Genomic DNA, 144,179 nt, shown 5'->3' on the forward strand with positions numbered 1-144,179 from the left:
TGTATTGTAACGGATACAACTATCAGAGTTTTCAATAACCTTATTTGCTTAGAATACACAATTGTTTTTATGATTATTATTATTATTTTCATTACTATATTTCACAGGGGGGGGAGCTAATGCTTAGAAATGTACAATTTAAAGTCAGTAAAATGGGAAAGATTCTTGAGCTAGTTTTGACAGTTGTATTTCTATACTAAGCCTGTATGCCCAAGGGTTGTTCTTATTTAGCTCCCCCCTCCCATCTGTATACAACATCTCACTCTAAAAATAGCTTTGCACCCGAGCAGAGAGCTGCACTTCATCTGGTTTAGGAAAGGCCTCATTTTGAGAGATTGCACAACTGCAAGTCTGTGTGATTGGAATATTCAAAAGAAATCTACAGTGTAGCAGCAACATTTACTCAGTCATGTGTTTTCATGTGCTCAAAGTTGTAAATGACCCTTCGTATACCACTTAGTGTACATGAATCATATATTTTACATCGTTTGACAGCTATTTGAAGCCCAGGTGTGAGGTTATTTTTCACATGTTAAAAAGTGATTTAGCGTGTCCTAAACCGACATGGAACAGGGATGGGATGATCAACACTCAAAGCAGTCAACGAATTTCCAGTTTGTTTGTGAAATGAAAGGGAATACTGCTTAGTGCACCTTGTCCCAAGTAAATATTTATCAAAAGCCAGACACAAGGAAATCATTATTTGCCACTCCACCCTTATGCCTCTCTCACCGCCTCCTGATGTTTGGACAGAAACATTTGGAGCCAATGCAGGCAGAGTACCCAGAAAGGCATACAGAGGGGCCAGTATATACTGAGCTGCCTGCAGTCGTTTTGGTTTATTTCACGGCAGTACAAGGTGTACTGTGTGCTGTCACTGTAGGATCCACTGGCCTCAGACATGGCTCGTCTGGCCCTCCCTGTCCTCCTCGTTCTTTGCTTCTCCTTGCTCCACTTTAGCTACAGCCGTCCATCTCGCACCAGGAAGGCTGTGTCACCCCGTCAGTCCGGAGGTAACTATACGCACAGTTCCTAAATAACATGCTTGCCACCCATGCGTATCTGACCTGTTGCTCTTCCCTCTTCGTGGAGATGCAGCTGCAGAAGAAGATGAAGTGAGGTCCCAGCTTGAGAGGTTGTGGCAGCAGGTGAACTCACTGAAGGAAATGCAGGCGTTGCAGACAGGTACCGCCCTCACTACATTAACGAAGATTAAAGACAGAAGGGAGGACAGTAACAGATTAGATTCATAAGCACGACTGTGACTGTTTGTAAGTAAATAAGAAAGACATTATTGGACAATGGTTAGTGAATGACATTGTGATTTAAGGTTGAATTATAAATATGTTATGCTTTTTCTCACTGTTACTTGTTATTTAAGTCAATGAGTCGCCATAAAAGAGTGTGGACTTGCTGAGAGATAATATCAATTGATTTTGAACTTTTTAGTGTGAGTCACCAGCAGAGAGCAGCAGCACTCTTATCAGCCATTAATGTATGAACTAAAAGGTTGAATTGCACAAAGGGAATAATGTGAGTGTATAGAACATAAAAAACAAGAACATTATATTCTTATAATTGTGTGTATTTTTTATTTTTACTGTGTCTCTTTTTTAATACTTTGAATTGATTATATAAAAATACTATACATGTATTTATTAATTTATTGTTGTTTATTATTTTGTATTATTTTCCTTTATTGGCTAAACAATTACTGACTATTCAGACTGTGAAGCAACGCTTCAGGAATTGTTACAAATTCTATTGTAAAAGAAATGGGGGATTCAGTGTTAAAAAAAAGATTAAATTACAATTCAATTCGCTAATGTAAGTAAGTGCTTTGTGTTTTCAGTCTGTCTCCGTGGCATCAAAGCTCACAGGAAGCGTTATCTCACAATTGAGGAACCAAACATTACCATGAAGCAAATGAAAACGGCATTGCACAAGGAGGAACTCTTGCAACGCCACGGGACATGATGGAAAACAATGAACTAAGAGACTATGCAAAGAGGAGCGCTCCTGGATCCAAAACTTCTGGATCGGTGTAGCAGACATCGTGAAAGAAGGCCAGTATGTTGATGTCAACAGCCTGCCAGTCAGCTACTTCAACTGGGACCGCTCCAAGAAGCAGCCCACAGGAACGAAGAGGGGGAGCTGTGTTGCTCTTTCAGTAGTTGCACAAGGAAAGTGGTACGACGAGGTGTGTCGCAGCCTCAAAAACTACATCTGTGAATATGTAATTCCCTAATGGAGACAAATCGGTTGTTGACAACCTGATGATCGTTTATGCAGGTCATTCATTAAAAATGTGTTGTCAAATCTGTTCTGTATTTCGTTTTGTACATACACTTTTTTCTCTATTACTATTCTGCTGTAAGTCTAATTTCTTCATCATCAGTGTACTTAACATTTATGAATTTGTATTCATAAATAACCTGTGAGTTCCCCAGATTACCTCTTTACTGCTGACCACTTAACAGTTTGATCTGAGCAAATGTGGGGGTAGTGAGTTACTCAAGGGTATCATATCAGTAATAGGACGGGAAGGGATGTTCAACCTTTGGTTACAGCCTGACTATAAGGCCTGAGCAGCATAATGAAGCGCTGATGAAACTGGAGGTTGAGGCTCTTTAATAACCCCTTCTCACCCCACAACCACATCTGTAACCCCAGACTTAACTGCAGCACTAACATTAAAAAACTGACTCTTACATACAAACTAAATTACATGAACTATATCTAGAGTTACCTGTCTTTGGAATGTGGGAGGAAACACCAAAAATAAACTTGAACAAACACAGAAAGAACATGCACAAAGGGATCGTTATCAAACCTATACCCTTCTTGATGTGAGGTGAAAATGTGAAATATGCATGTGAAATAATGTAAGTTCATATTCTGTTTTAGTGTTGCATATTTTCATATACCCAAAAAAGTAAAAAGAAAGGCCGATCAAGTTGTGCAGATGACCAATGGAACCATGTCCATCATAATCTCTCTGTGTGTATGTGTGTGTGTGTGTGTATATATATATATATATATATATATATATATATATATATATATATATATATATATATATATATATATATATATATATATATATATATATATATATATATATATATATATATATATATATATATGTGGTGTATCTATGTTGTGTACTCATTTTAATACATAAAAAATGAGCTGTGGACAGTGTGGATCAAAAACAATGAAACACACACACACATCACGCACGCTTGTCTGGATGGAATGTGACACCAAAACTCCGTGAGTGAAGTCTCGCGGAGTAAAGCACCGGCCATTTTTGTCCATGTATAGCTGGGCACTTTGTGCTCTGGTAGTACAACCGAGAGTGTTGCGATCACTTTGATAAGCCTACAACTTTTGCCAAGTTTAATTTTATTATCCAAGTATCAAAACTTGCCACAAACGATGTTTGTGTTTACCGTTGCAAAGTTATTCCGCTGACATCCTTGTCCGGATAGATACTTGTGTCTAAACTATCGCACAAATGGAAATGGTGCCCAACGAGGAGAACCAGCTCGTACCCAAAGAGGTAAGGTTATCGCGGACCCTGTGCCCATGTCGGAGGATCAATCTCTGGGCGTTAGCTGTCAACCTTGTAGATCATGGTCATTAATTATGGCACAACTTTTGCACCACTTTGGGAGTTTGCGATCTTGTTGTATCATTTTGAGGCTAACTCTCAGCTGCTAACAGTTAGCGTTAACGGTAGCCAAACATGACTTGGACGGCCTATCATGACATGGCCGCGGCTAACATCAGCTAGCGGCTAGTTTCGCTGTGAGTTTATGAAGGCAGCTAACGTTAAAGCTTTAGCGCAACCATCATTTCGTTACCTAGCTTTCGATTTTGGCTTTCTGATCATTAAAAACATACGACTCGTTCAATATGTTATCCCCAAAACAAAGACATTTGCCGAAATTAGATAGCCAACATGCAAGTAACATTAGCTAACAGTCAGCGTTAGTAGAATAAAGATAGCGAATATCGTTAGCTTTGTAAGTCTGGTGAATGACATATTTGGCTCGCGCGAATCTATTAGCTGACGTTAGGTGTTTTTGAAGTTGCTAAACCAAATGCAAATAGCTAACGTACGTCGCTTGACATGACTGCCAGTACCGATGCAACGTTAACTACTAGTTTATAATAATGTATACCCTTACTTTGATTCAGTCTTGTCCCTGTTTGTGTGGAATATAACTTGTAGCCTCACTGTTAACGTTAGCATAACATTAGCTCGTGGAATGTGCAAGCTAACGCCAATGTTAGCTGATTTGACTTGCTAACGTTACTTATGTAAGTTAGATGCAGGTGCGTGTAATACAACATTTATTAATTTCGTGTGTCTCTACTGTTTGAATACAAGTGTTCGCAGTTTATATTATGCCGTCCTTAATGAACTCATTGGTCACAATGTTATGTTACTTCGCTGTTGCTTGTTTGTCCTGCCATGGTTAGCTGCGGTGGTTAGTTACGTGTAACATCCTATTATTCTACGATGCTATGTTGTCATGTTTTCCACACACGTAGAAAATGAATCGGCTGTCGCTTCTGTAAAACACCATTAATGTTTACCAGATGGTAACAGAGTGATTTTAACATAAACGTCCAACAGGATAACGTTACTATTGGCCTGGCAGTCATATTCATGTGTTCTGTTATTCTCGCGTACATTCTCACGTACATTCTCAAGTTACCTGGAGTCCCTTTATGGATGATTTTATAGGACTGCATTTACGTCAGCTGCAGGGTCATGCATAGGACGTCACTCGTTGAAGTGGCTGGTGGGAAAATTAGATTTGATTATGCACCACTGCACACTCATTTCAGTTTCATAGTAACAATATAGCCTTTATTCATATACTTATTAATTCATTATTGATTATAATCGAGTACAATTCTGCAGTAAAAGTCTTTAAAAGTCTTTTTTTTTTAAAGAATGAGGCTTGAGGTTGTGTGGAGGAAACAGGTGTATTTACTCATCCTGTTTTCAGCAAAGTAGGTATTTCAGATTTTCAGCACTTGAAAAAAATCCCGGTATACTGGTAGAAGGAAGTTAAGATCGTGAAAGGTTGTGAAATATGTAATTTAGTATACAGTAGTATTTCATTTTGTGGTATGCAAATATATATCTTAGAAATGATTCTATCTGTTGTGTATGCAAGGATTGGAAACATCGCATCTGTATGTATACAGTCATTTTACATGAAAATATGCATATATTTAACTGTCACACAGACTGGTTAAAAGGAATACTCAAAGCAGATAAGTTATAAAACTCCCTTGTTGTCGTCTTGTTTGAAATAGAGGTGAAGCCTGTGCAATGAGCCTGTGGTTACTTGTTTCTTCTCAACCAGATAATAAAATCAGCTGATCATTTATGTGCGTCAGACTATCCTTTTAGTTCTGTAGACATGCTGATAGGACAGGAACATAAAACCGAGTGAAATATCACCCCCAGTACTTTAGCTCTGTTGCTGAAATCGATGGCCAGTTCCATTTAAGAGACTTATGTTGTGGAAGAAAACATGGTCTCAAGTGTTGGTAATTTAAGCTGCAGTTTTGTGTTGAAAGAGGTTGGTAGCGGCGGTGTGATGCTCTGGGATACCAGAGGTCACCCAGAGCTCTCTGTTGATGCCATGGGCCCAATTAAATGACACACTTGTGAGGAGAGACGCACTCACAGATGCAACCCTGTAACATTCAGTGGCTACTGAATGGCTTTGTGTTTAAGAAATATCCTTCTGCCCTGTCATAACAAGAACATCATATCAATCATCTTGGATTTTAGGATGCATCTTGATGCATACAATATAGTTATTGTTAATCATTCATTTTTGCCAGTCCTTTCTCCCATGAGAAAATGGACTGTCCCCATTATGCTACACTGTCACATTCTCCTCGCTGCAGCTCGTAATAGCATTATGTATTGAAAAGTTAAAGAAGGTAAATACTAAATTTGTATGTTATTTTGTTAAGCCACAATCAGGAAAAAATACAAAAGAGATTTAGCAGAATATACTCCACTCACAATAAAGTGCTCATTATCATCTATATTGCCTCATCTGTCTTTCCCACTGATGTCAAAGGCTACTGCACCTGTCACCACCAAAACCATTTTTTTGGATATTGTAGTTAATCCAAATTGGTGGCTGGTTACTTGCCAAAGTGTCAGGTGTGGTTGAAAAAATGTCCCATCAACAATACATTGTATTTGAATAAGAGGCTATTGTTCACTTCCTTCTCTGTTCAGTAGCTACTGCTCATGTGCAGTAGCAGTTGCATTACGTTGTATAAATAGGATTTCATGGTTACTGACATTTCACAAAAAGTTGTAGCCTGTCATTATTTTTTGTGCCATTTAGAATGAGTTACAGCTGTAAAGAAGTACTGCCTGTGCTTTGCAGTACCCGTGGCTTCATGTCAGCACCTTGTGATCATATCCATGGTAAAAATAACCTTTAATCTAATAATACACTTGTGTGTAGTCAGCTACAGCTACTTTATAGGACCCGTCAGTCACATTTTGCCACGATCGCACACCTCAAAAAGAGGTTGCAGTAACCAGAATGACTTGAATATATTTCCTGTAATCATCACCCGTTTCACCAGCCAAGATGTTGATTTGCCAGCCAAACAATAACAGGTGTAGGCCTACACGTCTAATTTAAACGGGCATGTTTTACAACTTACTTCATTGTTGTGTTTGTTTGAAGTTGTTTTCCACTCAAACTATCTCCATTATATCATCAGGGTGTGTTTTGGAGTTGCAGACAGAGTCTTTTTGATGAGATCAAGAGGATTTCTCAGGTAGCCTTGCCTTGTGTTTGGTATTGGTGAGAGAGATGATGCATGGTGTTAAATAGATGCATGAAGCAGCACCATGATGACATTCTTCTTCATGCTTTGCAAACAACAGCTTTATCAAACATAGAATACATGCAATGAAACTGATAAGGAAAACATGTAAATACTCATATCAACACATCCATTCACGACTTGAATTTGATCAATGGTTTATGCAATAGTTGAGTCATTTTAAATACCAAACATTGTTTTGTTCATCGTCAATCCCTGAGGATAAGGAAGCTGGCCTGCCATCATCTTCACATGCTCACTACATTAGCGCTTGTTAAGTGAGTTTTTCTTCCAGCTTTTGCTACTTTGGTTTTCAGTCCGCAAATCATTTGAGGCTGAACAGCAACGGCACATAAACCAATCAGAAAATAAACTAAGGCGAGTGTTCAGATGATGATGTGACTTTCGTTTTGTGTCTTGAAACAATTTACAAAATTGATGCATGTGTCAGCAATTGCATGGATTTTTTTTTTTTTTTGCAACAGATCGTGGACAGTTTGGGAGAAATTTGATAACCTGGCCGTGTTTTTGTGTGTGGAAAATTTGTAGGCAAAGATCAGTGACTGGGCTTGTTGCTGACGTTCCAGTGAATGAGATAACTATCAGTCATGAATTGTACGGCCTACTTGGTAAGAGGCCTGTCTGTTATGCAAATTCCTATGAAGCCTTGAGGAAACGGAAAGATAGACGAGGACATGTGAGCTGCTTTTGCAATGCTGGGAGAGAAGAGATGTGCTCCTTTGTCACCAAACAGTTTGTTTTGTTGTGAAGAATATCATTTTTCTTTCTGTGATTGGCAAGAAAATCCCGCACAGATAATACTGTTTAGTCCTTTAGATATCTAGCTGTGTCTTCTCCAGAAAAGTAACCGAACTTGTACCAAGTAGGTCATATTTGTTCTGAGGCGTGACATGTGACGGTATTGTTCTTTTCTGCACTGGCGTGTTTCTGTTGCACAGCCTTACTAACCAGTTATTCCAACGCTTAACTGTTCACCAGTGAATGGTGCTTAATCACAAAATACAGAATGAACATTTAGCCAATTCGTCACGCTAATGTTTTTCTCCGTCGTTCTTGATTTGCAGATCCAAAATGCAGCTGAGGAGCCCAGAGTGCTGTGTATCATACAGGACATCACCAGTGCAAAGACGATCAATGAGAGGCTGACCCTCAACCTGCCTGCTTCCACCACCCTCTCCAAACTCTATGAAGATGTTGCCCACAAGGCGAGATATGTGAAAGCCACGTTCGACCTGGCCTGGGGAAATACACCGGACATGGTTAGGAAATGTATTACTCAAGACGGTGACTTTTATGGCGATGAGGTGGTTTAACACTTTGAGCTTTAACCTGTTTTCGTATATTGTAAACTAGGCATGGGCAAACTACAGCCCGTTGGGCCTTTTAATCCGGCCCGTCTAGTATTGGTATAAAATTGCCCAAAGTATAATAAAGACTAGGGCTGGGCAGTATACCTTTTTTTTATTGCCGGTATGATATGAATTCTTCACACACCATTATACCGGTGCATAGCCAAAACAACTGCTGTCTGCTTTCAACAGGCAGCTAAATGTATTCTTTGCTGCTGTCAGCGCTAGTTCTCTTACATGTATTGAGAGGGAACTCTTGTCATGGTCATAACTTTATAACATAACAATTAACAACCCACAACTAACACTCTTTAACAGAGAAATACACCACAGCACACAACAGTCTGTGATACATAAACAATTTGTAACACGAATAATTGTACATTTATAAAATTTCTCCGCCGAACTGAATGCTGGGTACAGGCCTGCTTGTTAGCACAACAGTCTGCTAACAGCTGGGAGAGGCTCCGTCGCTCCAGTAACGTTACATTAAAGAACAGAACAGAGCGATGCAGGATGAACAAAGACAGACCGGAGATGCACCGATAGAGTTTGACACATATGCAACGCTGATTACCGTAATATGCGTGGTATTTGTTGTAAATGTACGTTGGTGCAAAGAGGGTGATAAGAAGCTGTACAGGGAGGGGCTTAGGACCCAGGGGAATGTAGGCGAAGGAAACAGGAAGACACGCCACGCAAACAGCTGTTCACCGCTCCTCACGATCCTGCAGACCACTGATTCTCAACTGGTGGTTCGTTGCGGACCCGTTTTCAGTGGGTCACGGGACTTTGCTTTATGCAGCGGAGTTATTCACGCTCCTTTCCAGCATTTACGGCACTTGTTCAGCTGTGCAGGAAAAACACAGACCAATGCGTTGTAAATCACGTCACGTGATGCAGTTTAACCAATAAAATAAGAGTATTCTGATTCGTTTCCTGACGCCAGTGAGATGCACCCATACCGTGACACCGGGGAGAGACGAGGAAAGACTTTACAGAGCAGAGCTCTGATAATGTTAGATGTGACACTCAAAGTATGATCCCTTCAAAGAATCAAACTGGTAAAAAGACCACAGTCATTAACCTTTACACTAAAAACTATGTGTCAAAAATGACACATGCTTAAAAATGACACATGCTTCATAAGTAAGTGCATGATAAAATATGCATTTATGCAATAAAAAAATACCGTGTGAGATCCCAGTTAACTGATGAACACCTCAGATCTGTTCTGAGAATTGCCACAACCAAACTGACACCAAACGTTGACGCACTGGTTAAAAAGGGTGACCAACAACACTGTTCCCACTGACATTAAATGCAAGTTACCGGTACTTTTTAGGTCATGGCTTTTACTTGTAATTTATATTCGTTCTGAGAATTGCCACAACCAAACTGACATCAAACGTTGACGCACTGGTTAAAAAGGGTAACCAACAACACTGTTCCCACTGAAATTAAATGCAAGTTACTTTTTAGGTCATGGCTTTTACTTGTAATTTATATTAGTTCACACAAACACTCCATTCATCTGCGACTGGCCCGGCCCGTCTGTCAAATTTTAAAACTCAATGTGGCCCCCGAGCCAACAAGTTTGCCCACCCCTGTTGTAGACCCTTCTGTCTGCTTCTCTCTGGAGTCGCTGTTCTGCTTTTGCAGGTAGAGCAGTAAGTGACAGTGTGGGCTCCATGATAACTCTGACAGCTTGACTGCTTAAAAACAGATGAGTTCATTCAGTTTTAAGGTAGTGTTTTGGTTGGTGTAGTTGAGTTCAGGTTAAGTATAGCACACGTGAACTCTAGTGAGATTCACGATAATGGCTGCCACCCCGTGTTCGTAGTTGCTGTTCACTCATCCTCCACTTAAAATAAGTTCACGTCACGACTCATTGCCCCGGCCACTTCCACATTGGGAGGGCTATGTCACCATACCATGACCTCAGTCAAGCTGATAGTGGTGGAGATTTGTTTAAAAGCCAGACTGACATTTCTTAATCATGCTTTCAGTGTTCAAACATCCGTTTGTTGTACCATTGTTCTCTGCTGCAAAGAAAACAAAGTGCGTAAGAATGGTGCTGCTGAGAAAGAGCACTCTCAAATGAAGGATATGAAGTTATTGGAAAGGTTTTAATCACACGAGTTGGAAGCTGTGTGTGTGTGTGTGTGTGTGTGAGTGATCTAACTTTACAAATAGTTTAATACTTAATAATAAGCGTGTAGCCTAATCTTTATGTGCTGTACAGAAATACCCAGTTTAAACAGAATTAACATCCGTTTAGCATTCAAATGTTAATTTAGAATTAAAATGTTCTTAATGAAGCGTCCAAACTCTTTGGTTCAGCCCTGCTACTCCCTTTTCTTAAAGGAGCACAAGCTAATCCTGCTGCTGACCCGGGCCACAGCCCAGGTGCTGTGTCTGTTGTTCTGTCACTGAGTAGGTCAGTGGATTAAGCTGCTGTGTGTTTCCACTGCAGCACTTTACTTGTTGTCCTCAGCATGCCTGTGAGAAAGAAAGTATTGCATACAAGCATTGCTCACATGTTGGCTTCAAGCTGCTTTCATCGTTTGCGTCAACACAGAGAATGTTCTGAAAATGAGTTCAGGGGGATTGTAAGTCTTCCTGTGAGTTCCTCCAGTTTTAAGACTTGTTTTTTTAAGGTTTTGTGGCTGTTTTCTGCATTTCCAAAGGATTGTAGTCTTCATGTGATTTTTGTTTTGCTCTGCCTCCCTCTAGGCACCACTGGACCACAGCAGTGCGATGTCACTCTCAGATTCTGGTTTTGAGCCGGGTGGTAAGAAGAATTTCCTCCAGCTCACAGACAAAGATGGAGAGCAGCCCCAGATTGCATCGGTAATACATATTTGCTGTACAGTGAGATTGTTTTTTTTCGAAACTACGGACATTTCATAAAAAAATGTCCGTCCCCTGTATGTGTGCAGGACGAGTCAGGAACAGCAGATAGCAGTGGACTAGATGACAGCTCCCAGGAGCGGTTTATTGGGCCCCTGCCTAGAGACGGCACTGCAGGCTGCAGCAGTGACTACAGCAGTCCATCCTACTCCTACTCGTCCATCCTCAACAAATCTGAAACGGGTGAGGCTTTGTCATCTATTGAATGTGTGACCTCACTCCTTTTTATACAACCCTAACTATCCTCTTACTCCCCCCCCCCCCCCCCCCCCCCCCCCCCCCCCCCCCTTCCACATCACTGTAGGTTACGTGGGCTTGGTCAACCAAGCGATGACCTGCTATCTGAACAGTCTTCTACAAACGCTGTTCATGACCCCGGAGTTCAGAAATGCACTCTACAAGTAAGACACCACGCTCTGAGAAATCTTTGTGAAGTTTCACCTGCGAAGTACAACTTATTTTTTAAATTCTTTTACAACTTCTGTCCAACTTCAGCTGGGAGTTTGAGGAGGTTGAAGAGGATCCCGTCACCAGTATACCGCACCAGTTACAAAGGCTGTTTGTTCTGCTGCAGACGAGTAAGAAACGGGCAATCGAGACCACTGATGTGACGCGGAGCTTCGGCTGGGACAGCAGCGAGGGTGAGGATTTGCCCTCTCCTGCGACGAGACTCGCACGGCTTGTCTGCGTGTTTGTGTGAAAGGAGAAACCATGTGCCTCTGCATCTGTACATTTGATGACACTTCTTGTGCGTTTGTCTTTTAGCTTGGCAGCAGCATGATGTCCAGGAGCTGTGCAGGGTCATGTTTGATGCCCTGGAGCAGAAGTGGAAGCAGACAGAGCAGGTGGGGAAACAGCAAAAATGTTTTCCGAAAGATTATTGAGAAATTAATAAAGAATCCCCCCCATCCCCGCAATAGAAACAAAAGAGCTACTGTGGGCAAAGTGAAATGGGCCAGTAAGCCTCAGGGTTAGCTGTTCTCTGTCCTCTTATCTCACGACTGAATTATAAACTGCAAACCGTTCATCCAGTGTGCGCATTTACAACCATGTGGTCTGTACACGTGAAAAATAAATGTGATTGAGCCCCAATTAAGAAATGACACAAGTAAATGGGAGTGCAACAGATCACAAAGCTCAGTCAGGATCTGTTCATGTTTTTTTTTAGTCTTGGATTGGGTCAGCAGGAAAAATAGGGAGCAAACGTTTAGAGAAGCCCTGATCACATTTTGTTACAGCTGCTGTCTTGTTACAGCAGCTGGAGGCTCCTGAAAGTCCTGAAAAATCATTTCAACCTCTGTGAATAGGGGTGTAACGGTTCACAAAATCCACGGTTGGGTTCAGTACGATACAGTGGAGCCACGGTTCGGTACGGTACAGTAGAAAACTATAAATGCCAGAGAAATGTACTTGATTTTAAAATATATTTATTCATTACAACTAACATCATGAAGTTATTCTTTGACTTTGAACAATGATGGAACTATACCTGAGTGACTCATCTTCTGGGGTGTCTTCTTAGCAACACATAAGCATAAAAAACAAAAACTGCTCCTTAATGTTATGTAGTATTGTTACTTACATCTTGCAAAATAGATTTTTAATCTCAATGGGACTACGTGGTTAAATAAAGGTTTTAACTTTTTTATTTGTCATTTTTATTCAAACGTATTCGGTTCGTCATGCGTACCGAACTGTGAGCCGCGTACCGAACGGTTCAATACAAATACGCGTACCGTTACACCCCTATCTGTGAAGTCAGTGTAAACCATCCAAATGTCTTGATGTTAGCCTATTCCATTGCTATAGTCATCTATAATGGTTATTTAAAAACACACAATTCAAATGATAAGGAAATAAAATATTGTATTTTTATTTATAACAAAAATCTTGGCATTAATACTTTTATTCATGTATTATAAGCTGCTGCGGGCTGAAGCAGTCTACTAAAGACAGTATACTCAAGACTCATCGAGCCAACATGCTAAATGTAACATACTGAATGTCAACATGCTAACTCCATGTGTTAGCTGAAGTTAGAACAGACAGAATACAACTAAGACCTCTGAATGATCATAAAATATACAAAGTTCCCTTTTAGATTTTGAAAACATGGCAATTGCTTCCATTAGACCAAATGTTGCTATGAGGAAAAACATTCAAAGTTGTTTTTGATGTATTTAACATTTACATTTTTAATCCATCCAACAGTTTTGGATAGCAGGTAGTTTGATTAATAGTTGCACACTGGTGCCTCCTTTAAGTGAGAGAATGCAGCAGGGTGAAAACATTTTTTTAGTCCAAACAAAGGCTGTATCGTTAACAGTAAAACATGGCTGAGAAGGCCTGACTGTCATGCCTCCATATCCTCAGGCTGACCTGATCAACCAGCTGTACCAGGGGAAGCTGAAGGATTATGTCCGTTGTCTGGAGTGTGGCTATGAGAGCTGGAGGATTGACACTTACCTGGACATTCCTCTTGTGATCAGACCCTTCGGAGCCAACCAGGCCTACGGCAGTGTGGTGTGTTGTCTCTCCACGTTCCATTCATTCAAACATTTAGCACAAAGACTCGAGCAGCACTCAACACGCATTCCCTCTTTGAGATTCACAACTAATTCAAGGCTGCCAGCTCATTTTAACATAGTTTATGTCTGCTAAGTATTTTGGCCTTCGTCTAAATAGTCCTGAAACTATCTTTCTGCTACAGGAAGAGGCTTTGCAGGCATTCATCCAACCAGAAACTCTGGATGGGGCCAACCAGTACTTCTGTGAACGCTGCAAAAAGAAATGTGACGCCCGAAAGGTGAGCACACGGAAAATGTGACATGGGACTTCACGTTCAGTGACGGTGGTGTTGACCGGTCTTCTTTTTGATAAATGCTTCTCTTCTCAGGGTCTGAGATTTCTGCACTTCCCCTACCTGCTGACACTACAGCTGAAGCGGTTTGATTTTGACTACACCACTATGCATCGCATCAAGCTTAATGACCGCATGACTTTCCCTGAAGAGCTTGACATGAGTCCGTTCATCGATGTGGAAGATGAGGTGAGAGCAGAAATGGCTTTACTTGCTTCCATCATTATTTCAGATTAATACCCAAATGTGATTCTCCTTCAATCTCTGATCAACCGCAAATAACATCACTTGATCCTAAGCTACGTTTGGATGAAGAAAAATGTAAAGTACTCTACTTTCATGTGCCTCCTCTCCAGAAGTCGCCTCAGACGGAGAGCTGCACTGACAGCGGAGCAGAGAATGAAGGCAGTTGCCACAGCGACCAGATGAGCAACGATTTTTCCACCGACGATTGTGTGGACGAAGGCATCTGCTTGGACGGCACCGGCAGCACAGAGAGGGCGTTGAAGCCGAAGGTACTCATCGTGAGTGCTCACTATATAGATATTGTTAATATCCTTGGTTAGTTAACTTTGACTCAATTCAATTTATTTGTAAAATCACAAAATTTGCCCTTTGAGTGCTTCACAATCTGTACAGCATACAACACCCTCTGTCTCAAAACCCTCGCATCGGAACAGGAACAACTCCTGTTCGGTGTGTAGGGTCCTTTTCATTTTGGGTAATGTTGATTAATTATATATCGGACACATTGAAACAACAAACGCAGCCTTTTCAATTTGGTCCACTTATTTTTTTCTGAGCCACTTGATTCAAATACTGAAAATCAGAATCGTCCAAGAAAATTGCTCAAATTGCACTCATTTACATCGTCTCCCATCTGAAGTTGCTATGGCGATGTTGTAGTGATGGAGGAGACTCCTGGAAATGTCGTTGAGCAACTGTCTGCTGGCAGACAAAGCTGGAAGTGATGCATTACTTCCCCGTCCTTGTTACATGACGCGTTTGTCTTTCATTCACAACGTGCACCGCAGTTTAACAGACAATGAGCCAGCCGACACTCTGCGGTCTCGCCCGCTGTGCATGCTTCCTTCATTTGACCAGTCGGTGGTGCTTATATGATGCGACTCTAGCTCCGCAAATATAGCACATCTTGAGCTTATATCTTGCCATTGCATCTGCAGTGTCATTGGTTGATGTCCCTGTTGTCAACATCACTTACATGTATGTTGCAGACCACATCTCGGTTCTTGCTTTGATATGAACACAAATGTTTTCCCTGTCCGTTCTCAGGGCTTGCCGACCTTTGAGCTGTTCTCCGTCATGGTGCATTCTGGGAGCGCTGCAGGTGGTCACTACTACGCCTGCATCAGATCCTTCACTGACGGCCAGTGGTACAGCTTCAACGATCAGCACGTTAGCAAGGTCAGCCTCAGCACCTGACCTGCTTTGTCCTCTTACAGCACTTCAGTGTCAGTCAGAATGACTCAGCAGAGAGCTAGAACTGTGTTAGGTAGTTGGTGCTGAACTAAGCAAACAATCCTCGTCATTGTAACGTTTTACTTATTAACATGGTGGTGTCAGGTGAATCAGTCATTCAGTTTCTGTGTATTGCTGTTGGGCAGATCACCCAAGAGGATATCAGGAAGACATATGGGGGGTCCTCGGGGAGCAGAGGCTATTACTCCAGTGCCTTTGCAAGGTGAGTTGTCTCTCATGTAACACTCGGTGGGTTGACACGCATCGCATGCTTATACAATATACAATAATAATAAACTGCAGCTGTTTATTTATGAGTTTCAAAGGGAAGTCAAGAGGGTTCTTGTTTATTGTTCTTTCATGTTTCTTTTGAACCAATAGTCAGACAGAACTGTATATTCTCACTATATATTCCAATACATTCAATAACAAGACATCTTTTTTTTTTTTCTCTCATCAGCTCTACAAATGCATATATGCTGATTTATAGATTGAAGGATCCCTCGAGGAATGCAAGTAAGTGAATTCTGCAGTGAGTAATGCCAAAATGACCTGTGCCTTTACGGTAGTTGAGCGATTGTTCTGTAATGTGCCCCGAGCCTGTAGAAACCACACCACTACAGTGTGGCAGACGTTTTTAACATTTTGATCATAATCTTACTGTCTCTATCACTGTGACGGTCATTCATTGTGTACCCTGTCTGTCCTGTCTGCAGAGTATTTTGCGCCGGAAGAGTTCCCAGAGCACATAAAGAGTTTGGTTCTGAAGGAGAAAGAGTCCGAAGAGCAGGAAAAGCGACAGCGGGAGATTGAGCGCAACACTTGCAAGGTACGTGGTCCTTGTTAGACCGGTTCAAGATCTATGGTTGTGCTTCTGAATGAGGATCAGTTGACGAGTCGCCCCCCCCCCCCCCCCCTTGTAAAACAACTTCAACTATTATTGCGCTCTTCCTCCAGATAAAGCTTTTCTGCAAGCATCCTGTGAAGATGATGATGGAGAGCAAGCTGGAAGTACACAAGGACAAAACTCTGAAAGAAGCAACAGAAATGGCCTACAAGGTTTGTTGGTTTATGCTTTGTCGTCACCATCTGATTTTCCAACAACATAACTGATCGCTATAATGCGTGTCAGCAGCTGACCTGTGTATGTTCTGTACCTCAGATGATGGAGCTGGAGGGAGTGGCGTCTCTGGACTGCTGCCGCTTGGTAAAGTATGATGAGTTCCACGAGTACCTGGAGCGCTCCTACGAAGGTGAGGAGGACACACCGATGGGCCTGCTGCTCGGAGGAATCAAGTCCTCGTATATGTTCGACCTACTGCTGGAGACCCGCAAACCAGAGCAAGTGTTCCAGCCGTACAAACCTGGAGGTCAGTGGCCTGCTGCTGTTGAGTCACACTCCTCTTGTTTCACACAGTGTGGTCATTTACTGCAACACAAAGAGTATATCAATGAATGAATGAATTTTATTGATATAGCGCTTTTCACAGACAATAGTATCACAAAGTGCTTAACAGAGCAGACATTTAAAAGCATAAAAAACACAATGTGAGTCAAGGGTCAATAAATTATCTACACAGAGAAAAGTAAAAAATAAAATAAAAATGTAAACCATATATATATATATATATATATATATATATATATATATGAGAGCAGTCACTTCTGACTCTATGCAGACCAGCTCTAAAAGTTGGGAGCGAATTGACTGCACACCGATGATGGATGTAGATTGTCAGAACACAAGGCAAATGAATGTAATAGCTTTATGTCTTTCCTTCAGAGGTGATGGTGAAGGTTCACGTTGTGGATCTGAAGAGTGAGACTATCGCCACTCCAGTCAGTGTTCGGGCGTACTTGAACCAGACGATCACCGAATTCAAACAGCTTATTGCACAGGTGTCCTACTCTCCTCCGTTATTTTATCCTAAACATCAACACAGAGAATTGTGAAATAAATGTCGTACATTCGCCGTGGGACTTGAGCCTTATGTGTGTGTTTGTTGCTAGGCTACAGGGCTTTCTGCAGAAACCATGCGTGTCGTCCTGGAGCGCTGCTATAATGACCTCCGGCTCCTGTACATTCCCAACAAGACGCTGAAAGCTGAGGGCTTCTTCAGGAGTAACAAGGTAACAATGTTGTTATTTTTTAATTCTCGCTTCATTACGTCCATGTGTTTTCTTTGTGTTTTGTTTGCTTTGTATTGGAAAATCTACTTGCACACTTCTAAACCAGATTAAGCTTGAATTTGATCCGTTTCTCATTTTGCTTTTGTTCAGGTTTTTGTAGAAAGCTCCAAGTCGACTGATCATCGGGTTGCTTTCACTGAATCACTCTTGTGGAAACTGTTGGATCGTCACGGGAATACGATCCGGCTCTTGCTCTTACTCCCTGAGCAGTCTCCTGGTACCTTGGCCAACAGGACTCTTTGCCAAAAAGTAGGCGGTGACTCCGATGTGCCCTTTGACGGTTCAAAGGGCAACAGGACATCTGTAGAGGCGATCCTCGAGGAGAGCACAGAGAAGTTAAAGAATCTGTCTCTCCAGCAGCAGGGCTCCAGCACCAGTGACAGCCAGAAAAGCTCTGACGCCAGCGACTTTGAACATATCGAATCCCCGACCCAAGAGGCTGACTCCAGCTCTTCGCTCTGTGTGGCTGCCGACAACAGAGAGTTGGAGAACCGGATCGGGTCCACAGCTGGGGGCGGCAGCGGCGCCACCTCTGACCCCGACAACCACTTTGCCGGTGAGGAGCGCTCGGACTCTGAGGTGAACAACGACCGCAGCACCAGCTCGGTGGACAGCGACATCCTGAGCTCCAGCCACAGCAGCGACACGCTGTGCAATGCAGACAGCGGGCCCATACAGCTGGCCAACGGCTTGGACTCGCACAGCATCACAAGTAGCCGTCGCTCCAAAGCCCACGAGGGCAAAAAGGAGACCTGGGACACCGCCGAGGAAGACTCTGGAACGGACAGCGAGTACGACGACAATGGGAAGAGCAAGGCCGAGGCCCAGTACCTGTACTTCAGAGCAGAGCCTTGTTCTCAAGACGACTCCTCATCGGATGCACAAAAATGTACGAACCTTCTATTTATGATGCAGTTTAAAGGATTAATCATCCTAAAGTAAAGAGAACTAGTTCAAATGATCAGAGGCAGGCACAACGACTAATTCTGTGCAGAACGTGATTGACTTTGTCTGTTCATCAGTGTTTCCCTTTTCTCAAGAGGGCAGGAAATGAGACCGAATGTTTGATTGTTGTTTCTTGTGATGTGCTTCAGGTTTAGTGGTTCACGTGGACAAGAGAATAACGTTAGCAGCGTTTAAACTGAACCTGGAGCCGTACGTGGGCGTCCCCTCCACCCGGTTCAAGGTGTTTCGTGTGTACGCCAACAACCAGGAGTTTGAGAGTGTTCGGCTCAATGAAACGCTCTCGTCGTTCTCTGACGATAACAAGGTCAGAATCAGCTTTACAACCGATTTGTCGACTGTCTGTTAAGAGTGAGCCAATCCTTGACTTGTGCATTTTATTGCTTCCCACAGATAACTATTCGATTAGGAAGAGCACTGAAAAAGGGTGAATACAGAGTGAAAGTGTATCAACTGCTAGTGAATGAAACCGAGGTAGGAGCGGTCACTGTGCTGAAGAAGATTGTTTGTGAATGACCTGACTTAAGTTGCTGAACATTGTGATCACAGACATTGACCGTGTTTCCATGCTTGTGCTTCCCAGCCCTGCAAGTTCCTTGTGGACACGGTGTTTGCCAAGGGCATGACTGTCAGACAGTCTAAAGAGGAGCTGCTCCCTCAGTTGAAAGAGCACTGCAAGCTTGATCTCAGCATTGACAAGTAAGACTTTGTTTCGACACATTTTGTTGAAAAGAAAAAAAAGTGTTGGTGTTTATCAACTGTGTGTGTGTGTGTGTGTTTAGTGTTCGTCTCAGGAAAAAGACGTGGAAGAACCCGGGCACGGTGTTTCTGGACTATCATGTCTATGAAGAAGACATCAGCATCTCCTCCAACTGGGAAGTTTTCCTGGAAGTTCTCAATGGTAACGGCTCATTCTGCGGTCTCTTTCAAACACGTTACAACGGGCTATTTTATAATAAAGTCACAGGAAATGTCACAAAGATGAAATTACTACTTAATCGTAACGTCACCCGTGACATGAAGCTACCAAACACTAGTATCAGAGTGCAGAGAAGCTTGTTCTTTCTCCAGGTGATAATAATGTACTTGCTCTATGGTCTGTTATGATCCGTTTCTCAGAACCGGAGAAGATGAAGTCCATGTCGCAGCTGGCTGTCCTGACCCGGAGATGGAGCCCCGCTACAATGAAGCTGGGGCCCTTCCAGGAAGTTATTCTGGAGAGCAGCAGTGTAGAAGAGCTCAAGGAGAAGGTATGTCTGTGTCCCGCTGGGTGCTTTCACTGCTTTTCAGAATGTATTCTTATCAGAGGTTCAATTTGTTCAACCATAAAAAAACAATTACAGTCTTGTCATCCAAGAGTGAACACCAAACTGCAGGAAATAAATAACACTGTATGGATAAAAACATGATGCTGTGTTTGATAATATTGTTGAAATTGATTGCTTGATCAGCAAATGGTCCAAGTACCATTCATCCATCTGTGTTTCTTTCTTCCGTTTGCAGCTTAGCGAAATGAGCAATATTCCTCTCGAAAACCTGGAGTTTGCAAAGGTACGTGAGATGCAGTAGCTCACGCAGGACACGCCATTTTTCTTCTCATGTTTCTTAAATCACCCATCTTCTAAGCTTTTGACTGAGAATCCACCCGTCTGTTCTGTGCAGGGTAGGGGAACATTTCCTTGTGATATTTCTGTGTTGGAGATCCATCAGGATTTGGACTGGAACCCTAAGGTGTCGACTCTTAACGTGTGGCCTCTGTACATCTGTGACGACGGAGCTGTGGTATTCTACAGGTAAGATAATTGCAGTCCACCTTCAAGGACCGATTGATGTTCCTTTTCCGGTCCTCAGACACACAGGACTATGGACAGTAACATGTTACTAGAGCACCAGGTTTTAATTGTGAGCACACGCTTCTTCACCATTTCCTGGTGACTTGAGATTAACATTACTCTGGTCCTTGTGCAGGGACAGCACGGAGGAACCTATGGAGCTGTCGGACGAGGAGCGCAGTGAGCTGATGAAGAAGGAGAGCAGCCGCCTGCTTAAGACTGGACACCGTGTCAGCTACTCGCCACGCAAGGAAAAGGCCCTCAAGATCTACCTGGACGGAGGCCCCGCCAAGGACCCGGGGCAGGACTGAGGCGCTGAGCACCGCTCCTCGTTATCTGGATCGCGTGGCTACTGCAGCAGAAGCAACCAGGCTACGGGACTCAAGTCTGAGTGTCGTGCCTGATAGTGACTCGGACATCAAGCAGCGGTGCGAGGCTGACGTGCTCCACTCTGAGCCCCAGGACCGGCTCAGAAACCCCGTTGTGCACTATAGTGTATTGTACTGTAAAGTTTAAAGGGAAGTACAAAAGCTATTGAATACAGAAAAAAAAATGTATCAAATACTGTATAGACAAATCAATTGAACGTAAAGGCTCCAGAGACGGATGCAGGGATGTTAGGACTGTGAAACTGGGCTGGAAAGTATCCATCCTGTCTATTGAAGTCTGCCGTCTTCTTTCACGTCGGTCTCTTGCACTCTCACTGCATTTCTCATCCTGTTTCAGGACTAGTGTTGATTCTGAGTCATCCGTGGGCATCTTGTCAGTCCACATGCTCACCCTCTATCAGCACTGCTCTATTGTAGACATCATTCTCATCATACACTGCTTACCTTCCTTTTTCAATACTTTAAAACCAACAGCACACACACACACAACCAAGAGCTTCTTATCCAGCCCTTCCTCAGCCTCGCCTCTTCTGGTGCGGCTGGCCTCACTCTCTCAGCGACTTTGACAACTTCATTCACACGATTCGATTCATCCAAAAAGCAACAATTAAGAACTTTCTGCTCCTCTAACAGCCAGAGTGATGTTGTTGTCCTTACCGCTGCTCTTCTTGCTTTATAGGAGCTTTACCTTTTTTGTTGCGTCACTTCCACTAGATTTAATGATACATGGCTATTGTTGGTCCTGTCTTACAAAGTACAATGAAACAAATCCAACTAGACTATGTTAAGAATCTCTTTGTTTTGTGTTTGTTTGTAGATGATTATTTTGCTCCAGATGTGACCTTTCAGTTAGGTCTGGGTGTGAGGCACCAGGCACACATCTGTTGTCTGGATTTACTTTTAATTTAGAAAGTGGATTTCTTTGATGTTTTTGTTGTTTTGCACCATGTGAACTAGGGTTACATCTCTAGTGTGCGTGTGTGTGTGTGTGTGCGTGTGTGTGTGTGTGTGTGTGTGTGTGTGTGTGTGTGTGTGTGGTACTGAGGGGAGGGAGCGTTCTCTGGGGTTTTGGCAGAGGGCGTGAGGTTGTTTTTGGCGCTTCTACCGGCTGCTGCTTGATGGACTGACACCAGAGGGTGCAGAAAGCCCAATGGACTCCTCAGTCTGTCCGGCAACTGGTTTTAAAGACTGAGGCTCAGCATCCCGGCCCCTCTGGGATCCTGATGCTGCCACCAGCTATTCACTGTAGAAATGCCAATATCTTTTTCTTTTTTCCCCCCATCCTTCTTGTTGTTTATTTCTTTGAGATTTAAATAATGTGTGACAATAGTAAAAGATGATTTTAGAAATGAATTTAAATGCTTTTTTTTCAGAACTGCAGTTTTCTGTCACTGTAAATTAAAAATGGCTTAATTTAACTCACAAATCCGAATCACCTTTTTTGAGAAAAAGGGGTTTTGGTGTTAGAAAAACATTTATTGTTCCAAAGGTAGGAGTTGTACAAGCTTCATGTCAGGTTTCAAGTGCTTAAGAACAGTGCAGACAGTTGTATGTAAGATAACATCCAGCACAAGCTATAGTCACACATACATCTGGTATTGCTTGTATTCATATCACACCTTCCTGCTGGCATTTTGAAATGATAGACGAGCACATACAAGCATGAGGTTTTGGGGACTAATGGCATGTTTGGGACCACAGAGGTGTGCAACGTAAGCTGGAGATGCAGGTGTTCAATCAGCAATAGTTCCTTGAGTTAAATATTGCTCTTGAATTAAAACTAAGTGGTGTCCATGATGGGATGAAACAGACTAACAAGTGATGCTTAAGGAATGGTAATGTCCTTTTCTTCTAAATATTTTTTAGACACACAGTTTTTAAGAGAAGTGGATTACTAAAGTAAAAAGCCTTGAAGATTGTGGTGAAAATAACATCAAATGATTATCGCCCCAAGCAGAAATCTAGTGGCACGACTGCAGTCTGTCAATTTAGTAATCGGGAAATATTTGATTCGGTATAAAACTGAAAACTTTTATAGTTGTACTAAAACTATAAATGCTATAAAAGTACACCATACCATTTATAGTTGCTGATCCAAATCTTATGATGGTGGTTAACCTACAGAATAATTTATAGTTTAATTAGTTTCGTGGAAGCTACTGTTTTGTTAGTACATCTGATATTTTATTGACAAACTGCTGGATATGAGATGCTGCTTAAAAGACAAAAGTGGACAATTGAGAAAGTGAGGCAGAATTAAGTACATGTTTAAAAGAAAAAGCACATTACATATACTGTATAAATATACTGTATACATACGCATACAAACAATATGGATAAAAAAATCCCAACATGGCACGTCGGACAGTGTTTCATCATTTCCTCTCTGTGCCATAAAAATGTTGAGGCCTAGGTCTTAAGCAAAAACATACAGTACTTCTGTGGAACTAAGCAGCAGAGCAGATACTGCTGGGATAAAAACAAAACAAAAAAAAAGTTGACCAAAACATTTTCTCAGAAATAACAAGGAAAAGATTTGTTACCAACAACTTTAGGATATGGAAGCAGCTAGAATTATCAGACATCTCTAAAGATTCAAATGAGTTTCTTAGATGGCAACATGATGTTAACAGAATTCTTTACCCGAGCCTGCTGACATCTCACGGTAGTGCTTCATGTGGATGAATACAGGTGCAACGTTGAGGGGAGAGTTAGAAGGCCGAGCATAATCTATTATTGCCTGCCTCCGTGATACTGGTTCATTGATCGTGCGCTACATTAAGCATGATTGTATCTGGTTTCTTCTTTTCTTCCTGGTGCATAGTGATGCAGTGCGACTGCAAACTGGGTGCTCACTTTGTTCTATTTGGGTTTTCCTTTATTAGGAGGACGCAGTGCTGATACTCAGCGTGGTGTCAGCTGATCTATGTGATACAGGTGACACAAGTTAAAAGAGTGAGGAGTCAACAGCTATTCAGTGTTTTACAGTTAATTGTATGTCTGGGATTATTAGCATTAGATAAGAGTTGGAGATAGATAGTATAGTGTTGTTTAGTATCAACACAGGACTTTGCAAATATAGTGTTTCCTGTTTTTTACAAGTTACTTTTATTACTACAATTAAATAAATCTATTCTCATTATTTTTCCATGCAGTGTAGCTTTACCTCTTAGGATTACGCTGGCACACAGATGACTGTGGAGTCAGTGGAGACCCCTGTTGTTTACAAGGCAATGTATACGAACTCAAGCTGCCTCTAGATTATATAGTCGATCTCTGAGTATAGACTGTCTGTCAGGTCCTCTTCACTCGAGTCCTCTCCTTTAAGGCACATGGACCCTCGCCTGTCAAAAAGCAGAGCACAAGTTAGTGAGTGATATGCATTTAAAGCTTGAGCAACATTCTTTGCTTTCAAATGTGCTGCACTCGCCCCAGGTGCTGGCAGTGGAGATCTCCTACACAGGGGCAATGTTTCCTGGGTCCCTCGTCCTGAATGTCCCAGGACAACAGCTCCAACAGGTGGTTGGAGGCACCAAAGCAGCGCTCGCGCTCGATGGGCTTGGCCGAGCAGACGGGGAAGAGCAGGACTGAACACGCAGAGGAAACATACAGACATGTTTTTGCGAGAGAATGTAGAGCATCAGTAAGCATACTGCACACTGAACTGTGTGCTGCACTGTACCTTTATGGACGAGACAGCAGAGGTCTGGGCTGCAGTCAGTCTGATATTGACAAGTGCTGCCAGCCTCTCCCTTTGTTGCATTTGGACTGCACTGACCCCATACACACAGCTGCTCACCACAGCACTCATTATCCTGAGTGCAGGACTGAAAGAATGAAAACATATATTTTAATTTCCTTCAAATATATGTCAGCAAAGCCAACTTTTCAGTAGATGTCTTTCATGTAAAGTCTTTTTGTAACACAGGTGTCTTAAAAGTCACACAAATTAGGACATGGCATGCTCCTTCAGTTTAAAAAGGCCGAAACTCACCGGAGTATTAATGAGAGTAATTATTCTCAAAGCGTGACGTCTACGATGTGTTTTTTTTTTGTTAAATATAAATGAGATCAGCAGGTCAACTGGTCTCTGATAGCGGTGAGACAAGCTCCTGTTCCTGCACACCCTCTATGAATTGTTAATTACTGGATATGGGCAACGGTGTTTCTGGTTATTTCCATGCAGAGTTTTCCAGTGCAGCGCTTTTGACGAGACACAGACGCTGTCCTCTGTGTGTTCATTATCCATGTACACTGTTCCCCTTGTTTGGCAGACTGCCAGTATCTTTATCCCTTTGCATTGCTTTTTACTCTGCCAAACGGAGGCCAGTTCATCCAATGAAGACACTACAGAATCAGCAGCAATAAAGGAGTCTTAAATAAAACCAATGGGTGAGTCTCCAGATGGAAGACTCTCATTACTAATGTTCATTTTGTTCTGGATGTCCTTAGAGAGAGAGAGAGAGAGAGAGAGAGCAGTGGGAAAAGATGGGCTCTTATTTAACCTTATTTATGTGAAGCTCATAGGACAGAGTGTTCACAAACAACACACTCCGGTTACACTTGTGGACATACTGCAATGCAGTCGAGGTGAAACCCCAGCTGGCCGGAAGTGTGTGTGTGTGTGTGTGTGTGTGTGTGTGTGTGTGTGTGTGTGTACACATTTGAAAGGAGAGAAAACTGACCAAAATAGCGCAGGCGGCATATAGAAGGGACTTTGGTTCACTCACCATATCGATTGCTTTGCAAGGCAGACACTTGGAGTTGCGCATGTCATAAAGACAATAACTTCCCTTCACACAGTCTCCATCACTGGTGCATCCCTAAAGACAAGAAAAAAGGATTGTATCTTACTCCATGGTTGGGTCAAAAAAAATCAGCTTATTATGTAAAATGAGAATGACATTGTTTATGTTTTCAAGGAGTGAGTTTCTGATGGTCTACTTAAACAGAGAAATTATTAGTTTTTGTAATAAAATATGCCAAGCAAATATATCAGTCTTAGAAATATCAGGATACCCCATCTACATATCATGTGACCTGACATCGGATTTAAACCCTAAGGTAAAAAAAACTCTGGATTTAACACACATTCATGACACAAAAATGAACGAATAAAAAATAAAACTAAATGTAAGTTTTAGATTGCGTCGGCTTTTTTTGCAGCTAATTAGGCAGGCAGAAAATCTGCCACATATTTATGGGGAAAGAGGCATCTCCTCCAGTTTTATTCTGACCTCTTCTAACTGGGACAGACTCTTGTACCAGAGATAGCACGCAAACAGCTATCTACTTTATAATGTGTTTAACACGGCACCACTCAATGGACTCTCTTCTGCCACTATACATAAAAAATATCCCAGAGTGTAAAAGTGGACTTACAATATACCAAACAAATGATGATCCACATCTTTGTTATTCTGACAAGATTAAGGTAAATGTTTAATCTGATGTGTTTCCACAATCTGAGCCATATACAAGACATCATCAGAGAAAGTTGCTCTGGGCTTTTATACAACTACATTGTGAATAATGTTTCTGCGTCAGTGTTGCATAAATTTAATCCTGAAAGTGTATTGTACAAGCAGCCTAAGCACACTTCATCACTTATTTATCAACAACATTGTACAGTCATCATTTTTGACGGATCAGCCACATCCACACGGATCAGCCACATCAGCCACTTTGATTTCAATCATAGTGCAGCCAAAAAAATGATTAGAGCTGATTGAAAATCCAAAGGCACCACATACACACACACACACACGGTTGGATTATTTTACAGACATTATGCTGTGTCAGCGGCTGGGATGCTCCTGATAGACGTTACGCAATCTTAAAGCCTTTCCACGTTGAGAAATTCAAACTGAGCAGTCAAAGGTCATGAAAAGCACACAGGAGTTCTGCTTCAAGATCGTCTGGACTGTATCGAACATCATTATGTAAACAGAAGATACTTACATGATCAATATTGTTCCCCAGGTCACTGGAGTTGACAGATGTGGTGATGTTGTTTGTCTCCTGTGAAGGTGGGACATCTGTTAAGCTTCATTCACAAAGGGAAACAAACTATCCCACTTTTTGTTTACTGTTCTCAAGCTCACCGGTTCTACTGAGGTGTGGACATATTCATTGTCAATAACTTTATCGGAAGCGGTTTCATTGTGATGACTTGGAGGAAGGTTATTGGGATGAGGGCCGACACTGACGCTGTCGTTGTTCGTCTGGAAGAATCAGAGGGATTATCAGACAGAGACAGATTTCAGGTTAAGAGATGCATTAAGAAGTCACTCCCATATTCTAGCTCCTTCCACTGCTGCCTCTAAGCTTTTTTTATATTTCCCACCAGAGATATAATGCTAACTATTTCAGTCCCATTAAACGATCATCATTATACCAGCCAACAACCAATGGTTGTTTTCAGAAGTGAGCAGTGAAATAATGCTATCTCATGTAAAAAGCTAAATATCTGCCTACTTGGTGAAACGCATCCTCGGGCTTTTGCTGCGGATCCTCTGGCAGTTGCTCCACTTCTACAAAGCCGTCCAGCTCCGTCTGTCGCTGGGCGGAATTATCCTCAAGGATGTGAATGAAGTCTGAGTGCACTATCTCAGGGAGGATGCCATGGCAGACTGTTGTGAGAGCCAAAACTAGCAGGGCGACTCGCATCATGCTGCTGCTGCTGCTGCTGCTGCACTCTGAGGGTGTGGCGGTGATGCTGAGAAACACAAACAGCGACACCACACAGCTGATGCGTCTCATCACTGAGGGCTCATCACCTCAAACATGTTCATCTCCAAAACATAATCTCCTAAACAGGTACAAAGTCGCATTAGCTGGTTTTAAGATGATGGAAAAAAAACAACTCGTTTCTAAATGACTCTTATAGTGTTCGATAAACGTGATCTGGACCATAACTTGCACACCTAAAGCATAGTTCCGGTCGAGTTTAACCACCATTCTAAATTAGTACGCCAGGTAAATGCTATCTCTACAAGTCAGTACATCAGTGCATAATAATGCATATTGAGCTATATGACATGTAACTGGGAAAAAAATGTGATAGCTAATAATAATTGTGGGCAGTTTTCACGGGAACAAATTTCGGGCCAAGAAATAGTCCGCATTAAAAACGTGCAACGTCACAGGTTCAAGCACATGTGTTCTGAAATTGGGACACCGTTTCCTAATGTGGTGCACCGCCGCAGACAGACCGTCTCCATTGTTTTGTAAAAGGGGCAGAAAGGTGGAACACATTAAACCGCAACTATTGGCACGGTCACTTCAGGTAAGTATCAAAATACTTTTCATATTTAGAGGTGAAATGATCCATTTTAACCAGACTCTCTGCATAATGTAGTTTCACAATCTGACCACAGGATGGCGTCATTTGCTTTCATGGTAAATATATCCGGGGCACGGAATTAACTTTGTACGCACACGTTCGCTGTGTTTGTGCAATGGTTTTGTCCATGTGCTGCGTAGACTATAGTTTCTGCTGACACGTTGTCAAATGTATAACGTGTTGACTGACTGCGGTCCGGGGAATTATGGCGCCCAGGTGCTCACGTGCAAAACGAGGAACCACACCTGAAAAGCCGGCTTTGTTTGCTACTTCATATTTTCATTGAGTTATTGGCATATTTTGGAGCTATAGCAGCTAAGCTTTTTGCACATACCTTTAAAAAACGTTTTTGTATTTAATGCTGGAGGCCAAGCTTTTATTTCTATCCCGTTTCTTAGAGTTGCAGTCGAACCACATTCGATTCAAACCAATAAACCCAACCTGAATGAGTCGTCATTCATCCCTGTGGGTATATCACTACATTTAACTCTCAGGCTGTCAGCAGACGGCGGGTGGTCGCTTAAAGTAGTCAACTTTGTCTTTGACGTGACAAACTCGGGACCCTGTGGACTAAACAGCAGCCGCAGTGGCTGCCTGCTGTGGGTTGTGTCCGATCCTGCAGCCCCGCCCTCAAACACTGGACACAGCTGCACAGAGAGACTGCTGCCTGTCAGCCGGCTGACTGAGGAGCGACACACTTCACACAACAAGGAAGAAGAGCTTGGATTGGGTTTGAGTTATGAGGTTAGTTCTTTTGTTTTACACCTTGTAATGTTTGTGTCTTTCCTGACAGAAGTGCTGTTTTCCTTCTTTGAAAATATGACCCGTATTTCAACAGTAAGTTTGACAAAAGCTCTAACATCACAGCCAGGCAAGGTTGTATTAAAAGTTAAGGCACAGGGGCTCTCATCCAAGTAGCCCACGGTTCACTGTAGGAACTAATACCGGCCATTAGTCTACATAAGTATCAATTAGGGAGTTGATGTTGAGATAATGCTGAATTGTTGTGCTGTAATCAAGGTGTGATTGTTTCAGTTGAGCTTGGAGTTTTATGAACACGTGCTGAACCTCGTTGTGTTATTCTGATACTGTGAATGTTGTCTGAGAGGAGTCTGGCGTCGGGGTTTGTCTCTGCTCCCTGTTAACACTTGCGCAACCTGCGTTTTTGTTCTGCTGTTTGTACCACAAATCACCTTTTGGGTATAAATCACTTTTGAGTGACTGCGTAACTCCTTTTTTAAATATGCCTGAAGGCAAAAACCCATTCAAAAGTGGACTTCCAGCTTCTCTGTATGTTCAAAGACAGTAGAACGAGTAGAACCAGGTACATCCAGGTTACAATGAATCAGCACTCGTTTAAAAAAAAAAAAATCTTTTGTAATCCCACCATTAACTATAAGCAGTGAGGAAGCTACAAGTTAATGAACTCTGCTGTAAGTTTAAAAAATATATATATTTTCAGCCTTTCTTAATTAAAGCTGACTCCACCTGCTCAGCAGCGTCCAGACTGTTAACACTGTCTTTGGGACGTAATGACGCAAACTGCATCGTTCTGAACGGTGTGGTGTTGACAGGCTGTACTGTCAGGTCACTGAATGAAGCTCAGTGAGCGACAGAAACTGCTACTCTGAATGTTTTCTAGTCTGACTTCAGGTCAACATACCTTTGCTTCCTGTTGAAGCAGGAACAAATGGCCAGATTCAAATTTGGAGCAATGAGTAAAAAAAGCTTCTTCCACATTTCAACATACAATGAGCAGTCAGTCTGGTGTGATTCACGTGTCTAACAAGATGATGCACGATTTCTGCATCATCATCTTTGTGCAACATTTTAAAGGGGGGGGTCAAAAGAGTCATACAAACAGTGGTAGATATCCATCCCACTGCTGTGTGAGCCATCATTTCCTGTGTACTTTATGACTGTTGAGCTGCTCTCCACCAAACTTAAGATCCAAACTTTATGACAGAGTCACTTTGCCAGTGAAGGTGCTAACATCTAAAAACAGTGCTCATACATGGTATCTGGCCCAGACACTGATGGTCCATGTGATTTATGCTCCTGGTGATTAACAACCTCTCTGCGCATCAACATTCAACAGCAACTACATTATTCTCCTCTTGCTGGAATTTCCCACTCCGCAAACCATTGTTTGAGTCATTCATGTGCTATGATATAAATATGTGGAAAGACACTGTAAACAGTGTATCGCTCAATAAGATAAGTAGTCCTTTGGCGAATGCTTTATCAAGCCCTCTTGTGTTTTTGCCAAATAGCTGCAAGGCTTATGTTGTGAACATGCTCCACGATGACATAATCATGTTCTCCTGCTTTTAATAAATAGAGTTACCTGAGAGCCGAGAGAACATGGAAACATCTGGAGATCACACGGCTGTATGATGTCCTGGACTCCACTGTAACGCAGTGAGAAACCGGTTTAGCAAACCTCTTCACATTGACATGTGAAGTAATTTGCTTTCTAAATATCAGTGACATTCAAACTTCCACATTTTTGAAACGGTCCTTTGACTGTTATCAAAATGTCAGAAAAACCCCTCTCAGCATGACTTAGCATCGGCTCCAACCCTGCTTCAGTAGCTTACAACTGCATATTCCCGTTACCGGCTTTACTGAAGTTTAAGATGGTAGGAACGTTCTGGAATGCTGTTTTATCTCCAATCATGCAGCCAAGCGAAGGCCTACATTATGATGAACTGATTTTTACAACCTCATATTTTACACATCATGACTGTAGATACGTCACCAAATCATTTCAGACTCTCAGTCCTGCAACATTGACACACAATTGTGTGTTGCGTATGCACGACTCACCTGTAAGATCTCAGCGGTTTAATGCCTGCTTCAGTCTTTTAAGCTGCTCTTATTGTCACGTTATGAGACAGTGGGTTCAGCCTCTTGCATACAGGTAAACAAATAAGCAAATGCTGCGGACAAATGGATAAATCCATGATTGAAAGCCCTAGTGAATGAATGAATCCGTAAATACATCAGTATTAAAGATATGTGAGGAGGTCATGCTGTGGATGAAAACAATGTAACTGTCTCACGCAGCCCGATAAACTCACTGAGTGGAAGCTTGTGCTCATTATTGCCAGGGAGGTGTTGTAAACTTCCTCCTTCCTCTCCGCAATACGTTTCCTTCCTTGTTCCACAGCATAAAAACGGACACGTGCGTTCAGGCATCGGCGATAGAGGAACTCCCAGAGATAGGTGGGGCACGTTGTTTGTCGCCTGCTACAGGCATGATTTCTGCTTTGGTAAAGCTGTTGCTAGCTTTCAAGATATTTGGGGACATTTAACAACCAAACCAACAGCATATTAACAACAATGCAGCCTCTGAAGGAAGTACAAGGAGACTTTGCTGTGGTAAATTCATGCCAGGATATCATTAACCCATTCCATCTGGTCGGGGACAGCAGCGCACTGAAAAGGGGTTCAAACGTATCTTAGTCGTGCTTTACAGTCACAGAGGTGGAATTTTACAGAGGCAGCTCTCCTCCGAGCTTTGATCTGGACAGGAAACCAGACGCCCTCCGCAGGACGAGTCTGGATGGGAGCTTGGGCGTCTCAGGGAGCTTTCACTCAGAGATTTTTGAAATGTGAAATAAGGCATCGCGTCTCCTTCTCAGCGCATCACCACGATTCAGTTTTACGACAAAAACACTCCTGTTGTTGCAGAAAGTCGACAGTGTCCAACGTAACATTTGGTTTTGTGAGAGGCCTCAGTCTAACCAGCCAGGCCCTGCTTGCTGAACACCGGTGAACCCTTGACCGGTATTGATTTGAACTTTGAACAGTTTTGTTTTCATCTCAGGTAGTCCTGTTTACAGGGTCCAGTCCTGTTGACATCTTGTCATGTCACGTGCTGTTTGCTTCTGCAACATGATGCTTGTCTATTCTGAGCCTGGCTTGACTGAGTGTTGGCTTACAGGATTGGCTATTCCTGCTCGGCAGTAATACCGCCGTCTATCACGGTGCCCCCCTGTGATATGAACGAATGAATGACGCCCACTGATCTCTGACCTTCAGTGCCACTCAGTTTGCAGCCCGTCTTCGCCTTGTGGTTTATATTTACTACATTTTTGGCTCTTAAGAGGATCCAAGTTCACTCGTTTGTAAAGTTCTGATGGCTGCATGAATGTGTTTCCCTTGGCCACTTGTCTTTATTTTAGAACTTTGGACTCACTGTAAAAGATAACTCATTCAGTAGACTAATTGTAACACACCAGAAGGTGTAGTTAGGGTCAGAATAATTGTTCAAGTGAATTGTTTGTGTCTGTAGCTGAGCAGGCGCTGGTCTGTGCTCAGTGTGTCCAAATAAATCATTCTCCAAAGGAGCCATGTGGTGAACACAGCTCGTGGGCCGGACGGCCCTGCAGACAGCAGCCCTGAAGCTCCACAAGCCTGCTCCTGTTTGTGTAAATGAACAGGTTTTCTCCTCAGAAGTTGACTGGCATTCACCGCATTATGCTCGTGCTTCTACCTCGCGTGTGACAGATCTTCTTTTGTTTTGGCACTGCTGCCCGAACACGCAGTCAGATTTCCGAGGGCTGAGATAATACTGTGGAGCTCTGGGGCCTGGTGGAGGGCAGAGCCTGCAGGCTTGAAGTCCACATGAGTGCACTGTTTTCTGAGGCACGCTGCCTGCTTATCGGGCCTATAGAGGGTTCCTTCCTGGTTTTCTTCAGTCCACTCTGTAATTACTGTTGCTGGCGGGCTGCACTACAGTCTGTGCATTTCCCAGCACTCCCAATGTTTTCCTTGTGTTGTCAGCTTCCTATTGTATCCTGATAGCCTGAAGCTATGTGCTCTCCAAAAACAAATGAAGACATTGCGTCACTGGTCTGACACTTGGTTCACTGTCAGACTCAAAACACATGGCCTGTTATGAGGTGGTCATATACTGTACCTGTAAATGTATAAAATGAATTATTTTGGGTTAAGAATGCTAAAAAGCTATAGTAATTTAATATTCAATGAAAAGAACAAAAACAACACATTGATCGTACTAAGTGTTTGTGTAGCCCAAGTGTCCTATTCTTTTGTGCCATGGTCAAAAAACGAAGTTCTAGTTTATTTTGAGTCTCATCGTTGCTGCCCTGTGTTGTAAATACTCAAAAGTGGCCCATGTGTATATTTATACACTGCTAAATATAGGCAAGGCAAGTTTATTTGTATAGCACATTTCAACAACAAGGTAATTCAATGTGCTTCACATAAAACCATTAAAAGCATCAAAACATAAGGCAAAAGAAAAGGAGATTTAAAAAACAGTGTAAGAAATAAAATACAGTAGTAAAATGCATAAATGCAGGAAATTGATTAATATATGAATTGAATGTGGTTCAATTAAAGGCAGCAGCAAACAGAAAGGTCTTCAATCTTGATTTAAAGGAGCTGAGGGTCTCAGCAGACCTGCAGCTTTCTGGGACTTTGTTCCAGATATGTGGAGCAGAAAAACTGAACGCTGCTTCTCCATGTTTAGTTCTGACTCTGGGAACAGAAAGTAGACCGGTCCCAGACGACCTGAGGGGTCGGGATGGTTCATAAGGTAGCAGCAGATCAGAGATGTATTTTGGCCCTAAACCATTCAGTGCTTTGTAAACCAACAGCAAGATTTTAAAGTCAATTCTTTGTTGGACAGGAAGCCAGTGCAAAGACCTCAGAACTGGAGTGATGTGATCCACCCTCCTGGTCTTAGTGAGGACTCGAGCTGCAGCGTTCTGAATCAGCTGCAGCTTTCTGACGGACTTTTTACAGAGACCTGTAAACACACCGTTACAGTCGTCCAGTCTGCTGAAGATAAATGTGTGGACAAGGTTTTCCAAATCCTGTTGAGACATAAGTCCTCTAATCCTTGATATATTCTTCAGGTGATAGTAGGCTGATTTTGTAATTGTCTTGATATGGCTGTCCAGGTTGAGGTCTGAATCCATAACTACACCTAGATTTCTGGCTTGGTTTGTGGGTTTTAACATCAGTGACTGAAGCTGAGCGGTGATTTTTAATTTTCAAATATAGTCCCCAACAGATGTGCTATTTACTTCCGTTTGAGTCATTCTGGCGAAAACTACATTACCCAGCTGTTTTATGAAATCCTTTAGATTTAAAAAAAAAAAAAGTTGAAATACATTTGTGACCCAATTTGAAAGATTTCAGTCTTTAGAGAAAGGAGTGTCACCGACAGGGTTGGGAAGTTGCAAAGTAACACATTGTTGGTTTTCATGGGGTTTGTTGAAAAATGTAGAATAGTGCCAGCTTTGTTCATCGAGACTTGAAATTCACGTGGTTGTTCCTTGTCTGGCCATCCATGTTGTACACTATTAATTAGGGGTGTAGCGGTTCACAAAATTCACGGTTCGGTACGATACAGTGGAGCTACGTTTCTGTACAGTAGAAAACTATAAATGCATAAAAAACAAAAACTGCTCCTTAATGTTATGTAGTATTGTTACTTACATCTCGCAAAAGAGATTTTTAATCTCAATGGGACTACCTGGTCAAATAAAGGTTTAAAAAAAAAAAAAATTCAAACGTATTGTTCGGTTCGTCATGCGTACCGAACCGTGAGCCTCGTACCGAACGGTTCAATACGAATACGCGTACCGTTACACTCCTACTATTAATGTATGAAAAAGAAACAGTTTGACATCATAAGAAATATGCATGTCTGTTTCCCATAAATGTGGCAGGATATGTTTTTTATTAAAGTGTACATATGCATGTTTGTGTTATCAGTCTAGGTGTAACAGGTACATTTTTCACATTCCTAACATTCCCTCCTGTCATACTGGAAGCCGATAGCTTGCGTTGTCTCTCAGACACACAGCAGTGCTTTCATTCTTGATCGCGCATCCAAGTGGACACTTTTCTCTTTGGGCAATGTGCGATATACAGTTGAGTAATTACATGAGTAATGGTAAAATGATACATAAAATATCAGCAGATAGAAGTGCGTGAATTGTTAAATAAAACGATCAAACCAAATTTAGCGTTGTACAAATTCCTCGCTGCTTACAAAGAAATGAATCACTATCGTGAACTTTCTCAATTAGCCACAGACGGTTTCACTCAATCAGATCATTTTCTAAACAGACAGGAAACTTAAAACCTGCTCGCTATTACACTCTCTGATCCTCTTAAGCATTATATGTGTGTGTGTGTGTGTGTGTACATACTCTTTCCGCTTTGTCTGTCATTAGTTGTATTTTTACAGCCGTTCTGTGGTTTTGTTCTGTCTGCCCACAAGTGACTTTCCATTCTGTCAGACTGAGATGGTGAAGTCATTGGACTCTGTCTGAGACGATGCAGTTTGAGTGTTGAGCATTGACTTGGCTATGAAGACAGTAAGTGGTACCTTTTCATTAGTCCTCGCAGACTTGTACAACAGATGGTTCTAATAGTTCTGCCTTTTTTTTTACCTCTTTACTAGGACTGAAACGTGAAAGCACAAGTGCAGTCAACATGTCTTTAATTGAATTTACCATTCAATTATTGAACACTGGCCAAAGTTTAGAATAGTATGTTAACAATTTGAACATAAAATTAATAGGGTTTTTGTGGAAAAACAGCCACAAACAGCAGTTGTAAAAATGTAAGTTTTCTTTTGCACAATACATTTTGTCCTTTTTTAGGCATAAACGTACATCTCACTACCTCAAACAAAATAATTAAAAACTCAACTGTCAATGAAATGACTCCACAGAAGCGTTTACAAGATATTATATAGGCTCCAAACGTTCCACATACCACATGCTAGAATACACAGACATTTTCCCACCACAGTCTGCTGCCATGCGTGAAAGATTAAAGCACCTGCATCTTATATCATGCCCGTCTCAGTCATCGCTCGTCACTCAATGACAGTCGGCGTGAAAAAGCCATGGAGGTGGTCGCGTGACTATCTGTCTGGGGCAGCCAGTGAGAGGGCTTGCAGAGTGTTGGACTCATGCTGACGGAGCGGTTCAGGGCTATTCTATGCACGTGGCAAAGGAATGTCAGCCCTCAGAGTTTTGAGGCTGAATGTCTGCTGTGAAAGGCCTCGGGGGCCCACAATATCTACCCACAGGACAGGGGCCTTTTGAAGCTACAAAGGTGTATCGAGCAGACTGCAGGTCACCTGGCTGTACAGCATTTCTACGGCCTGGTTGTTGTTCCTTTCTCTGCCTGAATCTTCCTCTGAAAACAGGATGCAAACACACAGCCAAACGGGATGTTGTGCAAATGAATATGCTAATTTTAGCTTGGGGACAAACAATGTTGCTGTAGGAGCAACATTCAAAATCTTACCGCATTCAAATCACAATCGGACATGTTGTGACCCAAGACTGAAGGGTCATCGAATGTTGCAACTCACTTTGCATCGCGCTTTGCATCGGCTAAAGCTCTCTGTGGTACAGTCACGCTACCACCTGAGGTCCTGGGGTGGGGTGTGACAGTAATAGTGGATTACTGTGGGGGGCTGTTAGAGTCCTGCACAGCTAGCCTGCCCTCTCCTCTAACCCCGCCCATCCCGCTCCATGGGACATTGAAATATCAAAGGCAGACATAACCCAAAAGTCAGAGAAGCTGTGGTCTCCACCCAAGTGAGCACGCACACGCTTAATGCAGAAAATGTCCACGGTTTGCTTTGATGAGTTCTGGCACAGCTTTTTCGGGCATGGTTTTCAAAATGCTTAATGGTTGATTGGAGGAAAAATGAACTGCATTGTATTTAATTCAGTTCAGCGCTATTCTGACACAAGCGTTTGTTTTGGTAACGGTGTCTTTCCCACGCAGGCTCATATGTAAGCGTACTGACTGTCCATGCCTCAGTAGAAGGTGGACTGTTTAGCACGCATACCCAATCAAAGCCAATCAATCTGTGTTAGTGTGGGTTTGCATTATAATTGACTTCAAAGTCCTCTCTTTCTACAGCTGAAAACATTGTCTGGTTTTCAGCTGGCATGAAAAATACCACAAGACAAATACTTTTCCGGTCTACTCCTCCATGGTCAGTGCTGCACACCAGGAATGAAAGCTTTGCATTCCTTGCAGGTTGCAATAATAAGGAAAGCACTTTTTACCCATGTTAATATACAGTAGAAATGTTATTTTTATCGCGCTTTTGACTCCCTGGAGCCATAAAAATGAGCCGTCACTGCAATTAAGAAAGTTTATACTAACATATGGAAGACGTATTGATTAAAAAATATATATTGCATACAATTCCAGACAGTACTACAAACATACACAGCTGAAGCTCATCCCAAAAATGCTCCAGTTTTAGCAAGGTCCTGGGATCTTGTAACACTGCAGTATAGTTTTGACTATTTGTCCATTGAACAGTTTTGTTCTGTGTGAAGCTGTCATTGAACCCTGAAGCTGTTGAAAAGGTTGGTTCTCAGTTAAACCAATAAGTAGTATCAAGAACCACAGACAACTCCTTTTTATAGGCCACAGGGTTATGCTTCTATAAAGTACAAGTCGTGAATATGCTCGACAGCTGTCTGACGACAACACACTGGCTCATTGTACATTTTTCTTTCTTGAGTTTCTCGCCTACTTGAAATGTTATCTCGTCAGTGTGGGTGTGAGCTTACTGCATGGCGACTAAGATATCGACTCTAAATGAGGACTGGTACTGAGCGCCCTCTTGATAATTCTAAAATGTAAGCTTGAGTCATGGAGAAGATGAAATACAGCCGTCTACAGTCTAATCTATAAACCATTTAAATGAAATAATGTAATGAAACATCTATTTTATTCGGCTAATAATAGAATATGGGGGGGGAAAAGCCATCTGCGAGTGATTTTCTGCCATGAGATGACATCAGACTCTTGTGTATTGCCTCCACAGACCGGGCATGATGGTGAGGGCCAAGCTGAGGGTGTGACCACGTCAGGCAGAGACTGCTGAAGTAAGCAGGAGCCTCGACACACTAAACCATCTACTGCAGCCGCGGAAGATGGGCGAGACGGAGGAGGAGAAGGACAATGTGGCGAAGCTGTTTGAGGACTTCGTTCAGACCTCGACCTGTAAGGGAGCCCTTCAGGCCTTCAACGTTCTCTGTAGGAGGCTGGACATCGACCCCGCGGACAATGTCAACTTCTACAGCAGTCTGAAGGCGAAGGCCACCTCGTGGAAGGCCAAAGCACTGTGGAGTAAACTAGACAACAAGACGTCCCATAAGGAGTACAAGAAAGGCCAAGCCTGTGTGGGCACCAAGGTACATTTAATTATAACTTTATCACCACAAATACATTGATGATTGGTGTTAATATTGGTGATTTGTTTCTATTCACATGGACCAAGTGTGCACTGTGTTTTGTTTGTTTTTGTGTGGACACGCATCTGTTTTAAAAAGTCTACTTTGTGGTGCAATCAAGGACCCTCCACTATCCCAGAGTGTTTCTGCCAAACAGCAGACTTTAAATAGAAGAAACAAGACACTTCGTTCTTATTGGCTTTACAAATATACTTTAGCTTGTAAATGTAAATTTAGTTTTCAGCTACAATAGCAGAGTTTTCCACTGCAGTAACATCACAATGATGAAGCGGACTAAATGTTCACTTTGGTTATCTATCGCAAGCATGTCTGTCCAAGTTCATTTTCATTGTGTGCTGAAAAGTAAAAATGTGTTTTGTGCGCTGAAAGCAGCACAGACAGCACGGCGAAAACGTGTCTGTTTTGTTCCTTTTTTAAAGCCTGAAATCCTAAAAAGGTCTAAACGTTTTAAACAATCAGCACTCTGTCTGTTTAAGTACTCCACAGAGTTCTATAAATATAATATCTATAACTTTTCCTGCCCAGACACAAACCACCAACACTCACTCTTTCACTGCAACAGCTCCCAACATACAGGAAATGAAAGAGATATTGCTTTGCACTTGTTCTGGCCCTCTCAGACAGGTGCTCCATGACAGAGCTGCACAGAATGAAATACAAACATTAAATTATATCATGGACAAGTGCATCACTGAAGCGTCGGTGATGCACCATATGTATGCATTTAGCCATGCAAACAGTAAAATGATGCACATCACAGCTAAGAAACATACACACTGTACATCAAACCCAACAAGCAACAGATGTTCACATAAATGAAACATGACAGGGAGTTTTATAAAGAAGACAAACGGTGACAGCTGTGCACTGCTTCATCTAACTCTGCAGCTAAATAACACAAACAGCCAATCGCAGCCACAGAAGAAATTACAGACAAAAGACAAATTCCTTAAGCACATGTAAGAATAGAGCTATCGAGGAGCTCTCCTTGACTTGAATTATGACGAGATGGCTGCATTAGGGACAAAGAAACCGTGTCGGGGTGTGTGGTAGCGGTTGTGTGTGTGTGTGTGGGGGGGGGGGGGGGACTTGGCAGTAAAGGTGATGAGGGAAAGTACGAAAACCTGGAGGAGTGTGATTACCTTTCAGGCATCAGCTGCCTCCAGCTTGTTTTTACTGCGCAGAGAAACAGACAGCATCACTCAGCAACTATGATTATTTGGCCGCAGTTGTTCTGAGGGTGTGCTCTGCTCTTTATAGGCTCTTCCTAAAACGTTGGAGCAAGGCCCAGGTTGTTATTAAAGTGTGTTTTTAAAAGCTCAGTTTTACAGGTTCTTTAAGCCAACACCAAAATAGGAAGAAACAAGGTAAACGTTTGAAGGAAGTGTGACTTTCCCTAAACTTCTGAGCCAAATGTTTTCAGTTCACAGGGTTGTGTTATAAAATGAACAGTGGTACTCTACTACTGCTTTAGTGGCACCAAAGTAGTAAACCAGATGTATAAACAGTGCATTATTAAAACACTTACTTATTGTGGATGTATGAGATTGCCTTTTTCTTCTTTGCTTATTAATGTCCACACATATGCAGCACACGTGCAGTATGAAGCCCGTTGTAATCACTCTGCGGTGGAGCGACATTCTGCTTTTACTCGATAACTAATTTCTCCTCTCCCTGGGAGAATCACAAGGTGACGACACATGGTTTTACGGCAACTCAGCACTTTAACAGTGACAGATGTGATGTCACTCGGCGCCTCGCCTTCATATATCCACTGTAGCAGCAATCTTTGAAGGATGTGATGTCATTCGGGTTTTATGGCGCGACACAGCTGGCTGCTGTGACACCGACTCATAACCACCGTGCAATTCTTCCTCATAAGGATTCACTGTGCACAAGTACATTTTATAATGTGATGTTGTGAATCACTGTCAGCAGATTTAATCAGAGCCCTGTGACACAATGCACCTTTTAACCCCGAGACTGTAAAACATCTTGAGTCAACAAAAGAAGTGCATTCAAGATATCTAGTTTTATTTCAAATTTAATTTAAAGGGAAGACAACTTTCACCTCCATCAGATCCATGTTGAGCCCGGTTCAGTTTGCTGTACACTGCACAGATATCGGATATTGTCACGCTTTGTCAGACAGTTTGACACTTGTGTTGGATTGTTTGTGTTCCCTGTGGAGCAGAAATGATTAGTCATGGTTGAAGACTCATTGAAAAATCATTTACAAAATATTTCATGCACAATGCTTCTCAAATGTGAATATTTGCAGATTTTCTTTGTTAAATATAACTGTAAACAAAATATTCACGGGCTTGTGACTGTTGGTTGAACAAAGATGAATTGATAACATTGTTTTTTAGTTGCAGCTCTAGTGTCCTCACATTTAAATGAAGATGCTGTGATAGTTAAAGAGCTCCTTGTATTATTGTATTAGCCACACTGTCAGCTGAGATGAAAAGGTAAACAGTGAAACTCTGACTGACAGGTCGGGTTCATTAATAAGGCGGGGGACAAATGTGAGCAGGGCGAGGTGGAGCTGGGATGAGAGCGAGGTCATAAGTGGGAAGTTGAAAGGAAGTTAGCGTGTCCTGACTCAACAGATATGGAGCAAGCTGTCAGGAAAAGTCTCATATCTGGAATAATATATCCGTGGACACGGGCTTAAACAAACAGCCTGTTACTGCTAATGGCTGATAGACGGATGAATACAGTTTACATTAAATGTGCACACTGTGAACGTACATCTGAATAAACTGAGTTAGTACTGTGCACGTAAATTACATTTTCAGCATCCTTCTATCTCTTTCTCTGGCGGTGTAAATAATACAATTACTCACCTTTCTGTTGAGGAAAAAACCCCAAAAACGTAGCCAGCAGGAAGGCTTGTCCAGGCAGCGCTTCCACCACCTGTGTGTTTCACACCTGAAAATGCCTCATTCTGATAACCTCATCACCCACATCCGCTGTGAAGCCACCACAAGGTTTAACCACACAGGGAGAATATGGAGTGACTAAAGCACAAACATCTTGTTTTTGGTACCGGAGCAGAGAGCCATTTAGGGTATGATATGTGAACTCACACTGGGTACTCTGTATCAGCCCCCAGTGTGATTGTCTCACAGACAGGATATGGGCGGGTGGCACCCTCATCGCACTATGCTCACTGTGTGTCATCGTGCTGGTGGACACACAGGATTGCATGAAGTCCTGTTCAAATATGCTGCAAACCCCTGTGTGCATGCTGGTGGGGATATTTAGAGGTCGGGCAGAGTGGTAGCTCTTTGTGCTGTTGGGAGTCTTTCATAGAAAAGGTGAAAGAAAAGATACCTTCAGCACTATTTTGGTGAGGCTATCCAGACAGGAGACTGTCCACCTTGTTCAGCACAGCAGGGGAAACCTTCAGAAGTGGTTTGGTTCTGGATTAAATGTCACAAGAATAAAGACACACACACACACACACACACACACACATCTCCTCTCCACAATTCTCTATAATGCCTCTTGACATGTTTGGAAGGAAAGAAGATAGTTTTCCAGCACACATGCGTCACTCCTTTCATCTATCTCTCAAGAGGATGATGTCATGTTCGAGCCACACATTCTCAGACAGGCGCCGTAACCTCAACCAACTGATTTCATGCATTTTATTTAACGAACCTGTGATAAGTAAAGGTTGTAATAATGGTTTCGGCTGGTGTTCCTCCTCTTGGCCATGTCCTGATCAATGCACTGCTTCAGGGTTGTGTAAACTCTCTTTATGTTTTACTAACAATCCTTGCACACACATGAAGGTCTGGAGAAGTCATCTTAAGGCTGCAGTGGTCCTCGGCGTCATTGTCTATCATGTTGAAGTGTCCTTGAGTGAGACACTTAGCCTCGAAATGCTCCAGAGGGGCAGTAAAGTGCTGCCTCCTGTGATGATGTATGTAGATGTTTTAACTCTCCCTGGCATGTTAATAAACCAGTAGGCAGTGAACCATTTTTCATCTCAGCCTCTTCTGCAGGAAAAATCAGTGCCGTCTGTGATTCTAGACGTCTCCGTGATGTAGCGCATGTCTCTGGGCCTTGTGTAAGTAATGAGGTCAATTTGTCGTTCTCTTTTATTTAGTGCTTAATCATCGGAGGAGGCCCCTGTGGCCTGCGGACAGCCATCGAGCTTGCGTTGATGGGTGCCAAAGTGGTGGTGATTGAGAAGAGAGACTCCTTCGCCAGGAACAACGTGCTGCACCTTTGGCCCTACACCATTCACGACCTACGGGGCCTCGGGGCCAAAAAGTTCTATGGCAAATTCTGCGCAGGGGCCATAGACCACATCAGTGAGTATCTGACTTTACAGAAACAAAGCACGCTGCTGGTTTTTTATTTTTTGCTTTTCATGGTTAAGTCCGGTGGACCATAAATGGAGCTGATCGATTCTAAAACCACTTATAAGAGAAGGAAATAAAGAAATTAAATGATTATATTGTTAAATACAATGACTTTACTCTGTGTGAAACGCTGATGTGTGCGTCTGTGTCTAAAAGGCATCCAGAAGCTGCAGCTGGTCCTACTGAAGGTCGCTCTGATTGTTGCAGTGGAGTTTCACATCAATGTGGAGTTTGTGTCGCTGTTGGAACCTCCAGAGGATCAGGAAAATGAAGGTATCCTTCCACGCGTCCGAACAATAGACCCAACAGTGCTTTAGTCACCCGCTGACAGATGTCTCATGATCTGCAGGTTTTGGGAAGATAAGGAGGTTTGAGCAGCTGGATGAAGCTCCATCAGTTTGTCAGACAGATACTGTGTAGCTTACTGGAGGATCTGTGTTTACTCTCCCACATTGTATTTTAGTGCTCTGCTCTGCTTGTGAGGCAGCAAGGGACTTCTCAACCTGCAGTATTTCATTTCCTTGACAGCCACTAATAAACAGGAGACAAACATTGGCACTGATCTAGTTTTTCATCATATATGGATGAAGTTTGCAGAGGTCAAGCATATTGCCTTACTCTACTGTTCAAATGCCTACTGGATACAGCCACACCCACCTATCACATTAATACCAATAAATAAACATTGTTCCCTTTTTTTTGTAAAAAACAAAATGCAGCGGTAATATCTTCAACTCTCATGTAATGATGTTTTCCTGACATTCAGCACTTCACATGGGCTTCAGACTCTCAGGAGGAAAATAACTTGCATGCTGTTGTCAGGTGTTGTCTCCTCAGCTATAATAACGTTACACTGATAACAGCGAAAGCCTTGCCTAACTTTAGACACTCTTGTTCTGCTGTGACGAACTTAGCTGTGCCCTTGACATCATGGAATGCATTTTCCACATGGTGATACTACACAACAAACTGCCAAACCGTTACTGTGCCGGTCTCACACGCTCCTGTGCCACCCACACTGCCCCACTTCAAACAACTAATATTACATCTGAAACAATGTTTTGTTTGTTAGTCAAGGTGGCAGGCCGGATCCAGTTGGCTTTCATTCAGCATTCCTTTGTAATACATCTCATGAAAAGCAAAATCTTTCTCAATTTCACCGGCATCGTAGCAACACAATGTCATCAGTGTTTAAGTGTGCCATTATATTTCTCTCTGCTGACATGTGTCTTGACTGAGACACTGTCCTTAAGCAAAAGTACCAAGCTTGTATCAGTTGACATTCTTCGTGCTGATTGTTGAACTACAACACAAAGGAAATAATCCTCTGATTTATATTATGTGTCTTAATCCTTCCCTGTCTTTGTCTCCATCTCTCAGGGCTTGGGTGGAGGGCTGCAATCCGACCTGCTGATCACCCCGTGGCTAACTTTGAGTTTGACGTCGTGGTGGGGGCTGACGGACGCAGGAATACTCTGGAAGGTGAGACGCCTGCAAACAAAAGGGGTGAACAGTAAAGATGCCTCAAGGATGTACTTGGCTTTGCTCGCTTAGTACGATATAAAGTTACGTGTGTCTGGTCAAGGAAGTAAGAATCTCTGAGGCGAATGCATATTTTCACACCAAAAACATTCAAAGCACCGGGTTGGAGTCGAGTGTCACTCTCAAATTCACTGGTTTCGTTGAAACAAGGAGCTTATTTAATACTTTCTGGTGCTGTTAAATGTCACTTAAAATATATATAGTACATGTGACTTTATTTTAACAGCTGTCCATGTTCATGTGTTTGTATTATTGTGAAAATCTCTGAAGCATCACTTGACGCAAGAAAGCCTTTTTTAGAGTTAACTTGACTCTGATAAAACCCAGCATGCCTTCTGTTTACTGAATAATGTTTCTGGACTCTCACTTTGAACAACTTGTGCTGCATTATTTCTGTTGTGACGCTATAAACGACAATCACCTTTTTATAAATTCAAACTTGTTTGAAGCCATTTATCTCTCCCACTGGGAAAGGTTATTCATGAAACTCTGAACATAAATAGAGGCGAGCTTGGGGCTCCATGAAGTAGCTGATGCAATACCGCTGGACTCTCTTTGACTCGTTGTCCCTCTGTTTCGGTCTCCCTCCTAAAAATGCTGTCATCTAACAACCAATTCGCATCAGATGCTTATTCCTAAAAAGGGCATTTTTGGCCAGAACAAGCTGTTTAGCTCATTCTTCAATTATGATGAAGCCTGGGGGAAATGATTTCCCCCTGCAGTCAGCCTGCTTTGTGGGCTAGCTACGGTAACACAGAGTTAAATACAATCAGATCTGCACTGCAAAGAAGAGAGGGAGAGGGGAAAAGCTCCTCCGAGATTTTAAACAGTGACATCATGTAGGAGTTGTGCCATTTAACCTCTGCCCCAAATAAGTACTTTCACTGTCTCATACCTCACTTTGTAGTAAGCGACCAATCCATTTCCTTTTCCTGACTGCACGTACAGCTTTAGATTAGTGATGTTGTTGGTGAGTTCTTGCTGGTTTGAAAATGTCATTTTGAAAATCTAGCAGTGAAACGTTGAACCTGGGTGTTACTGTTTGATTTGATTGAAAGTTAACATTGAAAGAACCTTTGAATCTTGCTCCTGTGACCCTGTATTGTCTTTCACAATATTTAAAATAGACTGTTGTCAAAAAAGCTCTTGACCTGGTTCAGTATTGCGCAGCATCGATTGTATCCTATTTTGTGAAGATGTGATTAAAATGAAATTTCTTTCTAAAAACTCTGAACAAAATGAAAGAGTGTTGTGGTTAATTGAGCAAAAGCCTTTTAACTTTGATGAATGGATTTAATTCCTGGTGCTTCTTACAATCCATGGCTTTTGTTCCCTTGGCTATATAAAGGCTTACCTTCAGCTGCCTCTTATCCAGAAATAACTGCCTTGTAATTTTGGTTTAAGGCTAGATTTCTTTTGGTTTTGACAGACAAGCAGATTGGACTCGTTTGCTTGGCCCCCTTTTTTTTGTGTTTCCTGTTTCATTTTTTATCTGACTTTGTCTTTCTCTCTCCCAGGCTTCAAAAGGAAGGAGTTCAGGGGGAAACTGGCGATAGCCATCACAGCCAACTTCATCAACAGGAACACCACTGCAGAAGCCAAAGTAGAAGAGATCAGCGGTGTGGCCTTCATCTTCAACCAGAAGTTCTTTCTCGACCTTAAAGAGGAGACAGGTGGGAGAGGAGCTCAGTCAAACTGCCTCACTGTGGCGTTAGCGCCCATGAATATGAATTAGATTCTGATGGGTTTCCTTTATAACAATTTAATCCCCCTTTTGTGCTTTTAAAGTTTTTTCGGTGATTCTCAAACTGTCATTTGTTGCAGGTATCGATCTGGAGAACATTGTGTACTACAAGGACAACACGCATTACTTTGTCATGACTGCCAAGAAACAGAGCCTGCTGGACAAGGGAGTCGTCATTAATGTAAGCAGAACATGGGTTCAGGGATCCGTAGTGTCCTTTTTTCACAGTCGTATTTCTTTAACCGTAATTTTGTTAATTTTATCATCATAACAACGAATCAATAATGCAATCAAATGCAACAGCCCTACAGCGCTTTCAACCTTCAAAATGGTTGATGTGGGTTCGCACTTCAGTGGTCTACAGCCAGGCTAGTTGTATTCATTTCAGTGTATTGTGTCCACAATCTGTACTCATAAAAGCCCCTTTCTATGTCTAAATGTGTAAGATAATAAAAATGATTTAAATTTAGCATAACTAGAAAACTCTCAAAGGGAACAGATCATGAAGAAAATAATCTTGGTCAGTTCAGACTTAGTCGGTGTGAACTTCTCCTGACAGTCATGCTTCTGTTCAACAGGATTACATAGACACCCAGATGCTGCTGAGCAGTGAAAATGTCAACCAGGAAGCTCTTCTTTGCTACGCCCGAGAGGCTGCTGACTTTGGCACCAACTACCAACTTCCCACGCTGGATTTTGCCATTAACCACTGCGGGCAGCCAGATGTAGCAATGTTTGACTTCACAAGCATGTACGCCTCTGAGAACGCTGCTCTGGTCAGGGAGAGATCTGGACACCAGCTGCTGGTAGCACTGGTTGGCGACAGTCTGCTAGAGGTAAAGAAGGGCAAGATGTCAATAGCACTGTACAACTCAAAATCCCACCAAGTATATTTGTCTAATTACTCGTCAAAATATCTGACAATACTTAATATAAGACACGATTAGCTAACTAACATTTCAGTGAGATGTAGGAACATATTGTCAGACAGTGCATTTTGAATATGTTATTAAATGAAAAAATACTACTTTTGGGCATTACAGGCTTATTATGACACAAAACACTTCCTAATGAAACATAGCTCAAAGTTAGTTTCCCCAGCTTATTTCAAGATGTCTTTTTATCTTGAAAGGCCTAAATATAGCATTTTATTTCAAGAAATCTGCACGGTGGTTTGGTGGCTAGCACTGTCGCCTCACAGCAAGAGGGGTGTGGAGTTTGCATGTTCTCCTCGTGGCAGCGTGGGTTCTTTTAAACGGATTATAAGCACTTATTGTCTTTTTCCAGTGTGAGTTCAGTTCAGGTGAGTGTAAGAATCTAGCACAATGTTGAGGAGCTTGACTGCCTAGGGAAAAAAAGCTGTTCCACAAAAACATGTTTTGCTGTAGATGCTGTCGAGTTAAAAGTCTGTGAGAATTTGCGATGCTGGCAACTGTTGTTGATGTTCCTTTTTCAGTCTGTGGGCTTCTCCACCTCTTTGTATAATAACTCATTCTTGATGATGATGTTGCCAGTATGCACTCAGCTGAGCACTTGGATAATTGTGGTGGTCCTGAAGCGCACAGTGACAAGCACCATTCTCAGAAAAATGTTAAATGTGCTAAACTCTGAATTCAGAGCATATACAGAACATCCGAACGCCTCTCAACATGGCTACGGCTGGGTGGGTGTTACGCCTTCACAAAAACAAACGTCTCTCCATTTTGCACTTAAGCAAAATCATATTAGCATATGATCCCTAACAATATTTAGCGCTGCTAATTGATTTTCAGTCTGATCACAATATTTGCAATAATAATTTAGTTGCTTTAACGTATGTTGATGTTGTTTTGTCTCCTCTCGTACGCTGACACACAATTATAATCATACACATGCTTTGTGTTCCTGTGCAGCCCTTCTGGCCCATGGGCACGGGTTGCGCCAGAGGCTTCCTGGCTGCCTTTGACACAGCCTGGATGGTAAACCGCTGGGCTCAGGGTCGGACAGCTCTGGAAGTGCTGGCAGAGAGGTACACACACATTTTATGTCTAGAAATATAAAAGTGTGTGTTTGCATGTTTACGTCATCCGATACCGTTGGAAATAACACCATGCATCTTGCACTATGTTTCTTTGTGTTTCTATAGGGAGAGTATTTACAGGCTACTTCCACAGACAACAACTGAAAACATTGCCAAAAACTTTGATCAGTACACCATAGACCCTGGGACTCGATACCCCAACCTCAACTCCTCTTGTGTCAGGCCACACCAGGTGAGAGGGAGTACTCACTGTGGCAATATAGCACTCTTCCTAACATCTATCCATCCATTTTTATCACATATACACAATGTCTTGAATATCTTGTTTGTAATCGTTTTCCTTTCCCTTCCTGTTTCAGGTGCGTCACTTGTTCATCAGCAAAGAGCTGAATTCCTGCTCTCTGGAGCGTGCTGCTACCATACGGCGGCCTGTCAATCTCTGCAGACGAGGTAGATCTCACTAGACGGGATCTGTAGTTCAAAGCACAGATTTGCTGACCTTTCTTTATATTATTAAGTAGAATCTGACTGATTGATTAGGGTTTCCACTCTTCTGTTACTTTGGAGGGATCCTCATATGATCAACAGAGAAAGCTTTTAAAGAAGAGCCGCCGGGTGTCCAACACAGTTATCTTGCTCTTCAAGTTTTTGAAGAGCAAGGGTCAAACACAGGGTCCTTTTCAAACAGGGATGTTGAAAAGGACCCTGTGTTTGTATTTAAAAAAATATACTTACTAACAGTAACACAGAAGCTCTATATGCTGAACTAAGCTGTTCAACTGAAGTAACTCTCGAGTCATCAAAGGCTGCGAGGAAGTACATGTCCAGACAGAAATGACAAAGGTGTGTGCATACCTCAGCACCACATCTGTCATGATCTTATTTACTGGCACGCCATGTGTTGGTCCATGCTTGTGGCATCGTATCCTCTTCAGCCTCTCTGAGGGTCTAGATTTTCTAACACAGCATAAATGAATGTCAGAAGTTATTTGAGAAAGAACTGCAGTGTTTTTTTGTCTAACGAGCCATGTTTCTGTTGTAGAGTCAGAGATCAGACCGGCTAGGCTGCTTACCTGGTGCCAGAAACAGACCGAGGGCTACAGGAATGTGACGATAACAGACTTGACGTCTTCTTGGAAAAGCGGTATCGCTCTCTGCGCCCTCATCCACAGGTTCAAACCCCAGCTGATGTATGTAACACACGTCAAATTAAATCACTACCAGCCTGCAGCGCTGCATCTTTCCATCTAAAACCTGTTAACATCATCTTATCTCTTTACAGTGTTCAACCCAGACATACATTCACATTGACAAATGTGTTGTTTTTACATAACGTCTAGTTGTGAGGAATTTATTTCTTATGGGTGTGGTAACTATGCTCGGCATGAGAGCGACTCTTTTGTCAATGTGTGTTCTCTACCTCCTCATAACTAAAACACTGAACCATGTGTAAAGTGCTGAAAGATGTGAAGAAGACTTCATACTTGGCTGTGTTTTACGTAAACCTAGCTGGTAGTACAGAGTGCAAACAGAGGAGTTTTTAGAGGGCATCTGTGTACATTTCACACGTTTTTACCAAGGCTGTTTTGGAAGTGAGATTACCAACTAAACTGAAATAAATACTGGTTATTTCAGTCCCTTTTTCATTACCTTGTGGATCCTTCAAAAATATTGATTAGTCTTTCATTCTAAATAATGGTCCTTTCTATCTGTTTATCTGGAGCCATGGAGAAAAACAACTCATGTGGGACTTGGTGTACTTTAGCACCAACTTTTGGGACAAAATCTTCCCGAAAAAAACAGAAACCGTGTATTAGTTTCCACTTTTTAGAGCTAGACTGCCTTGCACGGCATGGAGTTAGCCAATGCAACTGTAGATTAGTACATTTACAGATCAAATTATATCCTCTCACTCTTTAATTATTGCCTTCATACCTCGCCACATGCCACTACAATTTCATGTGGTCCTGTGAGTTTCCAGGAACTACAGGCATTTTTCCCCTTCCCTCCTCCATATGCATGCCTGTCAGCAGAGCAGGCTGCAGAGAGTTGAGCAGGTTCGTAGAAAAGAAAGAGGGAGAAAGAGCAAGCCTCTGTACTTACAGAATAACACCAACGCCTGTGTGTGCTGCTGCTAGGTTACTGCCCCCTCTTTACATTATCTCTGATGGCGTCTGCACACCGTCGGTGTAGGTAAAGACGTCAGAGCTGGGTTTTTTTCTGCCGAGTAATTTGCAGCCATTTTCTCCTGCAATATGAGAAACAAGTTCTTCTGCAAGGCTTAAAATAGATTGAGTCAGTTAAGTTTCAGTATAAAGTCATTCCATTGTGCTTACCTCAACTCTTTTCATATCAGTGTGCATATTATCTTACACTCTGCCCAACATCAGTCACCTGACGCCTACATGAAATGGAAGTCAAGAAATAATCCTTTAAAGAATCTCAGCCCTTCAAACCTCACTGTTGCATTCCTGCCTCATTATTCAGGGCAAGTCTGCTGGTCATGATACTGGAACGTCTGCATTTTAGAAACAATAAGAAGTGAACATATGTTTAAACGAAAATCGAATTAAAGAAATATCATTATGTATGCATGGCAGAATGATCAGTGGAAATGCAAACCAGAAATAGACGGCGGTAAATGGTTTCACAATCAAAATGTAAACCCGACTGTGGCTGAAACAGTAACTATGAAATACAGAATGCACTCAGAATCTGTTTTTATGACCTTCCTCTTACTCGAGCCACCATTCCTGTCTTTTTCCATCAGAGATTTTGACTCATTAAACGAGGAAGACCACCCTGCAAACCTCCAGCTGGCTTTTGACATCAGTGAGCGTGAATTTGGGATCGGATCATTCACATCTGTGAAGGAGCTGAGTCCTGATCATGAGTTGGATAAGACCAGGATGATGACCTACCTGTCCAAGTTCTACGAGCTGTTGCGTGGCACACCCCTACCTGCCTCAGGTAGTCTGCTCTACTCTACTGCATTGTAATCAACTCTGTAGTTGTCTTATCTTCTCTATTTCTGGTCTTCATCTTCGTCAATGTATTCTATGATTAAAATGTTTAGAAAACCAAAATTCCAGTGAGAGAGAATGTATCAAATTCCAAAAATGTGTGTGTTGTGCAGTCCTATTAGTCAAGTATGGTATGGTATGAGAGGAATGCGTGTCTGTACCAGAGCTGTGGACTTCTGTAGTCTGGGAGTCTTGACAACATTAAAACAGCTGCCTGTCTCTACTGAAAGGATATTTAATGCTTACCTACAGTATACTTTGTTGTTCTATTTAACGTCGGCCAGCCATTCACCTTTCTCTGACATACAGCTGAGCGATTCAATGAGCTTTGAAGTGGCCGCGCCTGTAGCGATGCGTCTCTGTGTGATCAGGGCCTATGTTTTGTTTTTTTTTTGTTTTTTTTGGTGGTGGAACTTTGCTCTTCACTAATGCAGTAACTCTCTTTTTTTCCAGACCACTTGCATGACTTTCCTAATCTACATGGCCATTGTTCATTGAAATGATCTGACATTTATGGCTGTAATCTGTGGAAAGTGTGAAAACTCTAATGCAGCCACGTGTTTTACTGCAGGTTCCAGAGGAGTGGATGAAAACAATGAAGATTATCCATCTAAGGAAGTGAGAAGTAACAATAATGTGCTCAACCTGGCTCTGCCCAGGAAACGGGTACCGAAGGTAACTCCACACTGGAATGTTTCGATCTGATGTACGAAATACAAAAAGTTGATTCTCTCTGACAATACTTTTATTTCCAGTTCATATGGGACTCTTTCTATATACATAGTCATTGCCATTGTTAGATGCATTTTAAAGGACAATATGTCCCAGTCGTTTTTGGCTTGAAGCTCCTTCCTTTGACCATTGGATATTCAGTCTTTCCTTGTGCTTTACAGGATGAAAAGCAGTCTGACGGTACAGATCCCATTTACAAAAGGAGGCGGAAATTCTGCAGTTATCTGGAGGAGGTTTGTTGTTTAACTTCCTCCTTGTAATTAACCTGTAGAAGAAAATTCAGTTGATCTTGATGTAGGATCTTGTCTGTTGTCCCGACTCTCGTCAGGCCACCAATCTGTCGAGTAATGGCTCCGCAGTGCAAGAGGACCGAGTGCCCAAGGAAAACAAAGTGCGCTCAATGGCTACTCAGTTGCTGGCCAAGTTTGAAAGCACACAAAACCACACCGTCCGGAGAAAACAGGTACGAATACACAACTGTGTTTTAGCTCCATAGATTAAAAAATATGTTTATTTATTGTGTTATGGTTTTCATTGTTGTCCTGTAATTAAGTTCATATGTGTGAATATACTATATATATGTTTTTATTTATTGACAGACAAAATACTTTGTACGTCTTTTCTCCATGAATATAGTTAAAAAGGGCTATTTGCCTTTTTCATGGATCATGAATATGTTTTAAACTTGTTGTGAGCTGGAGCTCTCACAGCAGTCTGCAGTTTTAATCTGACAACTTTCCTTTTGCTAATTCTACAAAGTCTTGTCAGTTTTTTCCAGCATTCATTCTTTTCAGCCTTTTCTATTTCTGTGCCTTTTTTATTAACGGTCTTCCTAACCTTTCTGCAAAATCTCAGTCAGACTGTGAGGAGTCCTCCCCGCTTCAAACTCTTGACCTGGCTGAGGGTCTGCACATTAAACTCAGGCCTCCGATCCCACCTAAACCTCCTCCTGAGATGCAGGTAGTCTGGAGCTGCTAGACGGCAGTTTAGACACACAAACTGTACAAACTGTAATCAAAGGCATCAGGACAGTCTTTAAAACTAGTGACAGTCTGTAAAGCTTCAAGTAAATGAGAAAAGTCAATCAAACATACACACATGCGTGCATGCACACACACACACACACACACATGTGTATCATGTTTATGTGTACACACTATACTATATACAGTGTGTGTACTGTACACATAAACAGCTGAAATTATATAATTTACCTAAATTAGGAGTTTCCGTTTCTCCTGTAAACAACCTTACTGGTGTTTTTACATTCTGTAGTCTCGACTGACTTGGACCCTCATTTCACACCAGAAACTAAATAAGAATGAAAACTCAAATAAATACACAGTTATATGTGTACTTAATCCAGTCAACAATACAAACTACCTCTTTTGGAAATAAAGTTCGGGCTAATATTTGGACAGCAGTACAAAGTAACTTTTTTAAAACTCAAAAGAATTCACATTCAATCTGAGTTAAATGTAGCTGTTGGTTGTAGACTCCAAGGTCTCAGATGTCAGACTGCCCCTTCAGTTCTTGACTTTCCTTAAAAGGAAGTTTTAAAAACAACCTGCTTGATGACTATTTGATGATACATAACTCTGGCAAAACATGAAGCAGACAGAATAAAGTGTTAATGCTGTGCTGGCATGACTAACACCTAAAAAAGCAGCATTGTAAAGCTCTTTGATGATTTGTAGTTAATGGGCTAAAACAAAACCACCTGTGTGGTTCAACAGCCTCTAAGTAAATTCATGTCAGTTTGGTTGCTTGATGAGGAGCTAAACCACAGCTCACATGTGCACTACTGTATATTATCCCTTTCAGTTTGAGGTCAGTATCAGAAAAGCAGCAGATCACTTAGTGCGCCTGCCTCCAAAGACTCTGCCCAAACCTCAGCTCCAGCCTGAGTCCCTGCACCCATTTTCAGTAGTGAAGCTCAGACATGTCGATCGGACGCACGCTGAGACGAAGCCCCAGCCTCAGCCGGAGAGTGCAGACCCCCCTGCTTCTTCTCCCTCCTGCCACTCAGCAATCCATTTCATGTCAAGAGTGCTGCAACGCCTCAGGGAGGTGGACGAACACGTCTCTGAGGTGATCACTATCTGTCTATCAACTATCTCCTCCTTCATATATTTAACTTCTTCTCTGTTCTCGTTTCAAACCCTTGTGATTGTTGCATGACCTGATCCCCAAAAATGCCCCCGAGTGAATGTTGATTGTATATCATACCCTGATTATACATTTAGGCTTGTGTAATGTGTAGGCAGAGGGTGAAGGCAGCCCCTTAATTATCCAGCCTGACGAAAATGGCAAGAGCAGGCCTACAGACCTGGCCAAGAGCTGAGACGGGCACATAGGCGGATTACTGGCCAGTCAGAGTCTGTGGAACAGGTCGGCCAGGACCGGGCTGCAGGCACTGGCTTACAGGTCTGCCAATAAGCTATTTTGATTATTCAGATTTGCCAAAAAGCTGCCTGTCTTGGCTTATATCTGCAAAATAGCTTTCCTTATCAAATCAATTGGTGAGTTTTTTTTTTTTTAGTTTTTGTTGAGAACAGTGGTGATGTGTGAAATATTGAAGCATCTCATCCAGTTTCACCTGGATCTTCTTAAAATAATAAAAACAATCAAAATCAATTTCTACTAATTCACTATTGGAAAAACATGCCATAAAAAGGGTTATTTTTGTGACCACTGCTCCTCTTTGTCATTGCAGCTTGTCTGTGTTTTTACATGGTCGTTTATGGGACGACTTTGTATTCTTACAGATTGAAACAGTTTTCTTGACAGATGCACCTGCAATTTCCACACGAATCCTCTGTCTTTGCTCTGTAAAATGTTTCACCTTTCTTTGTTGTTATGCTTCTTTTATAGCTGACAAAAAGCTGCTAACTGGCATATACTGTATGTAGGCTAACAGTGTTTGTAATTATAATTAAAGGAATAGTTTGGCATTTTTGGGAAATTTGCTTATACACTTTCTTGCCGAGAGTTGGATGATAAGATTCTGCTGTCTGTGTGTTCAGTACAGAGCAGGAGCCAGGAGGTGATTAGTCTGTGTCGTCTGTGTTCATCTAGTCTAATCTCTCTCTGGCTCCGGCTCCATACTATACGTGCTGACATGAGAGTATTGATCCTTTAACTCCAACAAAGTGAAAAAGGGGAATTTTGTCCACCCCTGTATTGTCGGTGTGTAGATAATCCAACTTTGTTCATAAAGCTTTTCAAATGATCTTACATTTCATGATTATCCTTTTAATTGATGTGCTTTGTATTTTGGCCTTGACGACTCCATACTTCACTATGGCATTTATTAATGTCTATATTTTTTTTGGCTTAACTGACGTACTTGTCTCTGATTTCTGTGCCAAGTCTTTGTGGCTGTCTGGGTTTTCTGCTCCAGTACAGCATGAGTAACCACATCAAGTGGGGTGTGAAATTAACGTAATAAGGCGGCTTTCTTTCCACACACCGACGCTATTGTTCTCGTCCCAACATACTCGTCTACACACTTAGCTGTCAAATCCTGCTTCTTATTGGGAAAGCGGAACAGAAAGGTCTTTCATCATTTAACCGTGCACTGCGTATCAAATGGTTATTAGTCTGCCTAATTATGTCGACGCACAGAAAGCTCCATTTGTTAGTGGGAGAATGTGTCTCACTGTACTGAGGCCAGACTCATGGCTTTTCTTTTTATCCTGTGTCATCCTGCAGAAGAAAGCTCAGACACAACAGGCTAGAGAGTTTCACTCAAAGAGTATAAAGGAAAAAGCTGTTCACCTTAGTGGGTTGTTCTCATCAGACAGCTCTGCTGAACTCAAGGTGACTATCTCAAGCTTGGTGTGTGACGCCACCCTGGCCTTGTCTTTTGCACTATCTGCCCTTCACAGTGTGTGTGTGTGTGTGTGTGTGTGTGTGTGTGTGTTTATTTGCATGTGCAAACATGTCATGTTTGGCATCACCAGTGACGCATGCAGCCAATTTTCTCCCTCGTCCTTTATTTTGTATAAGATGGCAACACTGATGGCAATTAGCTGATGAACATAGTAGAGGAGTTGCTGGAGACCAAAAAGCGAGCTAAAAGAACGGGGATATTTGACTTACATTCATCAGGTGACCACAAACATGACTCAAAGTGAATGATGATGGTTTTCCATCACTACTGGACATGTAAATAAGCAACTGTGTGCGAACAAGTTTGCTAAAGCACATGTCGTTCTCGAATGTTCCCATAAAGTTGAAAGAACAGCTCTCTAAAACGCTGAACACTTAACATCTTGATGAAGTTAAATCTCTTGTAGTATTAGACTAGCTTAGTTTTATCTCGGTGTACCTAATAATCTGGCAAAAAGAGGTCGTGTGCATGATGTAATATTTGTTTCAGCTCTGAAGGCTCAACATATCGTGGTCATCCTAAAGGCAGCGAGCAGAGGGCCCGTTCTAAAACAGCTTATTAAAAAACAAGCATCAAAGCCCAAGATTTACATTGTTATGTACTTTCTTAATTATAATGGCCATATTTATGCGTTAGGACTGCTGCTTTGCATGACAGATTTGCTTTTAACTGCTGTTTCTGCCCCGTGTGCTTTTAATTACCAGCAGTCCTCACAGAAGAGAAGCGTGCGTTCTTGTGGTGGCACTTTGTGTGTTCCTCGGCTCCACCCGACCCAAACAGCCTGCTCTAACTCAACAGCCAGATGTTATAATTTAATATAAAAGAACAACTCCTGATACCCAGTGTTAGGATTAGTGAGCAGTTGCAAATGAGTCTGAGGCTGTAGACTTTAAGCCTTAAAGTCTGTGTCTGGGGTCATTTTCAGGGAGGGGGCTGTTGTCTTCCCCTTAAGGGAAGGCAAGGCAAGTTTATTTGTATAGCACATTTCAACAACAAGGTAATTCAAAGTGCTTCACATAAAACCATTAAAAGCATCAAAACATAAGGCAAAATAAAAGGATATTTAAAAACAATTAAAAAACAGTGTAAGAAATAAAATGCAGCAGTAAAATGCAGAAATGCAGGAAATTGATTAATATATTAATTGAATGTGGTTCAATTAAAGGCAGCAGCAAACAGAAAGGTCTTCAATCTTGATTTAAATGAGCTGAGGGTCTCAGCAGACCTGCAGCTTTCTGGGACTTTGTTCCATATATGTGGAGCAGAAAAACTGAATGCTGCTTCTCCATGTTTAGTTCTGACTCTGGGAACAGAAAGTAGACCGGTCCCAGACGACCTGAGGGGTCGGGATGGTTCATAAGGTAGCAGCAGATCAGAGATGTATTTTGGCCCTAAACCATTCAGTGCTTTGTAAACCAACAGCAGGATTTTAAAGTCAATTCTTTGTTGGACAGGAAGCCAGTGCAAAGACCTCAGAACTGGGGTGATGTGATCCACCCTCCTGGTCTTAGTGAGGACTCGAGCTGCAGCGTTCTGAATCAGCTGCAGCGTTCTGACAGACTTTTTACAGAGACCTGTAAACACACCGTTACAGTAGTCCAGTCTGCTGAAGATAAATGCGTGGACAAGTTTTTCCAAATCCTGTTGAGACATAAGTCCTCTCATCCTTGATATATTCTTCAGGTGATAGTAGGCTGATTTTGTAATTGTCTTGATATGGCTGTTCAGGTTGAGGTCTGAATCCATAACTACACCGAGATTTCTGGCTTGGTTTGTGGGTTTTAACATCAGTGACTGAAGCTGAGCGGTGATTTTCAATTGTTCGTCATTGGTACCAAAAACAATTACTTCTGTTTTATCTTTGTTTAATTGAAGAAAATTCTGGCACATCCAGTTGTTGATTTGTTCAATGCAGTTACCCATCCCTTGTATGGGATTATAGTCCCCTGGTGACATCGTTATGTAGATTTGAATCTTGGGGAACACCACATGTCATTTTAGTCAGCTCTGATGTGTAATCAGCTACAGACACAAAGTATTCTCGGTCCTTCAAGTAGGATTCAAACCAGTTAAGTGCTGTGCCAGAGAGTCCCACCCAGATGTTTAGTCTTTCTAGGAGTATGGCATGGTCGACCGGGTCGAATACAGCACTGAGATCCAGTAACACTAAGACTGAACTTCTGCCATTGTCTATGTTTAAGTGGATGTCGTTGAAAACCTTAACAAGAGCTGTTTCAGTGCTGTGGTGCTGTCGAAAGCCTGACTGGAAAACATCAAAGCAGTTATTTACGGTCAAGAAGTTGGTCAGCTGTTGGAAAACCGCTTTTTCAATTATTTTACTTAAAAATGGGAGGTTTGACATTGGCCGATTAATTTTTCATCGTTGCGGAGTCTAAACCTTCTTTAGGGGCGGTTTAATAACTGCAGTTAAGGGGAAGACAACAGTCTCCCTCCCTGAAAATGACCCCAGACACAGAGTCTGATGGACCTCCCCATCGCCTCAACTGTCACTCAAAATATCCCCAAGATGATATTAAAACAAGGAGGTGATACTGACAAGAAAAGCATTCATTGAAATGGCTGTGTGTTCCTCATCTTGTCACATTCTCACTCTTCCTGCATGTAACACCGCCTGTGTTTCTACACATGCCAACACCTCAAAGTGTAACTAATGCAACAAAGAGTTTCTGGCAAAAAGCTATGTGACCAGTAAAAAATATTCAACATGAACGTTTAATCTTGAACTTGGAAAAAGAAACTGAAAGTCTACTTGCTAGCAAAAAAAAAAAAAACCGGTATGTAGACTACAGGTTAAGAGTTAAAAGTGCAGAAATAAAACTAGATTATTAAACATATTCAATATTCACAAAGGCTTTCTGATGGACTGTTTGGAGGAATTTGTTTTTGTGACACAAATTGTAAAGAGAGTTTGTATATTGCATCTTCATGAATGTGCCGTTTAGGTGATCTTATGTTTATGATCTAAATATTTAATTGCCTGGGTTTATGTAGTGGTAAATGCTATCTGAAGGATTGACGTCAGTGTTTAAGCTTTAGTCACAATGACGTTTTTTGACACTAGTGCTCATCACTCTGCCTGTACTCTGTTTCCCAGGGCGGCTCAGTACGAAGGGCGTTCCCCCCGTCGGGTGACAAGTGTCACTCGTGCGAGAGGCGTGTTTATATGGTGGAGAGGGTCTGTGCTGAGGGGCTCTACTTCCACAGGGAATGTTTCCGCTGTTCCACCTGCAGCTCTACCCTGCGACAGGGAGCACATGCCTTCGACTCTGAACAGGGTATGTGTCATCCCATATCATCTCTCTGAATCCATATTTTACCAATAAATCTACTTTGTACTGACACTTTGCTGTAATCTTACAGGAAAATTGTACTGCAAACTTCACTTTGATCAACGCAACAATGGGACAAACCTACAGAGGGCTTTTTCTCTGCGCTCAGTGAGTACTTTGCATTTCTAAAAGTATCCATCTTATTCTAGCAATATTTACTGTGACATATTGAACTCCTCTGTCGTCTGTCTTTAGGATCTTTCTGGAGCTGGAGCTCAGTGTGTTGATGATGGACAGAGCTCGGAGTCCAGCAGCACAGCAGACCCGGAGAGTCGATCCTCAGCAGGTATCTGCAGCTCGTTCGTGAGGAAACACCTGAGCCGGCCCCTGCGTGTGATTCGTGCTGTGTGTAACGCCCCCGGGTATCTGTCCCGTCGTGTGCGTAGTACAGCACAGGCCCTCACCGGCCACCTGAGGGACAATGCCCAAGACTATGCGTTCCTGTACGAGCTACTGAGTATGAGCTTGCCCCTGCTGCTTGTTCTACAAGAGGTACTGCTGCAGATGTACTCGGAGGCTGTGCCTGATGGGCCCAGCTCTCTACAGGCTCTACTGCTGTGGCTGCAGGAGCATATAGAGCACAGGCTCCTCTAGACACTCAGCAGACTCCAGCTGTTAATATTTGACTGCAAATGCCAATAAACATGTAGCTGGGGTGCACATTAGCAGGAGAGTTCTTGTCATAATACCATTTGTAGCCGTGCACAAGCACCTTTTGTATTGTTTTACTTTCCTTTGTTTTTGATGATACTGCTCTCAGTGTCTCGGATGTACTCGTGCATCAGTCAAAGAAGAGACACTGTAGGTTGCTCGTGCAACTTTTTTGCAAATTACCACAGGGGTTAATGAAAGCTGCACCAATTATTTTTGCTGTGGGTTTGATGTGGAAACTGTACATGATTTGCACACTTAGAATAAGGTAAACAAATAGATTTAAGGTAGTTGGAATGAAAACAAAACAGGCCAAAGTCGGTGCACTTGATACTGCTGATATCATCTGTGCTGTAGAACTTTTTACAACCTGTCTTGGAAAATTGACCCTGCGGTTAACATTGCTGAACTCAGGTTATGACTGACTAACTTGATGCACTTTATCTTTGGGATCTGCCTCATTGGCGCAGCAGTAAACTGTCACATTAAAAAGCCAGCTCTCATGTTAACGCTGACCACCAGACAGGTTTTCTTTTGACTATGCATATGTATTCTAGACATATCTTTTTTTTCTCTTTTGTGTGTATGTGTTTTACGCACATGTCAACAATTTGCTCATTCTTTTTTTTAACTCTTACCATTCGGTTTACTTTCATGAGCAGTTTCTATTGATTCTTGAATGGATAACGTCTGTCTGGTGAGTTTCTCTCTCAGTATTTAGTTTTTACTTTGCTGCCATCTACTGTTGACTTTCAGAAAAACTATGAAAACAAAATGATAAACTCCACCCCTTCATTTTTTTATAACCTCACTCTGTATAACAATACAGACAATTATGTTTTAAATGATTGATTTAAGAATTATTGTTCTGATTTACTGTAGACTATAGAAGTTGGTGAGCATGTTGTGATGCGTCTGAATGTGCTTGCCGAAATTATAAAGCATGTTGTTGCCTCTTTGACTGGAAGCTACACAGCTACAGCATGATGTGCTGGATATGAAGTTTGTTTTGTTGTCGGCTACATAATGTTTCATGTTGATTTATTGAATCTGCTGCATGTACTATGAGCTGGTTGACAGTTATAAAATACCAAATAACTGTTCTCACACACACTGACTGGACTTGTGTAACATTTACTTTATACATCTGTAAGACAACAGTCAACACAGCATGTGTAATGGTGCCAACATACATCGTCTTCGAATGAATGTCAGTATTTTACTTTGTTTTCATAAATATTTCCTATTTTAGTGCTTTCAGACGTTATTAGTGTCTGTATGTTCTCATCTTTCTCTTTTCCTCTTGTTCAGCTGAAGCCTTTTATGAAGAGGGTGAGCCAGCTGGATGGTTAGGAGAAATTCAATTTTAAAGGTGATCACCTGCATGGTCATGTCGTCATGCGTCATACTTGTGATGTGTCTGCAGATACTGACCAAAAGTGTCTGGTGTCACTTAACGACATTGCTGAAGTGATTAAAAATGTTTGTTTGAAATTTTGACTAAACTAAACTCAAAACTAATGAGCGGCCTCAGCGTTTGTCATTGATCCTCCAGCTGTTTTTGGAATGATACTAACTCAGCCTGGTTCAAGACCACTGCATTGCTGCCTACACCTCCTACTTTTCTAGTGGTCCAAATAGTATGAAAACTGAAATTAAAGTCTGATTTGTAAAGAGAAGAAACCAAGGGAACGTCAAATCAGGTTTTATTCCAACGTTATTTTCTCAAAACATCAATTTGTCAGATCAAAATTGGTTCCGTTAGGATTTACCAATAGTTGACAAAACTATTTGCACAAAGGACTATTCTCTTTTAGAGCTTTTGATTGTGTCACAAAAGTTGCCAGCAGTTGTCAAGGTTTTGCAAATGTTTGAATTTTTATTTCTCCGAGAACTTCCAAGATCCACTTTTACAGACTGTTTTCCAGGTGAGTAGTAATATTTGCTTAAATTTGGAACCAACCACAAGGACTCTTTAAAGTGCTCAGTCAAATGGTACATTTTTTTTAGGTAAATCAACTGTACGAAAACTTCTTATTTAAATCATTAGGTCCTAAAAGTTGTGAAATACACTAATTGCTGAATTCGGTTAATATTGTAGCTCTGTGGCGGCTAGCAGCTAATGACGTTGCCGTTGTTTGCACCGTTAGCGTCATTAGCTGCTAGCCGCCGTCTCATCTGTTGCCATGTTGAGAGCCGTGGGGAGGCAATCCCTCAATCATATGCTCTGAATTTGACATTGATCAACTTTTAAATAAAAACGAAGTTATTCAGTTCTGTCAAACTCACCTTGCATGGTTTGTGCAATGGCCTGTGTAACACTTCCCTGATTTAAAAGTTTTTATTTGTACAGTCATATTTTCATGATGATCTGACAATAACGGCAAAGAACCACTTAACGTTTCCATTAGAGGTTCAATAAGCACCATTTGGAGAAACCTATTTCGGTGTGTGCATTGACCTCTGTAACTTTATATTTGTCCTGATTTATGAAACACATTGGTGGCATTTCTCTGCCTCCTAACTTAAAATGGAAAGTACATATGTGTTGTGTTGAAAACTATTCGGGGGAAGCACTTTGTGCACAGAGGACTGACCCTCGATTGACTAAAGAAATTGCTGTTATACACGATTCTACTTGTAAACAAGTCCTTGACTCTACAACACCAGTTTGGATTCTGTTGATACTTCTGTTCTTCCTTTGCTTTTAGAGTAAATATTGAAGGTTAAAGATGTCCACCATTTAACATTTCCACCATGGCTTTTACTCGTACTGTTATTTTAATGATAATACATTAGACTATCTTCATAAGTGTAGATATATGCAAACACTAAATGGAATAAAGGCACCCTTTTCCATGCATGCCAGTAGCTAAACTGTATTAAAATCCGCGGAAGTTGTTTTATTTATCTCATTAACGTTGTCTAAGTGAAGGATGATATCTCGTGGGTTCATATTTCGAGTCATTTTGGCCTGTGATGTTTAGCAGAGAACACTATTTAAACCAGAAGCTGCTGTTTATGCACCAAAAGCTCTACTCCTTAATGCACCACGACAGCCAACAAACTAACACATACTTTGCTCATGAATTATCCTCTCCATGCCGTGTTGTTCCTTTGTCAGCTCTAAATTTATAAATGTTTGTGCATCTTTGTTGTTCGTCTAATGCTCCTTTTGTGCCATTTCCATTATATCACCCCAAAAAAATAAAATCTAGTTCTTTAGAGAGTACTTAAGAGCATTTCAGCCTCTAAAAGCTTGTTTTATGAGCGCAGAATGTGACGGAGCCTAACTTTTTAATAACATTTATTGTGCCCATATTACAATGTATCAGTGAATCCCTACATCTCTACATTTTGAAATCAGTAAACACAGGTTGACGCCAACAAATCATCAGTCTTACGCAGTAAAGGAGTTGAGCTACATACAAATATATTTTATTGTTTATATAATAAATACAAAAACTGATGATCATTTCTGGCATCAGTTGCCGGAACAAATGAATGTTTTGTCCTCTTTGTTCTGAACTTTTTAATGAATTAACAGTACTGTCAGTAAAAACCGTAACGCCTCAAAGATCCTTATTAAGATGCACATAAGATGCACATTTAGAATTGTATGCAGCAGAGTGTGCATGTCTACTGATCGATATTACAATGTTTGTTTCTCATTCAGAAGCTGCCATGCAAGTGAGGTGTCCCTTCACCCACAGAGGACTGAGATTTAAAGAATAATTATAATTCTTCGTGACATTGTTGTATATAATTGTTTATGATTAATGCTGACTTCTTGAAAGGGTGTAAAACATTTATTCTTGTTTTGTGGAGCGATTCCTGGATTGCTTTTTGTGCCACAGTATTTCTCAATAAATGTTGTGTTGTTGGCTGATATCTGACTTTGTTTATCAGACTTAAATGATTTTAAGCTGGTTCAGTTTCATTGCCTATAATCTACAATGTGATTAGATATAAAAAGTAAAGGACTGAAACCAATTATCAAACATAGTTTGTCTGTACATCAAACTGGTTTCTGTCTGGTTGATTAAATCATTTTTGCAGAGTTATCTTTAAAATAAAAGATCCCATAGAAAAGTGAAGTCTTTCTTACCGAGCTTGACCAACAAAACTCATGGATACCCCCACAGCTCTCTCCGTGAGCAGGAATTCAACTCTGTATCTCTGAATGGGCTAAAACCTGGTTGGTAAAGCACATAATAAAAGAGAACTTCCCTGTTTCCTCTTTAGTCCGTTTAAAAGGAAAGTGCTTTCCTGTGTCTTGTTAAGGAATGCACTTGGAGCTGCGAGGGCTCGGCCTCTATTGACTTGAGAAAATTGCTTGGTACAAAAGATTCATTTAAGTGTTGCACAATAGTATTTCAGAGTGTGAACTAAAAGAAGTCCTTGACTCTACAAAATGAGTTCATATTGTGAATGAAAGTCATTATCGCCTGACTTGGTTCAATCAACTTTTTTAAGTTTTTAAGAATCAAAGAGTAGAAAGACCAACAATTTGACTCAGTTTGATGGCAGCACTTTGTGATATAAGAGGAGATGATTTAGCTGGGTAGCCTCGTGTATATTGTAGGAAATTTGAGTTTAGAACTGTGCTTTAAGAAATTATAATAGAAGTGTTTAATGATTCATAATTAATAATTCATAATTAGAAGATTCATAATTGTAGGAGTGTTGTAGAATTTGTAGTTTGAATTGTATCTTAGTAGAATTTGTAGCACCTTTAGATTTATGCTTTTAAAACTTGTGAAGTTTTGCCAAAAGTTGCAAATCCTTATCTTTATATAGAATGTTTATCACAGAAGTGTTAAGCCATAAAAGACAGTCATTGCATGTTTTAAACTGTAAAGAATAGTATGTTGGGAGTAAGGGACAGATAGATTTCTAGACAGGCAATTATATGTCATACCCGTGCGAGGGTCCTGCGAGGAAGAGGAGCCAGCTGGATTTAGCCAATAGGAACTACGGACATTATGGGATGTTTTTTGAACTATGTAAGGCGGGAGAGAAAGAACTTCCGGCCTCTTGCTCCTGTTCCACTGTGTGGGTGGTAACGTTTTCGGGGCGAGCGGGTCATATTCGATGTAACTGTAAATAATGTACTTCACTATGCAACTGTTTTAGCATCAGAAGTATTAAATGCTTTTGTTCATAATTGAAACCGGCTGACTCTTTGGAAAGGCTGGTCTCCCACTTAAGAGGCTCTCGAACTCCACAAATTGAAGTCGTCCGAGTGTGACTTCTCTCACCTTATTCATAAATGGGTCATTTAAAGGGCAAAATAGCACAAACACATCCAGATATTGACTGGAATACATCTTACTGATGTGACCGCTGTGTGTTTTACTCTCTGCAATTTTAAAACTCAAAGTCGAGCTTTTAATATTTTAAGTGATCAATGTGTGCACAGTGTTATGTTTTCACATCTTGTTCTTGTACTCTCTTTCTCTGTAATAGCATTTGTATCTGCTCTTTAGACCGGAGCTGTTCACAGGTGCTGAAAAAAATATTTTAAATGAAAAACAGAAATTCAGATTCGTTTAAGGTGTTAATGCAGTTACTTGTTGCTTTGTGTTTAGTTTAGCCTCTGTCACGTTAATATTTAATGAGGTACCGACAGCAACACCCAGCAGATTTTAGGATTTGAGAGCAGGAAATACATACAGCCTTCATCATTCGACTATACTTTAGAAAAAGACACAGACACACAACAATTGTACACGTGAAGCCTGCATGTTACACACTTAAACTTCAGCTGTTGTCTGTCTCTTACAAATACTTTGAGATTCTGAAATATGAGAAGTGTAAAAGTCTTCATCTTACAAATAAAAAGTAGAATCCATAAGCAAACTAAATAACTATTGCTTTATTCAAGACACTAGGTCTGGTATGACCAATGGCTGTTAGCAAACTTTAGATATTGCTGTGTAACTGACATTACTGAGTCAGTTTTCTGACTTTATTTCCTCCTTATGATCTCATTCCATCTGCTCCCAGTCAGATCACCTAATGATGGCGTCTGTAAAATAGCAGCGAAATGTGAGGAAGTCCAATGTGGAATTGTCCTGAAATTGCCACTTAAGACCACAGTGGTCGCTGTTCAGCAATAGTTGTGTGGTCTCGTGTTACGTTTTTAAAGCAGCTATAATTGATATTGTTTAATAACCATGTATCAGATGACAATGTGAAAACAATGTTACAATGTGAAAGTGGTCACTTGTAGTGATGAACCTGAAGTAAATCAGCTGAATCTGCAGCTCCTCTCAGCGTTATGGAGCTTAATAGAGAGTTTAATTAGGCTACTGCAGGCAAATACAATTTATTAATTTGGCATCAGTAACTACTAAGCTGACGCGGCTTTCCAACGCTGAAGCATTTCGTCTTCCAAACAACCACGTTGCCAAGTCGTGGTGAAGAACTCCAGACAAACTCAGCTGCAGAGGAGGCCGGTATTGACTTTGAATATATTTCGGCGTCTGTCCACAGACTGTTTTTCTCTTCTGTGTTTTTTTTGCTGTTCATATTTGGATACAATCTGGATATGTCAAAAAACTGTATTGGGATTTAAAGTGTTTATATCACGGTGGGACAAAAAGGCAACAGGGGATGGAACCAAATGCAGGGAGACACGGGAGCAGAAGGAACAGTGATTTTAATAAAGAAATATCCAAAACAGAACTTACTTACAGAACCTACTACAAAAAAATGAGTAACTGAAAAATCCAACAGGCAAAGTGATACGAAACAGGACCAAGTAAACGGACATATCAGACGACCCAACAACCTCAGACAAAACACAGGACTATCAATCAGTGACGGGCCGTGTATTGTATACCTGGGCCTGTAGTAGGACAGTGCTGTACTACGGTTGAACCACCTCATTAATCATCATCAATTAACCTCATTATGATGCCAGCATGACGGGATGCTTCGTTATTGGCGGGCAATGCATATAGTCAAAATCAATGCAATTAACACAATGACAAGAAACAAAGTCACAACAAACCAGTCACATATATTTAAATGACAACAAAGCAGGTAGAATAACATAAAACCCAAATAACACGATTCAACAGGCCTCTGCACATTTCAGCAAAACTGCAGCGCTAAAACACGCATTCCGCCACACACTCAAGAGCACCGTTCAAATATTATTCACATCAGAGGGAACAGTATTAACCATATCATAAAAACACCATCGACAAATTAACACAGTAGTATCGCTGCTGCAGATGTAAAAAAAACAAAAGCACTTCACTTACCAAAGCTGCTGTTCACTATTTAAAGACAAAGTCCATCCTCCTTTCTTTGATTACAAATAGTTTAATGACACGGTTTTACAGTACATCGGTTCAGTTCCAGTAAGAGCTTCTTCTCGATTCATCCTATAAAACAGTCCTGCAGAAGCAGCAGTCCCTGCATTTTGTATGGATCTCTTGTGGAGTGTAATCTGTTTACTGACCTCTTGTAACTTTTTAATTTATTTTTATATGAAATGACCTTTGCCTAAAAGCAAAAAAGAGCAGAATAGAAAACAAGTTATATGGTAACAATGATTAGCATCCAAGCAATAGAGCAATCAGAGCCTGAAATTGCATTCAAATTGCAGAAGCTGTGAAAATAGAAAAGCTGGGAGGACATTAATCTAAAAATATAATGCCATTATTTCAGCACTTTCAAGCAAATAGTCCTTTAAAGAGGCAAACACAAACCTCCAAAAAGGAGGAGACACTTGCTGGGATGCTGGAGTAAATAATCAATATTTTATTTGAACATTTATATTTCCTCTCAGGAAGAAATAAAACGGAGAATAAACAGAAGTTGATTTTTTTAGTCCCAATACTTACAATATTTTGCAGTAAGGCTATTAAGAAATATGTATACGGTAACATTCAGATGAACAAACCACTGCTGCTATATAACATAAAAACATGTTTAAAAACAAATGCCAGTAGAAACAGGCTCCACACATAACAGAGCATCACAGAGGAGCTGATAAACATGCTCCCTGTTTCATATTGATAAATGTAAGAAAGGGACTAATGGCAGCCGATGTCATTCTATATCTTATAACAAACCACTCAGACCCTATCCGACCATCTCATACTAAATAACAGAACACAGAGAAATACAGTTAAGGCCCTCGCTGGACAGATGAAAGAAACAATGAAGTTGTCTTCAGTGTGGTGATGCTGCCGGGCCGCGAGGCTCCTCTCAGTCTGCACTGAGCTCCTGCTCCCGTCGGTTTCATCAGACGGCAGCAACATGGAAAATGTCTTTAAAAGAAAAGGCTTTAATCGTAATAGCAGCAGGAAAAGTCCTGTTGTTCATGTTGTTGCTCAGTGTGTCTGAAAGGAAAACAGAGCTCTGTTTACTCAGCATGAGACTGTAAAACACAACAGTAGCATACAGTTGCTGAAAAAAAGAACATAAATTCACTGGTGGAAAAAAGGTTTACACCTCTACACCTCTACATTTAATCTTTACTCTCTACAGTTATATTACAGCTTTAGTTACTTTGCAGATTAAGATTTTACATATAAAACATTTGATGAGTTTTTATGCACTGTTAACGATTTGACAATATATACATACATATATAAATTAGCTATAATTTACGCATGAATGCATCAGTAATACTGATCTAATAACATACTATATTATACAGTAACACACATAGGAGCTTCTTTTCTGCATTATGAGTACTTTTACTTCTAATACTTGAATTACATTTTGTTAATTAGCTTTTTACTGAACACATTTCACATTTCACATTTCAATCACATGTGGAGCCCAGAAACTGACAAAATGCGGTAAAAGGTTATCAGTTATTTAGCAACGGAGTGTAAAAACAAAATACAAAGCAAATAGAAACAAACTGCTGGATAGGTATACTTTAACCTCCAATAAGTTGATACAAAAGAGAGAAGCTTTTTGTTTTCTCTCTTGTAGCACCAGCCACCCATCTCATTAATCATATTAATGGTCGGGAAATTGAAATAGTTTGTTGGGAAAACCAGAAATAGAAAATAGTAAAACCGTTTCATCAATTGATTGGAGCTTAAAGTACAAAGCTCTATTTTTCACTCCATTTTTAACAAAATCAAACACTATTATTCATTGACGTTAGCTTATTGACTCATCTGACAATCTCTTCCTGAGTGTTGACAGTTCCGTGGCTCTACAGCTGCACAATAAAGAAATTATTTATTTTTCAGCAGTGTATTTCAAACGCCATCCCTCTAGATGTGCAAATATGCCACAAAGTATTCAGTAATCATTCCGTAAAGTCGTCAGAGTACGTTTTATTAACTGAAAGAATGTTTTTGCTTGAGATCCTTGAATAAATGCAGGCTGAATTGAACTGGTGCTTAGAGCATAATACAAACATTTAATCGGGAAGTTCAAACACAACGGCCTTCACATCCAAATGTCTTTGCTTCAGTTTGAACCCCAGAATTCCATTAAGCTGCTCAAATCGAGTGCAGCTCACCCATTTTACTTAATAACGCTGCTAATTTAAATGTGATGGTTTTATATTGCCTCGGATTGTCAGTTAAGGGTTAATTCTAAGTTGTATTTACAATATTTAGCTTTTACATTTTTTTCTGTATAGATTTTGTGATTTGGGTAAACGGACCAGAAATCATGCCATTGACAATCCTCCTTGTTCAATTCAAAACAGTCCAGATAATTCAGATCAGTTCATTCAGATATCTCAGAGTGACAGTGAGTTTGTCCAGACCTCTCTCAAACATCATGAAGAGATATGTGGTGTATGGCATTTTTATCCTGTTTTATAATATCTGTCTGAAAATGGCAACTGAATAAAAACTTGAAAAGTCCTGCCTGGTCTCAGGTAGGTCTCAGGAGGCTATCGACGCCCTGCAGGACTGCTTTGAGTCTACGGAATGGGATGTGCTTTGTGGACCACACGGGGAGGACCTCAACAGCATAACTGACTGTATCACTGAATCCATTAAATTCTGCGAACAGACCGCCATTCCATCCCGGACTGTACGCTGCTTTCCCAACAATAAACCTTGGATTACCAGTGACCTGAAAGTTCTTCTTAACAAGAAGAAGGCAGCTTTCAGGTCTGGGGACAGGGAGGAGCTCAGGACAGTCCAGCGTGACCTGAGGGTCAGCTCAGGGAGTGCAAGGACACCTACAGGAGGAAGCTGGAGGCCAAACTCCAGCAGAACAACGTGAAGGAGGTGTGGTCAGGGATGAAGCAGATAACCGGCTTCAAGGTGGGAGTCAGACAACCAGGGGGCTCCCTGGTGAGGGCCAACGAGCTAAACTGTCACTTCAATAGGTTTAGCTCACAGCCCTCATCTGTCTCCTCCACACACCACACCTCCCAAACACCTCCCCCTCTGTCCCCCCTGGTGAGCTGCATGGACTCAGAGCCCTCCACTTCTAAGGGCTCTGCCACCACCAACACTATGACCCCCCCCCCTCTCTGTGATGACTGGCCAGGTGAGAAGACAGCTGGAGAGACTCCACCAAGGCAAGGCTGCTGGACCTGATGGCATCAGCCCCAGGGTCCTGAAGACCTGCGCCATCCAGCTGTCTAATGTCCTTCAACACCTCTTCAACCTGAGCCTGAAGCAGGAGGAAGTCCCGGTGCTGTGGAAGACATCGTGCCTGGTTCCTGTACCGAAGAAGACGACACCATCTGGCCTCAATGACTACCGACCAGTTGCCCTCACATCCCATGTGATGAAGGTGCTGGAGAGGCTGGTCTTGGCCCGCCTCCGGCCGCAGGTGAAATCCTCACTGGACCCTCTGCAATTTGCATACCAGCCTCGTGTGGGGGTGGACGACGCCGTCATCTACCTGCTGCAGCGTCGTTTTCACCCACTGCAGGCAGCTGCTTTTAGCACGAATGCTGCAAAAATACACTGTACAGTTCACCTGCTGACTACCAAACTGCCGACAGACACAGTTAGTTCAAGGACCTGAATGATTCTTCCACCACTGCTGCCAGTCAGGTATTATGTGCTATACTGTCTTACAGTATATAGGACTCTTTTAATATCGCAGAATGCTTCTGTTCCTGAGGCTTCAAACATTGCTGTTTTTCTCCCTGTGTAACACTCATTTCAGAGTCCTTGTATGAGTGACAGCTCTTCTTTAAGATCATCAGATTTCAGAGCTCATTATTAGAACAGTAATACAAATAAGTCTATCGCTTCACATGTTAAATGCACACTTTTTTAGTTATGGTGTATATTTCATGTTGGAAGGGTTGTTTCGGATCCTACCAGTGTCTCTTAGTTTTGGTTGATACTTTTGGATACTACTATAAATTGAGCCCTTGGTTTCTTGTCAGCCTTATCCTCTGACATTTAAGATGGGATATTGACAATGCTCTTCAATAGCCCATTGTTCTGAACCACTATCATCAGTAAAATACAGGACCAGGGAGCTGTGCTTTTTCACCAAAAAGCAGAAAATGATCACCCATAATCAGACATCATACGCAAAGATGTCTTGAACAGGAGCATTTCCAGCCATTAGGTGTAATTGCACTCCTGTATCTGCCTTTATATACCTCTGTATTCATGTCAAATAAGCAGCCCTGTCTGCCCCTCATAGAGGACAACAGCAGTTCTGGCAGCAGTTAAGAAAAACACCCGCAGGTAAGGTAAGCTCGGCGATACGACCATGAGGATGAGTAGTTTATGGCTATTGGAGGTTGAGGAACTTGTATGTGCTTGTTATTGATTTGTGCTAAGGCCTCCGAACAGGAGAATCTATCAATTGTATTCCATGTTCTCCACTATCATCAGCGTATTCACTGCATATATTGTGTGCCATGAATTGCATTTTACAATGTCCATGAAGCCATATGTCTTTATTTTAAACATATACACAAGTAGCAGCTAAAAGCACCGTTTCAACAGGAGTCATTCCTTCTGAATTGTTTTGTATCACCCTGTAGGTCCAACTCATTTTTTTGCCAGATGGCAGAAATTCGATGGTGCGCTGATTCTCTTTGATGGCAGGACATGAAGCGCTGTTCTAAAAGCATGCATCTGTGTGATATCACAAAATCCTCTGCCTCAGATCCAATCTGCCTGCACATCTGGTTATAATCACATTTTAAACATTGGTTATGCAATAATCTGTCTTTAATGTCTGTGTCCTCCTGGCAGAGTCTTCTATTAAATAGACAACTGAGCTGCTACAGATATTAAGAGATTTGTAGGCAACTAGCAGGTATGCAAACTCTTTAAAACTGATTTAAAAAAAAAACCCAAACAGGAGTATATTGAAACTTAGTTCCCCTTTATAACCTCCACACAGTGTTTATACATTACATTATTTTACAGTCATTTAGCAGACACTTTTATCCAAAGCGAGTTACAATTCAGATTCTATCACATTACGCGAGCAATTTGGGGGTTAAGTGTCTTGCTCAAGGACACATTGACATGCGGCTAGCAGAGCCGGAGCCGGGGATCGAACCGCCGATCCTCTGATTGAAGGACGGCCCTGCACAGTCGCCCACAGTCGTTTATGCGCTTGTAACAGTAGGTACAGCGAGTTTTGGGGTACTGACAAAATGCAACGGGCCATTTGATTTCAAGAACTAAATCTTAAATGTATTGATTGATGTGCAGCAACTGTAAATACACATTCACAGTTACCCATACCCGAACACTTCTCATGGTATCTGTACAAACTAAGAAATTATGCGAAACAATCAGATGTACAAATACATTTCTATATTTATTCACATAAATAAGAACCGGCGATCACTACAAAATAATATACATTGTGATGCTTCAACTGTATGTGGTAAGAGAACTAGATTACTGACATCTGAGTTCCTCCTCCACAGAAAGCACAGCAAGAATTTCTCATTTCATTAATTGTACACAAATGTACTTCATTTTTATATGGTCTGCAGTGATGGAATATTGAACATGCACTGAACCCTTCACTGTCGGACATTTCTGCACAAATGCAACAGTAATTATCTTCCATTAGGACCATTGGTCAACTACAGGCCTACCTGCTTTTTAATGGAGCCCTACTTAATGACCAGAGTGGAGGGCAGCTGGTTGTACCACAGACATTTATTATATCTTGCATAGAATAAATCATCAAGGGCAGAAAAGTGACCTCACCAGTCTGATTCAGAATCAGACTGTTCATTACGCTTCACTTTGATAATTTTGTTTTAATATTAGGACCAGGAAGGAATGGCCACTGAACATTGCCAGTGTTGACTGGTTAGGGGTACTGTTTATATTTTTTGATCTGATCATCGTAACCTGGTACAGCATAGGTTACCATGGTGACCAAATTTAAGCAGCATCATGAGACCAGGGAAAGATTCAATACTTTAACAATTCAACATAGTTCGGTGAGCTCACAGTAAACAAAAACGAACCAAAACCTCATATCACGTACAGTAATCCCCTCAGGACCTTGGGTGGAAAACTTAAACAACCTAACAGACAGAGTTGTAAATACACTCGTATATAACTGTGGAGACAAGTGTTAATGACCATGCTTTTCAAGAACTTGCAATGAACTCTGACCACCTGCTTCTTCCACTGCAAGAAGACCAAGATCCACTGACACCAAGACGTTTGGAGTCCCGGTTGGAGGAGATTATCATACAGCCTGGAGGGTAGAAATGCATTAAATGCTGAGTTATAATCAACAACCATAATGACACTGCATCATTGACAGACCGTTTTGTCCTATGTGCAAGCTGTTAGGTTTCAAACACAACACTGGACAAGTTACTGCAAACCAGGCGCTCAAACACTTCTATTTTAACGGACAATGTCTAGTCATTCAGGCACATTGAGTTGGATTTTTCCGACTGAAAGCATAATTGAAACATGCTGGAGAATGAGGCAGTGGGAGCTTTCAGAACATGTTTCATTTAGACTATTAATACATTGAAGGTTATTTTTATACGATCAGATAAAATGTTGTGAAAAGCTTGCCTCCGAACCAATCAGCGTTTTGTAAAAATGGTTACGATTTTAGCAATATGTTGTTATGCCACATTCATATTGAATGTCCTATAGTGGACTGTGGTGACAGACCATAAGAACAACGGTACTTTTCATGATTGCTTTTCTTATTGTCGTGTATATATGTTTGTACATGTACAATTGGTTGACAATAGTGTTTTGTACTGAATGTAAATCCCTGCTGCATAATAATTGCATTTGGGACAACAATTGAATCAAAGTGGTATAATCATATTTCCTCAGAATTGTCCCTGAAAAACATGATAAGGCAACTTTGGGAAACAGAGTATTTTTAAAACCCAATCAGATGGCAAGATTTAATAAGATATGCTTACTGTGAGAAACAAACCAACTCCTTTAATCCAAAAAGGAAGACAATCTGTTTACTAGAATTGAGTGTGAAGTGCAGATCAAATAAGAAATGTTCATAGTATCAGTATATAAATGTGGATTTTACTCTGTGCAGCTTAGGCCGAGGTGACACTTGGCTGTACAGGTGAAATTTCACAATGTTTAATGGCCCATTACTTTTACATCCAGGAGGCTGTTGTACACATTCAGAATACAAGGAATACATGCATTTTAAAGATCAGTGAGGGTAGACAAAGGGACCCTGTTCAAAAGCCCTATTCCCACTATTACATGTTTCATTGCAGATCACATTTACAATACATTACAGTCATTTAGCAGATGCTTTTATCCAAAGTGACTGACAATTCAGATTCTATTACAATTCTACACCATAGGCACAGCTACAGGAGCAATTTTGGGGTTAAGTGTCTTGCTCAAGGACACATCAACAAGCAACTAGTGGAGCCTGAGCTGGGAATCGAACCGCCGATCCTCTGATCCTTCAGAGGATCGGCGGTGATCCCACATATCACCCTTACTCTACTCCAGCCTGAGGAACACAGTGTACATAATTCAGTGTTTTCAGAAGTCAGTGGTGAATTCTAACTTTTCTGTTCCTGAAATTGTAATTCTGTCCGACAGCTAGTGTTAAAAAATAAAGACTTCTCCAATTTACAAAAATATATTCAAATAAATGTTAAAATTACTCGATAAGTGAAACAGAAAACCGTTTTTTAAGTTGCCACAAGGGGCCATTTCCACATGTTCATCAGTTCATCTGTAAGCCTTGAAAGCAGCATTTCATTTATTATGAACACACAGGGAATTCAGACTATTGCAGTGCAATTTGTGGTTTTCCTCAAGGTGTGGCAAGGAATTATTTGATAACAAACTAAAAACTTTAGTTTGGGTTTATTCAGGCACATTTGCTCATACAAACAAACAAAACATACAAAACAAATGCACTTAACACAGAAATGCAATGAATGAAATAATCAGAAGCTCTGCTGATTGGGATGTGGGCTCCCCCACTCCTATTCATTTAACCAGTAAGTGGCCCTCACTAGTCCGTCTCTGATCTCTGAATAAAGCGAATCAGCGTGGCTGGCTGAGCAGTCAAAGCAGAGAGCCAGCGAAGCACCTGGCCTTACATGGCTATCTGATTAGAGGAGGTTGCAGGCCAGGATGAACCAGACCAGGCCAGGCTGTGGCAGATCTGGAGCAAAATGAACTAAACCAGGCTAATTCTATTGCACCATGGCCTCCCTTAGAGGCTTGGACCAGCAGGTTCAAATCAAAGCCATGCGATAGCGCAGACCAACCTTGTCAAGCAGGAGTGAGGAGTGCAGTGGAGAAACTATAGCTTCACTGGTTCAGAACAGCTGATGGTGTTCTCTGAAGCATGCATTTAATGATTAAACTGTTATTATCTGCCGCGTCCCCAAGCTCCCAAATTGGCTTGCTTCTCTGACATATTTTGTCGCAGCGGAAAATTGCATGAATGTTGAGATTGACGCAGCAGAGTGAATGCATTGGTGAGAGATTTTTGAACACAAAGGTTTTGGAATTTGTACTTCTTTTATCTTTTAATTTTTTTGAATTTTTCAGGTAACTTTCATGTAGACATCAGTAGCTACATGCAGACTACACGTGGCTCAGATGAGGCAATGCATGACACATTTTGATGCACGTATAGTCTTTGCTAGGTTGATATATTTGGATACCGTCGTGCTTGGAATGTACAACAGAACGGAGGTTGTTCGGCAGCGTAACCCGATGTAGAAGTTTAACTGTGAATGGAAAAACAAAATAGAAAAATCAAATCACAGGATAAACCGTTGCAAGTTCAAGGCCTATAAGACTGGAAAACAAAAGGAGACATACTGCACACTGCAGGGAGTCACTAGAAAACGCCATAAGTCATGACCTGGCTTTGGGCCCATTATACTCATTAGTTATTGAAAGTAAGGGATATTGTTAAGCAATTAAATCGACACAGAGGCACCTGAAAACAGCAGCCTGTTGTGTAGACAGAAAGTGTTTTTATTACAGTGTAATTCCTGAACGACTGTGAAACGGCGTCATGACAGGGTCGGTTCCATTAGCCTGTTTTTGTTCAGTTTGGGAACATTTGTGTACACACAGTGTAAGTGCAATACAGGAGAGTGTAGGTGTGAGTAATGCAGGAGTAGTCTGAGCATTCATGGCCAAGGTCTCATTTTGGCATTGGTATCATTTTTAATCTACATGTAAGCTACACTGATCAATTAAGTGCAGCAGAAAATGTTGAAGAATGTATTGAAGTTATATTTCTATTACAATTTTTTTTTTTTTAATGTGTTTTGTTTCTTTTTCTTGTTCCTTTTTTACTTTACAGATTCATAAGGACTGTCTGAACAATGTTTAGAGGACGTCTGGCCTGAAGGTTCTGTGGAGTCTATGAAAGCCGTTCCGCTGGTCTGTCTTTGCAAGACTACCACCAAAGTGGGTAATTTCCACAGGGCCCCTAAAAGCTCCAGATTAAACAATTTAATTGACAATTAGTTTGGAAATATGCACCACTAAATCAGTGTCAACTGACGTGATAAAGGCCTTAAAGTGGGTCCTGTTTAGCTGATTTTGAGGTGCTGTGTAAAGATCTGGTTTTAAGGCCTTCTTTATTTCAATTTTGTAATTATAGTTTGGCTATCATTCCGAAATGAATGTGTTTTATTGAATTACCACACAGTAAATCAAGGATCAGCTAGTCTTCTTGCATAGAAACATTCTGCCTGTTGCACAGAGAATAAAGGTTGATTGGATCCTAACCATCAAATCCAAACCCTGAACTGGTGTACTCAATAAGAAGGAAAAGATGAAATCTTTTTGTTGTTGGATGTCATCATCAAACTAATTTGCATACATATAGGCTCGCAGCAGTTAAACATAACAGCTAGAGTAAAACTACCTACAATAACAATCAAACAGATGCTTCCTCTGAGATACTGCTCCACACAGCAGATACTTGATTTACAGCAAATAATCTCAAAATATATCATGGAAATAATGAAATAGTTTGGCAAGGCTGAGGCAAAGTTTCATTGTTTATAAGCGACACAGTATGTGTTTTACTTTTTAAGTGTTGATGTAAAAAGCTGACAGGGGTGTGTGTGTTTACAGAGGTGTGGACCTTTAAACACCAGTCTCTAATAAGTGGAACATGCATTCGAACACAGGACTCTCCCACTCTGTCTCACACTCATTCGCTCATTCCCTGCTTCCACATTTGTCTTGTCTCATTTGCCGCCTATATAGCTTATCCCACTGCTCCCGCTCATATGTGGCGACACCCTATATTACACAACAGCTGTGCATGGTGTCGTCGTATAGGGTGATCTATTTGCTTTGGTGTGCAGGAATAATGAAATATAATAACTGCACAGTGAACACAGAGATCAGAACATCAGGAATACATATTGATTCATAACTTAACTATAATCATTTGACTCGGTAACCTACAAAATGTAATATCTTCTGGTTGCACTGACACGACACACGTGAGAGGGGATTATTTAAACATGTAGCTTTCAAACACTGTTAGCTGATGAATCAGCACTCTGAGCTCCTGGAGTTACTGCTGCAGTCGCCTTTGGGGGGGAAAAAAAGCAAGGATTTTCATTAATGACGTCCTAGATACAGCTGCATTTTGATGATTAATAGTTTGTTATTGAGGTAACAGCTAACTCCCAGGACAATATGAAAGTGATACGACTGCTAACAATGGCTTTGAGCGGCTGCTGCTCTGCCATGAAGTTCACTCTAAACAGATTAAAGAATAAAAGCGACAGACAGTTAAATATGTATTGAAATACAATCCCGTATAAAGAACATTTAAATCATTCAGCTCCCTGTGTTTCTCTCTCAGCTAAACATGCAGAGACAGGTGTTAAAAGGTGTTGATGGATATCCTCGGAGGGGCAGTCGTTCGTCTTCATAGATCCTTTTCTTTTGAAGGATTGGTGTCAAAGCACTAGCTTCTAATGGATGACTTGTTCAGACAGGACCACAGATGTGTCTTTGACTGGGGTTTCTGTCTATAAGGGTTTGAACTCACTCTTGTAAATCTGGCCAACTCAACCTTTATAACAAATATAGCAAGTCAGTGAACATAGTTTTTTTTTTTTTTTAAAGAATATTGATCTATTCGATTTAAGATGATATACTAATTATTTCACAGCATGTTACGTAACTGGCATATCACTGTGCAGATGAGATAGACTTATTAAGGGGAAAATACATGAAATAATGCATTTAAATGAATTCAAATGTATCTGTATGCTTTCAGAGATACCCAGCTGGAGGACACGGTTTTGATAAGCTGTAATTATAACTTCACAAAGTTTCCCCACACCCAATCTGCAGGAAGGCCTGCCTTCAACACTCCCCTCCTATCTCCTGTTTGAATCTGGCCAGATTTGTGAAGTCAGCTGCTGCCTTTAAGTCTTGGAGGAAATATCTTATCCCTGAACTGAGCGATAAGGAATTCACTGAAATCTGTCTTGAGGGACAATTACATATTTCATAGAAACCCTCACAGAACGTCACATTGTTTGGTATATTCTGTGAATTCACATTATGTCTGTGGATCAAGTAATCTTACTTCACTTCATACATCAAGTGTCAGTTTAGCAAACAAACATGAATGCTCCTGGTCATTCCATCATCTTAAATGCATCTGTACCTATAACTATACCTTTATGGTAGATAGTTAATTGTAACAGAGCAGTGATGGTGTGAAAATAGGTCCTGTTTGTTTCAACAAAAACGCATGTGAAATTTATGAAGATATTTTATATATGATATTTCACACCGGTGAATATCTGAAAACTACATGTGTTATATTCATTTCATACGTGATCTTTTTTTGTTACAGGATATCTCAAAATTCAGAGGTGGAAGAAGTATTCAGATAATTTACTTAATTAAAAGTACATAACAAAATGTATTTAAAGTATCCAAAGTAAAAGTACTCATAAGGCAATACTGTCATTGTTATACCATTATATCATTTGATCATTGTTAGTACCAATATGTAAGTGATACTTACGTAATGCGGTTCTTGTTGATCAAGATGGAGCTTATTATCTACTTCAGAGTTGTATCTCTAACAGCAGATCATATTTTATAAGCGTAATATATATTTGTATGTAAACCTTAATTTGGAATGTAACTAACTTCAGAAAGTAAAGTACAAGTACTTCTTTTGGATGTATTTAGATTTAAATGTTGTGCTACTTTATACTCATTCTCCACTACAAATCAGAGGCAATATCATACGTATTACTTCACTACATTTACATGACAGCTCCAGTTACTCTCTTTACTGATTCAGATTAATAACACATATAATCACCTCATGCATTCTGATATTATTATATTGAGAACACCTCACAAGCTACCAGCTGCAACATTTAAGTACCGGTAATGTATACATTCATGCATCACAAATGTATTTATTTATTTATCTATACTATATACTGTATATATATATATATATACACAGTATATGAATTGGGCCATTCTGCCATTCTGCACAATGAGTACTTTTGGTACTTGAAGCATTTTTTATCGACCAGCCCTGTCTTGAGAGGGACTTTGTTCTGTATTGATAACTGCAGCTGGATCGATGCTATTATCAAGTGGGCTTCAGGGTGGTGCGGAGCTGTAAAATCTGAGCTTGGTTGAGTCCCTGAAGGCGTCATTTCTCGGGCTGTTTTGAACCCTCCCTGTCCCTGCTGCTGCTGCTGCTGCTGCTGCTGCTGCTGCTGCCGCTGCCCAGGCTGGCTCCTCGGCTCGGGATGACGCCACCTCTCGCTCCGCCCCGACGCAAACTCGCTCTTTGCGTTCATTTCATTCCTCTTCTCATTCCGAGCATTCTTCGCATCTCTGTCAGTGCGCGAAGCGATTCACCTACACCTTCCTGGCTGGCCCAGAAACACCAGAATAACTTGACATAGTATTAAAAAAGAAATACCCCGTAACATCCCATTACTCCAAAAAAGAAAGGGACATTTTTTTTATATGAGCTATCAATAACGAGGTAAGTTTCAATGGTAGTTGCAGGTATCCAAACTGGTTGTGGACTTCTGTTCGTGAGGTTTTAGTTGACGTCTTTGGAAATATTAGACAATCTATTAAAAATGTCTGCTTATTTAGGTGTTTACTATTTATCCCATGGCGTGAAGTGGCGTTAGGTCGTCTGTTTCCATCGCTGAGATAGATGGCCGATTCTGGTCGCTGTTTGCAACAGGGTGCTCACTTTGAACACTCACTGTTGCAGCCGATGGCTTTGACACAGCAGCGAAAATCTTTGACATTTTTCACATTTTTTGGAAAAGCAGCCCGATCATACGCCCCTATAAAAAGCACCAGCGGCCGTTTTGTCCGGTCTCAGATCAGCAGAAAGTCCCAGCGGGATTCGGGATGAACTAAAAAAAATAAAAAATACATTTATATATATATAATGCACGAATAACGATTTTTTTTTTTGGACAAGATGACGGTTGAAAACGTTGCTGTCTTCCTCTCCGTAGTTGGCTCAGCCGGGACTTGTTGGAGATCACGCCGGAGCATTTTCGGACCACCTCGAAGAGGAAAACACGGTGGAGAGACTTGTTGCTTCAACGCGTTTTTGACGGTGATCTTTAATCGCCATCGAAGTTTTGTGTAAGTACATTTTTCTAAATGTTTGTTTGTCACTTCTCTCAGCAGTGCGTGTGCTCCATGTTGATACTGTAACTCTTTACCTAACCGAGGGGACCGCAGGGAAAGGTCAGACCTTTTTACTGTTTGGTGGATTAAAGCCCCACACCAGCACCAACACTTTCACAAATACAATGCGAGTCACTATTTGCATTAAAAAAAAGGATGTTTTTGTGTTATTTTGGTGGTTTAGATTTATGATAAAATGGCCAGTTTAAGCTAAACTCCTTGGTTATCGTTAGTGAGGACAATTAGATTAAATTGATGCTGATTGCTTTTATTTGGGGTTTCCTTCCTCTACTTTGGGAAATGCACTCTCAGCTAAAACTGAACTCTCCTCCAACTGTATGCCAGCTGTGTGTGTGTGTGTGTGTGCGTGTGTGAGTGTCACCAAGTTTTACTCCTTCCAATGATTTTGTGTGGACTCTGGGACAACTACACAGGCTCTCATGCAAAGGGAAGGACGAGAACGAGGCCAGAAGCTTTCATTAGCGACAGAAAAGTTGGATTAAAAAGTGGGAGTACACCCAGTTGCACCAAACTCTGAAGGATCTCCTCAACTTGTTTCAATCCCTGACACTTAACTGGATATTTTTCACTTTAAAGGGTCAGATGTGGTTTGCTTTGAATAACCACCCAGTCAGGTTATCAGGTCACCGTTTAAACGGCACAGATTTGCTGCTGTGATTCAATCAGTGTCTTTGTACTTCATTCATTAAGCAGTTATGAAATAACCTCATTCGTTCTCTTGTGAGCTTTCCTGTTGTGCCTTTTCAGTACCTCAGCTGTCTAGTCACGCTAGTCTTGACATCTCATGGCTTCAGTTGTGTTTCATCATAAGCTTGGGGAAAGTAATTGATCATCTCTTAAAAATAGAAAATATTGTGAAATTACTATTTAGTATTATAGCAGAAGAAGTGACTCAAGCTGCACAAGCTTGGAACACAATCCACTTTCAGTCCGTAAGCTTTGGCTTACAGTTAACTGCTTTTTATAATTTGATGCAACTTACTGTGAGGAAAAAAAGACATGGAAAAGACAATGATTTTTATTTAATTAACGTGAAAGTCCGTCATCGTTTCCAGCAAACTGCCTGAATGCAGTCAGGCGTAACCCCAGACATGTCACGATGTAAATCTGCTCGCTTGGAAGAAAAGAATTAGGGGTAGAAACGGATGCTTTGTTTTCAGCTTATGCAACCAGTGGACCTGTTGGATGAAAGCCTGCATGACGTTTGTACAATAATAGGATGTAGTCTTTGTTTGACTGAATGAGACTTTACCTCTGAAACCAGGAGTTACTGAACGCTCTCTGCTTTTCTTTTTTTTTTGATGGAGCATCACCAGAGGTGCCGCCAAGGGGGGCCACGGCCACAATACAATCACGCCCCCCCCCCCCTCACGCTTGCATATGCATAATATGGGAGGCCTTTGTGTGAGTGGGCTTCATCCCAGTAAATGTTTTGTTCCTTATAATCATTGAACTTCTGCAAAATAAATTTGTACATTTGTATTTTTGAGGAAAAGGACAAAAAGCCCATTTGAAGAACAATAAATTGCCTAACACACACACACACACACTATATATATATATATATAAATATATATATATATATATATATATATATATATATATATATATATATATATATATATATATATATATATATATATATATATATGTTACTAAGTGGCAATCCCCGGTGCTAAAATAAAGCCAACGCGACAGAACTGACAACAACTGCAGTTCATTGAATGGCCACTTGAGGCTCCAAAAGCGAGTCAATCCTCATAGACCCTCATGTTAAAATGTCCAACTTTACTTTTTTTTTATACAACTCACCCGTTTAAATTATGTTAAGGCTTAAACTTCGGCATGATTAAGGGAGCGGCCGGTTTGAGTGTGGGTGTCGTCTCGGGTCGCTAGCTGCTAGCTGCTAGCTGTCTCCTCTGCTGGGTCACCGACGATCCACCTCTTTGACCATTTTTGGATGACCGGTCGTCGGGAATTCGGCAATATCATCGCTGCCAACTTCTAAGATGGCGAAAATCGGAACAACCTACTTTAAACTAGCAAAGGCTCTTCGGAAACCTTTGGTGACATCACAGAGACTACCTCCCTGTTTTCATAGTCTACAGATACATAAAACGTTAAAACAAGATGGCTGTAATACTCAAAAATGGTAACTGTGCCGGCATTAGTCTCGTCGTAACATCAACTGTAAAATACAAAACCAAAGTATGTCAGTGTGCAAATCCCTAAAGGTGCTAAAGTCAAAACTCAGGGCATTAATATAGCAGCAAACAATTATTTGCTTAGTGCAGTTGTATTAGAGTTATGGCTTTCTGAGCAGGAAATTAAGTCACACTCTGTTTGAGCTGTAATCCAAGCTTGTGTGAGCATTAAACATTAGGCTGTCGTAGTATAAAGAGACTACAACATAGATATGTTCACATGATGATACTGAGCCTGTCTTTCTGTGTATTATCATAAGTCTAAACTTTTAAATAATTTGGAATTAGCAAAAAATAACAGCCCTTTGTATCGACTTGCAGAGTTATTTTTGTTTTTTATGTCCATGTATTATATTGCATATTTCTTAATTGGCTACACAGGTGATGTGTAACTTGGTGTTGCTGCCTTGTTGAGGCCACAGAGTGTCGTCTCTTCATCTGTCGTGAAGTGTGGACACGATAATGTGCTTTTGTGAAGCACAGAGTGGACAGAGTGTTACTTCTCAGGGCAAAGCGACACTCTTCTTTTCTTCGTCTGATGAGTGTTCGCTTTTCAGAAAACTATTCTGTGGCCGAACTTTTGTCAAATGTCTTTGCTCAATTTATGCTTCACGAAACATTGCAAATATGAACGCTTTTGTCTTTCACGCTCGCACCAGTCTCCTGACCATAAACATGCTCATGTGTTTAAAGCTCTTACTGTGTTTCTACAATGACGTGGAGTCTTTGCACGCAGTGATGACAGAATATGATCATGTTTACTTATAATTGGTGCAGTGTGAGGATGAAGCCAGACACTCATGTCCGTTTGAAACATAACACACTAATGCTGAATGACGCCTCAGAAAGAGTTCAAACTCTCCTTTTTAGCCACGAGGATTATTGTCATTATTTTTAATTTCAGAATAACCACAACCGGTTCCTGACTGTTTTTAATTATCATATTAAGAGATACAGTCTGTAATTGCCAGCTGCAGAGAAGCACCTGTGGAGTCCGTGCTCCATGCAACAGGTGCGTTAGAGCTGTGCTGTGTTTAGTTTCTCAGGATGCAATGGATGCACACTGTAATGTTGAGCATGTCTTTGTTTTCTGCACTAGAATGCAAATAGCTTTTAGCAGTGATATGTGTTTACTCGTGTCTGTGTGCTCAGGTGACGTCTTTATGTCTTGGTTCGAGCGCTACACTTTTGTTAGCACTTAAATGAGTTGTTCATTTTTAGTTTTAAGTTAGTTGTATCAAATGAAACGATATATTCGTTACTGTCAACAGTTAAAATTGTTTCTGGATACTCTATAACATTATAACAACGGGATATTGATGTTGGAAATAAAAGCTTCAACTGAATGAAAATACAAACGTCTGTTCAACAAGGCATGTTTTTCTATTTGGAGTAAAAAGCCTGTGAAATTCCTCATGGGAATGTGAACACATCGCCTCCCACGTTTTAATTAAAATAATAATACACAATACTATTAGGCAATTTTTTGTAATGAAAATTCCGTGCTAGAAAAAGACGTGTGATCTGTAATTGAATCTGGACACAGAGTGATTAATTGTCAAATTAGATGTGATGTGTGGCAGCGGTAGAGTCACATCAAAACATCAGTTTTCTCTGCGGTCAAAGCACGCTTTAAAAAAATTTTTTTTTTAAAAGGACACTCCTGCAGGCTTCCAGACTGTGTGCCCTGAGGTAAACCCTGGTCTAGAAAGGGAATTTTAGAGTATGTGCTGCTGCTCAGCAGTTTGAGCAGGGCCCACTGAGGCCAGCGGAGAGTGCCACCAAAAAGGAAAAGCTGGCTCAAAGCCACTGACGTCATCTAAGTAAATCTGCTTCAGTACTGCAGCCATAAAATAACTGCCAGCTACCGAATGCACTTTGGCCCCCGTCAACCACCTTAGTGAGTGCAACACAGTTTTCTTTCCTTGTGCATACTTATGGAAGACAGGCTGTGTTTAAACCTACTCTCATTTGAGCTTGAGTTGTATCAGACGGAACAAGGCATGTTTGAGCCTTTCTAGTTCTACATCGAGCACCAAATGATTGAGCTTCTGTGACCCTTTGAAGGCTTACCACTTTAATATTACAGACTTTAAATTTGTACCATATGGCAGTCTCCTTCATTTTTTGGAAGGAGTTTGGACAGCGCAGTGTCTCAACCACTCGTAATTGATGTGTAGTTCCTCAGAAGTTATTAAGTTTGGTGGGAAAAGACAAATAAACGAGCTGCCTGGTGATCACACACAGATGAAAAGCAATATGTACTCCATGAATCATTAGATGAGTCAGTTTCTGAAACCACTATAAACGTTTTGAGTTCTTAACCACAATGAAAGCAGGAAATCTCAGCTTCGACAACTTCCTTTCTCAGTGCTGGCCATAGTAGCGGTAGTGGTGTTCAGCTTTCCACTAGTGAAAGGAAACCCGTGGAACAAAGGCACACAGTCACTTCATTTTGTGAAACTGCGTATAATTTGTGGCTTGTATTCAAATGCGGGTTATTCAGTCTCTCTGGCACCATATTCCCCAGTCGCTGCTTGTAATAAATTTCCAGGAGACCTTCCATCAATGGCCGCTGCATTGTTATCACGGCTGACACAGATCAGGCAGGCTCCCTCTCTGCCCCGGAGGTGTCCTGGATTCAGCGGAGGCACAGATAGACTGGAGGGTGAGCTCCCAACATTAATATGCAGGCTGTGCCCAGTAAATTAGTTTGGAATCCGAGCCGGGACACAGCGATGGGGGAGCTGTGTTGTCCCAACTTTTTTTCTTCTCTGTTTGGTCTGTTTAATGGACCCGAATAGTAGACGTTTTCAACGAGAAGTAACGTTGGTTTATAATTACACCATCAACAAAGGTTTGCTGTGCTGTCAACAAACAACACATCATTCATTATCTTGGTTTCCCACAGCGTGTTTGATCAAATTATAAGATAAATTGCCGATATTCTAGATTTTCATTCGTGAAAAACAAAACAAAAGGTGCGTAAGTCTTACTCATAGTTTCTAACTTCCTGTTTGATGTACTCAGTCCATTTGTCTGTCTTTTGACGAAATCAAATAGTTCCCAGTGATTATATATATATATATATATATATATATATATATATATATATATATATATATATATATATATGTATATATATATATATATATATATATAGTATTTTGCTTGAAATCCATCTGTACTTTTGTGGGAATAAACCGTGTCTGTTGTATCTTTTGGGACGCACAGAGCAGTAATTACGACGCCACTTCCTGAGGGCCTTGTTACCGGTTGGAGAAGTGTAACCCGACCCAACCTCATGTGACCAAACAATGATTTGTGAGGTCTGAACTCATTTAAAAAATATATTAAGCCAAGCTAAATTAGATGTTATACTTGTTATATGTCCTTTATTGATGTTACGGAGCTGTCCGTCATTGTCTGTTATGAACGTTGCCGTCATTACGGCTAGGGATGCCCCCCCCCCCCCCCCCCCCCGATACCCGGTTCTGAGCGGGAACCGATAAGACAGTAGTAAATACCCGGAGTCAAAAAGAACCGATAAGCAGTATCAATAATAGTACTAGTGTCGATAAAATCCTAACGGTACCCAACCCTAATCACGCCACTTGCTTTGCGGGATATTTACGCCAGCTCGGTGTTGTGTCCATCTAGTGTAGTGTGCATCCGTTCTGTAATATTTCACTTGGAATAGAATGCAATTCATGTACTATTTTGGTTTCATACTAAAGTTGTGGACATACTACAAACCCTTACTTATTGTTTTGGAGTGCTAAATATCATGTTAATATGGAATTTGGGACGCAGCCTTATTCTTCAAACACTGCTCATGTTACTGTTTTAAATTTCCAAATGTTTAGATGTGTCGATTTCTTTTCTGTCATTCAGGTTTTTGTTTACTGATGGACAATGTTCAAGAAGTATTAAATTCATCGTCCAGCATTGGCTACTCTCAAGACAGCACATAGCGTCTTTGTATCGTGTCAAACTTAATAACTACCTGCTAAGTGGCTCAGCCTTGGATCTTTATTTCTCATTATCCACAGAGTGCCCAAAAATGAATGTAGCTTTAGTTTGGCCTATGACTCGTGTGATCGTGTCAATACGTTAGGGTAGTGGGATTCATTCCTGAATACTGAATAGGGCGGCTTCAACACCAGCAAGTCACAGCTTTTTGATTATTTCTTGCATTATTTCTAGCTGACTTGATCGTCTTTCAATGTCAAACAATTGACACAGAATTTCGTATTTTCACACTGTACATAGCCAACAATGTGAAAAGGCAAACAACCTCTAATTAAACTAAATTCTCTCAACAACTTGTACATTTTTAAGATAAATATGTATTTTTGTCTAGTCTGCCAAAAATACAGTTGAACTTCCTAGAGCTAGGCAATACGTTATAATGTATAACATCAAATTAATTAAAAAATGCTGCTGGGTGTCATATATACGTTACTGATGATACCTCAAAAATATGTGTGTAGATATATTTTTAATGCCCCGAAAAACAATAAACAACAACATAATTGGTAAAGATGTTTTCAGTTTCACCTGGCTGCAGATCACTTCTTAGGATTCTGTTTTATGACAGATGAGTCCAGCGTGACATGCAGATCTTGTCAAGAGACAAAAGGAAGTAGAGGGAGAAGATGTATGTGGAGAGTCAGCGAAGAAAGAAGTATGTAAGGAGATGAATGAGCGTGCGAGGAGGAGAAGAAGAAAGCAGATGAGAGTCGGTGTGAATTGGCACAGCCAAATGCAAATGGTGGCCTTCATGCTCATCACTGTGATTTGTTTTTTCATGCCCCTCTGCACGCGTCCTGAATGAGCCGGCGGCCAGCACTCGGCCTGCTCTGCTCTCATAACTGTCAGGAGATCCTTTATCTGACGGACCTTTATTTACAGCTTTAATTTCCTGAGCTTTATGTGTTCCGCTCGCACTCCGCGGTGACATGGGCGTATGCTGTGTGGAATGCACTGCAAATTTTTGATAGGCAAATGTCTTCTGAGCTTTCATTACATTTCATGTTTGAATGGTCAATTGTATTTTTTGTATATATTTAGGTATTATTGGCAGGACAGGGATGTATCCGCAGACAATTTTGTGTCTTAGATTTACAGTCAAATTTCCCTCTGTCGTTCAGACTGGAAGACCTTTAGCCGACATATCTGATGTTGTCCAGGTCATGTTGTTGCTACCTGTTTCTCAGAGGCAGGTAGAGAGGGCTGCTTTGACAGAACCTGTAAATCAATCCTATTCTCTGGCAAACAAAGATTGATCCCATCGTAGCCTGATGGTTGCTGGGCGGTGGGATCCAGGTCCTCAGATTTGAGTGGGATGATATCAGACAGATTCGCGGCATCTCAGCCTGCAGGTTCAAAGAGGCATGAAATAAACACGAAGCCATTGCTAATAACGGAGGCGGAAAGTAAGCCTTCCAGCCTCTCCAGTGGACCTGAGGAAATTGGTATTGAAAACCTTGTTTATTCATTCATCTGTACTCCAAACCTGTAGATTTATTCATGAAACTTAAAGGAAAATCTAATACAGAATCAAGATTTTTTTACCCTGACATTCTTGAGTAGTTTGGTGACATGTTGTAGTCTGTTTGGAAATGTTGTCGACATGACCGCGGTAATTACAAATGTCCCTGCCATCCGCCCGATTTTCTTTTTTTTTAATGAAATTGCAGTAGGTTAATTGTGTGCTCCAAAATGTTTTTTTGTGTTTGTTTTTAATTGAAGGTTAAAACTCATTCACCTTTTGATTTTTGCTTTATTTTAAACAGAGGCTGCATGCCTGAATTTAGCCTTGTGTAGTGAAGCTTTCTAAATAAATTCAATTCAAAGAGTATTTCCATAGATTTCTGATTCATTTTATTTTTGCCCTGTAACCGCATTTCAAGGTCCTCAAAGACCTGCTGTCAGACTTCATTCCACAAACATACTTTCCCCAAAGGTAATGAACAGAAACTAAATGGAATTTCAGTCATTGTAAATGTTCACAGTAAGTTACGTGTTGCTCAAAATTGAATATTTTTGACATTGCTGTTATAATTATGGAAAGGCCAGGATATGTCTTGACAACAAGCTGACAATGTTGAGTTTGGAAATCACATGGTAATTACAGTTTTACACACTGTGGCCTTAACTACTGTGGGCCATTATGGGGTGCACAAAAGTCATTCACAGAATCATTATTGCACCCTCTGAGATAACGGCACAAAAGAACTCCACATGGAAAATTACATTTGAGACCTCTCATCTGCTATTTCATTACCTTGCTCTGTCTGATGGCTGAAATGGGTTCTCTTAATTTAAGGAGCTGGATTCCAGCTTGCTGAGTGGTTTATGTAATCCCACGGTAAGTGTGATTTCCCATAATGCCATGTCACAGCTTCTACTCTGCTTAGTTACCACATTCACTTCTTGCATTGCAGGCGATCTTTACCTCGCGTCTCGCAAATAAGACCATTTCTATGGTGAACACCCTGCAAAGACAGAAGTATGCAGAAGTATATTATCTGGAAGCCGCAAGTGTTTCTATGGGTGACATTCATACTTTCTTTTGGCGGACATAATTAGTGCACGGATTCTAAGGCACTAAGAGACTGTCTTCGTTGACAACTCGTTCACATGTTGCACACGGCAAAAGCATCCCATTGATGGCACGGGATGCTAAGATACCGGTCTATTAAGGAAGGATGGGGATGGCTTCTATGCTGTATTGTTTCGGTGTTTGTATGAGGACAAGTCAACACCACCCTGTCTTCATTTGGCATGATAAGATCTAGACAACAGGGTTACCAGCTTAGTAGATTTTCTGTTGTGGTATGTAATACAAAATGTATGCACTCACCATTTTTTGTGCACACCTTAATACCCCCATAGCACTATCCTTATCCTCCTTCATTGCAAACACCTTCGTTATTCCACCACATCCCACAATATATTGGTGATAATTTGACATTTTATAAACAACATTGTAGTTTTTGCCAGTGCAGCATTGAGGACCAAGAGTTGAATGAATGAGAACTGGTTCTGCAATAAAACAAATAGTGAGTCAACTGTCAATTTACAATGAAGGAATAGCATTCATTTGTGCATTTTATAGGAATCCTGGTGCTAATTGTTTTTTATTTTACAACAAAAACCTTCAATAAATAATTTATGGGTGCAAAATTGTTTTACATTAGTCTGCGCCCATATTTTATTCATGTTCTTTTAAATGATTAGTTTGCACATTCTCCAAACATGTTATTAGCAGCCACCAAGCTAAAGTTGAATTAAGTTAGTTTCATTTCAAACTGTGTTAGCATTGCTGATACTTTAGGAATTAAAAAAAAATGAATTCCCAAAGTAAGTATCAGGATGAAGACCATTTGTATAATTGACCATATTTGAATTCAAGACAGGAAACATCACTGAAAATGAAAGCAGATGGAAAAAGGTAAAGGTGTTTGTTCTAAGCTGTTGACATCTTTTAAGGCTTTGTGCTACTTAGATAAAAAAAAAGTATCAGTTGGGAATTTATTTGAGAAACCTTTCAAAACCGTGGAACATCGATTGATGTGGAAATGTGCGTAGAGCTTATGTCTGCAGGGCTAGAGGACCTAAGAGAAAGAGTAGATGCAAGGTTACGGGCATCACCGCGTAGTTCTTCACCAATAATAGATTATTTTAGGACACTTATTTACCGGTATGCTGGTTGACTTAGTGTCTGTGCGAGCTGTTTCATTCTCCCTCCGATAATAATCAGCATCCTGAAGACACATTTGATCTCATGTTAGAGAAAATGTTTGTCAACTTGTGCATAAAGACAGACTTACAGTTTATAGTTTAGTTTTCTTGGGTTGTTTTGGTAAAGGTGTGAGAATGAGTTTGTGCGAAATAATGTTTTAGTAGACTGCATTATAAAGCTCTATTGAAACACACTGGTTGCAACTCTAGAGAAGACGTATCAATGCAAAGTTTTACAAAAGCCACTATAATTCAATGTCTGTGCTTGATGAGGATATAGAAACAAATATGTTCTTCAGAACTTGTAAGCTGGAAGTGATTACGAGCGCATTATTATGTCATTTGGTTGGGATGAGAGGAGCACATCTAGAAAGAGTCCCAGACTGTTAGTGGTTGAAATGGGATTTTTTTCCCCCCCTCCCTCATCAGTTTGTGAGTTAGTTCTGCTGTGTCAGCAGTCGGCACACAAAAACAGAATTCAGTAAAAGCTCTCTCTGCTCGCTGGGAGTTTTCTTCTTTTTTTTTTCCCCCAACAGCTTGCTCCCATCCCCCCTTTCCCCCTCATGAACTGACATGCTGGAAGAAACATATGCTACTATTTCCACTTCCTGACAGCTTGTGCTGCTTGAATGGGGTCTTGCTCAGAGAGGAAGCAGTTGTCTGGAAAGAGGGGAGAGATTAAGAAAAGACCTCAGTGAATTTGTTAGTGAAGGAAGTAAAACATTGTGAAATAAGGCAGAAAACAGTTTGACAGTCGAGACAAAATCTGAGATTTCTTTGTTTTGAATCTGCTTCATTGTTTGTCTTGAGCTAGCCTGCAGATAAAAAGTTGCTCTAAGATGCAGTCAACATGTTACCGAATGTTAGAGTGAATTTGATTTGCATGTGAGTAAAGCGGAGGACACTGTCACTTCATTTTGAGCTCATGTGTACACACATCGTGCAGGGTGTACACTGGACTCGTTCAGCCACAGTGCTGTCGTGCACTCAAACGCTTGACAAAGAGCTCGAATCTCGACATACAATCATGTACTTGTTGTGTTCATGTGACAAAATGGACACGAAGCCCAAAATATAATATATAATATATAATATATAATATATAATATATAATATATAATACATAATACATAATATATAATATATAATATATAATATATAATATATAATATATAATATATAATGCAGGAGCAGTTCCAAGTAAGACGGCTGCATTGGACAATGAAAAACAGCTGAAACGAGCCTGTCGGAGAATTTCCTCTTTAGTTCACTCAGGATGTCTTATCCACTGGTTGCTTTGCCCATTCCCTCTGGGAGGAGAGAGAGAACTTGCCTTTCAGCCGACGTGCCTTCATTGTGTTCTTCCGTGTTTTTGTGTTCAGTTGCTGTGCCTCGGAGCTGTTTCAAACATTCAGTCCCCTGTGTGCATTATTTCTTTACCCATAATTAAGACCGTTTTGTCTTACATGCTTAGAATTTAGCAGTTTGTTTTTGTATCCTTTTCTTCATGCATGGACACATTTAAGATGCTAATATGCTCATCTTCATTTGCAACATAATCTGAGAAAAACAAAAAACCTCCGTCCGACTGTGTCCGTTTTTTGGGCTTCATCCACCCTTTAAGCCAGCACGCCTCTGCCATACAAGTCAAACAAGTATTGCAACTATAAAGTCAACCTCTACATGATAAATGAGCTCGTGTCTCACTCGATCCCAACACAGAACGTTTGAAATCAATTCTGATGTTGTATTATGTAATTTAACCCGCTTGATAAACTCTGTCAACGTCTCTTGCAGTCCTGTGTGTCCCGGCTGCTGAAGCCACTTTGTGCAGAATGCTCTCCATTCGTGAAGGCCACACGGTTCATTCTCACCGCAACTCTGCTGACTCTCATTTTTACGACACACGCGCTTCGTCGAAGCCCATCATTTATGGAGCTGTAGTGTGTGATGGTCATTTCTCATAAAATGTGGGATAGTCCGCTGTTTTTATGTTTCTGGACATGCAACGCATTCTGCTCCAGATGCTGTCGCCGCATAATGATGCAGTCCTCGGTTTATTAGCTGCAGATTCACCCCGGAGCTTGTTGGTCTTGTCAATAGCTGCCGGTGAGATGAGACTTTGTCCAGCTGTGTGAACAGCTTGGTAAGATGCACAAAGGGCTGCTTCTTGGATTGAGCCACAGTCTGTAAACAGTAGTGTTCTTGTGACGCCTGCAGGTCTCCAGCTTGTTTCTTTTCTCTTTTAAAAAAAAACTCCTTTGGCTTCTCTGTGGGGCTTGAGTGTCTAATGTCTATATATGCCGTCATGGTGTGACGGCTGTGGATGACGTGTGACGTAAGCCACAATGCTTTCTTTTCTACTTTCACTTGTGCAGCATAGTCTCGCCGTGTGCTTTCTTCCCAACCACAGAGTTGCACACATTTACACCGGGAAGCTGCCAGCTAACCACACTCTCACCTGTGTGCGGAGTGTCAAATTCTCTCATTTCCCCACCCAGATTTATCGCCTCAGGAATCAACTTTGGGTGACAATACTGATGGGGTTCTTGTTATAGCTTGTTAAAATATAAAAAGCTAAAAATAACGGCACAGGTACTTTTTAAGGGGGTGGATTTCAATCGCGCTTTGACTTTCTCCAACTATACAGTGTTCTATGGACTTTTTCATGCAGAGGTTGCATTTTTCATCATAGTCTGCAGACTTTCTCTTTTTTTTAACAAGATTTGAACAATTTATTCCGTGTCCAGTCATTTATTAAGAATGAAGTGCCACAAATCTATGAGAGAATATGTGCAATTGTTTAAACCCATAACAACCATTGTAAATCAAGTCAACAACATTCTTGGCAATGTCCGAGCTTGTTTGGCTGCTTGCGCTCCATATTGTTCTCTCTAACAGTGTGTACTGTGATGTTGTTTTTTTGTTGGGAAGCAGATGTCCACTGTTCTGTTGTGGAGAGTGACCGTTTGGTTGTGTTTGTTTATTTGGGAATTCCAGGTCTCTCCCTGGTCTGCTCCAGGCTTCAGCTTGGAGAGCCCAACCGCCACGATTGATCCCAGCAGCTGGAGCGGCAGCGAGAGCCCTGCCGAGGACATGGAGAGGATGAGCGACTCGGCAGACAAGCCCATGGACAGTGATGCCGAGGGGGTGTGGAGCCCTGATATTGAACAGAGCTTCCAGGAGGCCCTGGCCATCTATCCTCCTTGTGGACGCAGGAAGATCATCCTCTCTGACGAGGGAAAGATGTATGGTGAGTACAGATGACTGTATGCGTGAGCTTTAACCTCCAGTGTTATCTGTGTAGCTGCATGATATTCTTATAGGTGTGAGCTCAAATAAATAATTTGACATTTTGGGGAATACATGCATTTGATTTCTTGAAGAGAGCTAGATGAGAATATCAATACCACTCACGTCACAGCCTGCAACTGGTTAGCTAAGCTTAGCTTAAAGACTGGAAACGGGGGGGAACAGCTAGCCTGGCTTTGTCCAAAGGTAACAAAATCTGTCTACAAGCACCTTTAAAGCTCACTGGTTAACATGGTGTATCTTGTTTGTTTTAATCTATACAAAAAAATCATTTTTTTTTTTATGGCTGTAGTTTCATATTTAGAGACGTGAGAGTGGTATCAATCTTCTCATTTATATCACAGCAAAAAAGGGAATACGAATATTTTCCAAACTATTGCTTTGAAAAAAAATAAAAAACACATCAATACATGGCTGTGCCCAGTAATGTAATATTATGAAACTGTCAAATGTATCTGTGATGGTGACCATACAGCCACTATTCTGGTCCACAGCTTTGCAAGTTTATAAGTAAAGCAGCATGAACTATTAGTGAGTAGCAGATGGTACTGTGGCTTCCACCAGCTGTGCCCCCTCTCCTCCCGCCATTTCCCCCATTCCTGGCTGGGTGATGTCATGGAAAGAGGGAATATTTTCTCTCTGTGGTGTTGGACCGTCTCACAGCCAGTCAGTCAGTGTCAAGTGAAAGCATAAAGCCCCTCAGAGCATTCGCTTGCAGCTGTCATGTGACCTGCTCCGGCCAAACGAAATGTAAATTCTAGGAGTTGCAGTGAAACCCCTCAGCTGCCACTACAAAGATGTGGGCTCAGACAACAGGACCCTCCCCACTGTTTCTTCCTCCAATTCCCTCGTCCCCACACACAGTGACGCTGCCAGAGAAGCTGTCCCTCTGCTGTGGATTAAAGCATGTCCGTTTGTTTTTTGTCGAGCTATAAATGAGCAATACTTAGTGAAGTCCTCGCTCTTACTCAACGTACATCCTCAATATGATGCCAATGATCTGCTTTCTGGTGGACTGGGACATTAAAAATGTTAAATATTCTCCTAAATATATTATTATTGACAAGTTATGGAGCAAGTAGAAACTTGGCGTGACTCATACTTGATGTTGATTTACATTTACTGCATCAAATACCAAAATGCAAGACCTTAAATGTAGGTTGTTGTTGCTTCTCTTTAAAATCCTACAATCAAATTAAATACATAACCCAATAAGAAATATTGTAACTGGTATTGATTAAACTGAGGCAGAAGACAACCTGCTGAAATTTACCTCATGAAATCACTTATAGACAAAAAAAGATACTGCCTTAAAATCTGCTGAAGAGACAAATGTAGTGTTGAATAGAATTTGGTCCTGCCAGATGTGCTCAGTATCTGGTTACACATTGTCTCACCAGTAGCAGAATCACAGGGCCGTCATTCCTTTTATTACCGAGTCCGAACTGTTAGGCACAAGAGTAAAATGATTTTCTTCAAGTTTGCAAACTGAAGAGACACAATGAGGGAAACCAAATGCATGATTTTATATTGCAAAATGATGACAATACTGCTGACTGCTGGTATTCAGCTGTTTTTTTGGTGTTTTTTTTTAGTAAAGCCAGAATTATGGATGAAGTGCTCCTTCTTAGCATATCAGAGTTTGTTGTGCCTTTGTTACAGAAGACAGATTGATATCAGTCTGATGCAAAGGGGCTTTTCATGTTGTTCAACCCTGCAACTGTTGCTGCATCCCAGTGTCAATCCCATCATGCCTGAACTGGGACAATCCACCAAAGCTAGGAAGGCATTCGGGTGTCATGGGTCTTATCTGGAAAAATAAAAATAACGGTGACTTTTTTTTTTTTTTTTTAAGAGATTCCATCTGTTTCTTATTTGAGCACAATATAACATTAGAGCAGGACAATACCATACGTTTTAGATGGTGTTAGCCAACTTAAAATGGTGACATTTAGAGGCATGAGGACAGTCCATGCTGGGGGTGGATTGCTACATTCACCCTGACGTTTTGTAAACGATAAGGCCTTAGCTGTAGGGAGTGTTAAAAATGAACCCAGTGTTGGTAATCGTTTGAGGAATGCTTGGAATGTGACTCCATTCATCTTATTCCTCCCACATATTTACAGTTTTCTTTTGTGAGCACATCTTACAAAATGGCTAATGGTGCTTCTGAGTCGCATTCAATTTCCTCATTCATCTTAATCTCAAAATAAACAGGCATTTGCACCATTTCTTTCCTATTTAAACATAAAATATACTCCCTGTAAGGAGTCGTTCCCACTGTCACTTTGGCATGTGATTGATCAAATGTGTGGAAATATTGTACAAGTAAAAATCAGTATTCGGTATTTTAAAATAAATGTTGCTGTGTCAGGCACTTATGATATAGGATAAAAATTATTGCATTTTAATGCTCAGTGTCTTCGTATTTTTGCTTCATCTGAGCCACCACATCTGACAGGTAAGCCAATACAAATCTCACACCTATCCTGTTCACTTTGGGGTGCCGGAGTACAAGATGAATTGTTGTAAGAAATCAAACATGTAAGCAGTCAGATGTATAAAGGCAGCTTTACTATTGAGAGAGCTCAACTGGAAAAATATGAATTAAAATCCAAACCCTAGCTGGATGCCGATATATAAAAGCAAATAGGATTTGTTGGCCACATGAATGTGGGTTCTTCGTAGGAGTCTTCCGATTTACATTCCTGCGTTGCTCCTTACTAACCCTTCTTTGGATTGCCATCAGCGATGATAAGTAACCAATGAAGTGGTCCTCCGTGCTGCTACACAGGATTTATTTTGTATATACATCCAATGATTTGTCTTTTTAAGAAATGAAGGGTTCAGCTCATCACGGTGAGGCTGATATGGGGCTGTAATCCAGGTCCACAGGGTTCAAAACAGCCGCAGACCGACGCCACACAAAACCTCTCATGGCATCTGAGATGAAAGTTGGCTGCAAGGAGACTGGTATTTTGTATTTGAGAGACCCTGGGGACGGCATAGTGTTCCATACACATAGCTCATCACAAGAGGATCTGCCCTGAGTGCCCTTAAGCCCTTTGTTATCCAGGGGTAGAGTGCAGTTAATTAGCAACAGTCTCTATAGCAACTGTGTTGCGGTAGAAAACAATTTCTTATTTCTGCTTCTTAGCTTATTGTGGTGTTTACCTGAAGTGTTTCGCATGTGCTGAGACCAGCGTTGGCTGGCGCTGTGCCAATTCTCTGAGGGCTAATTGTGACTGCAATGGAAGACACCACATCTGCATAGGCCGCATCATCTTGCCCCGGCCCCAGAGTTTACTTAGGAGAATATTTTTTAAAAAGTAAAGGGAAATAGAAGGCCCCTGGCCCCGAGCCAAAGGCCTAAGACTCTGCCCTTGCATAATACACCTGCTGTGCTAGGCTGCATTCATTTGTCCCAGAAATAGAGTTGATAAACGAAACAACACGCTTCACTCAGATCGTATGTTTATTCATTGAGTTATATATTTGCACTTGCCCCGCAAGATAAATGACACTGGTGAATTTTTGTCAGTTACTGTTGGATACTGTTTCCCCATTTCCGGACAAATAAATATGTAAATACATACTCTACTTGTAGGCTATACCATGTGGTGTTTTTTTGTTTTGTTTTTGCTGCTGAAGAGGCAAGTCCACCAATTGTATTTGATGCCACACGTTGAGTTTTCAAACACTTTAATTTTCACGGGAATTTTAGGGTACTTTTGCTTGTGTCATTATATCAGGTGTACATCTGGTTCTGCTCAACGGCAGCAGCAGTCAGACCATTACATGCATAGTTAGCTTTACAATAAGGAATGGCGTCACTAAATACGTGAGATAGCCCTTCATGTTGTAATATTCACCTCCTAAATGGACTGCTGGACACGATGAGTCTGTCTGCACGTGTCTTTTGATGTAAAGCTTTTCCTATTACCACTCTGCTGTTTGCTCTGCCATCTCGTCAGTGATCCAGCCCAGACCCCTCCTGTGGGAACTAAGTGGCACTTGGTTTGCAGAGATGCCAAGGATGAGTTAGATATAATGAGCAGACCTGGCTTGCCCCCGATGGCCCAGCACGGTGCTCCTCTGGGGCTCGTCTCACCGGGCCGAGCATGCTCGGAGACAGAGCGAGCGGACCTGATCCTCCCCGCTGGGCGGATAATGAGGAATTCTGGGATCAGCTCAGGCTCTCCGAGTCACCTACATTCACGCAGAATGGAGTGTGAGGAACTTCATTGCAGGAGAGGCATCACACACCTCCAGAATAATCCCTCATTTGTTCCCCCGCCATTGTCTGTGTAAGACTACCGTGTTTTCACACACTTGGTAGTGAAAAAAGTCCAATTATTTTATGTCCCTCCTCAAAAGGAGTAACTGCCGAAAGTGTAACTAGTATTGATGCAGGTATGATGAGGGAGGGAAGAAGTCGTTACGAATTAGGAGTTTAGGGTTGGGTTGTGACAAACTGGTTATATATTCATCGTGGGTCGCTATGGAGATGTCTTTCAACCTGACTCGGTGGCAGGCAGAGAACATGCAAATAGTCAACAAGCACAAATCAACCCTGGTTTTGTGACTCCTCTGCCAAACAGGGTGAAACACTTCTTCTCTATTCAACAGGTGTTTCCATTATGGATAGTTGATGTTGATTTCTGTTGATGTAATTGATGTTAATATGTTGTTAATAAGAAGAGAGAGAGAGAGAGAGAGAGAGAGAGAGAGAGAGAGAGACAAAGAACTACAGACAAGATACTGTGAGCTACCAAGGCGCTACCAGAAATTACATTTTGTTCGGTCTGATTCTTATGTAATTCTGCCGATCAGCAGTGATGTGTATGGAAACGACTGTCGCAGACCTCTAGAGATGACCGGTGACAGAGGGCTCATATGAATGGTCCACATCATTGTAAAGCAGGTTCCCTAGAGAGCGTCCTACACAAAGTGTGCATGCGGCTAAAAAACGACAACCGTGTATTGTACCGAGGAGCTGCACATTTGGTTTAGCAGCAAACCATTTTTCGGGATGGTTCTGGAGGCTTGTATATCAGCTGCTATAATAAAACAAAACAACAACAAATGTAATCGAGGTATCTCCACAGCGGACCTGTGTAATTCAAATACTGTATGTTCTCTTTTCTCATGAAGCAAACCATTTGCTCACAGTCCTTCCACACCTGTTGTTTTGCACTACAAATGCAAATGGCCCTAAATGCCCAGTGGACGGCAGTCAGGATATTTGGACAACAGCTGATGGAAACATCAGGGAGATGGATGATTCGAGTCCCAGTTGATTTCACCATGCTTGTTTTGTGTGATTGCTCCATATCTTTAGCTTATGACCCATGTGTGTTTCTGTGGCTCTGAGAACTTGCAATGAATGAGACTGAAAATGGATCTACATGTAGAAGCTATCCTGTTGCTCAGAAGCAGGATTGATTTTGAAGTGCGCATTATTTGATGGCAGTCAGTGCATGGTGAGCAGATTTCCTCTCTAACTCATGTCTGTGTTGTGGTGACCAAGCATAACATGTTGTGGCTTGTGATGGCTCCTTCCCACAGCTTCGGCTGCTTACTGTGAGGGGGGGGGGGGGGGGTTCAAGGTGTAAGCAGTGCCGATTCTTACCAGACTGAGAAGATGTCAAAGGATTTGACTGTAGAAAAAAGACTACCTTCTGAGGCAGAGATTCTGTGTTGTGCTTTGCATAGTGTACCTGTATTATCTTATCTTAAGTGGCACATTTACCAGTGTACAGTTGACACAGCACCTGAGATCATCCTTAAAATGTTGCTGAATGCAAATGTTTTGCCTAAATTAACATTGTTGAACATGTTTTCATAGAATAGAAATGTAGTCCCAGTGTGTGTGTGTGAAAGAAAGCCAGATGAAATGATCAGTGAGTCTGTGTTTGTGATTTCCTGACCGTCTGTGTGGAAGTGTTTGCACAGACTGGTTGGATAGCAGGCCGTGGCTCTCTGCAGCACGCGGGGTGTGTCCCTGCTCTGAGGTCTGTGTGAGGCCCTCTGAGTCAGGCTTCTGGTTTCAGGTTGCACATTCCCAATTGGCTGCTTTTGTTTGACTAAAACACAGTGAGACTCCGGGCTTCTTAAAGATGCAGTGTCACTTTCGTGCTCTCTTAGAGAAATCATCTGTTTCGTGCTGATTACATCATATTCCATTGATGAAACACTTTTATTCTGATGAGATCATCTCACACTGATGGGACCATTTTGTGTAATCAACATATGAATGAAATCTGAATGCCCGTGTTATTCTCTCATCCAGAGCAGAGGGACTACACTCCACCGCTAACACAGACAGTCATCTCTTTCTCTGCTATTTGTGGAAGAGAGAAAGGTCTCTCAACACTGAACAGCATGGGAACAAAGGAAGTCTGTAACCATAGCCATAAAATGATCATACACAATGCTGTGTTATGGTCTCACCCCATTATAACACACGACCAATCATACTATTATCCTTGTAATGTATAAGTAAGTTCATGTTTATTACATTGTGACTATCGGGGGGTGGGTATTGTCATGGACTATTTGGGGCCTCTCTCCAGACTTGAATTCAATTCCAACTTTCAGTCCAGACTGCCTCAGCTTGTGCTCATGATGACAAAAGAAGGCGAGACAGAGGAGCCCATCATGACCACAAAGTTTGACTTTTCATTTACCCATATTGGTCACAGCCAACATGTCTTCCTTTGTGCTCAGATGCTGAATTGATCCGGAGAGATTGAAAATATTGATTGGACTCAGTGTCTTACTTTGTTGTGGAGGAGGGGGGCAGTGCACCTTCCTGACTGTTAGCGCCATGTTCACACATCGGGACTGGCCACACAGCCAGTTCCTCGGGAGACTCATGATTACAGCCGTCCTTTCAGATTAGTCCAGCAGCCTGTCCAACTGTGGCTTCACTCCCTGGTCGTTTATTTCATCCCTTTCCCTCTCCTGCGAGGCACACCTCAACACAAAGGCCAGGCCAGCCTCTACAATAATGTATGTGATGATAAACACAGCGGCTCCTAATTGATAGAGTGATTCAGACAAGGGCTGCCTGTGCAAATTGGTCCCCTGTGAGTATATTGCAAAGAGTTGGGACTAGTGGGTTTTCAGGTCTGGCCTCGTTTGAGAGGCGTAGAGCTGGGAGAGAGGAAATAGAACGCGCTGGACCTGCTGAGTGATAAAGAGGCTGTCGTTGCCTCCTCAGTCCCGTATGAATACAGGCTCGGTTCAGCAGAGGTTGGCTGCTGTAATCCTCTCGGTGTCTCCAGGAAGGCTCAGGTTAGTGACCTGCTGCTTTGTGATGTCTTGTAAGATTTTGAAAGAACACCTCACCTTTAATCCCCCGCTGTTCAACTAACACATTAGCTCAACCGCTCCTGACCCAGCCCATGCAATAAAGCCTTTTATCCAGCTCAATAAGGTCATTTGAAGTTAAGTATTGATTTATTTTGGTGTCCAGAGAAAAAATGGATTTTTAAAGAGCTGTTAAGTACAGTTGCACACTGCATTATGGAGAGAACTTAAATGTGCCGTTGCTGGACCCTGAGTGATACTGATTAACTTGAAGTCTTAAGACTGTAACGCTCCTCATATTAATTAATGAAACAAACATTAATATATCCATCATGTTTTTCAAATCGTTTTAGGTTTGACTGGCACTTTTTAATTACGTCATCTTGTTGCGCCATCTTCTTCTGCACTGGTTTAATGGCACCCAATGAGAGAATTAGCGCAACCAACTGTTCATCTTAATTCACCTCCTAATATTAGCATAAGAGTAGTGGATGGAAATGAGGCATGGATTTACTTTTTCTTTTGTTGATTTATTGAAAAGTAGTTTAACATTTTGAGATCAATTTGGGTGGAAACTTGGTCAGTGAAACAAAATGACTTGAATGAATTAGCAGATTTGTGCTCTGTAGTACTGTCTTATATTAAAATACGGATATAAGCTGATGACATAAGCTCTTTGTTCACCAGAGAGATGTTTTATTAGACCAAATGCAGTCCTGCCGTGGTCATAAAAGAGCGACACGTTTTAAATTCAGAGTGTCTGGAAAGGGTATTGTTAAAGGTACAACATGGATACACACACAATACAGAAAACCCCACTCGCCGTATTGCCTCTATTGGTCTTCAGTTCAGAAATTCTGAGGCTTGGAAATATACTCCTCTTAATTGTAGGCTTTCTTGTTTTTATGTCCCTGCTTTTCCTGTCTAAATGAGGACTGAATAGACGTGTTTCCTGTGGATATGGGTGGAACACCGATGCACATGTGAGGCTACAACTGAAAGAGGCTGTGAGAATTTTACGACACATTAAAACCACTGCTACATGTAAATTAGAGAATGTTGAAAGATGACCATAATAATCACCATCTACTGAATCAAAGAAGTGTGAAATATACGACAACAATGAAACGTTTCATCATGTGTACGGTGTACATAAATGCAGAGCTAGTTCTATCAGAAGATACGTGGGCTTCAACTTTTCCGTGTTAGCCCGCAGGCATTAGGATGGTGTGTGTGTGTGTGTGTGTGTGAAGAAGGAAGCGGGATTTCTAATGTGTCTCAGAGAATAGGCTTTGTGTTTGTGATCATCGTAGCGTCACGCATGCAACGGCTGGCCTTGAAGTCTTTCTTATGGACCCACTCATCCTGTGCGAGGGTTCAATAATACGAAAAAAGCTCCCGTAACAAGCAGCTGGTAGACTGGAGTCAGATGATATGATCAGTCGACATTATCCTCTGACTTCCACAAGAGAGTTCACCGCTAAAGAGGCCAGAGTGCCCGGTCGCTCTGACCTGCATTACCAAACGGAGAGAAAATACTTGAAAAACACTCATATTTTAGGAAACACCTGCAGGCTCTGGCCAGCTGTAACTGTTTAGGCTTACATAACTGACATGTTGTGTTCTTACCACATCAGTTGTGCATGATTCATTCCTGTGAAATGATTGCTCACACAGGAACCTAGTTGCCAGCCTAGCCTTTGGCCTCTCATCCGGGCCTCTCATCGTGATGCTTAACTGATAGCATAGAGTTTTCCCTCCAAAAAAAGGGCATCGTCAATTTTCTTTCAAGCCACATGTTCTCCTCTGCTTGGCAAGCAGTGGTTTCTCATTGATATTGCCAGTAAAAGGCTTCCTGCCCCTGCCTGCTATTCCCAAAATCTGGGAGTATGCCTTCATATTGTTGGTTTTAGTCTATTGTGATGCTAATGTCTGCTAGAGACCCTTGAGTCATCTATCACGGATGACAGGGAAGCTGGGGCCATTGTGTTGGCCCACCACACACACGGAACACACACACACACACACACACACACACACACACACACACACACACACACACACACACACAGAGGGAGAGAGAGTGAGAAACAAACACATACTGAGCTTTGGTCTACATAACTTTAAAGAGGAAGAAACTAAGTAGAAAGGTTAGTACCAACAGACTAAATCGAATGTTTATTAAAAATGAACAAAGTATCTTGCCGGTTTTTACGAACTGTTTGAAATGATTTGATAGGGCTGCAACTAACTATTGATTCGTTTGTTGATAATTAATTTGATGTACTGATTTTTAGTTGATGAATAATTGTGAAAAATAGAGCTCAAGCTCTGGCTTGATGATATAAAAGTGAATATGTCTACAAAAGCTCATGTTTGACAGGCTTGAACCACAAAATATTTGGAATTTTTCCATTAGCCTTTTTCTGATTCATCTGATGGTTTCAGCAGTATGTTGGATGTTTGTTGCACACATTAGAAATGAGTATTGTTAAGGATATAGTGACGTATAGTAGGACAGGGCTGCAACTCATGATTCTTTTCATAATTCCAATCATTTACTTTGATTAATCGCTTCGTCTAAATAAAATGTCTGTAATCACTCAGGCCCAAGTTGATGTCATCAACTGTATTGTAGCTGGTTTCAATTAGAAAATGAAGACTTTCACGTCGGGTTAATGATAGCTCTGCCTTTACAGTCCGGGCAGCGTCATGTGTACTCTGTTCTGTGAGGCAGCGAGAGAGAGACAGCCGAGCGGTGGAAGCAACACACATGTCGGCAATCTGCCGACTGATTCTCGGCCAGGCCCAGCGCCGTCTCATGGCAGAGTGCTGGGCCAGATGTGACTGTGGTTGTGCCTGCATTAGAAAGAAGTGCTGTTACAGGAAATGGATGCTTTTAAAACGAAGAAAATAAAAAAATAATCTGTAGCAGAGCAGTAAAGTATTGTTCTTGCCGCTCAAAGGACGAAACCAAGCCAGTTAAATTGTTTAATATGCCATTACTTAAATTAGCCCCGGGGTTTATGTTGCACAGGTGCATAAAGGCTTTGCTAGTGAATTCAATGACATGCCTTTGTGTTTCATTCAATGCTGCTGCACTAATTTAGACATGACACAAGCCATGTGATATTCATCTGTGGTATGGATTTGCCTGTTGATTCATTTTTATTTTATTCTGTATTGATTTTGTAAAACCTGTTTTAATGCAGATAAAAAGGTGGATTCATTTTAGTTTATTCTGTATCTGATGGCTGTAAGATGAACTTCATCATCTTCATCATTAATTTCAGCAAATTTAAGATGTTCAAAGGCCAAGAGACATTTCAGAATTGTTTGTCACTCAAAATAAATTACAAGAATATGAATCGCAAAACCTTTCAACGTGATGCAACGTTTTTTTCATACAGCAAATAGCCTGAACTGAAATGATTAATTCATCAGTCAATTGACAGAAAATGAATTGACTGCAACTATTTTGATAATCATTTTTGTAATTTGCATAAGCATTCACTGGATCAAGCTGTAAATAATTTGTCTATTTTCTTTGTTGTATATACTGAACATCGCTTCGCTGTTGGTGAAATATAACAAGATGTTCAAATAGGCTATATCAAATTTTTCACAATTTTCTGTTCGTATATGAAAGACAGTTATTATCAGAGTAATCCCGGAAATATGACGACAACAGTTGTTGGAACCCTAATGCTTTGTATTGGTATGTTTTATTGTCTGGTGGTGTATTTTTACAACATGTGTTAAATCCCCTGAAGAACGTCTCCATAACATCAAATATTAATGACCAAAGTTAAATTGAAGAAGACCCTTACCGTGGTAGAAACACGTGACATCAGACAAAAACAATGTGAAAAATGTGAAACTAAAACTTTTTAATGATCTGGCAGAAAGTTGTGTGTTTATGTAGGACCTCACTGCCAACAGTAAAGGTCACATTTTTGGTTTCAGTTTCCTCAGAACTGAAGAGCAAAGGCTTCATCCAGGTTGTAATTTATAGTGGGGATGTCAGTATACACGAGTTTATTCACTGGGAGAAGCCTCAATAAACCTGAATGCAATGTAACCCCGAAGTATGTTGTGTTTAGAGTAAATGGCGTGACTCTCAGTTTTCTATTATCGGAAAAATCTCATTCTCTTGTACATTTCTGTCAAACTGCGAGGGTCGTCATATCCACAGGATGACGCAGGGAGGTAATTAAATAATGTAACAAGAAGCCCTGTGCTGGCTCAAATAGCTTTTACAAATGACTAAAGCTTGAACATACCGTAGGTGTTCCAGACTTTGAGGGCATGAATGCATTTTACAAATACCTACACTGAATCACAACAGATTGAAGGACTGCTTTTTCCCCAGAGCTGTAGCCTTTAATCATCTGTAGCCTGCAAAAATACAATGACCCACTCCCCAGCCCAGCCATCGGCTGCTAAAGCCAAGTTCACACTACACGATATTCAAAGTCGCCAGATCTCTGTACTGTTCACGCTACACTATGTGCAGTCTTGTAATCGGGAGTCGTGGTTTTCACACCACATGACTGACCAGCGTCAAGGGGTCACGCACTACAAGAGCTAATACAAGAAGTGACAGATGTTGTTGTCGTCGGCTCACATGTTCACATGATAGCGTGTTTCCACATGTCTTCACTATTTACCCGACGTAGATCAGTCACTGTGCTATATGTGATGTTTATGCATGGAAACATCCAACAACCAATGTGCATCAACAACGATTGCAATTGCAACACACACACAGGTATGCTAACAGCAGGGTGACCCCTCCGTCAGGTTTCCCCCTTAACCCGTGCGCTCCCATTGGCTGTGTGTCCCTGACACACTCGCTGACCGACCCAGACATTTAGCATGTTAGATATCAGGAAAGAGTCTGCGATGCACCGGCGAGCCGCTGTTGTTGAACAGTTCACACATAGCGCTCAAGCGCACAGATGTGCGAATAATGTAATAATAATAATAATGTACCCCAGCACTTAAGTATTCATCTAAGTCTCTGTGCAATAGCTTTTTAGTATTTATTATCTTCAATTAGGTGTTTTATCCTACTTGTTTTCATCTCATTGTCTTTGTTTGATCTTGTTATTTTGCTGCTGGTCACTGGAAGTTACCATGCTGCATTTTTTCGTTGTATGGTTTCAATGACAATAAGGTCCCAAAAAAGCCCTCTGAGGCAAATTTGTGATTTGTGATTTTGGGGAATACAAAATAAATTGAATTGAATTGAAAGTGTCTTGAATCTTTATCAGGGGAGTAGATGATGGCACTCTTTTTCCATCTGGAGTTATCAGTGAAGAAGGAAAGAAGTCAAGAACCAAACAAGGTACCACTGCCGGCATTTTGCCAGGTTATTTGACTGGCCCCTAATTGTCAATGAGAACTGACACAACAAGCAGCAAGATTGTAGAAAGACGGTCTGAATTGGATGAAGTGTGTATGAAATGATGTTAATTTACAAATGGTAAATATTGGTCATATGAGGCAACCTGTTTATTGGCTAACATAGCAACCCAGTTAATATCAGATAGAGAGAGGTCAGATACTTCTTTCAGTGTGATCAACTTGCGAGACGACTGCAAATAGATGTTTAGATATAGTTAAATGGATGAGATGTGACTGGGATGCAGAATAGCAGAAAACTCCTTGCGACATGTGTTGTTGTGGTTGTAGAGTTAAGTTCATAAAGAGTTGATTTAGAGACTGGAGGTCTTGAGGGAGAGTATAGGAAGTTATTCCTGGTGTGGTATCTCTGAGGTTGGCTGTGACAATACACTCCATTGTTATTCACAACAGAGGGAGCCTGTCCCAGGTTCCATGGAGGAAGGATGCCAAATTGGATTTCTGGCTGAATGAGGAATCAGCTATTTGGGGTCGGTCTAGAGAAGGTTGAGCCACCGTCTCTTTGTGGGGCTGTTGCTGGAGTGCCTTTCATACGTCGCAGATCCTCCAGAGTTATTGAGATTCAGATGAGAGTCCAGGCTGGCCAAGTGGAGGGTTCCTCCAGCTGCTTAGCAGCACACATTTGATCAGGGGTCACACTATAAATATTGAATCCCTTTCCTGCTGAGTGACAGGAACACCCCATAAAGAGTTCGTTTTCCCAGCCCTCTGCAGGCCAAACTAATGCAAGAAAAAGCCATCAGGGCAAATAGACAGGACTGACCATAAGATAACTCTTCAAAGTTTAGACCAGCACTGTCCTGTTTGAAGATGGCTACAACTTGAGAACGGGGCTCGGGCCGAAAGGACACAGCAGAAGCCTCCGCAGGCTGCATTACACATCTGTAAAATAAAATATGAAATAAATACATTGATATGAATGTACCGAATTGTTATTTATCAACATAATGGTATCCGATACCAGGTCGGCCTCTTGTCCCCGTAACCCAATCCAGCTACTTGAGTCAGTATCTCCCCAGCGACAGCAAAGAAAACCGGGACTGTAGCACAGCTGAGACCCACCGTCTCGTGTTAAGTTACTGCTCATGAAAACCCAACATTTCCTGATTTTGCTGCTTCAAAATAAAAGCCTTTAAATACAAATACAACAAACGTTGTATTTGTTTAAAGTGTGTATAAAGTGTGAATCATTTATAGGAAAATGTGTTTATCACTGTTTGATGGTGGCTTTTCTTCAATAAAACAACTTATACTGCAGCGAAGAATGATAAGCTGCAAAATTAACTAAGAATTTATCAGAAATTGAATGTGTTTATCCAACGTTTTACAGGCGTTGCTCTGACCAAATACATACGATCACGGTCTGATCAGCCAGGTCACATTTACGTGTCACATGTGAACACATGCGGCTGAGATCCGATCTGCCACATCGTACAATACAACGTTGCAGAAAATTACTTTTTATATCCCACTAGTGTACAATGCTATACTAATGGGTAAATGATACTGATTAGTTGACACTGAAACAGCCACCAAACATACTGTAAGATGTTGAATGCATTTCAAATGTCAGCAGTGTTGGTAACACTTATCAACAGCATTTTCATGAAGAGCTGTTCACAGCTACGTGTTACTGGTGCTGCAGAATCTTCACCGTCAGTGGATTTGATAAAATGACAAGTGCACACACTTTCCTGAATGCATGTGAACTCATTGCACATGGAATCAACATATGAAAACTGTTGAATCTGATTTGTCTTTGCATCGTATAACTTTACACCAATTTTGTTAATTTTGTTCCTGATCAGGTTTTCATTCCTGAAAACAGTTTTATAAAATCAGCATATTAACATTTCATGTGCCTTCGAGAAAAACTGCCCTGTATTATTTGTGGGGGACAATTTCTTCATTAATTTGTGGGAAAATTTGACACCTTATGTCAGGTGGAAAAAGCAGAGTTGTGTCTGTAAAGCATTTTCAGTTGTCAATGTGGACACGATTTCTTCGGCAATTGTTGTTTTGCAGCGCAAAGGCAGGCAAGAAAAAAGAAATGCAGGCCAGCCAGGACCCACTGAGCTTCTTTTTTTCCAGCCTGGTAAAAAGAATGAATTATTCAACAGTAAGCAAGCTTTCAGCTGGCCATTTGTGTGCTTTGATCTAAAAATCAGGAGTTTGCATGAATGCCTGTATTGTCATCTTATGCTTCCACAGTGTGTGAATGATTGAAAATAGTGCAGCCCCCCCCCCCCCCCCCGTGTCATCTGGTAAAGTTTACACTGCGTGTGCTGTGGACGGGCAGGCTGGCATTGTAAATGCCCTGATGTTATTTATTTGTCCTGTGAGATCACATGGTTCAGTCAGGCTGGCCTCGCCTAAATGTTCAGTGTGAAAACAGCTACGGGGTCAACCTGTTACAAACTGCTGCTCGATGTCGAAGCCCACCCCTCCCCCTCTCCGCTCAATAGAACAATAAAATCTGTAGGTGTGGTACGCCACCAGGTGCGGCAGGTGTCAAAGATCTCATGTTGTTGACAGTTTTATACCCAGTGTTTGTATTTAAACTCACAGATGACGGCTAAGATTAGCATTTTACTGGTCAAGAGTCTACGAAATACATCGGTCTGAAATCATTTTCCTATGAATAAAATCAGCACCTTTTTGAAAGCAACCTTAACCTTTAAAACGAGTTAGTATGAAGGAAATGTAGATCTGAAACAATTAGTTGATACATTTATAGATAAAAAATAACAAAGAAAACAAACAAATAATCAACAATAAGACAACCAAATAATCTCTAGTGTTATCTTTTAAGGCAAAGTTCCGGATTCTCAAATGTAAATATTTTCTGGTTTTCTGATAGAAAAGTGAAGATCTTTGGGTTTTGGAGTGTCAGGTTTAAAGTCATCGTGGACTCTGACAAGTTGTCATTTTTCAATATTTGCTGACATTTAATGGACCAAACAATACAAGTTAATTGATAATGATGTGAATGTAGAAAAATGTTTCATTATATTGAGGGGTTCGGTGCATTTTATAGAGATCGTTCGTTGCAGCTTTACTATATGGATTATATGGTTGTAATTGAAGCTGCTTTACCCAGACCGGTCACAAGATGATGCTTCACACTCTCAACCTCATATTTCCATTATACAAACAACAAGCAGATATTAGCATCTATCAGTGTTTGCTTGTCTTACCTTGTTTATGCAACATGTCTCCTACATTCTGCTCTTTTCTATCTTTGGGATGTACTCTTACGATCTTGTCACACTCTGGGATGTGTGATGTGCTGCCATTCATTGAAAATGCCTTTTCTTCTACCTAAGACACGGCTTATTAGCACGTGCGGTACGTCGTGGTCCCATTGTGTCATGGAAAAAAAACAAGGCCGTTAATTGATAATGATGTGAATGTAGAAAAATGTTTCATTGTATTGAGGGGTTCGGTGCATTTTATAGAGCAGAAAAGCAGATCCATGGCATTGATTGGCTACAGCTGGACACATAATTAGAGTGCCTCCTTACCAATAATTTGTGTAATAGTTTTTGTTGGCGGCATGTTATTACCATATGAAAGGGCTAAGCAGGGGTCATGTGCATTGCTACAGCAATTAGAGCAGAGCTAAGGGCAGAAGAATGTTTGGAGCCGTCGTTAATTGGAAATCTCTACAAAGCTATGCTTTAATTATAATTTAGTCAGAGCTGCACTGTTTTAAACCCAATATATTCAGTTGCCATTATTTCCTGTAATAGTATGAACAGCTAGATCTGTTTCCTTTCAAAGCGCCGGGCTTTGAAGAGAATGAGACTGAATTAGATTAATTTGAAAGGCTGTGCTGCTGCGAGTTTCTTTCTTTTCTTTTTTCATGCTTATGGCTCTTTGTGGTCTTACTGAGAAACTGGATCTGGTTTGTTTTGGAGATACACATACCTTACAATTTGCATGCACCCAAAATGATGGTTATAGTTTGCTTTATAGCTTTGTGTTAGATTTTTTGACTCTTTCCTAGAAAAGTTGTAGCTTTGTGAATGAATATATTACTCATATTGTGACTAAAGCCACTCATTAAATATTCATTATTTACAATTTACATGTTCAGACTAGGTTTAAAGGTATTTATTCACTTGGTTAAAAAATAAATGTCAATGTTATGTTTCTTATATTAACTGTAGCACATAACTTGCATGTGTTAAGTGTTTGAGTGTTAAAGAACTAAACCATGAGCCACACAGACTACACGAGTCTATGTAAACAGCCTACATGAGTCTGTTCATGGCCAGGATGTGTTTTTTCTCTTTGTCTTTGTTGCTGAAATATTTCCCCTCCTCACTTGATATTCAACATTTAATCTATCTCTAAATGTTTCATGTTATTTGATGTAGACATTTCTCATTTTTCTCTACACGCAGGTCGAAACGAGCTGATAGCCAGATACATCAAGCTTCGGACCGGGAAGACGAGGACTCGGAAGCAGGTAAGACAAGACAAGAGACGTCTCTCTTGCATGAGTGTCAGAGGGCTGTCAAATATAAATGCCGGCAGACTGTTGCCTTTGTTTCCAGACAGAGAATAACACAATGCTTTGCTCTCGAGGAGACTTTCTGAGGCTGACAAGTCCCCCGTCACTGCTGTGTTGCATGAACAGATGCCCCTAGATTATGACATTTTCTAAAATTGTCACTTATTAGTACACATAGTGTGTAAGAACTGTAGCAGTTGTTCGAAAAGATAATTTCCCCTTAAAATGCAGCCTTTCATTTCCGACAGTATAGCAGCTTTGAACCATAAACATAAGAGCGTTAAAAGAGAGCCACAGTGCAAGTATTCTGCTTCATGACTAAGTCATGGAGGCCGTGCACTTGGTCGGAGGAGAAGCCTGTATTAATAGGAAGGTGGAAGCCTTAATAGATTGGTACAATCTCTGATCAAAGAGAGCATTCGCTGAGAGTGCATCCTGTCTCTGCAACACACTGGGTGCATTGCAGGCTCACAACTCTCACCACAGCATTCTGCTCAGATTTCTGAATCAAGCTGCGACGAATTCATAGTCTGTGCTGTAATATGTCATGGAAATTATATAGAATTCACGCCTTTTTTATCTTTCCCATATATGTATTTCTCAAAGGAACAACAGTACTAAAATAAATCAAAGTGCACAATTGATTCGTGTATTCACATTAGCTGATAATGAGCAGCTGTGATGCTGCTTCAGTAACAGTATGAAACCCGTTGACTGGTCTTCCCTCTAAACAGGAAATCCCCTGTATGACCACTGACTTGAATGGCAATGATAAACCAGCCATTGTCTGCAGTGACATTCAATCACTGCGTGTGAATTGATCAGTCTGGAGCAGAAAGGCTGTGTGGTTTCTCTCTCTGTGACTGTTAGAGAGCGAGAGAGAGAGAGAGAGAGAGAGATGTTCACATCTACACCAAGATACATGCATCTGTTTCTACTGTTAGATTAAATGCATGTTGTATTTGTGTGTAATTGCTGTGTTGTTTATTTTAAGGCTGCAACTAACAAGTATTTTCAGCAGAGATGAAATGTCGAGTCAATCGAGATAAAATGTATCTGCAAAAATGTTGATATCGAATAATTGTTTTTCTGTCTTTTTTTAAGCAAATTTGTCAAAGATTCACCATTTACAGTTTTTAAAATCTTCTATGACAGTGAATTCAAAATCTTTGGATGTTGGACTGGAGGTTGGACAAAACAAGCCATGTGAATATGTCCACTTGTGATTTAGGAAACACTTTTCTGGTATTTTCTGTCATTTTCAAGCCCTAAAAACTACTTGAAAACATAATCGTTAGTTTAATCAAATATGGAAAAAAATTGTTAGCCCTGATCTTCATTATCACATAATCAGCTGATTATTTTCTTCATTGTTTTATCAATGAAATGCCAGAAAATAGTGAAAGACAACCAGTATATTTTCCCTGGGCCCAAGATGTTACATTTATAATAACTCGTGCAGTGCCCATTCAAAACATGCCTGTTCAGAGCGGGCTGAATTCTTGGCCCCTGTTGTTGCTGCTAGCAGCTTTCTCGAGAGCCGCTCAATCAAACAACTTCACCCTAAACACTTTACTCTCTCGAGTCCTCAGCAAAACTCCTGCCATAGTTGTGTCACACACACACAATCAGAGACACTAGTGAAATAGACTTTACCGTGAGGCGAGGTAGGCAAATGCCTGGGGCACCAGACTAAAAGGCCCCCAAACAGCTGAAGGTTAATTATGTTTATATGACAAATATTGAATCATGTTACCATTGTAACTGATTGTACCCCACAATAACATAGAGAAGGCCAACAATTTGAGTTGAAATGGCAGAGTTGCACTGTTCCTGTGCAGGCTGTCCGCTCGTGCTCGTTGACTCCAGGGAAGTGAAGTCAGGTCACAACGTTATCCAGCATCCATGTAGCGTTGGATGCCGTGCTCGACTGCAGAGCCCCGAAGCTCCGCCCCTGCAGCTCCGCAGAGCGCTGTTCGCTTGTTTATTAAGTTGATTCACATTGAGCGTGTCAAGTGTCCAAATTGCACCATATTCAACAAAGCACTCCCTCGGGTGCTGCAGCAATACACCTGTGAAGTAGATCAGATGAGCGATTCTCCAGATATGCAAAGACCACGCAGTCGGACAGAGAGACGGACAGATGGACAGAGAGACGGACATACAGATTCCTTGCTTTATAAGTAAATATGAAACACAGAAAATCCTCACATGGGAAAAGTTAGAACCAGAGTGTTTCGCATTTTTGCTTGAGAAATGATTCAAATAGTTGTTGATTTATTTTAGCTCTAGTTTATGTATCAACCTGAATAGCGACGAAATATGTTATATTTTGAATAAAGTAAATATTTACCTGCAGAGGCAGCACTTTTTAAATCACCTCACTCACTAGAAAACTCACTTTCGGTGTGATTTGCGTGGATAGCGTCGGAGGAGACGCCTCTCAAACCTGTCATCAACACACTTTCTCTTTCTAACTGTTACTTGCACTGCTGAATGTTTCATGTGTGAATATTAAATAATTTAGCACTGTGTGAACGTCGGAGGGTAAACTTGGCTGGTGAAATGCCTCTCCGAGCTCCCGTAAGAATACTAGACCAGCCGATTCTCATTCCACACACAGAAGATCGCATCTGGGTGGTCTTAATGTGTGCTAAAGGGGCCTGCATCCTCCTTAATCAGTTCACTTAAGTGACGACAACACACAGCAAAACACTTTATTGGCTGTTAGCTTGGTGTGTGGTTTGGAGATGCTTCTGTTACGCACCGTTTCTCCCTCAAGTGTCTGTTAAACAAAGAAATGTATAATCCACTTTGTGCTTCTTTTGAATTTTCTTGTTTTTTTATTTGACTTTTTCTCTTCTGTTTTTTTTAACGGAGGTGTCTAGTCACATACAGGTCTTAGCAAGAAAGAAAGTTCGAGAAATCCACGCTGCCATTAAGGTACGTCTGGCTTTGCCCAGTTGCAGGGGGCTTTTCATTGCCATGGTTACAGGCTCTTCCTTTGTTTTCCTCCCCTCCCCTCCCCCGCAGGTGTCTAGTCACATTCAGGTTCTTGCCAGAAGGAAATCTCGTGAGTTTCATTCCAAGCTAAAGGTATGCGCTTTTCTGCTTTTGGGCTTGTTGGTTGCTGTGAGACTTGACTTCCTGTTTCCCGTGGTGACAGAGTGAATGCCCGGTGCTCTGATTCCTGCTGACCCAAATGTCCTGCTGACTGTAGGCTGTTCACACTTTATAACCCCCTCCAACTTCTCACTCCAGTTTCTATTTACCCTCACTGTGACATGCTGCCAATGTCCTGTCTGCTTGTTTTCATCTACATTAATTCACTTTTCTTTACGGGCCTTTATGCGTCATACCCAAGACTTATTATAAGAATAGTAAAGACATTTTGTGTTAGTAAAAAATTATAAAATTGATTATTATCAATCACTCTTGAGTGGTCTTTGAGCTAAATGCTATCACCATCATGCTAGCATGCTCACAAAAACAATGCTAACATGCTGATGAAAGCAGGTATAATGTTTACGATTTAATGTTTTATCTGATGGTGGTGCTAAATGATAAGTCAGAGATTCATCACAGGTAATAATAATTCATCCTAAAGGGGACATGAATGTTTGTACCAAATTTCACGACAATCCATCCAGCAGTTGTTGAGACAAAAGTCACAGATGTCGACCTCATGGTGGCGCTTGAAGAAAAGTCTCAGTCTGAGGATTCATCCTCTGGAGATCATGAATATTTGTACCAAATTTCATGTCAATCCATTTAAAACTTTCAGTCTGGACCTAAAGTGACAGACCAAAAATAGATTGTGATTCCTAGAAATTGTTAAGAATAATGTGAAATATATATATTTATCTTTGTATCGACCTGGTTTATTTACTGGTTAGGCTCACATTTTTTAACTCTATATTTGTAATAATTTAGTAAAATCACAATCGAAATGTTTAAATGTCGGGAAGCATGCTGGCATTGGCTGCTGGTGAGTGGCCGAGAGCTGCAGGTCCAAGGATATCGGTCTGATGGCTGACTCTCGCTCTGCTCTGCTTTCTTATTCCTCCTCCTTCCTCCTCGCAGTGCCGTGGCCGTCAGCCGCTTTCCTTCCTCCCAGTTCAGATGTCGTCATTTCAAAGCGTTCTTGTCAATTGTTAAACAATAATGAACTCTGTTAAAATCACGGTGGAAAGCTTTTCACAATGGCAGATTCAAATGGGACAAAGGCATTGTGAGAGCAGCCATCTTGAATAATATTGACCTGTAATTTAAAGTATCTCATGAAGTAATGCTTGTGCATCAAAGGACTCCCAACCCATGTGCCATTTTCTTCTTTCCATGGGGAGACGACTCCATGTGTTGACTTTCACCATTTGCTCCAACACAAATGAATGACCCCATGCGTGTGTGTGTGTGCGTGTGTGTGCGCGTGTGTATTTGTGTGTGTGTGTGTGTTGAGAGACAGCAAGACTCAGACAGGCAGCTTTGCCTGGTCTTTCAAGGGCACAGGCGGCTGTCTGAAGAACAGCAGACATCTTTTGTATGAATCCCTGTCTTTTCTCATTTAAAGCAAATTAGAGTGTTGGAGCAAAGATAAATACAAGTGTGCCCTTCATTTCAGGGGGCGTCAACGAAAACCTGCTGTTTCTGGTCTCGACTGGCATTTTTGTGAAATTACCGTCGTTCTGTTATTGTTCTGTTGTTTTGTCTCGAGTGATAACTGCTGATCAGATTGTGAAAATTATAGAGAGCAAGACATTCACCACAGAGACCAAGGATAATTTGTAATAATCCTTTGTTATTAAGTGTGCATTGCACATTTTGTGTTGCGCTGTGTCAAGAAGGCTTGACATTCACAAATGAAAGTGTTGTTTTTCTGATGTTTGTAGGTAACATACTTTTCCATGCAGACTTAAACAACAGTTTTGTTGATAAATGTTGAATTACTCACAATAAATGAATTGACAACAAAACCCTGTTTCTTTGCATTTAGGTTACAAACATGGTAAGTATTCATTTTCTGTTTGTGACGCTGTCTTTGCTTTCATTAGGGCCTGCTTTGTCCTTCGGCTGCTAGTTTTGCATTTGTTCTCCTGCCATAGCAACACAGTAGACGCTGCCCAGTGTTTTTTTTTCCAGTTTAGTGGTTTCACATTGTGTCATCATACTATTATCATACTGTAGCTTGACTCTGCTCCATCAGCATCTGTTGCCAGCATGCTTACCTTTAGCTTCTGCCACCAGTGAGTCTGCATGGGTTTGCTAGTGCGTACGTGTTGCCCAGGTGTGCACAGGGGTCTCAAACTCATTTTCACTCCGGGCCACATCAGCATCATGGCCCACAAAGGGCCGGTTGGAAATGTAACTACTCGTAACATATTGTTAAATAACTCTCTGCATTCACAGTTTAAAGTAGTCTTCAATGTGCTCACAATACATTTCCATGTTAAATGTCCAGTAACCAGCCAAAGAGCTGCTTCTATGACTGTGTTTAAGTATCTCATAATTTTGACTTCAATCTCATAATTTTGACTTTCAATCTCATCTTTTTGACTTTCTATCTCATAATTATGACTTTCTATCTCAGAATTTTGACTTTCTATCTCATAACTTCGACTTTCTATCTCATAATTTCGACCATGGGGATAGTTTTATTATCAAGTCTAACTTTAAAAAACTAATTTTTACTTTTTTTTTGTGCTGGCGGATTCATAAAATGATGTGGCGGGCCGGGAGTTTGAGACCCCTGGTATACAACTTTGTAAATGCTCATTAACAAAGGACCATATCCAAAACAACGTGCAATGTGCAGTGCACTTCTGCAAGCTTATGATTAAGCATGACCATTTACCATTTACAATTAGATATTTCCTGATAATTAAAAAAAAACACTTGTCCAAAGATTAAAGAATAAGGAACTAATGAGAGAAGTGAACGTTTATTCACCAAGTAGAACTGGTTATCTTCAGTTTTACTTGAGACATTCTTGACAATTTCGAGATGTGTTTTGACTTGCAGACAAACGCAGCCGTGATAGAAATGCTGCTGAATGAGTTTTTGAAAGTATTTTAATGGTAGATTAGTCAACAAGAAAACTTCTGTGTCAGTGCACACCACAGCTACTGCACTGTATATTGGAATTGAATTGTCCTTGTTCAGCACATTCCTGTAAAAACACTTATAGTATGTGAATAGCGATGCACATGCATCTTCATTTAACCTGCTTGCCGTTTACTGTTGTGAGAGTGGTCCGTGATGCTCTTAGTGTGTTGTTTGGAGTCTGTTTCACCCACCTTCCCCTTCTGTGTGAGTGGTAAGCCTTTTGTGACTGCTGTTAAAGGACCAAGCCGTGAAGGACAAAGCCCTCCAGAGCATGGCCTCCATGTCCTCGGCTCAGATTGTTTCTGCCACGGCTATTCACAACAAGCTGGGCCTGCCAGGCATCCCGCGCCCAGCCTTTCCTGGAGCAGGGGTAAGAGCCTTGTCGGCACCCCTCTATTGATCCATCCTGTCCAGCTTCACCCAGGGCAGCCATGGGGCCAACCACCCCGCCTCCCGCGCCAAATCACATTACACACCCCAGCTTTGCATAACTGCTACTATCAGATAAGCGCAATATCAAACGGAGTGATAGTCAAGATAACTACATCCACTGAACATGGAGCTGTGACACATTTTGATCGCAATTGTACGTTCTCTGTTGTTTGTTTTCTATTAATATATGTAATTCTCCAGTTATGGCAGGGTATGTTATCGGCCGGTCAGCCAGGATCCTCACAAGAGTAAGTATCGAACTTCATAAAAAGAGAACTTCACAAAAAACTCAACGGATCAAAGATAGTATTTTTATGGGTCTGTCATTCTCTATTCCAGCATTAAGCCTTTCACCCAGCAAGCCTATCCCATCCAGCCAGTCACAACAGCCATTTCAAGTAAGAAGTTACCTGATTAGAAAGCTATGAAGGAAAAAATATGACCCAAAACGTACATCATGTTGTATAATTGCTGAATTTGAAATATTGGAAATGCAACCTCACCCTTTGGTTATTGGACAAAGATCCAATAACATGCATGACATAGTACAATGTGCTAACTATTGACTGTGTTCAAACTTACTCCATCTCCACATGAGCATTTCCCTGCTCGGTAAAAAGCATTTAAGATATTCTTAGCTGTTGAGTCTGTTCCTTTAGATTTACTGGGGAAACTTGGCAGATTGTCTAGCTGAAAAACCAATGTGTTGATAGAGAGAGATTAAAATGCTTGGGAGATGGCAACAACAATAAAAGCCTGTTTTATTGAGGTTGATGCCCAGAAATGTCCCAAACACAGCAAAATAAGAAAATACAGGCAAGGGACTCTGCAGATACAGACACCGATTATTGAGAGGGATATTTATGTATGAGTCTTTACATAGTGCACTCATTCTGCCTTTAAGGTTCGTCAGCAGCGAAAGTTAATTTAATTTTAATTTTACATTTGTTATGCACATAATGTATTTTTTTAAATCCTGTCATTCAACACATTTAACCTCATTCAGAAACCACTGATTTATTCTTACCCTTGTAAAGTGTTTTTGTGATTTAGGATTGATTGTAAATACTGAAACCTGTGTAAAAGTTGAAAAATAAGCATTCAAAGATACAGTAAGGATTCATTTCACTTTATTTTTTTTATCTTTTGGTTGTGTTCCTTATTTCTTGTATTTCCTGGTTGTACAGTTTGTGCATTTCTGGGCATTTTTGATTTAAGTAAAGAGGACTGTAGCTAGAAACAACATCAGGACAAACCTGACCGATCAAACGATATCTCTAATACGAAATAAGTTTTATTCGTTGTCTTAAATTAATCTGGCTGTACTGTAAAACACCCCACAGACAGGACAAATGTTGTGTTATTGTGGCGTTACTGCAGGTTACGAGTCCATAGCAGCTCCATCTCCAACGGCACCAGCATGGCAGGGCCGCTCCATCGGTACATCTAAACTCCGACTGGTGGAGTTCTCCGCCTTCCTAGAGCAACAAAGAGACCCAGACACAGTGAGTGGAGCGTTAAACGAAAGCATGCAATATCACTATCTCTTGGTGTTCATTCCCACCTCTTATCATCCAGTCCTTTCCTCTATGAACACACTGGGACCTTTTCCCAGGCAGAAAGTCAGCTGAGAGGAGGCCAAAACAAGCTGAGAGGGGAGAAGCCTGGCCTGTAGGGACACACAGCATGACAACCTGCAGAAATAATGAAGGACTGTATATTAATCAGTCCCTTAAAAGGCATGCAAAAACTATTTACGTGGCAGACGTCAGCTCAGCCAGACGATCCACAGACTCACAGAGCGTGAGTTGAGAAATTCAAGTCTCACATTTCTTGTTTGCTTTAGCAATTTTTTTAATGTTTGTCCACATTTTCCCCGAGCACTTCCTTTTGTTATTACTACGGCATGACAACAGCCATTAATCTTACATTCAGCTCGATGCTGAAATTGTTGCATTTGCCCTGAAAGGCTACACGCTGGAGAGGCTGCTCTGCGAGCTTTTAAACTGAAGTGCAGTGCCACAGCGTTTTCATGCGGTCACGACGAGGTCAAAGAACCTCTGAAGATCAAATGTTATTCTCTGATTTGCTTCTCTTTCTGCTTTTTGCTATGCACCACGGGTTTCTCGGGTTACCAGACCACAACATTTATTCTCTTTGTTAAACCAAATCCAAGTATTCTCCGTGGAAAAGTTGATGAAATAGAGAAAACATATTCTTTCAACGATAAAGCGCTCATGTTTCATTCCATATTGTCAATTTAGCTTGATTGTGGTTGCATTCGATGCATAAATGTTGCTTTTCATGTAAATTAAGCTTTGTGATTTCATGGCTTTCTTGCTTATAAAAAAAAGTCTCAACTTATCTGCTTATAGGATTTGGGTGAAGCAGTCTGGCGTTCCTGTTTTGGGTTATAATACATATTAGGGGATCAGTTTGTTTTTGGCTTTAGTGGAGCAGAATGATATTTCCTAATTTGTACATCATAAAACCATGCAGACAGCCAGATAGAAAGCAGTGTTGCGTAGGCTTATTCTCATGAGGTTTTATTGTTACCAATCTGATTCTAGCCACCTCGTTTATTACGGTGGTTCGTTTGTCAGAATCGGCTCATTTTGTTTCAGTAAACATTTCTGTGTCGATGGCTCTCTTGATATTGATGCACAGATCATTTTTGATATAACGTGAAATAGAGCACCGCATTTTAAAGTGTGTTTCTAACCCTATTCATCTATTCTTTCAGTACAACAAGCACCTATTTGTACATATCGGACAGACAAATCATTCCTACAGTGACGCCCTGCTGGAGTCTGTGGACATTCGTCAGATTTATGACAAATTCCCAGAAAAGAAAGGAGGACTGAAGGAGCTATATGGAAAAGGTCCCCAGAATTCCTTCTTCCTTATAAAATTCTGGGTGAGTGTTACAGCCACAGGATTGATAAATAACGTATATAAAATGGCAGTGTTACCAGCTGGATTGTATTTTTTCCGCACATCAGTATGAATATCATTGTGAGATGTTTGATGGCAGAATCAGGAACATTCAGCTCAGGTTCGTCTTTAGTGATTGGGTGTAATCAGTCTACACAGAGGAGATTGCTCTCTTAATGTTTGCAGAATGCACTCGGCTATATTTGGACTTGCATAGCAGGAGAGCGTTTGATCAAAGCAGTCACTAATTCAATGTAATATCTCCAAACAATGGAGTGACCTGGTTGCACTCCTAATGGCTGTTTTAAACATTGCATGTATTTCCTCCCCGATGCAAAATGCTAACTAGCGGCAGCCAACAAAGTGGGACCGTCTGCACTTGGACCAAGTCCCCTCAAATTCCTTTTGAAGTGACCGACCAATCTAAATTTCAAATGAACGACAGAATCTGCACAATAATGAATGTATAACTGCTTTGCTTAATGAAGGAGGAGAATGTTGTGGGAGGATGTCTCCTCTTTTTGAATCCATAATGAACAGGATGCTCGGGGCATAGAAAGGCTGCACTCCGGGAGTGGACCAGTTCGACCTTGTTAATCAGTCTCTGAACGTAACTTCATTTAATCCTCTTTAGAATCTCGTTTCCAATATGGAGACATTTACATGCTTCTTACATGCTGCCGAGCTGTTTTCATTTGATATGTACAGATGCACCTGTTTAATCTCGACCGCTCTTGATGAGACAACGACAAAGAAAATGAACATTTTTAGATTCCACATTTAAACCAAATTCTTCCTCTAAAAGGCCAAGTACAGATATTTCTATTCCATCCTGTGTACAGCATATATGTCATTTATGCTAGTCTTCATAGTGTGTTGTCTTTGTAGTTAGTTCTTTAAGAAACCACGAGTTGGAAGAGACCAAAAACAGAGCAAAATATGAATGCTACATTTGCTCCGTAAATGATCGGTGTAAATAAGCCACATCAACTTCAAAGGTGATATGTCAACGTTGTTTTCACAACTTGTTTTTGCTGCTCTCAAGTGGTAAAAGATCAGAAATATTATGTTGCAGGTTCAACAAAGAGAGCATTTCTCTTCTTCAAAAACTAAAGATCTGTTTTTGTTTTCTGGGGTGTTCCTTGAGTTGTTTAAACATCATCAGCTGTTTTGTTTTCAGCTGTGAGCAGCTCCTCTATTATCTTTGTGCTTTGCATTGTTGGACAGTAATGTGCATCAACTGCACATTTAAAGAAGCGGGTGTTTAGAGGACTCTTCATTTACTTCATTTTGTCACTTTTCCAGTGTGAACAAACTACATGATCAAAACCTGCTCACAATTAGTATGTGGTAAAAAATGGACCACTTATTTATCCGCTGATGTTTGTTTTTTTGCAGACATTGTGGTGTTGGTGTATATGTCAGCCTATAACGAGAAGGTGCAGAACCAAAACGCGAAACTAGGTTTGAGGTCGTATAGAAACAGTCTCTATTACATAGTTTGTCCACCAGAGAGCGCTGAGTTCATTTTTAAACTGTAAAATGTTCCGCTAATGGATTTTGGTCGTAGAGCTTTAAAAGAAAAAATCAGTCCAAGGGTTTTCATATCAAGTTAGTTTATTTATGTTTTAAAAAGTGGCTGCATATTATCCTTTTAAAAGGTCCATTGGGTATGTTACAGATAGTCCACATGAATGGGCATTGCAGATATGTATTCACTGTGATCCTTGATAATTCATTGTTTTAAATTGGTTGTTACCTTCTAAATAATGAATACACTCACAGGCGTGTTGTTACTTGTTATATGAAAAACCTCACACATAATTACCAGAATCACTTTTCTCCGGTACACCTTGTCACCATTGTCACTTCTAGTATTTTATTTCACCCTTTGAATACAACGTGTTTCCCTCTTTGCACCGTGGTTTTGTGTGTTGTTTGTTCCTGTAAATCGAACACCTAAATACAAATATTAATTGCCACAGACTGCTCATTTTTATGTTCCTATTTCTCCCAGGCGGACTTGAACTGCAACATTCAAAATGATACTGGATCTTTCTACGGAGTCACGAGTCAGTACGAGAGCTCGGAGAACATGACCATTACGTGCTCAACAAAGGTCTGCTCTTTTGGCAAGCAGGTGGTTGAGAAAGTTGAGGTATGAACTCAAGTCTTTTCATCCTGGGAATCAGAACAATGACTAAAATATGTGAATAACTATCTACACTATGCCATTATATTTTTAGGCATCATACCATTTTAATTATTTCATTTTTTCTCATTTTCCTCAGACTGAATACGCGCGGTTTGAGAATGGACGCTTTGTCTACCGGATAAGCCGGTCTCCCATGTGTGAATACATGATCAACTTCATCCATAAACTAAAACATCTGCCAGAGAAATATATGATGAACAGCGTGCTGGAGAACTTCACTATCTTATTGGTAATCATCACACTGACCTGAGTGGGCGAGATCCCTCTCCAGGACTCGCATTCTTCTGCCTCTCTTTGCTGTCAGGGTGGGTTGGTGGGTTGGTGGGCTGGGGGGGGGGGGGGGGGGGGGTTGACTGGGCCTTGGGATGAGTTCCTCTCGTTGTTCTTGCATTGTTCTCATTCCACATGGGATGAAACTCAGTGTGATGAGCCTCATTATCTGCAGGGGAAAAGGGAGGATAAGAGGGGGAGAGAAACCCCCGTTATTAGCCATCACATGGGGTCTTAAAGTGTCATTCAGCACCCCAGAGAGAGCAAAAAACAAATAAAAAGATAGGCATGGATCTTTACATGTGGCGCAACCAAAGCCCAAAAGCACCTTAAAAAGGTTTGTAAGATTTATATTCATTCTAGCCTTAAGAGGTGTTTCTCCAAGGCATCATGTTGGAAATAATCACAGTAGATTAATGAGCACCTCCTCTCTGATTTTAGACTGTCTTTAAAAGCTCTAAAATATTCAGGAGGAACGGAAACTGACACATATCCGTGAAGTAATGGTGTTTCTACATCAGAGGGGGTTGGGGAGACACGTGCTAAACATAGTGCTTCTGACGGACGGGGAATGCAGGTACAGTCATACAAACTGTATGCGAACAATAATATGTTTCTTAAATATTAAAGCATGTTAACATGTTGTTGTAGATACCCAACATACAAGTATGAACCTTGTTTTACCCTTTAACTTCCACCCAGTAACTGAAAGCTGTAGACTGCTGACTGCACATTCATTTTCATACTGAAGGATTCTACGTTTAAAACATTTCTGTTCTATCATTTACCACATTTATTCTTTGTGATCTCTGTATTTGTGAATATACAGAATGTACTTATAGACAGTTACATATGTCAAGTTATTCAGTATTATCTTCAACACCAAAGAGAGTTTGCATTGAGAAACTCAGGGTTATTTCGGAAACACGTAAAAGTGTAACGTTAGAGGTTTACAGCGTTTAAACAGCGTTTTTTTTTACTTCAACCCCTCCTTGAATACTTTCACTTCAACACTAGAAAGTGACCGTCTGGTTTCTTGCAGGTGGTGACGAATAGGGACACCCAGGAGACACTGCTGTGTATGGCGTGTGTGTTTGAGGTTTCAAACAGTGAGCACGGCGCCCAGCATCATATCTACAGACTGGTAAAAGAATGAGAGGCTCCGAGCCCCCCCCCCCCCCCCCAACCCCCCTGTTTTCATGGACTTACCAACCTCAAGACAAGTGGCAGTGCCTCTACCTGAAAGTCACACCTACAATGCTTTTTGGTCATGGTATCAGGTGAAGACAGTTGTTATAAATTTGTTTTAATATAAAGTGTTTGTTATTTGACTGCAGCTGTGAATTGCGGTACAGTTGTTTTATGTTTCAATACGAGAATTCTTGTTTAAAATATGTTGAGTTGGTCTCTGTTGGGTATAAATGTGGCCGTTTTTAAGGAATTTACTCGATTCATTTGGTCAATGGAAATATGTGTGTCGTCTTCTTCTGCTTTGTTATGTGGATTGAGAAAAAAAAGGATGCTGGCCTTTTCTTTCAGCGGCCTGATGTGGCCTGTGTAATATGTTTGAGTGTGTTTCGTGCGTCTGTAGTTCATAATTTGTGAGCGTACATACTGTAGATATACAGACATGCACCCACAGCCAATAGATTTTCCAAAGAAACTAACCTAACAAAACACTACATGGACAGTTGAAGCAAGTGGTTTTGAATATTGCAGAATTACTGCTATTTCTTTATAGACAACTCTGCTATCGGTCGTATATTTATCCCTGTTGAAGCACTCCAAGTCTTAGACACTAACAACTGAATTATTGCACTGAAAATACTAACAACATTTTGCCTGCATCTGCTTCCTAAATATAGGACCACCTGCTCAGCATTTCTGTGCTGCAAACAAGTCTGTTCTCTGTGACAACTGATGGGAGAATTTTAGATTTTAGACGGGTGAAAGTACTGCGGAAATGACTCAAAACATCTTGTCCAAAAGCACTTTGTTCCCCCGCCCAGACTTGCCTTAGTGATGCTTACTTTTTTTCTGTTACAGCTGTGGTTTTAAATAATCAGCACACTATAAATCACATGTAGACAGAAGGCCTTGTTCAGTACGCTGTGGCTTTGCCCCCTGAAAGGCTCAGAATACCATTCCACTCTCTGATGCTGGTGTGAAAACGCCCAAAGCAGAGTGGTGCTGCCTTCACGTTCACACTATGTTCACATGTTTCTGTGGCCTACGCCGATCCCGAGCCTTAAACATGTTATAGCTGTGAGAACTCCAAAAGATGCCCCTTAAACTGTGATCTCTACGCAGGAAGACTCTTTTTATGTTTGCATTGTGTAAGAAATTCACAATCCCATCTGCCAAAGTGTAGATATACAGTGCCTTAGAATACACTCTAACATTACCCGTTGCTTTGTTTTAAGTCTAAAATCAGTTTTGTGGATAAACAGTCAAACTTAACTCACTGCTATGTTACTTGGTACATCTTCACATCTGAGAAATGATGTTTCTTACAATTGGTACACTCCTAGAAACACAGTTTCTGTTGACGTTATTAAAAGGCAGTGCTCTTCTGTTGAAGTGTGCAAATTAAGGCTCAGAAAAATGATAACACGGTTATATTTTCCTCTAATGCTGTAAATGTTCCTAATATATCAGCCTTTTTTCTACGAGTGTACTATGAACACAGAGTGACTGCCTTTCCTGTCGTAAAAGACCAAAAATACAGAGATACAGTCAATCGGTTGTCCTGTTCTGCATGGTAGCAAGGAAGTGCCTTTGGTATAAAATGTCCAGCTTCGAAAAAGATCAAACAGAAATTACAAATCCAATGTTGCTAGACCAAAAATGAGACATACGTGAAACCAATCACCACATTGCCTTTTTAAAGGAATATTATGAAAGCAGGAGGAAAGCTGGTTACTGGTAAAAAACAACAACAAATAGATGAATTATATATTCATTTTCATTGATTTTGCAAATTATGTATTTGACGAAAACCCATTTCTTTGCTTGTGGTCAAAGACTGGAAGACCTGCTGATAACATGCAGGATGTCAACTCGTACGGACACCGCAGCTGTTTGCTCCGTGCACACTTGCAGGTTCAAGTGTTTTCAAAATAAAAATAAAAAGGTTTTTGGAAACATGGTTTCCTCTCTCTTGCATCCACGCGCTCGCACGATGTGAAAACAACACAATGGTACCTTCGACGATGCAGCAGACACAGCTGTGATGACACAAGCTTTTATAATTTATCTTTCAGAACGAAAAGGGAACGTTTATTTAATGATTATACACTACAAAATTGTACAACTTTTAATGTGGTTGAAGTAATTGTTTCCAAAACCTGTTTGAGATGCTGTTTCAGAAACTCATTTTTCACGGGTGCTAGTGTGGACGAGGCCGTTGAGGTTAATGCTTTTCACCATAAGGACCATAGCTACTCATACAATTATAAAGTATTTTAATGGAAGAAGCTCTAAATAATTGCAGACAATGTCTCTGGTGGATGCAGATAAAGTTCAATCAATCATTCAGTATTTTGCCACAGTCCTGTGGACACTGTGGAGTTGTAATAGGCTTTTTTTTCTTTACGTTTACGCTGTGTATATCTGTTCACATTTATTGATTACTTGGTGAGATGTTTTATTATTGTACTTGTATACAGTTGTACTTGGTTTTGTGATGACATCGTCTGTATATTGCAAGCCCAATAAGATGATATGATGTTGCTGCTGCACTGCTGGTACATTTTGACATGCCGTTTCAACACTCAAACAGCAGGACTGATGCCTTCGATGGCATGAATGTCTGGTGGACCATTTGAAGAGGAAAAAATGGACACATGAAAATAAATAAATCAGCCAAGTCGAGGAATCATGATATAAACATATCAGCAGTTTAGCTCTTGTTATTTGTAATTCTGTCGAAAGAGTAGGTACTGGTACCTTTTTGTTTTATGACCATTTTCAGATGGTGGCTTTAACGTGATTTTTCACATAGCTCACATGTAGTTGTCATACACACATTTGGGTTTTGTGTGCAGAATTGTTTTGTTTTTTTTGTAAAAAGGTGCTTTGTACAAAACGATATATCTTAGCTTTTCTTGGTACAGATGTGTGATATCTTTTCGTATCCATGACGGTAAAGTGTTGGAGCAAAGGAGAGAAAAGACGCTCTGCTATGTTTCCGTGTTCTGCATTTGGTCTTGTCTTTGCTCCGTAACATTTCGATGCCTTCTTGAGAATAGTTTTTTGTAGCTTTCTAGATACTTTGTATGTATACAATATTGAAGTTAAATAAATCTGAAAATAGATTGCCTGCTTTTTTTTTGTCTCTTCAGTTCAACATTCATGGTCCTGATCAGCAATCAGCACGGGTTGAGTATTTGCTGAGCAAGCAGTATTACATGATCCTGTTTGGACTGAGGCCCCATTGACCTCTTTAACTGCACAAACCTCCGATCAACAGTAGATGGAGCCTGTCACTTTGCTTTGTGTTTAACTGGCTGTGTTCCTGTTTTGCGTGTAAACAACTAATGTATATAATATTTTAATGTATACCACTCTAGTAACAGAAACCCTCATCAGAGGGAGACATTGTTTAAAAAGCAATGCACTGTTTAATTTAGAGTTTAATCCATGAGTTGAGGCACCAGTTAATATTATCTATTGTGTACTTAAAGTGCAGTCGCATAAATCATTTGAAGGAAAACCTTTGATGCTGTCATCTAAATATACTGAAAGCAGAAATAGTGAAGCGATCAAATACTAAAAGGCTCAACCAATAATTATTGAGACCCTTTTCAATGACAAGTATCATAAGATATTGTGTTTGTCAACTAAAATATGTGTCTGTTTTCCTGCTGTGTTTACAAACATGGTTAAAAAGCAAACCGTCAGATAATATTGGAATTATAGCAGCTTGTTCCTGTGGGTTTGCAGTAAAGCTTAAGAGGCAATAAAGGCTCTGCCCAAATGGGAGTTCACGTAATTCTAGAGGCACGTGAAAGGACTCAAAACCGAACGTTTCGTTCTGGAGGATATCTGATGAAATACTTGACAGATTTCAATAAAAAGAGGTGCCAAAGACTCTATAGCACCAGTGTGGTCCTTTATAAATCACTTTACACTAATAACTCCTGAATTGCAATTGTACAAGCAAAATGATTGATTCTGGATTATGTAGTTCAAGGCCGTCTTTCATGTGCACATATGTGTGTTCGGAGTGAGCCGACGCATTGTTATGGCATTTTACTTTAAGGTTGCACTACACCAATACGATGCCTTCTAATGATAGGGTTGTTAATCCTTTTCAAAAGCATTTTGGTATATTTGTTGAAATTCTATTTATAGATAGAGATCAATGAATCGGTATCTGGGCTTCCGCTTAGCCTGAACTGATTGGACGGACACCTGCTCGTCTACCGGCCTGTCAGTAGTAGCCGTGTTTGTGGTTTACGTTCTTGTGATAGTTTCGGTGAGGGACGAGCTGTCAGTGTGGCCGACTCAGTGACTTTCTCGCTCGATTTAGTGACATTTGTTTGGTTTGGAGCTATAGTGTTGCCGGCGTTGCCAGCTTACCTTGCACAGCAGCTATGTTCTCGCAACGTCATGAGATCACACCACAATCAGTGTAACAAACCATCTGGTGGGTTCGGAAAGCTAGTTCCATTCGCAAAGAGTTGGCAACACTGGGCTGCGTTTTTTTGTTTGGACAATTTTTTTCAATCTATCTTCCTGTTGTTAGTTGCTGAATATTAACAACCATTCAAATCCAGGTAAAGATTGAATACACTTCATTTTAATGAGACATGACAAATTTAGAGGATTGAGTGCTTTCAGGTTTCAAATTAGTTTCTTTGGCTCTGGTCCAAAAAGACTGCAGAGTATAACAACCACTACTGACTTTCTCTCTCACACACACAAGGTAATCATCTTCAGCCTTAAGCATGAAACCAATCGTATATATTGTAACATCACAAGTTGCACGAGCAAAAGCTGGCACACCTCTTACACAAGAAGTGTATAGTACATGGTCTTCATACGCCTCAAACAAGCCTCCTGTGGGGACACAAGCAGCAGCCTTGACAACCCCAAAAAAACCTCAGGATATCAGGTCTTTCTTGAAGACAAAGGTGAGCAGCAATGTGCTTTTGAAATATAAGTTCATGCATTCAGGACTCACCAACGCCGAAATCTGAAAGGGTAAATGAGACGGAAAAAGATAATGAACTAAAAGCTAACAGGCTCAAAATTATAGAATTTTAAATAGACATCCCTTTCCTTTTAAGCACATCATCACAAAATATCAAGGACGGACCAGGCGAAGCAGCACACTCTTAGCTGACACTTATACAACATTCAGTTAATACTCAGCCGTTGTTCTTTGGCGTTTCTAACCCCCGGGTCACTACAATCTAAAGGTCTCATTTACACAATCAAATATCTGTCCCCTCCCACTCAAATCAACAAAAGCAAACTAACCCTGAGTGTTCAAATCATCGAACACAAAAGTGTAATCCAGCAGGTCACCTCTGATCCACTCAGATCTCTCAATGTGTTCGATTAAGTTTCTTTGTGCCTCTGCCACACAGCCTTGGCGACTGCAGGAAGCGTCTGCGCTGCAATAAACCGATTTGCTTTTCTTCTTCTGTCTGTATTCATATGACGGTTATTCATTGTTTGAAATGATGTCGCACCGTTGATACTTTACAATGTACAGAATCACAACCTGCGGTTCAAATTCAAGGGTCAAATACAAATAAAGTTTCCGAAAGAAACTTAAATCTTAGAGCCCCTTTAAACACTATTTTTTATGTTAACACCATCACATTTCATTTCTCTGTGCAGCTTTCACAAGGAGTTTCTTTTAAAGGTGACATATCTGCATATAAAGTCAGTCAATGTCAACTCAGTAAGGAAAATTACAGTGAGGCCTGGAGTTACAAGTCAGTCTGTCACACAAACACAGTGCACGTTGTCAATGTGTTAACATTATTTATTTAAGTCCTTTTAATAATGTTAGGTCTGCATCTTTTATTTTTCCATGTTATGTGTTTTCATTTGTTAATTTGACTGTTTTTCTTTTTTTATTCATTCTCTTCCCTTTGCTAATTTGCTGGCTTACCTGTGGTGCTGATTCATTTTACTTTAGCCAGCTTTTCCCTCGTAAAGCAACATTGTTTTCAAACGGTGCTGTATAAAGTTTATTATGATTATATTTATACAATATTTATATTGACAGCTCTGTACAGTCTGTACATTTGCTGTTTGCAAATGTACACAAGCTGTCGAAGAAAGTTAAACCAGATGTTTTCCTCGGGAGTCGGCAGACCAAACCAAAGTTAAAACGCCATGAATTAATTTTAGAAAATCTCATTCAGTTCAACAAAATATACTTTTCTATATTTTAATATGAATTATTTCCCACTGACACTGAATACTCAGGCTACTTTTTCTATGTTCTTAAATTGTTATGTTGTTTAATTTATGAATTCTAAATGTGTTGTGTTGTCCATTCAGTTAAATTTGAATACATGAATCCAAATTAAGCATTTTTGATCATAACTATGTTCATGATGTTTCAAACACTTATATCTGGATTTAAACGGTGCGGGGATCATTTATTAACCTATTAACCCCTTAAAGAGTATTGAATACAACCATCAAAAATCTCCAACATGCCACAGAAAATAATAACTGGTTGCTGACGCTTGCTGGTGGCAGTCATGTGATCACAGCAGAGGCAGTCTCGTGAGGGCAGGCCTTGATTTGGCCTCAGGAAAGTGCACAGAAGGACACATGGGACCCTCAGACCTTTAGCTCCATCAGCAATATCTCGCGTCCGGGACGCAGCGCGCATGCACACAGAGGAGATGACACGGCTACGATTTCCTCCAGAAATGCGGATTTAAGTCGATTTTAAAAAAACTACTTTTTTCTTATTTCTATTTCTAAGAAATACGGTTTAGCAGACATTCGTGATGGAGGCGGAGAAGAGTAAGATATCGGTGTGGGTCTGCCGAGAGGAGAAGCTTGTCTTCGGCATGTCAAAGCGCACAACCTGCGCTGATGTTGTCAAAGTGCTTCTGGAGGAGCAGAAGTCACAGCACGGCCTCGCCACAGCTGCACGCCCACCGTCCAACTGTATCGTGGAGAAATGGAGAGGTTTCGAGAGGATTTTACCGAACAAGACAAAGATGTTGCGGCTTTGGGTCGCGTGGGGAGAGGAGCAGAGGAATGTGAAGTTTGTGTTGGTGAAAAGCGAGGCGTCTTTGGCGAACCACGGAGCCCGGAGCGCAGAGGCGCGTGTGGTGCTCAGCAGACACAGCCCCTGTGTTACCAAGGGGACCGCACGGTCTCCCACGGGTGGCGTCCCACCCGAGAAACAGCGTCGGGTCGTCAGGAAAGCTTTCAGAAAGTTGGTGAAAATCAATACAAAGAGGGCGCAGAGAGATGCGTCCTCTGCAGAAAAGATGGAAACTTTGGTCCATCTTGTCATTTCTCAGGATCATACAATCCGCCAGCAGGTCCAGAGGATTACAGAGCTGGACGCAGACATCGAAATGTGCGAGGCAAAGGTGCATTTTGACAGAATGAAGAGACACGGGGTAAATTACGTGCAGGACACGTATTTAGTGGATGCTGCGGCGGCTTCCAGCCGAGATGGAGACAAAGTGTGTTCAGCTGAAACTCTTGCCAACTTTGAAGAGTATGTCCGGCAGTGTGAGGAGGTGGTTCGACTACAAGAGGATCTGTGGGAGCAGGAAGCCCTTATAGACATTTTCACGCTGCAGGTGCAGGAGGAGCTGAACCATCGCTGGATGCAGCGGAGGAAAGACACAGAGACCGGCGAGGGCGCACCATCCCCGCCCAATCCTGAGGCAGACACAGCGTCAGAAAACGAAATGTTTTTGGAAGAAGAGAGGATCAGAACTCAGCTAGAGGCGAGTTTATACGTCGGTCTGCGGCTCAACACGGATTTAGAAGCTATTAGGAGCGATTTAGAGCTGACCCAGGAGATTTGCGGAGCGAGGGAGAAGGAGATGAGGGATTTGCTGGAGAAAGTGCACACTTTGGATATAGAGGAAGGGACAGTCAGTGAGGAGAGATGTAGCCACGGGACAGATGATAAGATGGGGATGACGAGCACTTTGGAGAGGAAAAGCGAGTGGGTGGAGCAGGCCAGGGGTCTGTCCAAAGCTCACAGTGTGAACGACGACGACTCAGACACTGGCTTAAGTTCTCTGCACAGTCAGGACTCAGACAGCCACCCTGTGTGGGAGTCACTGGTTTAGGATTTATCTGACTGTTCATCAATTTTAAACATCCAGACTCAGGGATCATATTTACTCTGAAGTAAACATGGATGATAAACTTTATTTATCTTAGTTTATGGTGTTTTTTAAAATCTTTGTAAGGCACCATAACAATACTCACATATTCATTTATTTTTACAACATCCATTTAGAAACTATGTTTCTTTTTTGTTGGGGTAATAATACGTGTTAATCTCACCAAGAAAGTTGTTTTGACATAAAAATAAAAGCTGTTTTTGAAGCTTGACCTCATTTGTTCCTCTATTCTCTTCATCTTTTTTGGATGTTCGAGTCAGGAATGCAGAAAACCAATTTAGAGGTGATGCCAAAATCACTCTCAGATCATTTCCACAACCTCTGACGTGTTAATACACACCTCGGAGACAGCAGGGCGACACAGCCAAAACACAAAGTCAAAGGTCTTTAAGATATTTCTGCAGATTGTGAACAACAGCTCAGCGTTCACTGTGACCTAGACACTGAGGGATAAAGAAAACCTCTGAATCATTAAGTCATAATAATATCTGAAGTCTCAAGCAGAAACGACCTCCAACAGATGATAAGACATGTCACTGTCTGATACAGACACAGCATGAAAGCTGCATTGCTGTTGAACTATAGAGAGAGAAAATCATCTCACAGCTGAAACTTGTCAGTGAATAAGTCACCCAGAGTATGGGGACATCAGCAGCATCTCCACATTTTATCTGCCAGCTGCTTTAAAGAAAGAAAGACACTTCACCTTTCATTTCCCCAAATGAAAACAGAGTAAAGGTTGCTTCAGTCTGCCTACCTGCTCTTAAGTTTGACACACTGGCAACAGGAAGTGGAAGCTGCTGGCTGAAATCAAAATCTCTTAGGATGCTGATTGATATTGCCGTTGATTCTGGCCTTAGCGGATTAACAGTCCACATCACATACACTTTCTTCATCAGTGTCTTCTCTGTGTATTATACCGATTTTAAATGTGAGGAAAAGAGAGCGCTGTTATTGGATCAGTGCTCGGCAGTATAGTAAATGTATCGTATCAGGAGAGAACATTTGTATGAGTGCTTTTCCTATTAATAACTTAATATCCGGCAATGGGTTGTTAATTATTGCTGCAACAGTCTAATGTCAAAGAGGTCTGGCAGACAGTATTGTTTCCACACTGTATGATATGCATTAGTCTACACAGGCTCGTGTGTTATTCTGTCCAACAATGTGCTCCTAAGTTTAACACAAACAGGTTAATTATAAATCTGGTATTTAGTTGGTGTTGTCAAAAAAGTTCAGTGTGATTTCAGCTTTGTATCATGAAACGTGGTAGACTTGCTTTTATATTACTGCTGTTATAGAATTGGCAGAGCTGCACTCAAAATAGCACTGCGGCCTACAGATAACAAACATGCTCTGTTTATATTCAGCAAAGTACAGTACGTGACATCCACTGCTGCAGCCACTAAAAACACCTTCCATATGAAGTTAATACAGAAATAAAAACATGACTTCTCATTGTTGAATTGACTTGCTGTCTGTAAAGTTTCTAAGCACGGTGCTAAAGAATAACAAACATTAAAACAGTATCAAAAAGAGTATTGAGTTTCCGCCCTTGATAAACCCGCCCAAGTGCAGCTTTATACCCGAGTACACAGTGATAAGGGGCAACAATAAAGTATACATTACTACCTGTGCCCCAGGAGTTGTATGCCTAATACGTAATAGTCTGTTTTCCCAGTGTACTGTGTTACACAACGACGTGGGTTTGGCATTTTTCAGTATCATAATGATATTGTCACCCTGTACTTCACAGAGACTTTTTGTTTGCAAATTATTGAGAGGCAACTTCTTACAATCACTATGATGTGCAGTAGTCCAGTCATGTGCTTCAAGTTCTTGTTCACATTATCAGCAAAACAACACATTAAGTTAAAAAAAGGATGCAGACGCACATCGGTGAAAAAAGCGATTTAATCTGCAACTCTTGATGGTGTTAATTGTTTTGTCAGCAAGATGTTAAATACTTTATTCTTGGCCATTTGAAAGAAAATTGTATATATATATATATATATATATATATATCCATGTAAAAGCTAGTCGAGAACACGCACCACTCTGCCATTCGTGTGTTTTTTTACTTTTATCTCTTTTTGCTATATGCCTGCAATGTTTGAAATTACAACATTATTTGTATTGGTAAATCAGATGCAGAGAGACACATCAGATGCACTGATAGTTTGGACTCTAGAATATATGGGCAATAACATATTAAACTGTGGCTGGAAGTCAATATTATTCCCACTTCACTCACTCCGCCATCTCCTCACGTTGTCAAGTGACTGGACTTTGCAATGCCAGCTTGTGACAAACTGTATGTTATTCACGCTGAAAGGTATCGAGATGCCGTCCACATGGATAAACGTTGGCGATGAACTTGAGCCTTGTTAGGTTTTTTGAGATTACGGGAAAATGATAGAAAGCAAAACTGAAGCGCTTTAGTGTGCAGCGCTGCAGATAACTTCTTTGTGAGAGAGCTGCAAGCTGCTAATGTTGACTAATGTTTCCACATCTGCAGAGTTTCAGTGGCTGCAATGTGTCTGTGTTCAGTGACTCGTTTCTGTGTTGCTTTGCAGTCACAAAGAGATCATTCTTTAAAAGGACAAAAAAGGACACGATGTGTGCAGACAAGAGAAGAGATTGTGGGATGTGAGTTTTGGACACATCTACACCTCACTCTGACAAGTCATGGATTAGATTTATTGTGGCATACTCTGCAGATGAGATTCTTGTTTGAATTGTTTAGTGTAAACAATTTCTCAGAGCCGTCAACCCTAAAAACAGTCAAATCCTAAAGCTTCAGTTGACAAGTTGTAAAACAGGGAAAAGCAGGAAATAATCACATTGGAAGACCAGAAACTAGTGTAGTAATGTTTGAATTGTATTTTAAGCAAAACTGCTGTTGAATTATTAATTTGGTGTTGATTGACTTATCGATTCATTTACAAATTTTTTCTAACTGTCATGGATTGCTGATATTTTAGGTTTGACACATGTAACATCTGGCTGATTCAGGGCTTCAAACTTAATGATAACTGTCGATAAAGATAACATTCATTAGGATTGAGAATAATTCCTATCAAAGGAGAACACAGTATTATTAACACTGTTTGTTTATTCCCAGTAGTTACTGTGCACTCCCAGTTTCACTAGATCTGCAACACAGATGTCAAAGAACATACTTTCTTTTGAATGCAAGTGTCGACATGCTGTGATGCATCGTTTATGGCAGGTGAATTCGAAGGTGCTGTGCGTCCTCCTTCTTTAGACTACTGGTCTGGTGTGTTTATAAAAGCACACAGACCCTGTCCATAACGCACACAGAATAAACCACCTGCTGTGTTAATCTGCTGCCAGAGAAGCAGATGTGACCTCCAGAAACCCAACAGCTCCACACAGCAGGAAGTACATGACTACCTCCAAGCCGAGGCACATCTCTCCATCCTGTCAGCAGGTTGTAACCATCAACTGTTCAGAGTGAAGTGTTTTAGCTCCTGATCGATCAAACAAAGGTAAATCGCTTTCTCTAAATCACACTCGACAAGCAATTAGAAAGATTTTACTGCGCACAGCTCCTGTTTCACTGTCCACCGTACGAATATATTATGAACCTGAGTAAAAACAGGTTTCATGTTCATGAGGCAGCTCATATAGTCTCCAACGTGCTTTGAGATTCCGACAAACAAACTAATCAGCAGTTATCGAATGGTCTGTAGGGGAAGAGTTTAACGTACTGGTATTTCAGATGAATGTTTTTTCTTAAAGAGTGAGGCGCCTTGAGACTCAAAGACACAATGCATTCTCCAACCATGACTTTAACTATTGAAAGTGCGTGCTGCTAAAACCAAATTCTGACATTAAATCTATAAAGAAAAACGGTCTTAACACTTAAACTTGATTGCATATAATTAAACTCCAAGCTCTCCCAATAGGTTTACGGTTTCTTACTGTTGTCTTATTTGTAATTCATGTTGTGGAGACAATTATCCATATTGTGGACAATAAAGTTTTAATAGCTCTTTGTAGGTTTGAGGCCAAAATATCCTCAGTTTCTCAAAAATGTCCTCTCTGTCAAGGTCTGAAACTCAAAATGGTCCTCACAGAGATAGAAGTACAAGAACAAACACACACACACACACACACACCTATACAAGCCATCTGTGTGTCTTGAATTTAGGGCAGCATCATTGTCAAACAAGAGGATACTGTATTACTGCTGAACGGCAGCCTTCCTGCCTCTTGACACATAGCAGCACACTACTTTCACATGGCTCTCTGTTTTATTTGCCACTTTGTTACACAGAGGAACATAAATTAGCTTGACCTGATAGAAACAAAACCTTTATCTCACATGTGACAAGCACAAATGTAATAGGCTGCTACGTACTGTATTCCTAGAGGAAAACATGAGCACATTCTTTTGTCTTTTGTTTCAGAGGTGAAGTCTGTGCGGACTGGAGTGTTTCCCACATCACTAAATGGGGGTTTGCATAAATGTCTAGTTTTATGTGGAGTGTCCCCAAAACTCTGGAGAGGAAATTCAGGAATCTGAAGTGTCCTTCCCCAGAGCTTTTTGCTAAGCTGGCATGATTAAAGACACAGGATTGAGGATTGTCATAATATAATATTATATTATAGTATTTTCTCTATGCAGTCAGAGATTCTTGCACCCTGTCTAAAAGCCTATTTGTGTCCGTTATCACACAACTATATCCGAAATTCAGTCTTTTCTGGCATGTGATGTACAACTCACATCCCTATACACGCTAACAAAAAACCACGTCAGGCCCTAACAAAGGAAACGTCACAGTCTTTGTTCTGGGGTCATCACAGGGTTCACAGGTCATGTTATCAGAGGTTAAAGTCACTGAAGCGTCTGACTCTTTCTGCCGTGGGGGGTCATGAAGGTGAACAGTTGGGCGGTAAGACTCTTTAAGCAGTCGGGCTCCCTAACTCTGGCTCTTCATGGACAGAGCACAGGGTTTGATGTATTGGTACGAGAGAGAGAGAGATCGCAGCACGGCCACTCAATCATGATGTCAGACTTTCACATGTCAGCAGCTGGTGTGTTTACACAAACGCTGATAATTCAATTATAACCCGATTAGGGTAATACTCCAAAGTGTTATCTAAGCAGCAGGAAAGGAAAGCGTTGTAAGAGGGGTTACTGCTCAGCTCCATATATTGTCATATCTTGTTTATTTTTCTTGCAATATTTTATCTTTAACATTATATATACATTTTTCTTTTAAACCGATTTTTAAAACTTGTCCATTTAGGGTTGTATTCGAGGGCAGTGTAATTTGTATTAATTAGTGAGCACTAACAGAGAGACAGCACTACAAGGCTTGCATTGTAATCAATAGGTTATCCCCACTCAATAAACAGTGACCTGTTCATCTATGGTTGAATGTAAATAATGTTCTTGTTGTTGCCTGAGATAACCTTTTTAATATGTAAGCTTACACCATGTCTATTAGACTGCTACCTGCTTGTGATTGAGTTTGTTGTTACAAGGACATGCTTATTGGGATTTACACAGTTCTGTACATTGTTACCTACAGTACATTTCTGTAAAGCATTTTTGTTGGGCTATTTTGCCACTGTGTATATAGATAAAAAAATATTAATTAGATTAAATATATAACTTTCTCCCAGTTTTATGTGAACTTTCAACTTTTAAGACAGCCTCAAATGTTTTAGGCACACAAATGCCTCCGATATGTTGAAATATGTCAACGCCACTTCAAACTCGTCAGATTAGTTACATTGAAATTAATTATTTTTGCTGTCGTCAAAGCAAATTCCTTGCACGTCAAGAAAATAAAACCTTCTTTTAATTGCTCAACTGGCCAGAGTTCTCTAATCCCAGGAATGTGTCACTTTGTGTTCCTGTTGTTCCTTTGTTCGGCCTCAGAGAGTGATCCGCCATGAAGTCACGAATGAAGGTATTGACTCAAAAGCCAGGACTTCAATAACCAGCGTTGAGGTGTGAGCCGCTCAGAGAGCACTTGGCCTGCTGCTAACAGACTGGGGCCGGCAGTGTGCGCTCATTAGACCGCATTGTGCCGGTGGCAGGTGTGTTAATCCTGTAAGGCCGGGTGCTGACCCCAGGACCTCGCCTGTGGGATACTGTACAACCTCTTTCCGAGCATCTCAAGGCCTGTCACCTCCTGTAGGATCTGACGCAGCCCAGATCTGTCACCAACAGGCTCATTGCCCTCCAATAACCTTCCTCAGAGGAGCTAAATCACAACTAGTTGAGTATGTAGGGGACTTTAATGCAAGTCTTTGTTTACCAACTCTCATAAAACCACATTATAACTGGTGTCATGGATATCTAACTGCAATCTGAAAAAACGATTCAAAGTCTTTCATAAAGAATCAGATGCTTTCGGTGTAATTCAACTTTGTGAAAATCTCCTGAGGCAGGTACATCAGGAAGTCTTCAAGATTCATCTCATATCTCCAAAGCAGACAGACGCACTCTTAAAGCTCTCCAAACCAAGATTGAGTTTCCTTGTCACAGTACTAATACGTTTTTACAAAATCTTTGGTCTAACTTTCTTAATTTTATGATTTCTAATCACTATCAGTGATATTTAGTAAAAAATCCAATTCTATTGGAATTGTGTTTAACTCGCTATATAATAGTGCACATACACACATAGTAAGGTCAGAAGAGTAGTGGTTCTTACTCTTAACCTTTTTTCCTGATTAACTCAAACCTCTGACCTCTGTTTTTTCATGCAATGGAAATACATAAAGCCATTGCAGTCTGCCAACAATGCAGTGTGTAACCAAATGACAGAGAGCGGGTTGAGCCGATATCAATATTTTAAAATGATACTTTACCCCAAATCTATACTTTTAGAATCAAATACTTATTCTGTGACTGTAAAAAGGTAGTTTTACCACAATAAAACTTGTCTGTAGACAACTTGGATACCGTTACAGTGAATTCAAATGGGTATTAATCAGGTTTCCATGGCAGAAAAGTTGTCATTTATCAGCAAGGAAGTACATTGTCAATTGATCGACATAATACAAGCTGTCCAGTGGGGCATTGGGTTTTCAAAAGACGTCTAGACGTCTTGGTTACAGTTTTTCTCCATTGTTCGGATGCTTTGTTGAGAACAAAAGATCCGGCTCTGAGAATCGGTGACACATGTTTTGCAAAACAGCAAGTCATGCTCAAAACTCTATAAATGCAAATAACAGACAGATCCATGAGTAGTATGAATGTATGTTTATCTCTTCATGTCTTTCCTGTAATTTCCATCGGGACATCGATTTTCATTCACATTACATCCAACACTCTCTGTACCCATCAAAATAAACCTTGACATGGCTCTGCAGTGATGTCCATCGGAGTCCATGTTTGCTAATTTGCACTTAATGCAAAGTACAGCTGAGGCTGTACACGGACACTGTGAAATGAAATAACCCAGTCAGTATTCTTTTGGGCTGTGTAGATAAAACTAACCTGCGTTTCAGATTTGGCTCCTCTTCCTATATGCCACATGACGGTTTATTAGAATATACCGCCCCACATCTCCGCCCACGGCCTGAGAACCACCTTTGCAAAGGTGCACCATTTAATTCTCGCAATCAGAACAGACTGGGCTTTTTCGGGACGGGGGCTTAAAGAGACAGGCGCGAAAACAAACAGTCTGAATACAGGAATACACAGAAAGTATGAGAAAAATACGGATGAAATGTCTCCTTTAATGAAAGTGTATCAGGGTTTAGTGGAATGATACACCACATTACATCTTACTAGTGTTCAACAGCTCGTCTGTGGCAAAAGGTGTCACACCCATAAGTGATGAAAAGAGAGCTGTAAGCATATTACAGTTATCTCCTCCAACAACACACAGACATTCTCCTCTCGTGCAAAATAAAGGATTGCATGGGTGTGCTTGGTGTATCAGTTACAGAAAAACTCATGACGATGTCTGAGTGTTTCTGAAATTCACTGAGTTATCTTCCCCGCCATAAAAGTGAATGGATTCTGCTCAAGGCTAAAATCTTTTCTCTAGAACAGTTGCTGTAACGCCCCCTCTTTATCATGGGGAAGTTTGGTTTCACATACAATGGGAATGGATTGTGTTGCAGTACTTTTGTGGGTCACACCGTTTCTCCTTTCGAAACACACACATTGTGTACAGTGGAGAATGAAATCGGATCAAAAACAGCAAGGATGTGGAAAGTGTCTGATTTTCTTGCCCTTCCTCAATGCAAAGGGATATTTACACATGTTGACAGGAGCAGTTCATCTGGGGTACATTTCATCTTTTAACTTATAGTGTATGCATGTTGAGCACGCTATTACTTATTCAGATTGTTTTGAATCTCAAATAGAGGTTCTAATGCCATTATCAGTTATTAATCTGTCATTCAAATGCAGCAGACTATTGAAAATACACTGATGTGTTAGCCAACACATCAGCCAATGTGTGGATTACTGATTTGGGCTTGTTGATGACTGTGACTGTGACAATCCGGCCAAAACCAATGCTATGTGTGTGTGTGTGTATGTGTGTGTGTGTGTAAACCAGTTATGTGTCTGAAATCACTACCTAATCACTATATTGACTGTCAGTCATCTTATTTATTTATCTCTTTTTTATTATAGTTAGTTATTTTTATCTATTATATAGTGCTCTAAAAAAATCAAACAATGGAGTAAAAACATGGATAATACACTTACTCTAAGAATGCAAACATGACAGTTGAGCCACTCTGTCCCTGACAGTAGTGACGCAAAAGGGATGATGATTAATAGGTGTCTGAAATCTCACTATAAAAGTGTCTAATGTATCGCGAAACAGTGAATGAGGGGAAAAAGGGACGGACACACAGTCCTGGCCTTCTTTTACAGCAATAGATGTGTCTGAACCGTCTCATTGTCACAAACAGAAACTCTTAATCGTCACAATTTACATTGTAAAATAGTGATCTGACAACAGATACACAGAGTCTTGATACTTTGATCAAAAAAAATCATCATAGCGTACCATCATCAGACAATCAGAGCCCTCATTCAGTAGAGATTACTGGGTGAGTTAAAGCTGATTGTCATCAGGAAGGGAAAGTTTAAAGGTTGTCAATGAGTTCAGCCACTGTCAGCTTTATCATTGCTCGTCTTGCTCATCCTCTTTGTCAGAGCGCAGGGTTCATTCTGCCGCTATCGATAATCAATGAAATGACATGTCTCAGTGAGGATAGTGACCATTTACTTTGTGGAGACACTGGATAACTGTATATGCGCTCCAACTGCTCTACTTGAAAACAAGTTCAGGTTTCAGCTAAAACGTAACATTATAATCATAGTGATGATGTAAAAATTAGATTTTAAATAATTGTCTAAATGTGGCTTTACAGAATGTAAGCTCTGCTGAGAGGGTGAAAGCTCTCACACAGACGTAATTATTCCTGGACTGAAGCTTTTTTTCTTTCGCTGTTTTGAATTTCTTTTGTGCTCACAGCCACAGCAAAGCAGGAGAACACTTATTGTGATGTGATTGGTGGAGTCTGGCCTGAATAAGAGGCATGCTGATTTGCATTTAGAAACAGCTGACAGGAGCCCACAACAGAGTTCAGTCACTCTGTGTCTTTTGAGAGGAGGGCTGAAAGCTCTTTAGCAGCAGTGAGGTCACATCTCAAATGTAAATTGCATGTCTGGGAGGCTGGAGGCCTGCTCTCCCTTGTTATTAAGTATAATGAACATATGTGCACTTTCTTAGCTGCTCCTCATAATCACGGAGAACCTCTGAGTTGGTTGAAAAGATGTAGCTGCTGGTTGCTCATTAAAAACACACATAAGACTTGTTGGATATAAATAACTTATAATTTGACGCCAAGGGTATCATGACAAATTTGGTTTGTGCTGCCACTTAGTTAGTCCCTCATATTGTAAATGGTCTGCATGTTGATTTAAAATCTAAATGAACGAGATTCATGTGGATGAACTACATTTTACTGCTTATTATAATGTAATTAATACAAATTGATTCATTTTGTTTCTCATGAATCATTCTGTGCAACCAGACCAGTTTGATCAAGAGCATTTAGAGATCATTTTAGCTTTAGTTTGCATCTTAAATTGCACAAACATACTGTTGAGAGGCAAGTCTGCTTATATTTACTGAATCATTTAGTTGACAAAGCAGCTTTTATCTTAAAATTCAACACGTTACATATTGTTGATATGATATTGTTGCATATTGAAAAACAATTCATGTTTGGGTTCGGAGAAAAATGTGTAATGTGGTCATAGTTATAATAAACTAGTGCTGACAGTGAGTAGACGAGATGCAAACCAGGGTCTACAGTGTCAACGGCACTAAAGCAGAACATAAACAGATGTTGTACTTGATTATTTCATCTGATTTTAACACCATGTTAACCCTGCTGACTGAACATGGATGATAGAGGGTGTGTGGAGGATGTTGTGTGCAGTGTCAGGTCTCCGTGCATTGGCACACCAACAGCAGCAATGAACAACAAACCACATGCCTAAATAACCAGCAAAAGCACTGTAAGTCATATGTGCAGACTGAAGTGAGGTACTTGCTCTCTGATGAAATCTTGCTCAACAGCCTGGATTAAAAAAAAATCCCAATACAACTAATGAAAGCTTCGTCCATGTTTGTACCTTCAAAGACGACTCCTCACTCAGGAAAAAACCCAGTCTACTCAGTGAGCTAATGAAGAATAAGGAATTCCTGCCAGGAGAGCACTCTTGCACTCAAGTGCAAACCTCCCTGGCACGATAAAAGGCGGAGCCTATTTCGGTGAAAGGAGTGTTGTCATGGAAACCAGTCATCTGGACATCTGGGAAGCCAAACTGAACTCGGGGGCTAAAGGGTGACACTTAATAAGGGGACATGTTAAATGAAGTTTTCTTTTGTGTTATATTTCAAATTGTTGTCATGGGGGTTCTTCATTTGTTTAGACTGGCATTGATGTTATCTTTGATAAGTGTGCTGTACTGTCGATTACCAAAGGACAAACTGTAGGAGGACGTATGTGGACAGGAAGCAACGCAGCAGTTGCACCACATTCAAACCCCAGAATAAATGAACTCTGAAGACAATGTGGAATTTGACTAATTGTACCCTCTTATAGCATGCAAAGACAAGTCAGCGACTTAACTTTATTTTCATCATGAAACAGTTACAGTATTAAAACAACTACAACATTTTCATCGGCAGATTATTTAATCATTATAATCGATAGTTTTTTAATGTAATTAATTTGTCATTAATGGTTCATGGAATGTTGCCATTATACTAAAACTTGTCTTCTTCATGTTGCTTGTTTTGTCTGGCCAATAGTCCAAATCC

At 40.9% G+C, this 144,179-nt stretch overlaps 6 protein-coding genes across 17 annotated transcripts; 5 read left to right on the plus strand and 1 right to left on the minus strand.

Annotated features, from left to right (window-relative positions):
- Positions 1–901: 901 nt before the first annotated feature.
- Positions 902–2,248, plus strand: clec3a (C-type lectin domain family 3, member A; the record flags this gene model as incomplete). Its single annotated transcript, XM_079287440.1, is given in 5 exon segments — positions 902–1,013; positions 1,093–1,185; positions 1,853–1,906; positions 1,909–2,028; positions 2,031–2,248. Coding segments are annotated over 5 exon segments (597 nt in total).
- A 1,082-nt stretch (positions 2,249–3,330) lies between these two features.
- Positions 3,331–22,305, plus strand: usp47 (ubiquitin specific peptidase 47). Of its 4 annotated transcripts, none has more exons than XM_079293381.1 (29): positions 3,331–3,565; positions 6,787–6,843; positions 7,977–8,171; positions 10,998–11,114; positions 11,204–11,357; positions 11,479–11,575; positions 11,670–11,815; positions 11,940–12,019; positions 13,548–13,697; positions 13,885–13,980; positions 14,071–14,223; positions 14,391–14,558; positions 15,328–15,459; positions 15,660–15,736; positions 15,974–16,029; positions 16,230–16,342; positions 16,471–16,572; positions 16,676–16,883; positions 17,297–17,412; positions 17,524–17,643; positions 17,794–18,592; positions 18,798–18,973; positions 19,060–19,140; positions 19,250–19,365; positions 19,449–19,567; positions 19,786–19,916; positions 20,170–20,217; positions 20,329–20,459; positions 20,635–22,305. In XM_079293381.1, exons 1-29 carry the CDS (start codon positions 3,521–3,523, stop codon positions 20,807–20,809), a joined length of 4,158 nt encoding a protein of 1,385 aa, XP_079149507.1. In that variant the 5' UTR covers positions 3,331–3,520; the 3' UTR covers positions 20,810–22,305. The 4 variants fall into 4 exon arrangements, with proteins under 4 accessions (XP_079149507.1, XP_079149508.1, XP_079149509.1 ...); XM_079293382.1 differs by having other exon boundaries at positions 14,391–14,549; XM_079293383.1 differs by lacking the exon at positions 6,787–6,843.
- A 260-nt stretch (positions 22,306–22,565) lies between these two features.
- dkk3a (dickkopf WNT signaling pathway inhibitor 3a) lies at positions 22,566–27,649 on the minus strand (the record flags this gene model as incomplete). The annotated part of the gene is made up of 7 exons (XM_079286311.1): positions 22,566–24,231; positions 24,318–24,474; positions 24,570–24,714; positions 25,618–25,710; positions 26,849–26,908; positions 26,992–27,111; positions 27,365–27,649. 7 exons carry the CDS (start codon positions 27,647–27,649, stop codon positions 24,144–24,146), a joined length of 948 nt encoding a protein of 315 aa, XP_079142437.1. The 3' UTR covers positions 22,566–24,143.
- A 1,227-nt stretch (positions 27,650–28,876) lies between these two features.
- mical2a (microtubule associated monooxygenase, calponin and LIM domain containing 2a) lies at positions 28,877–63,745 on the plus strand. 9 transcript variants are annotated; one of them, XM_079289392.1, is made up of 24 exons: positions 28,877–28,976; positions 38,089–38,458; positions 42,639–42,846; positions 43,054–43,170; positions 44,278–44,379; positions 45,957–46,112; positions 46,264–46,364; positions 46,762–47,019; positions 48,076–48,191; positions 48,309–48,435; positions 48,563–48,653; positions 49,246–49,393; positions 50,974–51,173; positions 51,798–51,901; positions 52,120–52,191; positions 52,287–52,421; positions 52,814–52,918; positions 53,783–54,049; positions 55,673–55,780; positions 58,969–59,149; positions 59,235–59,311; positions 59,399–59,695; positions 61,166–61,226; positions 63,531–63,745. In XM_079289392.1, exons 2-23 carry the CDS (start codon positions 38,198–38,200, stop codon positions 61,205–61,207), a joined length of 3,273 nt encoding a protein of 1,090 aa, XP_079145518.1. In that variant the 5' UTR covers positions 28,877–28,976; positions 38,089–38,197; the 3' UTR covers positions 61,208–61,226; positions 63,531–63,745. The 9 variants fall into 9 exon arrangements, with proteins under 9 accessions (XP_079145518.1, XP_079145519.1, XP_079145521.1 ...); XM_079289393.1 differs by having other exon boundaries at positions 63,534–63,745; XM_079289395.1 differs by having other exon boundaries at positions 59,399–59,489.
- A 30,208-nt stretch (positions 63,746–93,953) lies between these two features.
- On the plus strand, positions 93,954–127,771 carry tead1b (TEA domain family member 1b). Its single transcript, XM_079290016.1, has 11 exons — positions 93,954–94,200; positions 111,410–111,474; positions 114,553–114,651; positions 117,860–117,991; positions 118,255–118,301; positions 118,393–118,451; positions 119,434–119,558; positions 120,797–120,970; positions 123,005–123,145; positions 123,279–123,431; positions 124,515–127,771. Exons 1-11 carry the CDS (start codon positions 94,044–94,046, stop codon positions 124,626–124,628), a joined length of 1,266 nt encoding a protein of 421 aa, XP_079146142.1. The 5' UTR covers positions 93,954–94,043; the 3' UTR covers positions 124,629–127,771.
- A 3,686-nt stretch (positions 127,772–131,457) lies between these two features.
- On the plus strand, positions 131,458–132,771 carry rassf10b (Ras association domain family member 10b; the record flags this gene model as incomplete). The annotated part of the gene is made up of 1 exon (XM_079282645.1): positions 131,458–132,771. One exon carries the CDS (start codon positions 131,458–131,460, stop codon positions 132,769–132,771), a length of 1,314 nt encoding a protein of 437 aa, XP_079138771.1.
- Between the last annotated feature and the right edge of the window lie 11,408 nt (positions 132,772–144,179).

Source organism: Melanostigma gelatinosum, assembly GCF_949748355.1.
Source record: "Melanostigma gelatinosum genome assembly, chromosome: 2".
NCBI lineage: Eukaryota > Metazoa > Chordata > Actinopteri > Perciformes > Zoarcidae > Melanostigma > Melanostigma gelatinosum.

Coding starts and splice junctions, on each gene's coding strand:
- usp47 (XM_079293381.1), top strand. CDS start 3,521: ATGGAAATGGTGCCCAACGAGGAGAACCAGCTCGTACCCAAAGAG. Junction 11,358..11,478: donor CCTCAACAAATCTGAAACGG/GTGAGGCTTTGT, acceptor ACATCACTGTAG/GTTACGTGGGCTTGGTCAAC. Junction 19,141..19,249: donor TGCTAGTGAATGAAACCGAG/GTAGGAGCGGTC, acceptor TGTGCTTCCCAG/CCCTGCAAGTTCCTTGTGGA.
- mical2a (XM_079289391.1), top strand. CDS start 38,198: ATGGGCGAGACGGAGGAGGAGAAGGACAATGTGGCGAAGCTGTTTGAG. Junction 48,192..48,308: donor CTGGAAGTGCTGGCAGAGAG/GTACACACACAT, acceptor GTGTTTCTATAG/GGAGAGTATTTACAGGCTAC. Junction 52,422..52,813: donor ACACCGTCCGGAGAAAACAG/GTACGAATACAC, acceptor GCAAAATCTCAG/TCAGACTGTGAGGAGTCCTC.
- tead1b (XM_079290016.1), top strand. CDS start 94,044: ATGGAGAGGATGAGCGACTCGGCAGACAAGCCCATGGACAGTGATGCC. Junction 114,652..117,859: donor TTTTGGGCTTGTTGGTTGCT/GTGAGACTTGAC, acceptor CTGCTGTTAAAG/GACCAAGCCGTGAAGGACAA. Junction 118,302..118,392: donor CAGCCAGGATCCTCACAAGA/GTAAGTATCGAA, acceptor TCTCTATTCCAG/CATTAAGCCTTTCACCCAGC.